This window comes from Struthio camelus, chromosome 16 (assembly GCF_040807025.1).
Source record: "Struthio camelus isolate bStrCam1 chromosome 16, bStrCam1.hap1, whole genome shotgun sequence".
In the NCBI taxonomy this organism is placed as follows: domain Eukaryota; kingdom Metazoa; phylum Chordata; class Aves; order Struthioniformes; family Struthionidae; genus Struthio; species Struthio camelus.
In genome coordinates this window covers 17,712,857-17,842,762 of record NC_090957.1, presented here as the reverse complement: position 1 = coordinate 17,842,762, position 129,906 = coordinate 17,712,857, and the positions used below count along the sequence as shown (strand labels likewise).

The 129,906-nt window shown below is 43.5% G+C and overlaps 8 protein-coding genes across 25 annotated transcripts; 2 read left to right on the top strand and 6 right to left on the bottom strand.

The window, feature by feature from the left end:
• Positions 1-9,467: 9,467 nt before the first annotated feature.
• Positions 9,468-23,950, bottom strand: TRPV1 (transient receptor potential cation channel subfamily V member 1). 6 transcript variants are annotated; one of them, XM_009672965.2, is made up of 17 exons: positions 21,956-23,950; positions 21,455-21,636; positions 19,090-19,405; positions 18,330-18,496; positions 17,855-18,007; positions 17,311-17,451; positions 16,484-16,782; positions 15,654-15,830; positions 14,947-15,111; positions 14,571-14,666; positions 13,876-13,946; positions 13,003-13,168; positions 12,199-12,265; positions 11,450-11,766; positions 10,734-10,861; positions 10,383-10,498; positions 9,468-9,817 (listed from the first exon to the last, which is right to left on the bottom strand). In XM_009672965.2, the coding sequence occupies exons 3-17, from the start codon at positions 19,389-19,391 to the stop codon at positions 9,651-9,653; spliced, it is 2,532 nt and encodes an 843-aa protein (XP_009671260.2). In that variant the 5' UTR covers positions 19,392-19,405; positions 21,455-21,636; positions 21,956-23,950; the 3' UTR covers positions 9,468-9,650. The 6 variants fall into 6 exon arrangements, with proteins under 6 accessions (XP_009671260.2, XP_068766533.1, XP_068766532.1 ...); XM_068910432.1 differs by having other exon boundaries at positions 22,791-23,950; XM_068910431.1 differs by having other exon boundaries at positions 21,455-22,086; positions 22,903-23,950.
• Positions 23,951-24,960: 1,010 nt separating this feature from the next.
• SHPK (sedoheptulokinase) lies at positions 24,961-34,444 on the bottom strand. Its single transcript, XM_009673018.2, has 7 exons — positions 33,884-34,444; positions 32,290-32,431; positions 29,290-29,473; positions 27,925-28,077; positions 26,593-26,768; positions 26,238-26,438; positions 24,961-25,378 (listed from the first exon to the last, which is right to left on the bottom strand). Exons 1-7 carry the CDS (start codon positions 34,058-34,060, stop codon positions 24,984-24,986), a joined length of 1,428 nt encoding a protein of 475 aa, XP_009671313.2. The 5' UTR covers positions 34,061-34,444; the 3' UTR covers positions 24,961-24,983.
• On the top strand, positions 34,410-44,412 carry CTNS (cystinosin, lysosomal cystine transporter). 8 transcript variants are annotated; one of them, XM_068910438.1, is made up of 11 exons: positions 34,410-34,575; positions 35,093-35,166; positions 36,561-36,642; positions 37,822-37,906; positions 38,000-38,103; positions 39,044-39,175; positions 39,945-40,044; positions 40,139-40,258; positions 41,343-41,513; positions 41,974-42,091; positions 42,444-44,412. In XM_068910438.1, exons 2-11 carry the CDS (start codon positions 35,103-35,105, stop codon positions 42,572-42,574), a joined length of 1,107 nt encoding a protein of 368 aa, XP_068766539.1. In that variant the 5' UTR covers positions 34,410-34,575; positions 35,093-35,102; the 3' UTR covers positions 42,575-44,412. The 8 variants fall into 8 exon arrangements, with proteins under 8 accessions (XP_068766539.1, XP_068766541.1, XP_068766540.1 ...); XM_068910439.1 differs by having other exon boundaries at positions 34,574-34,663; positions 42,444-43,398; XM_068910443.1 differs by lacking the exon at positions 34,410-34,575 and adding an exon at positions 34,710-34,785.
• Positions 43,789-48,025, bottom strand: TAX1BP3 (Tax1 binding protein 3). The gene is made up of 4 exons (XM_068910447.1): positions 47,860-48,025; positions 46,170-46,289; positions 45,788-45,865; positions 43,789-45,396 (listed from the first exon to the last, which is right to left on the bottom strand). Exons 1-4 carry the CDS (start codon positions 47,896-47,898, stop codon positions 45,259-45,261), a joined length of 375 nt encoding a protein of 124 aa, XP_068766548.1. The 5' UTR covers positions 47,899-48,025; the 3' UTR covers positions 43,789-45,258.
• On the top strand, positions 48,005-48,970 carry EMC6 (ER membrane protein complex subunit 6). Of its 2 annotated transcripts, XM_068910448.1 has the most exons (3): positions 48,008-48,099; positions 48,191-48,257; positions 48,391-48,970. In XM_068910448.1, the coding sequence occupies exon 3, from the start codon at positions 48,433-48,435 to the stop codon at positions 48,760-48,762; it is 330 nt and encodes a 109-aa protein (XP_068766549.1). In that variant the 5' UTR covers positions 48,008-48,099; positions 48,191-48,257; positions 48,391-48,432; the 3' UTR covers positions 48,763-48,970. The 2 variants fall into 2 exon arrangements, with proteins under 2 accessions (XP_068766550.1, XP_068766549.1); XM_068910449.1 differs by lacking the exon at positions 48,191-48,257 and having other exon boundaries at positions 48,005-48,099.
• Positions 48,971-49,198: 228 nt separating this feature from the next.
• Positions 49,199-63,164, bottom strand: P2RX5 (purinergic receptor P2X 5). Its single transcript, XM_068910446.1, has 11 exons — positions 60,291-63,164; positions 59,463-59,534; positions 58,579-58,654; positions 58,110-58,206; positions 57,574-57,654; positions 56,541-56,679; positions 55,458-55,594; positions 54,618-54,711; positions 54,036-54,101; positions 53,147-53,229; positions 49,199-52,704 (listed from the first exon to the last, which is right to left on the bottom strand). The coding sequence occupies exons 1-11, from the start codon at positions 60,405-60,407 to the stop codon at positions 52,629-52,631; spliced, it is 1,038 nt and encodes a 345-aa protein (XP_068766547.1). The 5' UTR covers positions 60,408-63,164; the 3' UTR covers positions 49,199-52,628.
• A 12,954-nt stretch (positions 63,165-76,118) lies between these two features.
• Positions 76,119-110,513, bottom strand: ITGAE (integrin subunit alpha E). Its single transcript, XM_068910574.1, is given in 36 exon segments — positions 76,119-76,883; positions 77,490-77,600; positions 78,214-78,309; positions 78,762-78,854; positions 78,962-79,036; positions 79,894-80,064; positions 82,474-82,581; positions 82,666-82,732; positions 83,195-83,272; positions 84,209-84,285; positions 84,622-84,723; positions 85,962-86,097; positions 86,793-86,863; positions 88,330-88,458; positions 89,137-89,285; positions 89,928-90,061; positions 90,850-90,980; positions 91,391-91,612; positions 92,566-92,706; positions 93,645-93,775; positions 94,812-94,947; positions 95,956-96,023; positions 96,107-96,257; positions 96,725-96,878; positions 97,756-97,907; positions 98,540-98,661; positions 98,933-99,043; positions 99,703-99,838; positions 100,313-100,466; positions 101,161-101,312; positions 102,015-102,136; positions 102,485-102,598; positions 103,222-103,339; positions 103,835-103,905; positions 104,355-104,452; positions 109,398-110,513. Coding segments are annotated over 36 exon segments (4,341 nt in total). The 5' UTR covers positions 109,601-110,513; the 3' UTR covers positions 76,119-76,826.
• Positions 110,514-112,356: 1,843 nt separating this feature from the next.
• Positions 112,357-125,680, bottom strand: LOC104142799 (transient receptor potential cation channel subfamily V member 2). 5 transcript variants are annotated; one of them, XM_009672970.2, is made up of 17 exons: positions 125,309-125,680; positions 124,926-125,089; positions 123,330-123,623; positions 122,545-122,678; positions 122,060-122,212; positions 121,191-121,331; positions 120,384-120,682; positions 119,775-119,951; positions 119,165-119,323; positions 118,941-119,036; positions 118,361-118,431; positions 117,468-117,633; positions 116,669-116,735; positions 116,274-116,581; positions 115,945-116,063; positions 115,033-115,127; positions 112,357-114,278 (listed from the first exon to the last, which is right to left on the bottom strand). In XM_009672970.2, the coding sequence occupies exons 3-17, from the start codon at positions 123,569-123,571 to the stop codon at positions 114,148-114,150; spliced, it is 2,358 nt and encodes a 785-aa protein (XP_009671265.2). In that variant the 5' UTR covers positions 123,572-123,623; positions 124,926-125,089; positions 125,309-125,680; the 3' UTR covers positions 112,357-114,147. The 5 variants fall into 5 exon arrangements, with proteins under 5 accessions (XP_009671265.2, XP_068766535.1, XP_068766537.1 ...); XM_068910434.1 differs by having other exon boundaries at positions 124,926-125,050; XM_068910436.1 differs by lacking the exon at positions 124,926-125,089 and having other exon boundaries at positions 112,357-114,323.
• Between the last annotated feature and the right edge of the window lie 4,226 nt (positions 125,681-129,906).

Here is a 129,906-nt window from a genome sequence, read left to right as displayed (position 1 = left end):
AATTCGCATTAGGAAGTTATTCAGATTACATCCAATTCTCTGACTTTTGCTACCCCAACAGGGACTCACTAAGAGGAAAAGCCATTGTCTAAAAAGCATTTTTAACATTAATGGGTAACAGCAAGAATAATTGTAAATTACTTATTGCCAGCATTCCATTCCCCAAACTCCTTAAAAATAATCCAAAGTTTAAGTATTAAAACATTGTGCCTGCCAAACACCCGTATCAGCCAGCTCCCCTGAGCTTAATATTTGATTCAAAAAGAGTCTTTCATGATTTTTCACTGTGGAAAAAGTGCATTTAAATTCTCTTCATTTCTGCAGAGAAGAAGTCAGAATTGTTGTTCTGTTTTGGGGAGGATCCACAAGAGATCACATACAGACTATAGTTTTAAAAGAATGCGTATGCATTTAATGCTGGTGGCATAGTTTATGTTGAAGAACCACATGAAGATGTTGTTCAGTAGGGTATGATAAGAAACATCAGATATTATCATTTTCCCATAGGCTTTCCAGCCAACTTGAAACCAGATACAAGGAGGGAAGAAGGTGGGAGAGGAAAGGAAGGTCACAACAGCGTGCTGCTGTGCTACCCTCACTAGAGTATAGAGAGGGTGCTTTGCTGTTGACAGCGTGCTTCAAGAGAGTAAACGCAGAAGCCATTCCACAGGGAATGCAGCAAGGCAGAGCTTTCCTGATCTTGTGGGCTTGCTTTCTAATAGTGAACTCCTGATTTTAGCAGTTGGATTTTCTTTGTATAGGTTCAGTCCTCAGCATTGAGAGGATTCACATTATTGATTTCTCTTCAGTTAACTATGATACAAGCAGCCCTTGCAATAAGTCTTTTTTTATGCCATCAGAAAACATAGCAGCAGAAAAGAGAGATGCTTGTCTATCCATCTTAAATCAACAAATTGACCTTGATTCTTAACACTTTCCTTCACAGGGCATTTTACATAAACTGCATAAGGGAAAAATAGTGAAATAACTATTGGTTAATAGATCAGTGTTACTATCTCTCTCCTAATTTCTCCTACTGCGAAAAATGAAAGTCTAATCATTCAGAACTCTATCTGAACTTAAAGAGATGTACACTCCTGTTTCAAGGTTGCTTTTCTATTTTCACAGTACTTCATAACAAGTGCTGTCCTAGAGAAAAATTCCCCTTAGTAACTACCCTTTTAGAGATACAAGCACTTTTTAGTCAGTTCTATAAGTGATTTGATTTTTAGTAATTGTACCTCACTTTTCACCAAATCATTCCTTATTTGTTTTCCAGATGTTGTTGTTGAAATTCTCACTTTCTGTTTAAATATTTTCACTCTGAAGTGTGCAAGATAAGGGACTTTGAGGAACAGCTGAACTCTGTCCTGAATTTGTTTTTACAGTGATAACACTTTGACATGTACACAGTGCAATACACCAAGTAACTACTTAAAAGCACATTTTCAGATGCAGATACTTCAGCTAGCAGAATTAAATACTCCTGACTGTGCATTAAGTACCCAGCTTCAGTAACATTATCTTCAATATAATGCTCCCCCAATTCCTCCACTCTTAAAGTTAAACTCATTATAGGATTATATCTGTGAACTGCTACACCTGTATGGAGAGCTTTGCACTCCCATCCAGACAACTGAATGGCACTTGCAAACATTTAAGCATTAGGTACACTCTGAGATAAGAGATTGCATACAGCTGAGCAATAGAGATATGTATTAGGCTGTCATCTAACAGGAGACAGCCTGGGGGAAAATCATTCCAGGAAAATACTGGGCTATCACCTGACAGTTGGTACAGTCCAGACTGCAGGGACAAGTCAGCCTCTTCAGTAACATTATTACACACATTTGCTTAACATTCATACCTGGAATTTTTATTCCCTAGGGATTCCTGGCATAGAATAGTAGTCATTCACCAGAGGACAGAGAAGCGTTACTGCAGCCTCCCTCCATCACGAGGATCTTCTCTGCAACTATGTCACCATGCATGCAGCTTATTTGTTGTCTATTTTTCCGTCAGGAGAAGTAAAAAAGCTGAGCCTGGAACACTGAAGGAATAGTACCGCTGTTGGGACTGTCAAAACTACCCAGCAGCCAGACACCCTAATTATTTTGCTGAACACAAAAGCTAAATCTTCTGGACCCAATTCAAGTAGATTCCTCTAGGTGCAGTTCTGATGCCCTGAGACTCCTTGCCTATCCCAATGAGTAATACTGCCCATGACACTCCTCAGCCTGTCTTTAATCTGCTCCTGTCTTCTTTCACAGCTAAGCTGCTAGCTTTGGGAAGAAGGACATTTCTATTTTGTATTTTCACAGAACCTAGCATAGTAGTGCCCTGATCCATGGCTAGAACTCACAGAGGCTACTCTAATACCCACAACAAGAGGAAAAAAGTAGAGAGATGAAAGCCTGATCCTATGTCCTAGCTTCCAGCCATTCCCCCATTGTCAAAGAAAAAGGACAGAAACCCTTTCTCCCTTTTTATATTCCTTCTCCACCTGCTAGTGCGCTAGTCCACTTGAATCACTCCAATTCCTGCACTGAGTGTCAACACCTGTGGCCACTTCCCTGCACGGGGAGTGGCTCAGTCATGAATTGGTTGAAATCAGTGTAGTAAAAATCCACTTTGTGTTAGTGGTACCAGCAATTGCCTTCAGGTCATAGTTAACCCCTCTCTTTGCAAAATTACAGGAGACTACATGAACACCAGATAATAATAAGTGATGGGAAGAATGATTCTGTCACTCTCCCTGTCTCCTTTCTTGTATCTGTGCTACTGGTAGTGCCCCCTGCCACTCCCAAGGTGCAAAGCAACAGGGCAGACCTACAAAGACCTTTGCCAGTTGTCACTCCATCGAACAGTGCTGTGTTGGGCACTTTTCCTTGTGTCTGTCCTGTATGTGCTGTCTGCTGGTGCTGTAGGTCACAGGCTGTGTGCAGTCAGCCAGCGATGCTCACATGTATATGCGACCTTCCGAGGCTTCTATTTTAGGAAGAAATAAAGCCAGTATTAAGACCATGAGATAGGCACTTTTTATTGCCATTGGCTCTGACTTCAGGGTCACCCAGAAGGGCACCATACCTCCTACATGAATCAACACGTAACACTTCTTTCAGATCTTTCAAAGCACAAACTCTGCTTCTCTGTTCTGAGACTCATAGATCCAACTAGGTCAGGGTTGTTCTCCAACTATTTCAGCCTGAGTTTGTACCCTGAGTAAATCTTCAGTTGTGGTGTGTAGTTTCTGGTAACACTTAGCAGTGCAGAGGAATTAAGCAATATGAAAATGCCTCAAGGAATACACCATGTACAAAGCGTGCCCCACCTATATGCTAAATTTTTTTGCCCAAGTCTGTTCTGCTCCTGTTTGACTCAAGCAGCCTTTTGAGGGTAATCACCAAATCCAGGGAGGCACTTTAATATCAGAATAATTTCAGCTTGAATTTATAGTTTAGTCTTTGATTTTAAGAGTATCAAGCCTCCTTTTCTAAAAGGAAAAAACATCACCTGTGTCCTCCATCTAAACATGTGGAACATTTCTTTTCCCTTCCCCCCACAAAAAGCTGATTAGATCTGGAAAAAAAAAATCTGAGGCCAACCCAAATTCACCCACCGTCAGGTCCTACACTGTGAGCTAAATTCTGCATCAACCACAGCAGCACATGGGACACTCGCTAACTACAATAAATTAAAGTCTTTGCAGATCCCTTCCACTTATTATCATTACCTTTCTGAGAAAAAAGTGAAGCAGAATTCAAGGTGAACATCTACCAGTCAAAATTAATCATCTGATACTTTGGTTTCCCAAAAATAAGAGAGCTGAAACCTGCAGGTCCCATGTTGCTGCAGTCTTGATGGCACTGGATACATTTGCTTGCATGTGCTGAAGTTTGAATCTTCCAGGGTTTCCAACGGGAGTTCTTTGGGCAGACGCACATCATATATTATCCATAGATAGATCATCTTTTCAGGATGCATTTTCCCTGTTTCAGTTTCAAGCCATTTTTCTCATTACATCCCTTTTATTATGCAAGTCATGTCCTCTCTGTCAGTGCTTAGATTCCTGTTCCTTAGCTAAGATGCAGTTAACTGTTGCCACTTGTCCTTGCAAATCGGTCTCTTGAGAACCCTCTACCCATTTCCAGCCCTGAAATTCACTTTTCAACATCCTTCTGGTAATGAGGGACATCACTGAACTGATATCCTCCCTGTATCTTACTCTATGCCAATTAAACACTCTCAGCTTTCCCCTTCTGACTAACAGCAACTGAAGACACCATCCCTTTTCTCTGGGTGGTTCACTACCCACGTTCTCCTCTGGAATACAAGGAACTGTCTGGGCTAAACCTACTATGTGAGGTTGGAAATGAATGACTTCCACCTGGTGACATGGCTTAAAACTGCTCTTACTGGCTGAGTGAGTAGGATACTTCCTGTAACTGGGAGTTGCTCTTGCTGACTACTCTACAGCTGGCCAACGTGGCAATTCCAGGAAAGATGAGTTTTCATGTCACCGTTCAGGTCACTTAAACGTTCACAGAGGTCCATTGTAACGATGATGGAGAAATATAATTCTGCACAATGATGGATTCTGAAAACCACAGAGATTCTGTAAACGTTCATGTCTCCTCATGTCTGTTCATTGCCTGCATATTGAAACAGGAAGTGTTACTAACGAGGATGTAGCTTTGCCATAGAATCACAAACACACCAGAAAGAGAGAAGTCGCATGAGGCCATTTGGTTGATTTCCCCTCCTTCCAAGGGAGACAGGGTGCTCTCCACTGTCCATTTCCAAGTGCTTTGCACAGTTTCATGTCAGATGTAGAAGATACTGGGCATCCATATTGTCTCTGGAAACTAATTCAGCATCAGAAGTGATCTCAGTCTGCATGATGGGAAGCACTTCAGAGCCCAATAACCACATCAGAAGATCCAGGATGCCCATGCTGCATGTGGCAGTGTCAATGAAGACAACCTCCTCCCAGGCTCTAGTAAAACCATGCCTGTAGCCTAACGGAGCAAGGTTCACAAGAACCTTCACTACAAGTGGATTGTCTCTAATGCAGCAAAATGTACAAGCTGACATTATATATCCAAGGACATTGTCTGACAGTGGGTTGCTCTGAATAGTTTATCTGGGATTTTTAACGTACATGAATTCTTTTGGCTTGGAAGATTTACCGTGACAGCTTGCTCTAAAATATACAAAATTCCTACCAATGGGGACATGAAAAGCTTTAGTGTCAGAACACGAGTCCACTGGCTTTATCCTGTAAGGTTATGGCGTTGGTGGGATCCCGTGTGTTTTGTAACATTGCAGTGCTCACTGGGCACACACCCTGGGGATTTTTGAGTACTGAGCACTCCAGCAAAGATGCTTGGCTCAGTAACATGTTAGTGTGATACAGACCTTTGCCACAGAAGAATGATGGGAGTAGCTGTCATTTGGCAAAGAGAAATATGATTCTGCTTACAGAATCTGATCAGAGGCAGCAATCTGGGCCATGGTGGCAGAGGAAGAAGGGCTTTCCTGGGGCAAGTTAGCTATGGGGTACCCCAGAGGGACTGGGTAGCATCCCTGTACCTGCCTTGGGGGCCCTCTTGTGGGCCCTAGAGTCTCCCATGGACTCCACCAGAAACTACCAGTGAGCTGCACAGGGATGGATTGACATTAATGTTTTATTAGGACAAGCGTTATCTAGCACCAGTGCCAGTTGTTGCAGAGGGCACAGTGAGAACAGACAAATTTGGGCTGTGTGGCTCCAGGTCTTACAGGCAGGATGTATGTTTTTCTCAGCTAATTCAGAAATTACTAGAGTTTGAAAGACATGACAGCTCAGCTCATGTGGTTGACTAGACACAGGTCACATCTCAGGTGTTGCAATGCTGTAACATACCGGAATCGTATCTGTCCATTTTCAACTACTGAAGAAGCGTAGCCCAACTCATCCTAGCCCAACTCATCTCTTCTCATTATCTCCCATTGCACACACATTCGCATTCATTTGTAATTAGTCATCACCCACATTACCTTTGCTTTTAAGCTAGTGGGATCTGATAAATGTATACAGCTGTTGAACCTGGTCATCTCATATTAAGCATTTAGCCATGCTCCTCCTCAGCCAGTGGAGGTGCCTAACAATCAGGAACAGCAAGATGCCTGTCCCAGAAAAGCTATTCTTAAAGCATGAACATTTCCTGGCAAGCTACCTCTCTGCCCATGGATTGTTTGCAGCCCTCCACTATGAGAGCATGTCTTTGTGCTCTCTGTCCATTCAGAACCAGCACGTTCCCTGTAGGCATCCCACCCAGTCTGTCAGAGCAGAGATGCACTTTCTTTTCCAGAGGCAATTCTCCACACTTAGGTGGAAAGAAGATGAAGGAAGTAAATTGTGGCAAACAGAGCCACGGCCAGCTGAGTTGGAATGAATGTGCATGACAGTGGGCTAGAGCTACTGCCAGGTTATGCCTCTCCACCTAAGGGAAACGATTTTCTGCCCATAGCAGTAACTAAGTGATGATGTAACTGGAAATTCTGACAGTTTACTAATAATTTACTTTAGAAAAATGGGATAATTTTGTTTGTTTTCCCAGAGAAGACCAAAGGATTTTAAAAAATGTAACCAAAAAACCCACCAGCACCACCCTATATCGCAACTTCAGGGCATTTACATTACCATAGCATTGTACTGATGTATGTTTTTACTCTGAATTTTATCATTTCATTTTTTTCTTTAAAAGTCCCCTGTTGTCTTTGTAATCCTGAAAATAGAAACAGGGAGAAAAAAAAAAAAAGGAACAGGAAAGTAGAAGTCTATATTCTGCTTAGGTAACCCACAGCAGCAGATCAATCCTTCTGGTTTGGCACCTCATGTAAATCAAGGTGCAATTTAATGGATAAGATTAGGTCTCTACACAAGCCAGTAATTACAAGATATAAGGGGATATAATAACTTTATCTAACTAATGAAAGCTTTCCAACTATGTCAGGTTCCCAACACGCTTTCAAGCATAAATTTGCCCTGGCACATAAAGGCATAGAGGCAATGACTATATGTTCTTCTGGTCAGCCCCTTTCTACGTTTATGATTAATATTTATAGTTTCACTGTCCCAGCCTGTCTTGTCTCCTTAGCTGTACTTGTTCAATACATGCGCTCTTACCATGTTCAGCGCGGAGCACGAGGCCCTTATCTTGAGTGGAACCTCTCTATAGGGACTGCTACCAAGCATATAGAGATGCACCTTCGTAATGGTACAAAACTGAACAGGCCTACTTCAAACATCTTTTGTGGTCTCCTTCTCCATCAGAGACAAAATGAATGGCTTGTTAGGTTTGTTGAAGGAATTCTTTCAAATTCTTCGGCAAATTTCTATGGTTATGCCCTGCAAAACTACGAAATAAAATGATGTTTGCTCTGAATGATGTTGCTTAACAAAAGAAGAACTATTAGTCCTCTAGATGGTGCTACTATTTCAAATAAAGCAGCTGGATCCTAGAAGACTTTATTGAAATATATTGTTGTAACACTCCCTGAGAAAAAAGCAGCGTGAGAAATCTTGACCCCTGTAAATGAACTGGCTTCAGACAATATTTCATCTAATAGCGTTAGCAGTGGAGGGCAGCGTACATGTAAATACAATAATTGCTTCCCTTTTAGAACAGTGAATGTTTCAGTATCTTACTAAATGCAGAAAAACTATAGGATGTGTCGATGAAAGTCATCTTTCATGGGCTTTCTATTTCATTGGTTTCCAATTTTGCCAATAATTTGCTGCTGACTCCTCCAGCATATCACTTTTCAACTACAGTGACTCATACGTTTTCTGACCACAGCCTTTTGATGCGTCACAGGCCAGGCACGATGGCTCTCTCTGGCAAAAGGCTGCGCATTCTGGCCTAGTTTCACAGAAGCAATTTAACACATCTGTACTTGAAGTGCAGTCACAAGAAAAGTGCGCAAGCTCAAATTTAAAGCCATGCTTAAAAACCCTGTTGGCTTAAGGATACCTGCATATGCACCCTGCTTGTCCTGCACATTAAAAGCTGTTAAGTCTTAGTGCTTTATTGATACATAACAAAGAAAGAAGGTAAAACAATTTACCTTTTCCTGTCCAACACAGCGGCACCAGTCCAGCACTGCAATACTGGGCCAGTTATAAACTGGTATAAGACAAATGTTCTTATCCTTACTTTCTTTCCGTCCAAACACTTTTTGTGAGGCTATAGAAGTCCCTCCTACTCTTTTCTCTCTTTCCATGGTTTCTGTCCGTAGCTTTGAACATCTGCCTATTTTGCCTCTCAGATATTTTTCCTGATTCTCTCCATATATCCAGCTAGACGGATTTTCAACAATAGATATCTTTCCTCCTGTTATTGCTGTTAAAGTCAAGAACAAAAACTTTCTGTTATCAAGATTATTGTTATACATTATTATACATCTGACCTTTGAAACATATATTCTCTATAATCACTATCTCTTACTTTGTACAAAGTTCATCTGTTATCTAAATAAATGTCAAATTTGGGATCTTGTTAAGCCTTTAGCCTCAATAACAGTAACTCTGGAGTTCACTCAGACACCGTTAAGAGTAATATTTATGTCATTGATTTTGACTATCCAACCTTTAAAATTTCATAGACTATATTTGTTCTTGTGTTATGAGAAGAGAGTAACGAGCCCACAATTTTTACATCCCAAGACCACCTATTATTTTATATTCTTTCATTGGATCCCCATTTATTTATCTCATTTCCAAGCAACTTTCTCCATAGGAACAAACTCCTGTATTCTTGGTGATTTTTACTTCTCTTTTATGAGACCTTCTCCAGTATCATAACAGTTTGGTTGGTTAGCTTTTGAGGCTGGGAAATCATGACACCAGAGCCTGTAGCTTCTCACACAAATACTTTTTAAAATATGGAAAGAAAATCCAAAAGCAAGCAGAACATATGAAATCTACTATTTGGGATGTCAAATGATAGCCATTTCTGTAGAGGTACTTTTGTTATTTTCATATTGTCAACAGAAGAATATCCACCCTCACTGGCCACTTGCACCAACTAGCTAAACTTAGTGAAGCTCCTGTCAGCTAATGATGCAATCTTCTTCCCAAGATTCCCTGGGAAACACAGTTCTTCATGTCATAATAACCGCTGATGACTCAGAGAAAGCAGTATCTGCGATGAAAATGCAGGAGAGCAATTTGAAAGAGTAAAGGAAAGATCAAAACTGGAAAAATTGCAGGAAAAAAGGGCTCACTCCCTTACAGCAAGCTCTGAAGTGTGGGACATTCTCAATTTATTTCCTCCCCCCCCTTTTTTTTTTTTTAAACAACTATGCAAAGTGTTTCTCACACTTTATGAGACTACATGCACATATCTTGCCAGGTAAATTTAAACCAAGTGCTAAATAGTCATTTTTTTGCAGATTAATATTAAATATAACCATGTAGACATGAGCTTAAACAACAAATTGTTTATTTAGCATACATAACTAGTCCTTGCACACAGTAATTTCTTAAGTCCTTTGACCTTTTTCCATAAATCCCTGTTCTTACGAATGAAGTGCTCTAATTCTGCGCTTGTAAGTACCAACACAGGCAACTAGAATAACCACCTTCTTCTAAAAACAAAATACAATTACACTGACTTTGGAAGTGACTCCTTCAATGCCTCGGAGTCTTCTGCCTCATAGTAAGGCTCCAAAATGGGTTTTAATTTTACTTCTTCTGGTAGTTTTTGTGCCTCTTCTCTTCTGCTTCCATCCCTTAAAAGCGGAACCAATGTTTTCCAGTTTTTCCCTGAAACTAAAAAGGAAAGGAATGGTTGATTTTTTCCCCCTCCACAGAAACAGAAGAAAGTGTACCAGTGGTTTGAATAGGAAGCTGATGAAAGAAGAAAGAAACAGGAAGAAAGGGCTCTGTGGGTTTTTCCCCCCCCATAGTTTCCACAGTTTTTCCATATTTGAGCCAGCAAGCACAGCAGAGATTGATCTTAGGGTTGAATACTTCTGTGCTGGGTGTTGAGCTCCCAAACTAGAGGGCTTAGGGCCTCCAAGGTATCTTCTTGGATATCTGGCTGCCAACATACACTGCCCTTCTCCTCAGTATTTACTCTCATTATATGCCTTCCAAAATCTACAATCAGGATGAAGAATCCATGGGGGCGTTTATTCCAAAGAGCAGAACTGCTAAGTGAATAATGAGTCCACTTAGTCCTTCACATTTTGCATTGACGGAAAAAGTCATTAACTTAGCTACAGTCATTATCATTAGTAAGTGTATAAACTGACTGCCCTCTAAAAATTAATCTGTGCTGCTTCTGTCATCACTGTGTAGCCTATTCTAGGATCTACATCCCTGAAACCCTCACCTCGACCAGCCTTAATAGCGTAGCTGGGATTTCGTTTGAGGTCCCCAGAGTACCCAGGGTCTTCGTTGATTATGCCCAGATTAGTATTCCACGTGGACCAGTTCACTTCATCAACTCTGGGGAGAGAATGACAAAAGCAACATCTATTCTAAGGATCAACAGACAACTTCAGGATGAGTTTATATTTCATAACGTCACCTCTCAGGCCTCAGATCTGACCAAGGAAACAGACAGCAGACAGTGTTAATGTATCACTGTTCGGAGGAGGGTCCCAAAGGAAAAGTTCTGCCTCCCATTACCCATTTTCAAATACCTCAGTGTTGTTGTTCATTTGACACACAAACAGATTACCTAAAGCACCATCTGTAATCATCTTGGCCATCAGGTGTGATCCCCACCAAGACTCGCTTCCCAGATCGGAACGAGCGCCTCAAACAGTTCAAGTAGCTGTTTTCAATATCCAAGATTGTGATGGCTCTCTACCAGGTAAAAGAAAGAGCACTGAGGAGCTGCTGTTTCAAATCACAGAAGTCCTGAATTCTGCCTTTATAAAGGCAACGTTCAGCTTTTATCATTATCATCGTCTTAGAGCAAGCATCATATCCATCACTAAATCATTACCTCCACAAATATGTCATTTAAAATGTTGAATTACTGCCCTGTGGTTCGAACCGTGAAATTCCCCTTCTTACCCAAAACAAAAGCTGATGTGGCTTTGTCTGAGACTCTGGAAAATATGGTATTTCCTTTTTTTCCCTTGCCTAATCCCTGTCTTCATACTCTGATCAGGATTTTCCATCATCAAAAGCCCAAATAACTCTAATTAAAAAAGTACTTCTTTTGTTAAATTCTGAACATCTGTGTAACATTGGGAACATCTGCTCAGGCAAAAGATCAAATATGCATGGAAAAGAAATCAGTTTACTTATTTTGGATCTGTTTAAGTAAATCAGAAATAAGAAGAAACCTGTTATTTAGAAATAAGCCAGTTCCTACAAACTGTGAAATTTCTTATCATTCCCCACACTCTTTATTTCTAGGATAGCAGCCTCACAGAGCCAATATACCTGGAGTTTCCAGATGCTCTTGCTCTCCTGTGCAATTTTGCTCACAGTTTCCCCCATCAGTGCAATGAGCATGTTGAGCAGGAGGATGTATGTAAGGATGACATAGAGAACCAAAAGGATGACAAATACAGACTTGAACCTGTAGTTCTCAGTGAACTCCAGGTCCCCCATCCCAATAGTGAACTTGAAAAGCTCCAAGCAGGTATAATACAGACTATTATAGGATGTGCGGCCTCGTTTCAGATGGCAACACCGGGTATAGTCAGAGCTACTGGTATCTTGCCCCTCATTGTCATCTTCAATTAAAGTCACCACAGCTGTTGCAAAAAAGGAACCATATAAGCAAGATGAAAAAAATGCAATCTGAGATCATAATTCCACTGCAGTGAAAACAAGCATCGGGGCATCAGATAAGACAGAGTATCTTTATGGGGCATTACCCCAGTTACAGTTATGAAATTCCTCTATAAAATATTCCCCATAGCTGACACCCTCTCAGAATATGTTGTCTCAGTTTTCTCTGTATAGAGCAGGATGAGTGTTTTTTTATTCAGTTTTGCCAAGCAGTTTGAAGCCCAGGGATAAAAAGCACTACAAAACTGCTGTACATTGTTTTCTGAAGGCATTTTTGTAATGAGGTTAATTTGTTAGTTTTCAGTTGATAAAAAAACCAAAAATTTAAGTCACTTGACACATAATTCTCCGCGACTCTTTAAGATAACAAAAATTAACTCCAAATATGATATTACCTGTGGAAAATCCCAAGAGGAATACTAGGTAGACAAACATGAAGCGACATAAATCTCTAAGGATCATCTGCAACATGGAAACAGAACATTTTTATGTTCCTAAAACTTGAATATAAACTGCAACAAAAATTGGCAGAACATACTGCTTCAGCTCAAGAAGGCAATTGCTGTGAACTTGCTGTTCGTGCGTTAAACTGTTGTTTATCCAGCTGAGTTAATCAATTTTAATACAGAAAACATTTTCCTCCATTATTTATGCAACAGTTTACACACATATGCAAGACACATGCATGCCAAATAGTTTCATCTTCATGAATATAAACCACATTAAGACAGTTGCCTCTTTGTTCCTCTCTTGGGCTAGTTGGTTAAATCCTATCTAGAGTTTTATTAGCCTACTACTGCCTGTTAGCTAGTTGCTCTGTTTTGTAATGTTCTAAATATTCCCAAGGAAACTTCCAGCTGGTAGAAAGCTGTGCTATTTCATGCCAGACAAAACCTGCACTGTTCTCAGTCTTCTTACATCCATTTCTACCCAACCATAGGGTTATTTTGAAGCGTGGCAGGTTAATACAGTGTATCAAGACTGTTATAAAGTGCATGGATGAGAAATAGGTGTTCTTTCTACATGACTTAAAATGTCACATCTTTGATCAGGAAATAATGGCTGAGTGTAGTTGACTGATATGAGCCTTCCTAGCGGCATGCTGGAGGTATATACTGACACTTTTTTCCTGGGGCTTTTGGCAAGAGTTTCCTGACCTGAGCACTCAGCTGGCCTCACTACCCTCTCACTGGACTGACCTTTGCAATCATGACAGAGTAAATGCCCATCTGCTGGAAGCCACGGGTGTAGTACAGCATGTTAGCCCAGCCCAGAGCCAAGGAGAAGACCATGGAGGCCACGTAGAGTTCCTGGCCACAGAAGTACAGGACCACAGAGCTCAGGAGGAGCAGGGAGTGAACAAAGCTGAAAGATAAGCACAGTCTGAATGCAGAGTGCTGAATCAGCCATGGGTAGTGTGAATGGAGGAGAACCATAACGCATGCAACAGAATCAGGGGTTCTCCAAAACACACAGGAGCCTCGGCAGACAATTCTTCTCTTCCCATCACTCCTTCCCTTCTACAAACCCTAAAATTTTTTTGGCAAACTCCTCAATTTCCCACATACAAACTTCCGTAGTATCATTCTTGTTCTTCCTTGTGACTGGAGGGAAACAAAGTGCCTGAAGATACACGCATTTCTTTGGCACTCCCTTTCTTTCTATGGACCACTGTACCATCCCATGAAGTTGCCCTGTTTAGTTGCCATCCAGCTGGGAAGGCAAAGGTCCAAATTGTGGAGAAGCAAAGCTCCCTTTAGGAATAGGGGTACTCTTGCACATCCAGTGCACACACTGGATCACAGGTCACTTAACCTGGAGATCTATTCCTAACTCTGCTACATGACCCAGCTACTGAACTTCTTGGCACTTCATTTACTTTACCTCCAAAGGAGGTTACTGATCCAGACCCACTTTTTCGAGTTCTACAACATCCCCTGTCAACTGTTTTGTAAGGTCCTAGGAAATTATAGCAAAGCTTCTATGTGTTAGAACTGGCTTCAGCCAAAGCTACAGATATCACACATACTGCTGTTTCATGCTGAAGTGCAAGCAAAAATATTGGAGCTTACAAAAGAACCTCACTGTAGCTGTCAACTATCAGCGTCTTGAATGATGGGCGTCTCTGCACGAAATACTGTATCTGAAAAAAAAAAAAAAAAAAAAGGTGGGGGGGGATGAATACCAAATTTGCATCCAAGGAGGGAGTAAATATCCCACGTGAATGCACCAACAAGCCCCTGGACTGGGTACCTATACAGTATCTCACAAGAATAGCTGAAGAATGACACTGGTGCAACGTCCACTGAGGACTCTTTTGATAGCACTAGGTTTCTCTGACACCTGGGGCCTCTTTTGAAGGCAACAACCGTTCAGTCAGTGGCCTGAGGACCCACGATCTCATCGTATTCAGCGTACACTCTTCATTGGCTGCCAAGAGAAAGCAGACTGGCCTTAAGCCAAGACAAGTAATTTTTAATGTAGACCTAGCTATTTGCAACATGCCATTTTTAAGCTTTGGCCAGACTGATATCTACCCAAAGGCTCCTTGACTTCTTAGGCTCTTCTTTTTCATGCAATAGGTAAAACCGTACCTGAGAGCTTATTAGTAATCTGAGAGTTCCTGCTCAGACAAAGGAAAAAAATTGTAGCTTTTGACTAAGAGGTGGATTATCCTAGCAATCTTTTCCAATGAATTGGAAAGGTGATTTTGGTTCTCACCTATAGCTACCCAAACAGCACAAAGGAAAAGTTTCAAATATCTTACCCCTCTGAAAAAAAAATAGAGACCTCCCAGTACACTCAGGATCTCTCCAGTCAGTCGAAAATATTCCCCAGTGCTGTGACCAAACGTGAAGGGAGGCTGTGTAAGACAGGAACACAGAGATCTTCAGCAGAGCTGGAGGTAGGAAAGACCTGTCCTTGCCAACAGCTGAAAGCAACTACATCTCCTGTGGCATAAGTTAAGTTTCTAAATGTGCTGCAGAAAGAGGGCAGGGCTGGGAAGCAAGCAGGGTCAAAATCTCCTTCCTACCTTTAGGAAAGAAGGAAAACTGAACTTAGGAGCACACTTCCAAATGGGAGGCAGACCTGGGATATCATACACTGGGTGATTCCCCTGATATGTGAGAGGAGTAACATACCTTTTTCTCCTTCACCACAGGTCTGTAGTAGGCAGCTGTGGTGAGGATGATGATGTGCATGGCATAGACAAAGAAGTTGAAGTAAAATAGATGTTTGACAAAGCGGTCCCACTTGTCTTGCAGCAGCCTGTTGAGGGGTTCCACCAGCAGCATCTCATGCCGGTTCTGAGTGGAATGACAAAGAGGAGAACCTTGACACGACCAGTATCTACTGGCCTTTGAAAACAGCAGGTGATATTCATCTTCAGCAAACGTTCCCTCTAATACCCATTAACTCAGGAAAGGAGATTGCTGTTTTATAGAAATGAGGCAAATTGACTTGTCCACAGTGGTATGCTGAGTTGGCAGCAGAGCTAGGGACAGCTGGAACCGTTCCAGCTACCCAGTCTCCTGCTCTAGCTACTAGAAGCTGCTTCCTCACAGGAGAGGGAAGCAGGAAGGAGGAAGAAATGGCAGGGAATGACACAGCCCCCAGAGAAGGATGGCAAGAGTCTTCAACCCTCCTGTGCATAACCAGCTCTACTCCCTCCAAGCCCAAGGGAATATAGACTGCACTGAGCGACATTAGCACACCACACGCTCTCATAACATTGCATATCTCTGCCAGAAAGGGAAGCTCTTCAAAAAGATGCATCACGTGGAATACAGAGCTCTTCCGGAGCAGTCCCCCAGCCCATGAAGAAAGTGCCAAGGAGGTGAATACTCACTGGTGTTTCACTGCTGTAGGCAATGATCTCAAGCACTGAATTTTTCTCACATGTGTCTACACAAGACAGGTCATAAAGAGATGAGTGGACAGGTCCATAGGCCCATTCAGTGAACTTCCTAGATAAGTGTCTGCACTCAGGATCTTTGATCTCTCGTCTGAGGATGTAAGCGAAAATCTAATTGCAAAAGAATAATACAATCCACATTTCAGCGCTAGTAGAGTTTAAGTTCCTCAGCATCTCCATAAAAAGGCAGGGCTAATTTCTTCTCCCTAGTTTAACTGTGCTGAAGTCAACTCACTGGAGGACTGCAGAGACCAAAATCTCAACTAAACTATCAATTTTCTCACTGGGTTCTGGGGCATGAAAAACAAGAATATGTTAGGAAGCCCATCTCTTTGCTCTCTACCACTTACAATGTGCCACTGTATCTGTTTCAGAACAGAAAGAGCAACGCAGAGACGTTTGTTACACATCTCTGAGTTTGCACTCATGGTGAACAGGAACTGTTAGAGGGTGGGTTATGCTAGCTGGTCAAAAGTACAATGCCTTTAGTAGCTCAGATAACTGCCGAGACCTGCTTTCTGTTTCCACCTTGGTTGGCACTTGCGTACTGGTAGTATATAAATACGCCAGCTGGGCATCCATAGACACACACTTCGTAGCCTTTAGGACTTTGCAATTTTGCATGTTGAACTGCAGCATCTGGTCCTATGAACTAAAAGGCCCATGCAACAAGCAGTCATAAAATTTGTCGTAGGCAAATGTTTTGTAAGTACTCCATAATTTAATGCAGCGATGGGGACAGTGACACACATGCGCCCACCTACCCCTATCTTTCCTGTTTTGGCTGCCAGAGTTAATGGTGTCAGCCCTTTCTTGTTGGTGAGTTCTTCTAGCTTCAAGATCGGGTTAATTTTGGCACCAAGGATCAATAAGTTATTGTACATCTTGGTAACAAACTTGGTGTTATCCTTAGTGTTATCCGCGATCTCCACCAGTGTGTGCAGGACCATATTGCCCATGGAATCCTCAGCAGTGATGTTGGCTGCCTGGTAGGGGTTCTCAAGGAGAAATTTCACAATGCAGAGCTGGTTGGTACAGGCAGCCAGGGACAGAGGCAGCTCCCCTGTGGGTAAGCAATGGGAATGACTGGTCAAAAAGCACAGCACATGTGCAAGTATTACCTCACGTGCACAAACAAAAAGCAGATCAAGCTGTTTTCATCTTCAACCGTGAGGAGAGAGAGGCGAGTTTGTCTGATTTAGCACCAACTTTTGAGATAGATTCTAACGAATCGCGTTTTCTTTGGTTTAACTGAAACTTAAGCACCACAGAATCACGGCTGCCTACAAAAGCACTGAAAGGAGGGCTAGCAGAAGGTTACAACCTTCCAAAGGTTATAGAGCTCAGAAAGCAAAGGGATGTGGACAGCAAGCTGACGCTAAACACCATCAGATCCAACTGTGTAAATCCCACAGGTTTTTTCTATAATCGTAGCCTTTGGGAGTAAGTGTTTGGACTGAGTAGTGGCTTAACCCATCTGGTACTTGTGGGCCTCCAGTTCCACATAAACAATATTATCTGAATAGCTTTGTACCTGTGATAATGATATGGATAACTCAATCAATAAAGCGCATACAGTACTCACTCCTACCGAAATAAAAGCCAGGTTTCCCTTTGATTTTCCGGAAAAACTCCCCACAGGCTCTTGCATGAACATCTGCTCCATTCTGGATCAAGAGCTTCACTAGGTACACGTTCCTTCGTTCAATAGCGATGTGAAGTGCAGTCTGGCCTACAGAGACGCTCATCAGACACAGAAATCTATAACATGTAATGCAGACTGACAGCTTTCAGGAACAATTCCTTCAGCTCCATGTACGAGGGTGGAACTGAGAGCTCTGCACGCTGAAAAGTTCTAGAGTTAAATAAGTATGATGGCACAGAGAGCAAATGCAAGTTCTCTGAACCTGCTGTTAAATCACTGTGTATCAGAAAGGGCATAATATTGCACCTGTCTAACCAAATACTGCCCTGCCACAAACGCACTGACTGTTAATCAGATGCTGGCACTTTGGGATGCTGCATCCTCAGGCAGAAGGCCTCATGCAGAAGGCCTCATGCAGAAGACCGTTTGAGGGCCCTGCTTATCTTCAGCCTTATCAGCAAGCGTTCACTGTATTGGCTGTTTCTCTTACCCTTGTAGTAGTTGTCAGTATACTCTGCGTTAACAAACTCTTTCAGAGTTCCAGTTTTCTTTGCAATATCCAGCAGCAGTGGAATGGTGTCATTTTTCCCATCATGCAGATTCAGCATGGCTTTCAATAAGCATGTTTTCCCAGTTTCTGGTTCTGTAACAAAAGATTACAGATATATGGAAATGACCACAAACCTGCCATGACTCCCAGGCATGCAGGAGTTTCTGAGGATCTTTTGAAAAGACAAGAAAACCCATTTGGGGTTTCCACAGAAAAATTCTCAAACTTTTCTAAACTCTCCTGCAACCTTGCAATCAAAGGTTGTCCTATTAATGGGAGAAGTACTGGCTATTAGAAGTCCTTCTGCAGTTACTTTGCATTTAACATGATGATGGTTTGGTTTTTTTTTTTCCATTTCAGTAGCACTACTGGAAGAAGACAAGGGCAACTGAAGGTGTGTGACACTAAAAGGTACCTTTGAACTCATCATCTGTGAGATGCTTCAAGGTCCTATTAAGATATATCAGCAGATCGTCCAGATCACTTGTGTTGCCTTGGGCTACAGCATCAAAGATCCTTCTGCGGTCGTAGAACTTGAAAGCTTTTTCTGAGCAGCCTGTGATGGAATCAGTAGATAGGAGCCTAACAAAGGTAAATTTCAGTTACTTAAAGACTGGTATTAAGCAGACCGTTTATAAACGACCAAATTACTATGCTTCATTTGCTTTTTTGAAGTAGAAAGCACTACTGGTTGGTCTAGATGGATCTATGAAGTCTACAAGATCATAAAGTCTGCAGGCAACTGTCCTGATAAAATTCTGTTTCTGTTGCTGAAAGTTGAGAACAATACTTCAGGAAGTACTGAAGTCTGACAGTAACTACAGGCCTGGGGGCCAGGAACTCCCACGTTCTCATTTGGAGTTATTTCCATTGGCTAAACGGTCTCAAGTAGGTTACTAAGACCTGTCGCTAATTTTGAGTGAGGTATCCATTGGCTGAATTTTCACAGAGATGTCAAGGGCCAAAACCTGTTATCACTTTTAGATGTAACAGCAGGGTATTAGTTACAGGGTATTAGTTAATGTGTCAGGATATTCTCCTTACTGTGGCACTGAAAATAATGGAATTGAATACCGGGCACGCTAATGTGGGGAGAATAAATGCTGCACTAAGATACACAGCCTAAAACTGTCAAACTGCATCCATTACAACCAAATCTTACGAGGCAAACTTACTTGTGAAATTTCCCCCTCTCCAAATTGGCGTGGAATTTGATGACAGAAGGTGCCATCAGATGATCCATCTGGTATAAGGAGTCCATAGGTGCCATGTCCCTGTCACTATCCCCCATCACAAACCGCCCACGTCTTGCAAAGATGTTGCTTTTGGGTGGCTGCACCTTGGTGTTGAGAGTACCCTGGAGGCTGTCAGGCATTTCCAGCAGGGAGTCCTCCCCATCCATGTGTTCCTCTGTCACTTCAGATTCCTCTATGTCAGAACTGCCAAACTTCTTCACCTTCCCAAGAATGGAAGACATGACGAGCAGGCCGTCTGCGAGGAACCGCACAAACACCTCAAGTCAGCACATTACAAGGCTGTGTGCCCCCTTTTTCCTAGGGCTACTCTCCAGAAACAGCACAATGGTTGCTCTCATCCCAGAATCAAGACAGACAGACGGACACAGTCACTATGCCTAGAGCTGGAGCAGTCTGGCACGTCATTATTCCCACATTGTTCGTTACTCCCCATTGCTTTTACCCACTTCAGAACAGAGACAGCAAAACCCCAGGCTGCAGAGCTGGCCATCTTTGCTTAAACTAGGGCCTCCTCCTCCTCCAGTATACCTGCCATCGCTGTTAAACCCTGGACAACCTCCAATACAGAATAACCCCTGCTTTTCTTCTCTATTTGCTAACTGTTCTGTGCCACAAGATATTTTCAAGAATATATTTGGCATATGAAAAAAACCTGACGGAGAGTTTTGTGCCACAAACATATCTCGGTGCTGATGAGCGCAAAGGATTTCCTGCATGTAGGAAAATTATCACCTAATGACTTTACCAGAGTTACTACAGTACCAGATGAAAATTGGGCTGTATGATTCTTGGTAGATTAGTGTCACCTCAGACATGAGACACAGAAACAGAAAGGAAAACGTTACCACAGATAAGAGATCCTTGTAAGACCACAGCTCTGATTTTGTCTGATTTACAACCACAAAGAATTTGATAGAAGTTAACAAATACACAATAATGAAGACAGAGCAGAGACTTTTTTGCTGTCCTGTCAAACTGTTTTAAACAGCCAAACGTCGGTTTTCATACCACAGAATATGAAATGTTCTGGAAGTCCATCAGTGCAGACAGCAACAACATCATACTTGAACTGCTGCATACCTGGCTTTTAGAGGGTGCTGAACAGCCTTAGAAAAACCCTAGGTTGCTTTGGAAATCTTACTGCTTTGAACACAGAGATGTTACAAAATCTTGAAAAGGCCTTCAATTATAAACAAATTGCAGTGGTCAGTAACGTTCTCTCTACATTCGGTGTGAAAACAACGTCACAAATATGCTTCCAAGCTGTTGCTCTTCACAAAAGTATTCTGAGGAAATGTCCATAAACCTTTCTATTACACTAAAGCCAGATTTTCAGTTCGATGGGACTAATTAATATTTACACTAAGGCACAATTACATTTTCCTGTGCACGTGTGATGGGAATGAGACTTTTGTCATATATTTGCATTTTCTATAATTTTGAATAACGTACATGGGAAGAAAACGTCAATCTGCAAACTTCCACATTTAAAGTAACTGGAAGCAAATCAGCATAATACAGATGAAATACTAATAACAATAGTTTAACTTGTTGTGTTCTCCAACCTTTCACGTTCTTTGCAACCTTAGCAGCATTCTGAAAGACTAACGTAGTATCTTCTTATCTTAATTATTCTATAAGTAAGAAATTATGAATAGAAAAAATATTTTCATTTGGAATTTGATACTAAGAATACTGCAGAACAATTAATTTTTGGAAGAAGCTATCAAAATAGAGTTATAAAAAAATGAAAAAAAAAAGTCTGAAAACAGCCACATACAATTTTCTTTTTTTTAGTCTTAATTAAATTACAGTGGATCAAGCCAAAAACATCAAGAGACATTGCTGTGGAAAACTGAATCATTTATTTTCCGTGCAATAGGTGCAATAAAAGAAAAAGCAGAAGAGACTTAATCTTGGCTCCCTGGCAATTTGCTCAGTTTTGTTTTAGTCATTATATGTGCTTTTGTTTCTAAAGCCTGTTGGTAACATCTTTGATAACCAAGAAAAAGTCACTTTTCCTCCTGAGTATGAAATTTGCAAGGGAAATAACGTTCAAAATTCTGTGGAAGGATTATTTTAAAAAGATTTTCTAACCTGAAAACATGCATAACTTATTCGGACTCTTTGAATCCTATGTACATCAAAGTTTGACCTATAAAATGAGATATAAGGAAATACTGTTGTTGAAAGTATCTGACTGAACCACAACTAATGATAAATACCAAAGAGAGCATACAAACAACCAACAAGCATGCTATTCAAATATACATGAAGAACTTACGAATATTGCAAAAAATCCTGTCTTCCGCAAAATATTCCAGTCTTAGGAATCTACAGGAATTTGGTGCCAGAGAGTCTTTCTCCTAGGTGCCTGGACCAAAAAGACCACAGTTTGCTTCTCCACTTCATTTGTCCACAAAATTGTTCTATGCACTGATGATTTTTAGAATCAAGGGAAGTTCACTAGAAGAACAGGGAACACAGTAATAAAATCATCAAGAACAATTCTGGAAGTAGAAGCATTAGTAGCTGCTATTCCCAGGGGTTTAGTAAAGCTTTTTACAAGAATTGCAATATATTGCTATTGTTTTTTTCCCTCCCCTAATTACATTTAGTAATGGACACTCCTCTTCAGATTTCCTCTTTGCAAATACACTCAAGCTGCAAAAAAACAAAAACAAAAACAAACCCCAAAACCCCACCCACCAAACAACACAACTGCTTCATTTCACTTTGCAAAACTTTCTAAAATATGCCACAGCTCGTCTCTGAAATCATTTACCTTTTCTGGAGGCTCTTGGGTGGCTGCCACAAAACCTCACCAAGCATCTTAAAGATAAATTGATTCTGAACAGTTAAAGGAGAACCCAATGACAGAAAATCCTAAGGCCACTCTATCATTCCATGTTCCTACTATGTTTTATTTAAAAATAGACACGTAACAGATTTAAAAACATTAAAATGTTAGCAACATTAGGAAAAAAAAAAATCTTATCTCATCTGTGCTGGTTCTGTCCCCTAAAAAAATTGAAGAATTGTGTCAAATGTTGTTAAATGTCACGAACATAGGATCTCTCTGCCACAGACGAGGCTGGAGAGACAGCTTTTCCAGCAAGCTGAGCTGATAAGCTGTAGTTGTTAGGCTAGAGGCTGCAAACATCTAGCTCCTGAGGTTTGAGGCTAGATAAAGAAATTACTTGATGAAATTTGTTTACGTTTTGCAAAAGGTCAAACTACAGGATAAGAAATCTTTCTAGTCTTGCCACCTATAAAAAAATAATATATTTGCCTATTTAATAGTGAACTAATTATACTACTTAAAACACCCTATGGTATTGTACTCAAAGGAAATAAAATGCTTATTTATTAATGCATAAATATAGATTAGCAGTGCGCCAGATCCTTGTCTGGTGCTCCTGGAATTTTGCTGAGCAGAGTATCTGATTCAATATTATGATTAACTCCTTCACCATTTGCAACGCAGGGCTCGTAAGGGAACTATATGGGTCAGCAAAGGGTCTTCCTCATTCAGTCTCAAAGCTTCTCACTGATCCCTTTCGCTAAATGCTCCTTCCCCCTCTTCTCCCATTCCTGGACTCGATTCCTTTCAGCCTTACCATGGTCTGATGCGCACACTTTAGAAGCTTTCTGCTGTTTCCTGAGCTTTGATGCCTCCCTCATCAGCCTCCTTGACTCATATTTCTTGTGAAGATGTTAATTCCCTCTTACCAGCAGCATCCTGTGACTCTTGTAATGGTTGTCTGAGGTATCATATTCCATCTCAGGAGAGACTTGGTTTAAAGGTGTGAGCTCGTTAGGAGATGTGAACGCCTATCAGAATTGGACAGTAATAAACAAGAAGAAAAACCATTCCTTTTTCTTGGGCCTGCATCCATGTACCCACACATGAGTGTGTAGGCTTTGCGTGACTTCTGTGCTTGAGAGTGTTTTTGCCTGCTAAGAGCTCTCTCCACCTCTACAAATGGAAAAATATCAGTAGTTATGCTAGAGATCTTAAAGATGTATCCAAGGCTTGTCTGCAGGTCAGAGATAGTCTTGCCTTTGCTAATAGCACTAGAGACCGTTGCAACCTAAGGTCAGAGCAAATTTTACTAGCTTCTGCAAATGGACACAGCTTGGTTTCATGGTTAACAGCAGCTGCAGTACCATGGTGGAAAAGTGTTATCAGCTCTTTCCACAGCTATTCAACAAAAATGAAAACAGATCTGCTGATACCAAAATATTTTATAACAACCAACAAGGGGAAAAAATATACATAACAAAATCAAGACCTTTTACAAAATTTTTCAACTACTCTACACTTTGTCTGCAATTCCTTTTATGCCAATAGTTCTATAACCACCACGTGAAACAGATGCATGGAGGGAGTCTGGAGAGAAACGGAAATTAATCCATCTCTGTAATTCAGGTCTCAGAACTCAGAATAGCTTTCTCACTTAAGAAAATGAGGCAGTCCTGATGTTGCTAATGTGTAAAATGAAAATATACATCCATATTTCAGTTGAAATAGATGCTCTCAGTAAAGAAATTGCATCCAGATGACATGAAACTGTCTTACTCCCCAATCTCATCTGAGCAAGAAAAGGCATACATCCATCTTGTTTCAGACTGACAAATAAAGTGTGAATGTTTTTATATCAAAATAAAGAGTAGGCAGAGAAATCAATTTTAAGAGCATAGCATAGGAGATAAAAACTTAGAAATTCTAAGGGAAGTCTCATAATCAATACTCAACACTAAAAATGGGTTAGAGTCTACCATGTTAAAACTCACTTACATGGCACAATACACGAAGGGCAGAATCAGAAACACCTTCAAATCAAATACACTAAAATACCTGGGCATTGTATTTCAAGAGCAAATCATTTCTGTGGATCATCTCTCAGAAATGATAATTGTGATTGGGCTCAAAAGTAAAATCACAGTTCAAAGAGATGAGGATTAGACTTCCATAAAACTTTGAGTTGGCTACCTCCTCCTGTTCATCACAAATTCTGACTGTTCCAGAGAAGCCCTGATCCTCTCTACCAAACAAAAAAAAAAACCCCATAAAATAATTACACACTGCCAAATAAGAAAAATAGTTACCTCACTCATACCCTGTGAACGTATCCTGTATTAGGATATAAGCCCTGCATTTCAGGTGTCTCCTGTCATGGTACTGACCTAGTCTCACCTCTGACCTAAATCCACTGAGTGATCACAGATATAATCCTCCATGTTTTATTTTGATCATTTTGTTGACATGCAAGCCAAGGCTGTATTTCATCTTCTACACAGGCAACGTGCAAAAAATGGCATTCATTCTGTGCAAGTGCCACCAAACTTCTCAAACAAGCTTGACATCCCAGCCTACTACCTATATGTATGTATACTATGAGACAGCTTAAGCACAAGATGTCTCTAATGAAAGCGTCAGATCAAGTTACAGAAAGCTACTCTTCTCTCTTAGCCCTTCTGAACATATTTCCTACCAGGAAAATGAGCCTAGCATGAAATTAACATCTTATGCAGAAACTTAATGGATCTCTCCTAATCACTCAGTCAAATTTCATGTGGTAATTACTTCTCATTTCGCAAATGGAAATGGCAGAGCAAGGAAATGGAGGCCCCTGTGTACAGCCAGGAGCAGAAACGGACGTTAAAGAGAAGCTGGTTTTTGCTGCGGTGAGTGAGATGGTACATTGACTACAACTCCAGAAAAAGTTAGGAAGTGAAAGGAAACACCGTACATCTAGAGAAAAAAGAAGAATAAGAAAATGCATGTCAGGCCATTCCAAATAATGACTTTATTTTCTGGGGAACATCACCATGGCAGCCCCCACAGCAGCGTCAACATCCTTCCCGTAAATCACAGGGAAGGGAAAAATCCTCTCTGCTTCCTGCCTCAGCACCTCATTCCTGGCAAGGGCACTCCCAGTTCCCAGAATCCTCCTCACTCCTGTCTCCGTCAGGCGCTCAGAAGGCAGCATGGAATGGAGATTTTCAATGATCCCACGGCACAGAGCTCTAGTTACATGACCCAGGGAGAGGTCAGAGACGGAGATATTGGTCACTGAAGCCAACTGCTCAGGCACGTGCCTCTCTCCAAATATTGTTGGGTGGATTGAGAGTTTGCTGTTGTTTTGGGCCAAGGCTGCTTTGATTATTTTTGTATAGATAGTAGACTCCTGAACCTCAAGGCCTGCAAAAGGGAAATACCATGTTACTAATTTGAAGGGGTCTAGTACACCTTACATATGGAGACTTAAAATGGAAACGGATCCACCGGCTCAGCAAAATATTGCACATCTGTTTTTCCCTGTGCCAAAGATAATAGCTTTTCCAGGACTCTGAACCCCCTTCCCTTCCAGCATACTGTGATGCTAGAATTTTTTTCCTGATTACAGGAACTGCCACTTCTGATAACAGAGCTATCCTTCTTTGCCTACATGGTGCAAAGTTACACAAGAAAACATCACTAAAGGCACTAATGGCAGACTTCACATGCAATCCATTCACTGAAGCTAAATGCAGAGTTTCCTTCAAGAACTTGATGAAAGAGTAAAGGATTTAAGAATTCATTGCTTCACTGCAACACCCAGGAGAGGAATACAAAAAGGCCTGTAAAGACCACACTTAAAGCACTTAAGGGATATTACATGAACTTGAGTCTTAAAATCCATTAAGTGTTTAGAGTTCTGCAAAATTTGCAGCAAAAGGCAATTGATTTAATCAGAGGACTCTTTTGGACTGCAATCATACAAAATTAGCAGCTGTCTTCAAATTTGCTGACCTTTCCTTTTGAAATATATTATCTTATATTCTCGAAACGAAAGAAAAGCTAGAGATGATGTGAATGCAGGGTCCAGGCATGACTGTCCCAGCATGCTCATTAGCTTCAAAAGGAAATTCTAGAGATCTAGGAAGCGTGACACAAGAGTCATCTTTGTTCCTTATGGAGCGCAACAAAACAGCTCCAGGCTTGTTCTTTTGCCTCAGCTACTGTGGTACCTTCCTGATTAACCCTATTTTAAGCTTTAACTATCCTTGAAATAACTTACCCAGCTCTGCTGTCCACTGGGCCACCACGTCCACAAACATTGCTAGAACGTTGCCTCCGTTGAGCGATGCTGCCACTGCCAAGTAGTTACCATTGAAGTAGGGAAAATAAGTAACAGCTGAGAAAGGATCTGGTGTTTCTGGAGGTTGGAATCCCGGGGGCATAGAGATGGTCAGCTGAGCAGAGGTGCTGATATTGAGAACTAGGACATGAAAGAAAAAGTTCAGTTTTTTAGCAGACTACCATGAAGGAGGACAAAGAAAAAACAAATAAGATATCAAGATTAATTAATCACACAGACAGATACAAATAAAAATTGAGGTCTCAGCTGCAGCCTATCAGCTACATAATCATACCTGCATCAGTCCTCTCAGTCAGACAGGAATAAACAGAGCACTGGAAATCTCCGAGGGCAATTCCGACTTCTGCTCCCTTGGGTATTCCATGCCATGCATAGATTGTCCTGCCTGCAATGCTGCCAGGGTCTCCCACCTCTGGAAGCAAGTGAACAGGAAAGCCGGACTTTCTCAAGCTGCAATCAGAACAATGTAATTGCAGGAAAGCAGAATGGGAACATGCAACATGACTACAAGGACCTCTTTGAAGTCATAGGTGAACCTGGCATTTGTGGCTGCCGGATTTATGGAGACTTTCACCTATTTAGAAAGATTTGCCTTGGACCAAAGCAGCATTCCAGTTCCACTCGCTGGGTGGACTAGAATACTCTAGAAGAATAAATACTTTATATACAATCTGATTACCTGACATTATACAGCAGTACCTGCACTGCCAGTTTAAGCTAATGCTGTCATACATACGGGCAGTTCCAGAGTTAAGGGTCAACCACAAAAACAGCCTAAAAAACAAAATCATCTTTCACATGCCAAAGAACTTAGAGCTGTTATGCAAACAGTTAGTGGTTCAAAACCAAATCACAAAGACTTAAGTCCAACAAACTCCTTACACAAACAAACTGCAAGATACATTCTGTGGCTACAGCTACACCAGATTAGTGAAAGATCAGCAATCCTGATGCAAGCTTCTGTCACTCTTTCAAGGCATTAAAAATTAGTTTACCTTCAGGAGCAGAAGATCTTTTCACCTTGGAGTCCTGGCCTAACCTAAGCCCTGAATTGTATATGGTCCCCCCTGAAAGAGCAAATCATTTAAAAAAAAAAAAAAAAAAAAAAAAGCACACACACACACACAAAACCTAATTTCCCATAAGACTTCCTGTAGCCTAATAACTTTTAGGTAGTATCACAAGTAAATCTTAGTGGTTACAAAGAAGCTGAACTGAAAGAACTAATAGCCTTCTTTTACCATCACATAGGTAATGCACGGGCTGCAGCAGTCACTCGCCCATCCCATTGCAACCCATGATCATACCACAGAAAGGGAAAGGAACAGTTTTGTATACAAGGCCTCACTGACAATCCCCTCAGCTCTGCTGTTTTAGCTGTTTCTAAAAATACAGTGCCAGATTTTATATAATTTAAGCATTATGTCCCTTACAAACCAGAGCAAACCCACAACACTCCTGTATGGGCCACATCACAACTGCTCAGGAGTGACTTTCATTCACTTTCTATCTGTAGCATTTTCATAGTTAGGGCCCAAAGAGACAGACGTTCATGTTGCCTGATACAAGCAACAAGTAGAATGCGTTGAATGATCTTAGCACTTACATATCAGTATTCCAGCTTTTGCTTCTGGAATTAAAATATCCCCAGCTGGCAGCATTCTGGACAGACATCAGTGGCTTCTTCAGGTCACATAACATGGCAACCACATAGTCATGGATAGTGCCAGCTGCATCATAAGACTTCAGAAAATCTGGACTTTTGAACAAAACATTATTAAACAAAAACAATGAGCAGTGTTTTAAGGCACGAGATAGCAAGAATACTTCCAGTGCTACTAGGAACTTCAGACATGTGCAATCTCATCTCCTAACAAACAGCAAAACAGCAGCCTAAGCAATCAACCTGTACTTTTGGGTTTTATAATGGAATTTATTTTCCAAGATGTTACCACAGCAGCAATACTTAATCCTGATGGAAGATACAGAAAAAACTAGCTTTAAGGAAACGAGTTGTCCAGGTTCAAAAACACACCATTGCAAATTTTGTCAGGAAATCAGTAACTGTTTGCACAACATCATTTTGTTGATTCTGGAGCGTTTGAGAAAAATAGGAAAATTCCTGCAGTTGCTTTAGGATCCACAAATTATATGGAAGGAAATGTACCAAACAGTGAAACAAAGCAGGAACAAAACAGCTTGGACTCACGATCAATACAACACTGAGGCAAGATCAGGCACATTCCATACATTTGTTGAACACGCTTTGGAAGAAACCAAGTTTTTCCCAACTTTTACAGAACCTGTAGTAATTGTCGAGGAAAATATCAGCTCTTTGAGAAGCATAACATACTGGAGATGCTCACTGAAGAGCAAGTCCTGCTGATGTCAAGGCAGAAGTGAAAAATTACATCCTCTGCAAACACGCCACAATAAAGCAGACCATCAATTCCACCTCATAAGGAGCTCAACGTCTAAGGAAGGAAGGAACTATAATTAATTTAGGGACTGTTTCTTTTAGCATCTGGCAGCAAGCAGCCAAAGCACTTCTGTTACTGTCTTAGGCATCTTTGTACTTTCGACAAACAATCTGCAAAAGGCAGAATTGTAGTGTTCAAACTGTATTACCAGATTTCCTCTGAGCAGGAGGCTGGATTAGAATTATTCTGATTCTTTAAGGCTTCTGTTACTATACGGGCAGAGGATTTTCTTTTTATTAAGAAATCTGTAGTATTTTTATGACGTCAGGGTCTCCCGTGTGCTCAGTTGCATATAGTTTATATTGAATACTGAAATTTTAAATATTCTTTGACTATTTAATTAATATTATGATTACAGAGAAATGCAGCAACAAAGCCTGTAGTGGCATTAATTTGCTACAGAAATACTAACTGTTATGTAAGTTCTAGGTGAGAAACTGCCAATGAAATAGCCTGATATAAAACCCTTTTGAAAAAAAAAAAAAAAGTACCTTTTCTTTAAATACCAGTAGACTGTGGCGCATCCAAATCCTGTAGCCAAGCTGATATGTGACTGTGGCTGAGGAAGAGAAGAGAGGAAGCTAGGGCTGCAGCGGCCATCTTGCCAAGTAATCAGATTACTGACCTCCTCAGGCTCAAAGTTTGGGCCAGTTCCACTCTCTGTCCATTTGCAACCTAAAACACACAGTGTCTGACAAGTCCAGCGATTCCTCACAGCATAGTCTGCCCAGCATTCTTCATTTCTGGATACTCAGATAATTTGTGCAATACATCGGAAGAACAGAAAAAGAGCCAATAGTGATTGCAAACAAATGAATTAGTCATACTTTTCAGTCCTAGATAATGTCATAATGCCATAATCTTTTGCTAAAACAGAGAACGCTGTCCAAAGCCTTCCTTCTCTACCAGCACTCCTACTGTCTAAAGGGACAAGGAGCTTTCACCTTGAGATACTAATGATACAACTTAAATAACAGGTAACCCACCAGAAATTTACAATTTTGCTAAGGGAGGTAATGAGCTGCTATGACAACTCTCGCGTATAAACCTTAACTGAGATCTGTCACATCACAACCTAGAGAGAGTTGTATTAGTAGTCAACGGCATATAATGGATAACACATAGTTATTTCCACCTTTTGAGTCAAAGCTAAAGGAAACCTGGATCTGTATTTATTAAGCAAGGGACTGCGAAGTATTAAAGAGTACCTTCCTCTTATCTACAACAAAGCTTCACTGAAGGCAAAATAGGGTTTAATTCAGTTTTTGCTTCAGTTTTCTCAGTCTAGCATGTTCCTTCTGAGCAGAGGACGCTACGCCTTTGAAGTCACCTTCACATTCTTCCATGCAAAGGCCGCAGCTAAATTTTGGCAACTTTTCAAGGCTGCAAGGAGCCTTCTCAGCAATGTTTGCTATTACTGCAGGCCAGCGTGCTACTTCCTGCCCTGACACGCTTACCGCAAGCAGTCCTACAAGGCAACTTACGGGTCCTGCCAGCGCAGCAACTAAACCGGGGCCTGAGCTCAAGCGTGATGTTTGCTAGCACAATCCATGGCATGGTTTCGACCTCTGGCAGCTACTGTTGCCCCAGGCAATGCCTGGCCACGCTGCAGGGACAGGACAGAGCGCTGACTCTGTGACTGAGGCTACTTTTTTTTTTTTTTTTGGGCTGGGGGGTAGGGGTAGACTTTTGTCATACAGATGCAAGCTGTGCAGTGCCACTTGACCTCTCTTGCTGTGCCACTTGACCTCTCTTGAGGTCAGAGAGGAGCCCCAGGCTGTTTTACTTACGAGTACAAACATAGCCAAGAGAGTCTTTCCTGGACTGGATACAGGGATTTGAAGTCGCACTCGCACAATAAAAAGCAGCCTATGAAATGTGCAAAGCAAAGATATACCTTTTCCTGTCCCCTTGGTTCCTCGTTCTATCAAGTCTGTTTGAACTGAATTTCCAGTTGGTTTGCTTTTCTAGTTTTAAGTGGATTCTAAGAAACACTATTAACCATAAATCTAACCCTAAAGGATGCAATTAAAAATGTAATTTGTGTCCCAAAGCACATGGATTCACTTAGTCTACTCAAAGTAAATGAGAGCAAACAAACTCTTTCCCTTTACTGAATGCAAGAGTTGAAACAAAAGTGACGTGTGGCTTTAGGAAATAAAATATTAAGCAATATCACAAAAGAATCTGTGTCTGTGATGAATCCATGAGGCTTTTTTACACAGCCCTTGGGACAGCTGGAAAGCAAACAACAGCTCCTTCAGTCCATCAGCCTTTAGAAATATTTCTTAGTAATAATTGTAGTAGTTAAAGTAAAAACGTAGACAGTAATGAATAGCATAGTGTCTCTTAAAGCCATTAAAAACCTAACAACCTTTGACAGGCGGTGACCAGCACTTTTGGGAAATGTGTTCTGTTCAATAAAACTTTGCTTAGTTTGCGTAGCTACTATTATTATTTTAATACTTGTATAATTGCTCAGATGTTCACACTGTAAGGTAAAGAGAATGAAGACATGGAACCAGATTCTGAAATGTGAACCAAATGCCCTGGACTTCAAGTACATTTATATCAGCTTAGCCAAGAAGAGAATCTGTCCCTGGCTCCCACAGCTGGCAATCCAAGCGCTGAGTTCTTCAAACATCCTCACTGTCACAAAGAGTATTTGAGTACGTGCACGATCAAGTCCTATATGACTACCTCACTGTGGATGATTTCATTTCTGAGGTCTTGGCCTTTCATTCTACAAGCAGAGGTGTATCCAGGATCATGACCATAATCCTTTTCTTTCCCTGCTCGCAGAAGCTTAAGCAGTAAGATCAATGCAACATCAGAATCTATGGCTTACCAGAAAAACATGCTTTGAGTTTTTTGAAAAAAAAAAGAACAGAAATCATCTTTTACCAGACTTCAATTCTTCTCCTACTTTGCTTTCAAACAGCATTTCAAATTAGCATAGCAGTATTCAGTGTTGGCTAGCTAATGCTATGCACATTCTCATAAAGCTCTAGCATAGCTTATTTTTCAAGGCATACACAGAACTGCTAAAACCGCTCCTGCATAATCACAGGAAGGTATTAAGATACCAGACAACAACTAGTTATGTGTTTTCTAAGGTGAATAACATTCAAAAAAAAAAAAAAAGTAATTCACATGATCCGGAAGTTCTTTCAGTTGGTAGCAGACAGCAAATGATAGACAAACACTTGTCAAGCTACAAGTATGCAATTCCTCCTTCGTATTAATAGCTGCGCTGACTCTACAGGGATCTCATAAGACTAAATCCTTTAACTAGTCTGTGTAAACAACGTGGTTAACTGTAGCAAGCTGCTGATATTCCAGAAATTAAAGCAAAACCCCCACAGAACAAGCTCTCCTGATGATTCTGTCTTACAGAAGACCAAAGTGAACACGTAGCAATTCCCTGAAGATCATTTCAGCGCTAAAAACTTCTAATATTCGAAACAGAAATGCCTAAGAATTAACGTTACCTTGATCTTTTTTCCAAAACACAATCCCATGCATTTGTCCTGAAATACCAATGTGACTGACTCTTTGAAGCAGTTTCTGGGGTAGAGCAGCAAGGCACTCATTCAATGCTCTTATTATTTTCCAGACGTTCTGCTCCTTGCCCTGCAATCATAAAGCATCATACTAAGCATAACGTCATTGGGATTCACTCGCTGTATTTATTAAATAAGCCTACTCTAGCCAGAAGTGAACAACGTAATTCATTTAACTTAACAACGTACATTAGAATAACATTCACTCCTAAATTGACGGGAATAATGCAAAAAACCCAAACCATAAAACCCCAAAATCAATACTAGCAAGTTGAGACTGATAATAACAGCACCTTACCCTGAAGACCAAATAACTCTTGCAATAATTTCTCTGATTCTAAGTTAGCATACTCAAAATATACCTTTCTAAAAATCTGTCCCCTTCTCATGTTCATAGTAACACTCTTCCTCCTCACTACATGCCTTTATTAATTCAATTTTTTAATCGCTCTTCTTTTTCCTCACAAACAGGCTTACCTCATGAAGAGGTTCTGACTTGCATGCACTCTCACATACACCTTCCTAAAGCCCCTCCAATATCCACTTACTGTTGCTTTTGAGGAGGCTGATACTTCATTTCTGCATATTCTGTTCTTAGATCTACCCAGCAAACTGACCTGCCTGGTAAACTGACCCACTCATGCCACAACAGAAGCTGTATTACAACTTCCACACTTTGAAGATTCAACTGCGTGACAGAAAATTATAAGCAAAAACGTTTAAATATAGTCTATACGTAGATGTGAAGTATTTTGTACACACACACTTTTGGCTGCATAAACGTAACTGCAGGGAGGAGCTTTGATACCTCTGCTCAGGCAAGACGCCTGGAGGAACGTCAATAAATATTTTTTTCAATTTTATTTGATTTGTGCTTTCTTAGATTGACCAACACAGCAGATCTAAAGTCCTCTAACAGGAGTACCTATTCTTGGGTATTTCAACTAGTAATTTCAAGTTATGATTCCACCTCACGCTGAAGTACAGAATCACTTCCAGCAGGCAAGTGGATGTCATTTCCTGACCAACAGCATCAAATATGAGGTGATGGTTCATGGGAGAAGAGTTTCAGATTGTCTTATGACATCTCTGAGCCTATAGCGGAAGTGGCGGCAGACTTTTCCAGCAGAAGGTCTGCAGAACTCGTTTTTCTCTCTGTGGTGCCACTTAGGGAACGTTCCCAGCAGCCGCCTCCATTTCGAAGCAAGGGAAAGAGTTCCTGAAGATTTACTACTCACCTAACAAACTCATCGGCTTTTGTACTGTTTCCCTTTGACCTCACCATTTCAGCGACTCGATCTTTCTTAAAATAGGAGGCTTTACTTGGCTTTCTCGAACAGTAAAGAGACAGCATTTTAATTCTAATTTCAGCTCTCTAGACGCACGCAGCAACTATCTCCCTCATTCTAGGCACAAAAACAACCCAGGACTAAAGTCAGCACAACGCAGCAGCACAACCCGGCTGCTACGAGGCGAGGCCGCTGCCCGGACGCGACCAGCCATGCCCCGTGCCATCCCTTACCTGCGGTCCAGCGCCCGGGCTACCCGTTTGCGCCCGTGTCTCCCTGGAGCAGCTCTTGGCCACCACTTGCCCCCGCTCTCCCCCTACCACCAGGGCAGCTTTAACGGACGTCGTGCCCAGGTCTATGCCCAGCACGCAGGCGGCATCGGGCCTGCCCGCCGCCTCGCTGCCCGCCATGGCACCCGCCTGCTCCTCGCTGCCAGCCGCCCCAGGTGCCAAGGGTGCTGTGGGGGCACACGCAGCACCCGCTCCCACCCCAGCGGCGCGCGGGGACTGGGGGGAACTGGGGCAGACTGGGTAAGGAGGGCGAGTGGCCTGGACTCTGCCCTGTGGACTCCGGCGCTCAGGGCAGAGGAAGCCTCCCCTCAGCAGTGCCTGGATACTTCCCCCTCCATCTTGAGTGTGGCGAACCACCGCTCCCCCCCCCAGGCAGCTGCGCGGCTTTAAGCAAGAGCCCGGCGCAAAGGCAAAGCAGCAACGGCTCCCTGCCGCCGCCGCCCTGCCGCCTCACGGCCTCGGCGCCGCCGCCGCCGGCCTCGCCACACCCAAGATGGCAGCCGAGGACGGACACAGCGGCGCTACGCCGGCCAAGGGGCGTTAGGCGGGGAGTTGATAGGCGGCCGCCTCGCGTGAGAAGCAGAAAAAGGGAAGAGCTGGAGGTGCGCGAGACGGAGCTGCGGCGTTAGACGGAGGTAGACGCCCTTTCCCGGACGCTCGTCCTCAGCCCTCCCCCCCCACCCTCGCCTTAAAGCGCGGGACGGAGCCGCTTCACCGTGCTTCGTGAGGGCAGGGCGGGGGGAGGACTACAACTCCCAGCAGGCACCGCGCCGCGGCCGCCTCAGGCGGCGGGAGCTGGCGGAGGCGCGGTGGCTGCTGAGACTTGTAGTCCCCGCGCGGGAAAGGTGTTGCGGCGGGAGCGGGGGCGGCGGTTGTGAGGGGGCGGCCGCTCTGTGGGGCAGGCCGCGAAGGGAAGATGTCCCCGGGGGTCTGGGCAGAGAAGGGGGCTGAGAAAAAGGCCAATGCCCTGTCGGGGCCGGGGAGGTGGCTGAGGGTCCCTTGGTGGGGGGGGAGGGGGGTTGGGCCGGGGACCGTGGTGCGGTGCAGGGAGCCGCTTGGCGGGCGCTGCCCCTGAGGGGACGGGGTGGTGCTGCCCCCCATAACGTGTGGAGCCCGAGCCAAGCTTTCCCCCCCCTCCACCTTCTTCCACAGCTCTACCAGGATGGGGACGAGATGCCTGCTCTCACCGCTGCTGTGCCTCTCCCTTGCGCTGCTGGGGCCTGGCGGTGAGTGTTTGCCCTGGGCAGGGGCCGGCTCCAGGCTAGTAAGAGGTGGAAGAGCCGTGCTCTGCTGGGGAAGGTCCCTCCAGGCACCTCTCTGGGGAGAGAGCTGCTCCCGGCGTCCCCTCGGCTCTTCCTTCGCGCCTGTGCTCGGGCTTCGTGCTCTCCCACATGGACAGCGCTGTGTTGAGGCGCTGGTGGGATACGTGGTGCGCTAAGGGAGCGTATGAATTCGCTTCCGCAGATGCGAGTTAAATGCTGTGCAGTCAGTGATGAAACAGGGAGCTCTCCTTATATGCTCCTAAATAACTTCTCCTATATTTCTCCTAAATAACTTCTTAAGAACACTGTGTTATAAGGCAACAAGAAAGATGCTCATCGCTGCTTCTGATGCACATAATGTCTACACAACTTCCTGCAATAGTGGCTCTTGCACTTTGTTCTTATCTAGACAAGCTTTCTCAATTTTTTCTAAATATGTCAGCTTTCAGAAGATACAAGGAGGTGCTCCAACTGTTGCATGAGGCTCCTGATGCACCAGAGGGACTCACCCTTGCTCCTACCTGAGGCTAACGGCTAGGGTCTGCCACTTCACTGTACCCAGCCCATGTATCTTTCTAGACCATGATTTCAGTTCTAACTGTCTTGAACTTCATAGTTCACTTTCAGTTAGAAAATAAGTATCCAGGACAATCCATTTATTGCTCTTCATATATCTGATTTTATTTTTGTATAGCTCTTTATTCTTCTTCCTGTCACTTATGTCCTTTAAACTTACAAACCCAAAATTGCTGACACATGATTATTCATGGCTTTCATATCAGTTGTATTGGCACTTATAATCTGGCCCTCCCTCTCAAAATATGATGTGGTACAACATAGCTGGGTTGTTGCAATGTGTACCCCTTAATAGCAACACTGCAGAGCTATTTAGCAAGGTGCTTGAGAGTCCTGAAGCATTAGGAAAACAAATGCATGGTCTCTTGGACATATGATATCTGGTTTGAATCTGTGGCTCAAGCAATGGTTTTAAATGGAAATTTGAGCATTATGACTCCCAAATTACTAGGATCACAGCAAGAAACAATTAGCATGAGTTTAAAATATCATATAACTTCTACTGGCATGAACTTCTGTTGCACTTCAAATATTTAAGTTGCTTCCTTATCACTTGTTCAAGTGACAGTTATTTAGTTCCTCTTTTTAAAGTTGTTTAGTGTGCCTTGAAATAAGCTGTAGTCCCTTTGTTTGTTGTATGTGTACTATTTTTATTAGACTGACAGCGCAGACAGCATTTGACAAAAATCTTCCAATCACAAAAGAAAACAGCTAGCTTTTCAGAAGTAGTGTCTGTCGTTCATAGTAATTGATTGGGGGGGGCGTTGTTTTGTTTTCGCCAGATGGAGCCGTTAATATATTGTCTGCCCCTGAAGTGGTTTCATTAGAAAATGGAAGTTCAACAAACATCACTATATCTCTGAGGTAAAATCATGATTCCAACTTTCTCTTTGGAACAGGGAGGAGCTGGAGGGTAGGAGCACAGAGTGAATCTCACTTGTGTGCGACTGGCCACTTCTAGAGTACTACATCACTTTAAAACCAGTTTGGACTGAAGTGGTGCAGAAGCCTCACACATAGTCTTGTGTGGAGTAGGCCTCCAACAACATCCCATGCCATTTATACGGAAGGTCTAGCAGGGAAAGATATTCTGTACTATCTATCCTGTATTAGCTTATTTAACTGTCTACTGTAAGCGAACTGAAGTTTCCTCCACCTCCAAAAAGCAAAGCTTAAGAAAAACTTGCATTTCCTAGAAGGCTCACTAGAGACTTTACCGAGCGAACAAAACTCACTGTTTCTAGCAAAGAAATGTAGCTCTACTGGGGCTGATGCACCTTAGCCTCATTGTTTAATGTAGCGCATTGTTTGTTTATGTTCTTGCTTTGTCAGCCTTTTTCCAGGAAAGGAGTGCTAAATCTTCAACAACTTTGAGATCCCAAAGGAGTGTGGAGCGGGGAGAAGGGAACAGTCGGATGACCATGTAGTAACTGGTTAGGAAGGAAAATGGCTAAACATTGCTGCAACAGTCTAGAACTCTTTATCTTTCAAAGAAAGATACGGTACTGTAATTTAGTTAGTGAACAAGTACAGGCTCTTGAATCTTATGAAACGCTAATGTATGTACAGCAGTACAATTAAATCTTCTGGACAAGGGCTCAGTGAGGTTCTAGGGAGAAAGTTGTGCAGGTCTCTATTTCAGTCAATTTATTCTTAGTTCGTAGCACTTCCATCACGTCTGCCTTTTTTCTCCCCCACCCCTAAATCCTGTCATGGTGGTTATTAATCCCTTGCTGGTATGGCTTTGCTCTGCCACTTGTACGGCAGAGGGAAATAACATGAAGAGAAGAGGGAGGTAAAATGTGGCCTTGTAACTGTCTAGTGCCCACCACTAGTTCTGACTAAGTTTTCAGAAAAAGGAACAGTACACTGCTAAAATATCTTGGCATTGGTGTTCCTTTGAGTACTAGGCAAGTACTGTTGTGATGGACTGTCCATTAAGTTTGCCAAAGCTGTGAGGAGTTGACAGATGTTTTCCAGTAGGCCTGAAGGAAAGTCTTGGAATTCAGGCACGAGTCTAACTTGGCTTTTCTGTCTTTGCAGGGCTCCATTAAATGAGACACTGTTGATAACTCTTAATATTACATACTCATCGAAGCACAGAACCATTGTTGAACTACCTAACGAAGTAAGTCGCATAACAGACTTCTGAACTTAACGCAAAAGCCTGCTGTCTGTATAATGCAATTCTCCTCTTTCTTTCCTCTGGTTTGCCTTACAGATACAATTGCCTGCAGGTCTCACTAAGGTAGACTTCCAAGTAAAAGCAGATGATGTTGGACAAGTTACAGTGCATCTTCATACCAGTAATTCCAACTTAACTGGGTGAGAAACTGGTTTTTAGTTCTACTTAGTATCTTACTGCTCCCTACACTTAAGGTGATTATTCCCTCTTCATAGTCAAACAGTTAATGACACGTGGGTGGTATATAGTCAAGAAGGTGTCGTGACCCTCCAGCAGTCCTCAAGGTATTCAGAAAAATACAACATATGGAAGCAGAGAGGTAGTCTACGTATCTTGATTTCGTTACCAGATGACTGTGAGTTCTCATGGCTCCTTAGTCTAGTTTAATAACCCTTCCTGAGTCTCAAAACTACGTTAGCTTTCCCGATCCATGAAGCATTTGCCTGTAAAAGTCCAGTTGGATACTGCTGTTACTGTGTAGAACTTGCTGTGGGGTGGTAGCCTGATTTTAGGTTAGAGGGGCCTCCATTCATGGAGGCTGCTGTCCTCTGTAATAGGAAAACAGCCTAGCAACATGGAGAAAACTGGATTGTATTTGCCTATTGCCCAGATGGCACTGCACAACACCATACTCCTGTCTTACTTCCTCATTTCACTTCTGCTTTTAAAACTTGAAAAAAATGCAGAGGTAACCACATTCATGAAATGTGTAACAGGACAGGCGTGATCGTGAGGCTTTGCTGGCAGAGCATGAAAAGTGAAACTCCGCTGTTGCGTAACAGACCTCATGCTAAGGGAGTGGAAACGATAGGCAAAAGATGACCTTTTGGAAGATTTGTGTGACAACAGAATGGAAAGGAAAGAAGAAGAAAAGGGTGAAGATTGGGGCTAGGAGTGGTAGAAGTCTTAAACATAACAAGGACACTAAAGGAAAGGGGAAAAACTCAATTGAAACCAACTTGGGATCTTTACTGTTTTGTCTCAAACTCCTGTACTCTGTTTTCTTTTTAAGTAGAGCAAGTGAAAATATCCTGAAAAAGCGTGAACAAACTGACTAACTCTGTATGCATTAACCTCCAGACCTAGGATTCAGTTCCAGGTGATTCACAGCATCATAGTGAAATATGCTGATGAGGTGATTGGCTGGATCTATTTCCTTGCCTGGTCTATCTCCTTCTATCCTCAACTCTTTGAGAACTGGCGACGGAAAAGGTAAAGAGACTTAAGATGCGTTTGCAAGTTACTCGAGCACTTCCAAAAGTCGTGTTCTTGGTTTCAGTAACGTCCTTCTTGGCTCTTGTGAGTAATGCGTAGAAAGACTGAAGAACAAAACATGGCAAAGACGGAGCCCAAATAAATGCAACCTCCGGGAGCTTTCATGCAGGCAGGTCATAAGAAACTAAGTGCCTCCTACAGAGGCACTCCTAATCTTAAGATTTGGCATCCAATAGTAATCTGTGATAGAGGAGACTTCCCTGTTCCCTTTGGTGCCATGCATTACATCATCTGACCTAGCCACTTGTGATGCCCACTTTCAAAGATTACTTATGTTGTCAGCTACTTAACACACAGCTCCTTGTAGTGTTATCATTAGACCAGCTCCCTCTAAACTGAGGGACTATCATAAATAGTTTTCATAGATGTTCTTCTTTCTAAAGTGTTCATTTTGGCAAAGATGCACTACTCCTTCCACAGATTTAGGTTGGAGTGGTTTTATCCGATTAGCTAAGCTCCTGCAGGGGTGAAGTTAAATAACAGGGATGCAAACTTAGTAGTACAAATTGTTTTGAGTACCAGTGCATGGCATATATTTCACCTTGCTGCCTAATAAACTCAGCATCACGTTGCAACAATGCCTATAGCTTTGGCTTACGTGAAGAATTGCCTCTGTATCGGCACATCTTAATGACAAGTCCTCCCTGGAACTGGCTATAATGCTCTGATGCGTATTTTTCATAATTTTTTTCCCCTCTCTTTCTAGTGTTGTCGGATTAAGCTTTGACTTTATTGCATTAAACCTTACTGGCTTCATAGCATACAGCGTGTTCAATGTTGGACTCTTCTGGATTCCCTTAATTAAAGTAAATATGAATCTCTTTAGTATTTGTGGGGGAGGGAGGTTATGTACAAAGGAAGCTATTGTATTTGACTGGTTTTGGCTCCTCTTACATTTAGGAGGAATTCTTACTCCGTTATCCCAATGGAGTAAATCCTGTGGCTATCAACGATGTTTTCTTCAGTCTCCATGCAGTAGCTCTAACTTTCCTCATCATAATTCAGTGCTGCATTTATGAGGTAGGTCTCTATGCTGGACTGACCTGTCAGCTCTGGAAGAGCGCCCTCTGTCGGACACCTCACAACTCCTCCTCGTACTCAGGTCCACCCCTTCTGTACTCCAGAGTCATCTTTGTTGTCCTTTCCTCAGGCTCTCTAGAAATAAGACTTCACAGTCCAGCTGCCTTACCTTTTCTGAGCTAGTGGTCACTCCAGGAGGCTTAGCTATTTCGGCCTCATGGATGTTCTGAGCTTATCAGTAAACTCAAAATAGCTAAGGCAAACAGCCAGGTTCATAAAGTTCCCAAACAGATCTCTAGCCAGTGCGCAGATTACAGCTCTATGCAGTACAAATGCTGATATATGTGTTGCCATTTCTTACCATTTGGAGCATTCCTTGGGTTAGGACTGGTCCTCAGATTGCCTGCAGCTCATGAGCTTTCTTCTGCAACCCATCCCCTCCCAAAACAGCTGCAGAGACTCTTCTATAATTCCTATCCCATTCTATCATTAAAGTCAGGTGGTTATTTAGTTTCCATTGTAGAAGCCTCTGATCTGAACAGCCAATTTGCTCTAGATGGTAACTATTGCTAATGGATAACTATGTCCGTTTTGGAGTGCTTCCTTCAGTGATGCTAAACCTAAAACTGTAATGGTTCACTTGTCACCACTGTTAGGTGTGATGACCTCTTTCTAGTAATGAATCTGAAGGCAACCATGGACTCTCTTCCGTAATGGTATTAGCAGCCTTTTGCATATGCAGGAACCCTTGGTATCATCAAGGTAAACTCCAGAGATTGTTATAGCTGTGGCACTGAATAACAGGCATTATAAATCTTCAAGAATATTGCAGCAATATTGTTTCCACTTGCTCATGGACAGCAGCGTCCTAAATAAATGCTGTTGGCTGTCACTAATTGGCTCTTGCAAACCAATCAGCTCTTGGTTGCTGCAGTACTCCATTTAGTCTTAAAATTCCCTTGCGTTCTGAGTCTTAACTGGGGCAACAACAGGTTTGTTCTGTGACCTTGCATAGTGCTGGGCATACTGTATATCTTATAATGGTGTGTGGACAGGTCTAAATACATCTGCATTTCTGTTTCAGAGAGCAGGTCAGAAGGTATCCAAAGTTGTTGTTGGACTACTGGCACTTGCATGGATTTTTACATTTACAACACTGTTTCTTGCTGCAGCTGAGGAAATGACATGGCTACAATTCTTATTTTGCTTCTCTTACATTAAGTTAGCAGTCACACTGATAAAATATTTTCCACAGGTAAATCTGAACTTTTCCCTTTTTATACTATATTACTGGCACCCTAAGTGTGAAGTGCCTGTTCTTGAAAGGCTGACTAGACCAAGCCAGTGATGATGATGATTTGCTTTCTAGATAACTATGTGCTAGCTTCATATTATTTTGTTACTAGAAGAGTTCTGAAATGCTAAGCTCAGGAATATTCACTGTATTGGGATTGCCTAGGGCACTGGGGTCGGGGGTGGGGGGTAGACTAATGTCTAAATTGCTAAATTGAACAGAGAAGTTCCCACTGTCAACTTTCTTGCCAGGAAGGAGCAGCTGTACCTCACTTGCAGGCTGGAACAAGACTTCCACTAACTACTGTGATATCACACTAGGTGGCCAGGATTAAGGCCTCACAGGATTATTAGGTGCTGGCAGGTGCGTCTAAGTGCAAACAGGCAAGGAGATACTGACCAGCTTCTTGTTACACGCCCAGGCATACATGAACTTCCGTCGGAAGAGCACTGAGGGATGGAGTATTGGAAACGTATTACTAGACTTCACTGGTGGAAGCTTCAGCCTCCTGCAGATGTTTCTGCAGTCATACAACAATGGTAAGGCTGGAAATGAGGTGGTTGGGGGGGTGCCTTTCAAAGTGGTGGTAGGGAATCCTGCTGTAAAGCAGACGTAACCCTGTATGTTAACTTGGGAGGAGGATGGCTCTGTGACAGTCTGCATAGCTGTTTCTACGTTAAGACTGAAGAAGTGATTGTATTTCCTGATATTAAAAAAAAATGACAGCTATTATGACAAAACTGCAAAACAGTTATTAGTTAGCAGTATAGCTAAACAGTCCAGTTAATAAACATCAACTGCTCTACTACATATATGGCATGACCGTTCAAGACAAGAGTAACTTGTTAATCTGATTAACTTGTATTAAGTCTCTAATCTTGTGTTTGATAGATCAGTGGAAGCTAATCTTTGGAGATCCAACCAAGTTTGGCCTGGGTGTCTTCTCCATCATCTTTGATGTTGTTTTTATGATCCAACACTACTGCCTCTATAGGAGATGGGGGTATGAACCTTGTGAATAACACCTTCTGCTAAGATAAAAACTTTAAATTGGACTTACCCCCATCGTGGCTAAGGGATTTCAAGATGTCTCTTAACCAGTTACCAGAACTACTGACTCTGAGCTCTGTTTACTCTGATCCTTTCTGGTACAGTGTACAAGCTCTTGCCTCACCAAATGCTGATTGCCAAATGCCTTAAAGGATACCAAGCTATCTAGCCACTTGCAGATGGAAGAGACTCTCATGCCTTTTGAAGCTGCAAATCCAGCTTGGTTTGAGCTGTTGAAGCAATATGTGACTCTTCCCTTCTTGTTATTAGTGCAAGAAAAGATCAGACCTGTGTCTTTCTGATTGTGCTTCACTTCCAAAGAGCCAGAGTTCTGGCTTCCAAAAGTCTGAGATCATGCTTAAGCAACCACTTAATGTAGTGACAAAGGAAGTAGATCCATAGATCTAACTGCTGCTGCTGCTGCTGACTCCTCAAAGACAAAGTCACAGTAGAACACTGCTCACAGTGGGTGGTAACAGCAGTAGTGGCCTATGAAAGGGATACTGGAAGAAAAAGTAAAAATACCAATGCTAGAAGCTGACCTCAAGGACAGGAAGGGTACTGAGAAGAAACACTGTGTTCCTATCTCACTGAAAGGTCTTTCAAATGTGCTAAGACAAGTACTCAGACAAATGTATCTGAATACTTCTAGTGCACTAACTTAACTTAATTTTGCTTGGTTCTACTGACATGCCTGGAGTCCTATACTGTGGATGCTAGAGAATAAAGATTGTCAAAGGGATTATTTCAAAGTGGATCATGTTAATTAACAGTCCAATGATTAAAGGTCCTAAATACATGTTTTTGTTCCTGGGCAACATGCTAAACACATGGGGGATGTTCCAGGTAAAGAACAAGACCTGGAGTTTCTTGAAGGTAAGCATTCTACCTCTTTAAAAGAACTGGAAGGGAATCTAGGCATTTGTACTTGAACAATACTTGAATGCTCAAAGGTTCTCTCTTACTAGGTATCAACCTAAAAAAAAAAAAAAACAACTCCTTCCTCCCACCTGCTAGAGTCTAGGGGAGGTTTTGCGAGATCACTAACACAATGAATACCCAACAGCAAAATCAGACCTTGCTAACCTCAGTTTCTAAGACTGCGTTTTGTTGACATAGTCCAAAATCCACTCAGGAAAAAAAGATGTCCCAGCTGGAGGCCTTCAAATATGTAAGGAGACACAGCTCATGAAATCCAGCTTTGTTTTATTGTGTGTAAAATCAAGTGACATAGCAGTACAAATAGCAGTGTATCTTTATAGTAACAAAAATAACTTCAGCTTGAAAGCCTTAAAATTTACCACTGAATTCTTAATAGTTACAAAATTCAAAAGCAGTATTGTAATAGTTCAATAGATTTAAAAAAAAAAAAAAGGTAAATGGGTATCTGCTGGTGTTCACAGAACAGGCTGAGATGCATTAATCACAATATACCTACATAGCACAGCAGTAATGTACTGAATAAGTTAGTCTGCCATCTCCTCATGTTCTATTTACAACAGCTTACCTGAAGACTGCTTAAGGAAGGCGTATAGATATGTATAAATCAACTGAGGTGGATTAAGAACTCCAGTTTTCAGATAATTGTAAAGCTAGCTGGTTAACAAACCACTGAGGATGCTCGATAATTAACTTTGTTTTCCAGCAAGAATCTTAAATCCTGTAGTATGTAATTGATTTAAACAACTTATTAGAAGTTTAAATTTGGTCAAGAGGCACTTATGCAAGTTACTGGCATATTCATCCCTTCCATCCAATAAATCAGTAATTTAAGGAAAGTCTTCCACAAGATGCAAACCAAAATCCACCCCTTCCACCTGCTGCCTGATAGAAGTGGTATAAAGAATGGGAGACTACAGATACAAGCAGCCCTTTTGGTAAGATCAGCAATAGTACTTTCTTTACCTGCTCATATTGCTCTGTTTTCCTGTCACGTAACCTTGATTCATTTGGAGTAACAAATTACTAAGGAACAAGGAGAATTAAGGCTTCATTCTGATAACGAAGCTGAACTGTAAAGTCTAAGGGCTTTTAATGCTCTTCACAAGTACCAATTTAACTCTTCTGTATTACTGTCTCTTGTCTGAAGAAGCTGCTCTGTACAGGGAATTTTTGCAGTGAACCATAATGCCCAAACCCTTCAGCATACTCTGCCTAGCTAGCACACAGTGTGAGATTAGTACAGTGCTCCTCCCCACAGCAGCGGGCAACTCTTAATTGGCATTTTTAACTGGATAGCACAGGAGGACAGGACAGCTCGCCTCTAAAAGCTTGAGCACAGCAAACCCTCTCATCTTCCTTAGCAGAAGCCACGTTTCCTTTTAAAGAGGAAGCTTCTGTGCTACAGAAGAATCTTGTCAAAGTTAAGGCTCCTCCAGTTGCTGCCTTACATAACCACTTTGTCCTGTCCTCCTGAAAACCATGACTACTCTAGGGTCTTACCATGTACCTGCAGGGAAGACTTTAGAGAAGCACTCTGCTTAGAGGACTAGAGTTTTACTACTGTCAATTACACCAGAAAAAGAAAAATAGTGTTTACCACAGGTCGGAACATGCACTCCTTCCAGACAGCCTGCTCAGGTCTAGTATTTGCTTCCTTGCTTGATATCCAGTCTATATCTCTCCCTCCCCAACCCTTCCCCAACCTCATGATTGATTAGGACATCATTGATTGTTGCACAGCCTTCTGCAGAGATTGCCTGGTCACCAGGAGCCGTACCACCTCTTCATTTCTTTTGGTCAGCCTCTTCCTGGCTTGGTCATGAGTTACCATTGTCATATCCCAGCCATTCACCTAGAAAAAGAACATAACATGCTTCAGTAGTCACAGGCAGAGCAAGTCTTGACAAAGCAGGGTAAGACTGACACATAGGGGCAAGGCCTTAGGCTGCCCCATCTCTGGTGGCTTCCCTTAGGCCATCTAAGCCTAGCAGCTCTTCTCAAAATCCAGCCAACGGAAACAAAACAAATCAGAGGCATGTGCATGGACTCACAAGAGTCCAATTACCTTTTCCACTACATAGTTCTGTAAGAGCACTTAACTGACGTGTGGCATAACCCCCACAAAATGCCCTGGAAAGTACCTAGAAGACGGTACTTCCCCCAGCATAAACTTCTCTGCAGTGCACACCTGGGTGCTGCATAGCTGGGTACTGAATTAGTACTTGTCTTATGTTGGTGTTTACCTGCATGATCTTATCTCCGATCTGGAGCCCTGCAACTTCTGCTGGGCCTCCTTCTGTCACCCTCGTTACATAAATACCCTGGAAAAAAAAATTAAGTGTTCATTTACTACATATGGAAGTACTGAATACTCAAACAGCCACTTTACTGACAATGAAAAAACACTTTGTAGTCTACTACAGGATTCTAGTTAAAAACAGGCTTGTGCGATGCTGGAAAGTAGAAAAGTCGCACAAGAGCTAACTTCAACGCGAGCCTGTCTGCAGATGATTACATGTCAATGGAATAACTTGTCAGCCATGTGAGATGACAGAATACAGATGCACATGAGTATGCGCAGCATTTTGCAGAGATAGTTGCTACTGAAAGCAAAGAGCATCTGACCTTGTCAGTCTTATCTTCAGAGAAAGGATTCTGAGTAGGGTCCTGGTCGATGCCACCTCCAATGCTGAATCCTAGAATCAAATTGTCACCTTGACGAAGCTTATGTATTTCAATTCTTTGCTAAAAAGAAAAGAGAATAACTGAGCATTGTGATCACTGGAAGTGATCTTAAGTCTGTTTCAGAAACAGATGCATATAAGCCAGTTAGATATTTATTTCACGCAGATGCTATAAACCTCAGTTAACTTTACTAGAAAAGGCTGTATCACAGCCTTGGTTAGAACAAGAACCACCTATCTATTCTGCATGCATTGTAAGCAGGCAAACAAGCTCTAAAACGCCTTGGCAGAAAAAGCTATTACACAGTATTTGTTGTCTACCAGTGACACATAACCTTGGTGCTGGCCGCACCAATTGGCTCTAAACTGTTCTCAGCCGTACCACAAAACGGCGTGGCAGAAAAGCATCGGCAAGCTCATCCCGAGGGTACTCATGCCGCTACACAGCCAAGCTTCTAACCTAGCCAGCGCTTTACCGCTGCACTGAAAACAAGGGGCAAGGCATTAAAAACTGAGAGCAGGTCTCCCTGAACGTGAATCAAAGTTTGCTAACCAGCAGTCATTCATATCTAGATTCATCTTGCTTTTTGTTTAAGTGCCTCGTGTTCCTGTGTAGCCCTGTCAATGGAAATATTAGTCTATTACAATGGTTCTTCTTAGGTTCTCAACCCTTTTTTGTAATTTGAAGGTAAGCAAGTTCCTTGCTAACTGAAGAACAGAGGCATCTGACAAACTCTACAGATTACTGAAGTACTGTATAACTGCCAGCTTGCAGGAATTTCTGAGTCAAGATAAAGAGCCAGGATCTTTAACTGAAACAACACCCACTCAGAAGGCGCTTCTCAAACCTCTGCCTCAGTCAGGAGCTGAGCTCTCTGCGGGCAGAAGGCTCAGGATCTCACTAGGAGACGAGCTGCTTTGCTAAACCAAGACAGCTGACGCGTCCTCAGGGATGTCGGCTCTTCCACCGCTAAAAGCGGTGCAGCATATTCCAGCTAGGTCAACAGTCAAACCACCTGAAAGGCCACTTAAGTTAACTTAGTATTTTAATTAGCGAAAGAAACAATACAGCAACCCTTGCTTGCGTTCTGTTTTTTGATTAAGCACTTTAACATAATTTTTAAAAGCTCTGCTTCATAAAATTCAAGTATACAAGGCAGGTCCTTGTCCGGTCTGTATCACGCAGTTGCACGTAGCAGAGGGCACTGAACAAAGCACCCAGCCAGCCGCTCCCGCCACATTACCACAGAAACAACGCAGGGAGTAAACCAGGTCTTGCGGAAAACACCCTGCACTGCAAAAGAGAGCAGGCTTCGCTCAGAGACGCTCGCGTTACCCAGTTACAGCAGGGTGCAACAACTACTTAGGCCTTAACGCGAGTACCAAAAGCCGCACGAGAGACGCTCAGGGCTTTCAAGCGGGTCTGTCACGCAGCGCTGCCAAAGGCTGCCGTGGGCCAAGCGGCTCCGCAGCAGAAGCGCCTGGGCCCAAGTCAGCAGACAGGCGCTCATGGCTCCGGGGGGCAGCCGGGAGCAGCCCCGGCCCGGCCCCGCCCGCGGCGGCCCGAGGAGGAGCCGATTCCCGGTCCCGCGGGGTCCCCGCAGCAGCCCCGCCGCCGCCCCCTGGCTCACCACCACGGCGGTGACCGGCTGCCCCGGCACGTACGACATGGCCCCGCCGCCGCCGCCGCCGCCCGAACAAAGCGCCTCGCCCTCCGCCGCCGCCGCCCCGCGCCGCCAGCCAATGGGGCGCCGCCGCCTCGCCGGCCGCTGACGCGCAGCGCCGGAAGCCAGGCCGCTCTCCCGGCGGCCCCCGCGCCAAGATGCCTGACAGGAGCTTCCGGCGGGGTGGCGAGAGGCTCGGCGGCGGCGGTAGGTCGGCGCGGCGCGGCGGGGGCGGCCGGGGCCGGCAGGGCGAGGGCGGCCGGGACTGACGGGCGGCGCGCGCGGTGTCCCCCGGCAGGGTGCGAGGCGTGACGGCTGGGCCCGGCCGCGGGTGCCGCGGAGCAGCTCGCCGCCGTGGATGAGAGGTACGAGCCGGGCCGGGGCCGGGGCCGGGGGGGGAGATGGCGGCGGGGCCTCGTTACCGGGGGCGGCGGCGGGTTGAGGAGGGGGGACGGGAGCGCCGCCGCCGCCGCCCAGCGCGCGTGTGCTCTGCCGCAGGCTCGCCGGGAGCGAGGCGATCCCCGGAGCCGGCGGGCGGCCATGGCCGCGGCGGCTAAGCGCGAGGGGCCGCAGTTCATCAGCGAGGCGGCGGTGCGCGGCAACGCGGCGCTGCTGGACTACTGCCGCACCTCGGTGTCGGCCCTGTCGGGCGCCACGGCCGGCATCCTCGGCCTCACCGGCCTGCACGGCTTCGTCTTCTACTTCCTGGCCTCCGTGCTCCTCTCCGTGCTGCTGGTGCTGAAGGCCGGGCGGCGATGGAACAAGTACTTCAAGTCCCGGCGGCCGCTCTTCACCGGGGGGCTCGTAGGGGGGCTCTTCACCTACGTCCTCTTCTGGACTTTCCTCTACGGCATGGTCCACGTCTACTGAAGCGGCGAGGAGCCGCCTCAGCCGCAGTGTTTTTTGTTTCTCTCAATGAGGCAGGAGGACTGTTGCCAAAAAAGTCGTCGACACCACTAGGCCAGCTTACCTTGTAAACCGTTGTTCGTTGCTTGTATTGTTAATGACGTCAGTAAATTATGTCCGAGCACAAATGAAGCGGTAGCACTGTTCTAATTAAACGCAATGTGAAACATCACTTGGACGTCTCCTATGAATACTCGTGCGGTGGTTGAGGGAGGCCTTTTGTCCTTCGTTGCAGTCACGTCCATGGATTTTGCCCGCCTTAGTCCTTGTATCCCCTGCATTTTACAATTAGAAACACCAGTCATCTTCCCTTGTGGTTTTGCAGCTTGCGTCCGCTTACGAAGACTGATGGAAGTAGCATATAACACGTGACCCTAAAAATAATCCACTGACACAGGGAAACAGTTCACAGTAGTATGTAATTAAGTGCACGTAAAGGTTTGGTACAGAAGTATATGAGTGCAAATGTTATCTTTCACAGTTGCTATATGTACACTCTAAAAATAAATGACATTTTCACATGTACTCTTCACTGGCATAAACAAAAGTCAGTACATAATACTCTCAGAAGTCCAGCACTTTGCTCTGTTCTGAATACCATTGTGCCCGATGAAACAGAGGCAACCAAATGAAAAATACAGCATCTGATTAACTGCTCCCTCAGCCTGTGCTGAACATGCCTGTAAGACAGCATTTTCTCCAACCGAACCATATATTACTGTGGTTCCATATATTTCTGGTGGGAACTGAAAGGAAAAATTAAGCACCTATCATACACATAATCTCTCTTTGCTGTAGAGGTGATCCTGCAAACAGTGTTTGATCAGTAGGTTAAAATGAAAGGCTCCAAACTCTTGCACAGGGTCAGTGTTTTGTCATACACTTTCCTCTACGAGCACATGTTGCTCCATCTGGTTCTCTGAATCAGTCGTTGCTTCACCAGAACCTTGTTTAAGATATTCCCTGTTTACGGTATACAAAGTTATTTTTACAACATAAGGTACTGCATTTAAAAATACTTTACTGAGAAGTCAGCTTCTAGTGAAATACAGGGTTATACAAAAGTTAGATTTGAAACTATAAACATTGCCTCAGTCATGTTACCCGTGGTCTTTTGGGGGAAAAAGATGGTAAAGTTTTTAATTCCCTCATTAGCATACTTTGCCAGATTCATGCTGTCATCAGAGAAGAATTGGCACTTGTTACCCATTAATGGGTATCTTTTATACATTTGTACTATTCAAATACTTTCTAGACTCTTAATTAATTGTTTAGTATAAATATGTATCACCAGAGGAAACTAGGATTTACATGGGTAAGAAGCTACCTAAAGAACGTGACTTAGAGAGGATACTTGGACAGCATTGCCCTGAAGTGACAAATTTTATTGCTGTACATAAAATTCAAGAAAAAAAAATCAAACTCAAGAAGGAAAGAAGCTTCTGATAAGGAATCTGGCTGTTATGTTTTATAAAAAAACAATAGTTATGGAAATTCTGTTAAACAGAGGGTGTAAGGTAGGGAAATGCTCGAGGGAACGTGGGCAGGGGCTGAAGCCCCTGAAGATTTCAGTCAGGAAAGCTTAGGTTGTCCAACTAGAGGATGTTGTTTTGTCAAGTGGAAGCATTGGTTTCAGAACAAGGTCAGCTCTATGCGTTACGATGAGCTATCTGGTCTCCAGGTATTGCACCTTGGCCTAATGGGACATGTGTTCACCATGCATTTCACCATCTAGAAGTCATTTAAATAGAATTAAACTGACAGTAAAAAAAAAAAAAAACACTGTGCTGTTTTATTGGTATGGTAATTCTCATAGGCCCAACTAGTGCAGTCAGTTACATGCACATTGATTCATGGTTGCCTAGAGGAGAGACTTTCAGAGTGAAGATGCTTTGGTTGTGATTATAGCATCGGAGGTACGCAGCTTATCCTAAATTATTTTAAGTGCAATGATTAATTCTATTTTCTAGCTAAATGTTTGACTGGTTAATAAGTAATTGCATCTGAACAGAAACAGGAAGAGAGCGGTGGACCAGATTGTGCGCAATTTGCTCTTGGTGACTTGGATTCAGAGTTTGCCACTGTTAAACAAAGGCAAATTTTAATTTAGAAGCAAACCGTTCCTTGGAGTAGCCACTTGAAAGAAGTTAAAGCAGAGGTGAGTGTGGCTCTTTTTTCTGTTTGTATCCATACATAGAGACCGTGCAGCAACAGGAGTCCTTTAATCTTGATACCCAAGGAGCGAACTGAAATACCTGGGAGTCTTTATCATGACTCCTAATTGATGGCGACCTTTACAGAACATTTAAACAGTTTGCACTCTGGTGCAGAGGCTTTACGTGAAACGATTAGTATTTCAAAAAGACAGAAGTATTCACCTATTCAATATTCATTCTTCAGGAGCTGGTGAGTCAATTCCTGTCAGCTCCAGGAAATGCAAACTCTAAAAGTAAACAATGTTGTTCTGTAAGCGTTTTCTCCTCTTAGAGTAGTTACATCCCCACATGAGCCTAAATTCACAAAATGGGCTGCAATGAGACTGTGCAATTGAGAAATGAAAAAGCACTCGTAATTCTTCAAAGCGTTTAGATAGTGGAGCTATGACTTCTAAAGTTTTTTCCTGTTGGTACATTTAGAAGAACCAAGGAAAGTTTGTTTTAACCAATAGAGCTCCGCTTTGCAACTTCTGCAGAAGGAAGAGATACAGGGCGAAGTGACCAAGCAGCTATGAAACATGGCAGAAGCATAAAGACCTCAGTCAAGATCTCTTCCCCCCCCCCCCCCCATAAATTGTAAGTGATGCAGAAAGGATAATCCTGTGCCAACATCAACAAATGAAATCAACCACGAAACAAAGAATGGAGAACCTAAAATCATCTCCATGCCAATACTGTCAGTGCTGTGTTGCTTTTCAGCGTGCTAAACCCCTTTCCCTCCACTGTCAACTACAAAAACATCTGACCCTGCCCTGCTTCAAAATATTCTTCTGCCTGCTGATACCTTTTCCGTACTCCAAAATGTTGGTTCTCTGGTCCAATTATGAGTGGAAAACCTGGGCAGCAGATGAGGTAGCTGGGACCCAGACAGGGCTAAAACTGATCTTCCATTCAAAGTTGTGGCATACTCATTCTCCTCTTGTCCCACCACTCCTAAGAGCGATGAGCAGAGCACCTTGTTGCAGCTGTTTTAAGGGCTTTTCCTGAAGGAGCAGTTTTTCTAGCCCTCATGGTTACACAAACACAGCGTTGCCCCCTGAAACGTGCCTAGTCAGCATGAGCACTGTAGGATAATGAGCCCCATTTCCCTGGGCTCTGTGGGCTGCTGAAATACTGCATTTTGCTGCACTTCCTGACACGAGCAGTCCTGCTGCTTTACATCTAATCTTGCAAATAAAACAAGCGAGAGTTAGGAGCTGTGGTTGCAAGCCAGTGGAGCAGAAGACAGGTTGACTCTTGGCCTCCTCAAAATGCCAGTGGTGTTTCACATTGCTGCTCTTCCGCACACAGAAGCAAAGCACAGTCACAGCATAATGCTGGTTATTGACAGATGCATCTATAAATAGATATAAAAACATTCAGTTGGTTTCTTCCTTTTCCTTTTATAAAATTCTTTTACAAATCCATAGTGATAACAGCTGTTGCAAGCTCAGGATATCAGAGAGCATCTGAGGGCAAGAAGAGCTTCTCTGGAAGGACGTTTTGTCTTCTCTGGGACTCCTGAGAATACAGCAGATCTGATCTGTGGTGTCTCCACCTCCCAGTCCTAGTGCGATTCCACAGCTCTGCAATTTTCCTGGAATATGTTTCCAGCTGGCAGACCCATCGCTGTGTCTAGAGCCCACCGAGCTGTTCTGGGCTCTGATTCCCATTATGAGTAGGGCTAGTTAATGATTTCCTGGAACTGGACCTGAGGAAACAAGCAGAGATGACAGAAAAGGCAAGCAGACCATCTTCCTTTGAGAAGGCAATGCGAGGAAGAGCTTCTCAGCCAGGCCACTGACACACTTCCAGGAAGGTGGTCACCCTCCACACAGCTGAAGCTCGAGTTGCCAGTTTCATGAGCTCTTGGAGCTGCCCCAATTCCATTTGCAATCATTATGGACTGAAAATGTGAGGCCATTTATAGACCAACCATGATACAGCAGCTTCCCTTGTTCCCCAACTAACTACAGCAATGATTAGGGAGGGAGGGAATAACTTGGCTAAACTCATTTGGAGGCATATAATTTCCTGGAATTGAACGGCCTTTGTTTGCCATTAACGTTTACCGCAGTTTCCGTATCTCCCGTTTCTATTAGTCATAAAAATAAAGCTATTACATTTAAACACAACAGCCAAGTCCCACTTACTTTACTTCCTCATACTTTTTGCCTCGATAAAAGTTACTCTTTTTAATCAGATACAGCAGCACCAGGTCACAAAAGAAAGCTCCCTGAAAAACAGTAGAGAAAACTTGTCACGGTCTGTAACAAGGAACAAAACCATCTCTCTGTACGGCTACTGCTGTACCCCCTCTCCAAATTCACCCAAGCTGCACATCCTTCAACAATCTTTCCTTCTGGCTAGTGTGCTGGGCCTGCAGTTACTCGCATTTGCTCCAAGTTCTCATTTATGCATTTGTATCTTACCTTTTTTTCCCTAGATGCTTAAATCTTACGGTCTTTGCGCTGTGTTTAAGGAACCCTTTAGCCAGCAAGGACAGTTTAGGCCTGCTGCAGTACAAATATTCTTCATTTCTCAACTCAAGCTTCTAAAGTCATCACTTGCTTCTGCTGGGAAAGTCATTGTATTCCCAGAACTCAAGGGTGAACTACTAAACACAGGCTAATCACAGTCAAAGAGCTGATGCATAATTCGAATTAGAGGGCAGACACTGAGAAAAACTGAACTCAAAGTATTTGACGGCCATGAGGACCTAGTACTTGAGCATATCACAGTCTTCACCATGTTTGCCCTTGCCATGGTACCAAAGCTAAAATCTATCAGCACAATTCACTTTCTTTCAGTACATGCTTTACCTTTAAAGTAGAAGAGGAAGTATTTAGATTAAATTTAAAATGAGCATTACTTAAAGAAGAAGAATTTGTAGAAGCTGTATTTTCCTCCATGAACTGTAATCGTGGGGATACATTAACAAACGCCTTTAAGACAGGACAGACACACACCTGACTGAGCAATGAGAGTACTAAGACACATCTAGGTCCCAATACATTACTGTAAGAAAGTACATTAACTTACCGCTCCCATGAGAGCAAGCCCTGAACCAATATTGATAATGGTGGGAATGATGTTAAATTTACCTGCCTGAAAGAAAAAGAGGTCATGAAGCATTCAGTGGAAGAACAACCCAAAGAACAAGCTTAAGGATACGGAGTTACACAAGGGAAAGTACTTGGGCCTATGCGTGTGTTCTGTTAGCAAGAAGCAGGCATGGCTGTAGAAAGGCTGGCACTGAACAATCTTTGAGTTTAAAGGTCTGTGTTTGTCTCAGATCCAACTGTCTGCAGCTGCATTTCTGAGCTTGCACCATTCCTCAGTTAGACTTCTTTTTCGACAGTGAATATGCACAGAAAAGCCTTGGAAGCATCTTCACCTCTGTCGGACTTTACATGAGCCTGTTTTTAGGTATAAGAGGTGCAGACTGCTGCCTGATTCACACTCCAGGTCATCTCCTTCCTTATGTGGAGTTAGCTCCACACGAACCAACGGCAAGAGCCCTTCTCTACAAGCCAGAGCGGCTGTTCTCATGCCAAGTGCTGCCTTTCCACTGAGAAATGCCTCTCCACTGCTTCCTCTCCAGGCTCAGAAATGGGACCTTACCTTGCCATTCACCATCACATCAAAGCGGATTCCATATGCTTTAATGAGCGTCCGGTAGTCGACCCCATTAGCATCCTGGTAATACTTGGCAAACCTGGAATTCAGCAGTGGTGATTCAGCAGTGAACTCCATCATCTGCTCCGTGTGCACATAAACACACCTGAATTCACTGCACTGTTCAAACAGATCTATTCCCCTATCAAAGGGGGAATCAAAAGCAGCTTTAGCTTACAAGTTATAGGGGAATCAAAAGCAGCTTTAGCTTACAAGTTTGGTCCCAACATTGAGTCTCACAGGGACGCTCAGGTTGGGCACTTCTTGAGAAGGTATTTCATTTCTAGCCTCAGCTGGAGGCATCAGAAAGCCACTCACATTGGGAACTGCCTACATGCAGTCAGAGAGAGCTGCTTCCCTAGACATTCCTTCCTCATTGCCACAGAAACCTCTGCTACACCAGAGGTTTCATGGCTCGGGCCTGTGGGTCATCCCTGCAATTAACTGCTCGAGAGTCAGGCAGAGGAGCAGTGGTTAACACAGATTACAAAGGGACTGGCAGAAGTCATAACCAGTCTGTTTTCAGAGATGGAGTTACAGCACAGGTGTCAGGAGTCTGATGGTGGCAGCACACAGAGGGTAACGGCTCGGGCAGGGGTGTGGGAAGTGGGGAGCTGGCCACGGGCATGCCGCTCTCCCTCCCTCAGCTGACGCCACATGCTTGGCTAGCGGCATTGCTTGGCACGACCTAATCTGGTACTACTTCACTGCTGAGTTCTGAAGCCTCCGAGTCAAACCAGCTCTGCCTCACTGCAGGTACCGCATCACATTCTCCTCTTTGCCTACCTGAAGTTGTACCCAGAAGAGATGGATTTTTCTGCAAACTTGTTATCCAGCCGGCTAAAAGAATAGTGAGGATTACATTCAGAAGGGGCTTTATCAAGATCACAGTTCCATTCAATCTGAATTCCTATCACACCACCCTTAACAAAAGAGAGAGACAGTGTGAGTTTTTTAAGCTTAGTTCAATTCTTCTGTCTTCAAAATTGTCAGATCCTCAGGCAAATTTCCCCTAGGAACAAGAACAGAAGCATTTCTGGTCACAGACACAAGCACGCACACTTCTGGATCAGCTAAGTTCATGTGTATGATATTACCATATTACTCTACACTACTACTCCCCTAGTTTTCCCTGTGCTGGTATCACAGGGAAGTACAGCAGTGCCTTCCTGACACTGCCTTCACAGGGCCCCAAACTCGCCTAAGAGGAAATTTCTCACCCCAGGGCACTGATTTAATTCATTCACGTGGCTGTAACATACTTCAGTGCAAAAGTCATTCTTCTATAAACGGACAGAGATCAAAAGTGCAGAAGCCAGCACAAAGCCTTCGCTCTTCTCACCCAGCGTTTCCTGCAGTGCCTCAGACGGGCTCTGTTCTGCCATGTGCTACGCAAACTGGGTTGCAGCCTGTTTGGCACCACAGCCTGTCCTCCGTGGGAATCCCAGGCAGAAATATGTCTGTTCACCTGACACTTCCCACAGAGGAAGCCCCAAGGGGCTTTCTCTGAGCGCGGGGAGCCCCATTGACTTTCCGGAGTTCTTCGCATCTAAATTGTTTTAGTAACGTTATGATTAATCGAGCAGCAAACCCTGCTGGCAGAGGAGAATTTTGGCAGCCCTGAATAACAGACAACTGACCTGATCACCTCTTCCACCGCACCTGCAACATTGCTTTGCCTGAACTGTTCCCATTCCCTGGGGTTGGAATAAATGGGATCCAGCATGATTCTAAGAACCAGCATCCTTCTGCTGCCCCCTGAGCCTGGATGGGTGGCAGATCCCCAGGCAGCCAGTGGTTCTCCCCAGAGCCACCCAGGGAACAGTACAGCCAGTTGACAAAACACACGGGTCCAAGAGGCACTCCTACCTCCAAGGCCATTTCCTGGAAGTTGCTCCCGGCCCGTCTGACAACGTTCCCCAGGAGGAAGATGGGGCAGTAGGGATGCTCTGTGCTGTAGCGGCAGCTTTTCAGGTAGGACTCATTGCTGGTTGCCAGCACATTCATCCTGCATGTGGGGAACAGGAGAAGCCATCTCATTTCCCTCTTTGCCTGCCTACACTGCTGGCTTAGAGAGCACCCCCAGGGCTGCAGAGACAAGAGACCCCACCGATATCCCATGCGGACAACAGGAACAGCACCTTCCACCAACCTTGTCACCCTGTGGGCCTCTACTGCCGGCCTAGGGAAAGCAGCCTGCTCACATGAAAAAAGACCTTCAGGCTGGATGGGAGCTAGGCCAACTAACTCTGGGCTCCAGGACCAACTCATCTGGAGCAGGCTGCCAGGCTGCTCCAGGGCCATTTGGTATAATGTTTCCTCCAAAAAAAAAAGAAAAAGAAAAAAAAAAATGGAATGTCTAACTAAGCCTAGCAAAGTGGAAAGACAACACTCCTTTCTACAGTTCCTTCTTTCATTCGTATTTGAGCCAGAGATGCAGCAGCAAATGCAAACAAATATTTTAAATTGGCATTTTCCCAGCCTTGTCCAGGTGCCTTCATTTTTACAAAGGGGAAGAGGAGGAATAATTGGGAGCAAAAATAGTTGGGGGCACTGACTTTGCACTAGCTCGGGAACAGATCTATCCCCTTAGGAGCTCCCCCCAGGCCCATCCTGTGCTGAAGGAGCCATCACAGACCTCATTTGGTGAGGGACAGCCTCATCCCAGCTGCTATTTACCCCGAGAAACTCGCAGAAGGTTGGTGGCTTTCCTTCAACGTCCAAGCCCTCATTATCTCCTTGCTCCTCCACAGCCTGAAGCCAAAGGCCTCCTCCTGCCTTAGGAGAGGATACCTTCACCTCCTCGCCCCAGCCCTAAGGCAGGGGAAGGATGCTGGAGCAAACTGAGGGTACTGGCTCTGTGATGGAGAGCTCACAGGGACCTCCGAGCATCCGCACTTACTTAGAGAACTTAAACTTGGGGAAGCGGATCGAGTTCTTGATGTAAATGGTGAAGTTTTCTGCACTGGCAAGAAGAGGTTTCCTGGAAGAGAATGGCTTGTTATCTGTTTTATGTTTGTAGCTTGCCCAGGTGTTTAAACTGGGATTTCCATTTAAGAAACAGTTAAGTTTTATCCTGTGGTGCTTCTGCAGGGTGGGCCCTCTGGTCAGAGCTTAGGGCTTCAGCAGCCAGGCTCTGCACCTCCACAGACCAGTCCCAACTCCCCCCACCCCTGCCAGCCATGCCACTTGCACCCCTTTGCCAGCGAGGAGGGTGCAGGTTGAGGGGGAGCGCGGACAGCTGGACACAGCCCTGGGACAGCCCAAGCAGAGGGGAGCAGAGGCCCAGCCCTGCCCGGGGGCCACGCACAGCTCCCTGCTGCACTGGAACAGCCAACATTCAAACAAGCATCCAAGCAGAGGGAACCTAGAACAGCTTCGGATGACGCTCAAGCCAAAGCAACGGAAGCTTGGAAACAGCACAGGATGCCCACGTACTTGGACTTGGATCTTTTCTCCACAGGACACCAGGCCAATATCTCACAAGTCCCTCTGATGTTGTCCCTGTCTTTCAAGCAACGGCCAGTCTTAACCCCTGCAGTACAGATATCACAGAAAAGGTCACCAAGAGCAGCCATCTCCTCTCCTTGTCCACAGGGCAGGGAAAATCAGATGCTTTTCACTGCCACCCTAAGCCCTCCTCCCTGCTGTGAAAGGGCCTCTCAACTGGAACAGCCGCTCTCCTGTTGCTTCTCTGAGCAGCCTGGGGTGCTTTGGTCCAGCCACTGTGGCTTAGCAGAGCTGTAAACAAGGCAGCAATCTCAATAAAAGACAACAAAGAAAAGAAAACCATCACCACATCTTCCTCGTTACTAATCGGAGATCTTTGGTGCTGTATCCAGGCTGATGTCTCTGAAGGAGCCTGCCTCTGCCAGAAAGAGTACAGGAGGAAGGACCCTTTCCTTACCGTTGCCAGCCACCACCGCTTCCCCTGCTGGGCAGTCCCCATCCGTGTAACACAGGGCATCGGGAATACTGGCACTCTGCAAAGTGGAAGGGGACAGAAGTGAGACTTGCAACAGGACATTGAACACTGAGGAAAACTGTATCAATCTCGCTGCAGCCCCCAGAGAAGGCTCACTGCACATACCAGCTGAGGAGGCACCCAAGCGGGCAGCAGCGGATAGGGCAGACAGCTGCGGAGCTGCCTGCTGAGTACATGCAGCCACTAGAGGACAGCCACGTCCTGAACAACAAGCTGTGCTCTCAGCTTGGGCTACCCCTGTGCTCGTGACAAGACCATCATTGCTACATGGAGATGCTCCCTGGATGGCCAGTGTCCTCCTCCCCCAGGCTCTGGCCCATTCTGAAACAGGTAACCACAAAGGACATTTAAACATCACACAGTTTGAAAGACCTCACGGCCTTGGCCTGGACAGTGCTAAGCACCCTCCGATGTCCTGAAGATAATGAAGCCTGAGTTCAGCCCTTCCTTATCAGGGATCTTAGAAAGTCTATTTTACCCTTAACTAGACTCAGTCACCTCCAAGTTGTTTTCCCACGGCCTCTTCTGGCCCTGAACAATCACTGTTATGGTCTCATCTCTAGCTGGGCAGAGGTCCAACACCTTTCACCAAAGTCAGCCAGACTCTACATGATCAGCACTTGGGGAAATTAAGACAGCTGAACCTCCCAGGTTTTCAGTAACCTGCCCAATTTCCCTTATAGAGATGTTATACTACAGAGAAAAAGCATTTGCCTTTCATCCTCCCAGTGTTTGCTGCTCCCCAGGTGTCAGTTCTAACCCCATTTTGTAGGAGTCTGGGGGTCAAGGGGCTCAGTTCTCCCCACCTCAGGACACGTAGCTTGCTTCTGGTTTGGGGTCACAATCAGGTTCGTCATGACAAAGAAGACGTTTTCACCCTAGAACAAACAAAGCAAGGCAGGAAGAGTTAGAAAACCTATCTTACTCCTTTACCTGTCACAAGGAGGATGCAGTCCACTGCAGAACTGTAACACTTCCCTCTCTCCTGCTGCTTTTCAGGCTGAAATGAAACAGTGCCCTTTGTTCGGGTATTTGTTTGGATGAGGTTGGATACTGCCAATCTCACACACAGCTAGGGAAGCTCTGACGCAAAAAAGTGCAGTGATTTGGTCAGTCACTCAAAAAAACAGCCGAGGGCTGAGAACAAAGAGGGGTTATGGGTGTCCCAGGTTAAGGTGTTATCATCCACTAGACCACGCTGCTTCTCTGATACAGATATGAGCCTCCTTATATGCACGTGGAAAGTCTGATCAGGCAACCTCCGTGTGAGCCTAAGAACATACGGCTGCAGCAGGTCTCTGTGGCATAAGGGTTCTGCTTCGGAGGCTACGTTAATTTGGTGAGCAAACTGTCTGACAGAAACGCTGAGCCTTTCCTCGCCGGCTGCTTGGCAACCGCTTGTCCTCCTTTTCCATGAGGACACGGTGACTGAACAAGGCCCCATCCCACTGCAGAGCCACAGGTATTTGTTCTCAGCCCGGGTCACACAGGCTGGCACAGCTGCACTGGTGCAAGCCAGAGGTCACACAGCAAGGCAGCAGGGCACGGTTCAGGAGCAACGCATGGACGCGTGATAAAACAAAGCAGAGCACTTCTAGCATGAGCTATGATAGATGGAATACAGATCATTTTACCAAGCAACTGGGATGACTCGCCAAGACACGAAAGGGGGACAAAACCGCAGTCAGGTGTCTCTCCAAAATCTTTATTTCTGGCAGTGTTGGGCTTCCTCTGTGTTCAGGCAAAGCCATAATGTATGTGTCGACTCCTGTTCTGGGGCTGTCTTTTCTTTGCACATATGCAGCTTCTATCTCCTTCCTTCTGCAGCTTCAGCAAAAAGAGTTATAAAAGTGCTTACACAATTTCCTGTGAACCAACTGCCAAAGGCAACCACAGGAAAAACAAGGCTGAAGGTGGCTGTACAGTCAGCGGGAGGGGAAAGAAGGTAGCTTAGCACAGCACTGGAGAGAAAGGCTGGTTCTCTCATCCCTTGTCATTCAGAAGTGAAATGAATGCAGAAATAAAATGTATTCTTCTACCACCTCCACTCCATAGCATGCATGTGCAGGAAAGGGAGGAGGATCAGCAACAACCTCAGCTACAGCACTTTGCTGCAGCTACAGAAACACTGGGATTCCCAACAGCCCTGCTGCTGGGGGAGCAGGGGAGCCTTTTGGGGCTGCTGGGGAGCCTGACTCTGATCATACCAAAGGGACACACATAGTCAATAGAGTCAGCCCAAAAGATGGGTCCAAGGTGCTGCCTGCAGCGTGAGCAGCGAGAAAGACCCAGCTCCAATCACGCGACCAGCATCACTGTCCTGCCGTGAGACAAGGCAGCCCCGAACGTCTTGGGCAAGCAATCCTCACTCACGACATAGAGGTCAGCAGCATGCTAAGCCCTGCCAGCCATCTGAAATGCTGAGCACTCATCTGAGCAAGCATCGGGCAATAAATGTGTCCGATTAGGAGCAACCTCTGGACCTCAGACATCACCAGGTTGCTTTGAGTCACGACAGGAAATAATAGGTTTCTGCCAAACTGTCAAAGAATGAGTGAAGTCCAGTCCAAGGAAGCAATGAATGAAGGATTCATGAGGTGAATCCCTGTTCTGTGTTATACTTAACCCCAAGATGCCACTGGTTCATCCTGCTGAAGGGTATTTTCAGCCCTCAGTGGTGAATTTCAGTAAACGGAGTGTAGCAGTCTCTTGGAAAAACCCTTCCAACACACAGCCCTGCTTGTTCCACATAAACATCAGAGATCGCCGGTTTCCTTTTGCGAGAGCAGAGCTCTGTGCTCTCGCGCTTGGCTGGTTCTCTTTCATTTCACTGCTGTGCTATCCGGGGGGTGCGTTTACCCCACACCCCATCAGCGCTTTGGGAACACAGGAAAGTCAGTCAGTCAGCAGCAGCACTGCTAAGCCCAGCAGAGCTGCCCGCTCCTCTGCGGGGAAGGCAGAGTTTCTCCCAGCCCTCACTGCCTCCTGCTCTGCTCCCTGGGTCTCTCCAGCACCTACCAGCCCAACCCTATCCCCCCAACCTGGACGGCTCAGAGTCCTCCCTCCCAAGTGAAATGACAGAGATCATGCAGCAGTTGACAGATGCAAGTGACTTAATGCACTGAGAGCAGGCGTTCAAATACTCCTAAAAAGCCATATGGGATGGACCTTATGGCTGATGGTGGACATTCAGCAGACTAATCAGCACTTGGAGAAAGAGGGCTCGTGGGACGTCCACCTTTGCATCTGCAACCCATGGAAGTTGCTGTGTTTTATAATGCTCTAAGAGAGCCCAAGGTCCAACATCGCCATGGTTACTGGGGGTTGAGGCACAGCAGGGCAGACTGAAGCAATGCTGAATTCAATATCGTCGCCTGATTGCCCAAACACATTCAGATTTATGCAGTTATTATGGAAGAATGATGTTGTAGCCTAGATATCCACTTTACTGAGCACGCCAGCTCAGAGGGAGAGCTGGCTATCTTTATTCAATGTATCACACTATGAGGCCTCCCAACAAGCCAACACACGGTCATTGCTTGAATCACAGGAGAAATGTCAGACAAGTTAAAATACTGGCCAGCATCACCATTTCATTTGTGGGTGTGCACAACAGCCACCTGCTTTGTTCTCCAGGGCTTCCATGAAACTTGAACAAGAGCGCTTCAGGCATCCACAAGCATGCTGCCTAGCATTCCTGCTGCACGGCAAACTCTGGACCGAGATCCAGAGTTTGCAGTGAGGCTTTGTGTTAAAATTGGTGGAGATGCAGAGCACACATCCACAGAACTGAGCAAACCCAGGCGGCAGCAGGAAGAGAATTAAGTCTTATGCACAGGCAAGTAATTTGCTCAGTGTATAGCTCTCTGTCCCCTGTCAGCACAGGACCCCAGTGTTCACCTCATACACTTTCATGCACACGTGATGGATACCGGCAGGGAAAGCACACATGCAAACAGCCCATGGCAAGCACAGCTGAGCAATTCCCACCCCCGAGCCAGGCTGCATCTGCTGGGATCTTTTCTCCTTGAGCAGCAGCCACGCACTCAAGTGATGTGCAAAGTGACTCTTGGTCACTCTGACCAAGACAAGGAAGCAGCAAGGCAGGTTTAGACAGACATTTCAATCAGCTTCCATCATTGAAATTGCACCACATCTTATTTCCATCTCCCACGTCTTCTGGGCTCCCCTATACGTGCCTGCTCTAGCCCAGCGAAGGAGGCAAGCAGATGCTTTGCTCAGATGAGCAGTCCCACCAAATCCATGGGACATCCCACTGAAAAACCATGGGACTTCTGCTGAAAGGTTTTGCTTGCTCAGTGTCAAGAGCCTTTGTGAGAGAGACAAGGCTGCTTCGACATCTGCTGGAAAGACCTAAGAGGAGGCACAGAATTACTCTCTTGTAGCCTCTCTCCTACTTATTCACAGGAAACATCTTGGTAAGTCACTTTAGCCTTGCCGACAGCAACCATGCTGGAACGTGTCTTTCCAGCTGAACAGCAGAGATGACAGCAGCAGGGTGATGCTAACCTGTGGAGGGATGACGTAGTCCGCAACATCCCACAGCCTCTCCCCCAGCTCTGAGGTGTTGGTGAAGGCCACCCCTTTCAGCTTGGTGATGACAGAGCTCTGGAGGGACGTGTCTGTGTCCTGATAGCCTTTCTTGACAACAAAAACCCACCTGCAAGGAACACAGCAGGCAGCAGCATTAGCAAGTGGGGACAAGGTAGCCAGAGAAGATTTACACCACGGTCAAATACCATTCAAGGGCAAATCAAAATACATCAATGACGCTACTCCAAATCTAGGATGAACTCTTTGACACAGGCTGCTCTTATCTACAGCATAGGAGGAAAAGTTAGGACCAAGCCTATACATGCAGAGAAAGGTGAAATAACTGGTCACAGGGTATAAAACTAAGCCTCGTGCCTCCCTGTCCTGTGCTCTGCTCAGCGACAGCCATGGAAAGAGGGCAGGGCAGGGCCCTCTGTTCTTCAAGATGAGAAATAAAACGAGCTTTTGCGAGTTGCAGAATAGAGCCTGGCTGGTTTCACAAATAAATAACTCTCATTTTACAGCCTGCCATTAGGCTGCCAGTCCAGCAATAGATCGTGACAGAGGAGATGGAATTCCAGAAGATGAGCCAAATATTACAAACAGAAATCTGTTGGGAACGTTTTCAGCCAGATAAAGGATCTTTTGTAGACAAGTGCAACGGTAACAACATGATTGCACTCTGGCCTCTATGCTGGGCAGGGCTTCTCACTAACACACCTGGAAGAGCTGCCTCCTCTCTGAACTGTCTGGAGAAGGCTTCTCTCACTTCTTCCCACTAGACACAGCAAGAACTCCACAGCACAGGGGAAAGAGCTCTCCATGTTAAATGAAACACCTCAAGCTCACGCACAGTACTGCCAGAGTCACCTACCAGAACAACAAATCAGCCAAGACCCCTGAAAAGGCTTAAAGGGCAGGTTTCAGGGGCGGGCATTTGCAGGCACATCTCCTCCTTGTCCTGCACTGACCTGGCGTGCACTATTGCTCACAGAAAGCAAAAGTAATCATCTCTAGGGCTGAGCAGCGCTTGAACGCGCTGCCCTTCACCCACCTCTTGTTGACAAACCTGAATAACTTTTGCCACCCCTGGGAAGACTCCTGCTTTCCTGTTTTTCCCCCAAAACCACTGTTTTTCAAACAGACTCAAAGGCAGCCCCTTAAGGCCTAGTGAATCTGAGAGGAAACGGCAGCCGTGTCCAAGAAATTACTTGATTCAGAGAAGGCTGATGATCACAACTTCATGGCCACCCTCTGAATAGGTTTTAGGGCATCATCAGACAGACCAGACTAACACTAACCACCTCTGTGTCTAAGGCGTAAGCCTGGCCACAAAGGAGTTTCCGCAGATACCACCAGTGATGGTGCCAGAGGTCTGCCGAAGCCACTATACGCCTAGGAAAAAAACCAGCCTGTATGGCCCAGGCAGTCTCTGAAGACTCGGTCACTGGTCATGCTATATCCTTCATGCTGAGGACAGAGGATGTGTCCTCAGCAGTCTTATCTACAGGATTCCTCCTTTAGCAGCTAATAACATGCTGGACTGCTGAGACTCCATCTCTGCCCAGCTAAATAAGCAGGCTCTGGAACTGTACACCTTTCTATAAATAAATCCAGCAGGCATAACTGACTCTACTATATTTAATCAACGAAAACACAAGGTGAGAGAAAAGGGATTTGAAAGCACAGACAGTGAGAGTGAAAACTTGCAAATCAGATTCTGAAAAGCCTCAGAAACTCAGGAAGCAATGGCACAGAGATCATGTAGGCTGGATAATTCCAGGTCTGAGCCTGCAAGCTGCAAGGACTATCGCTGTGTTTGTTACATGTCAGCATGCCCAGCCTCTTGCAGAGCTGGGCTTTTTCTGAGCAGTGCTCTAGCTACCTCCATGTCAATCAGCCCTGCTCTGAAATAAATGCAAGGCAGCTGACATTCATGCTGCCTCATCCTGCACACTCCCAGCTGCTGCAGCCCATTCCAGCAAAGGAATTAGCCACTTTGTTCTTGGTTCCCTCCCTTTTAGACTTGAGCATGTCATACAGCCATAGAGACAAGCCTGGTTTGTCCCAAGGCTCAGCAACCGTGGCCATAAAAGCTATTGTTTTTAATGAGTCAGGTATTAAGGTTTGGCATCATTCCCACAGAATACAGAAATAAAAGCCTAAATAATTCATTGCAAAGCCATAGCGCCATTTGATCTATTTTTAACTCCAACCTACCTAATCTGAAAGGTAGAGATTAAGCTAACAACCCCTTGGCAGGTGAAAAAAATCAGATATATGTCTAGTAAACATTACAAAATCCTGGTTTCATAAACAGAAGCATCTGCATTAAAATCGTAAGCCACAGCAAGCCGTCACTATATGCAGATTATTTTACATTAATCTTGATCACAACACAGCAAGTAAACGCACAGCAGCATACCACAGCAGTATATTAAATGCATGGTGATTCTTACCCCACCAGGTAAGCCAGGATGGAGAGCTGCACGACTCGGTAGAGAATTCCAACCTTCTTGTTCTTTGCAATGACGTATTTCTCTGTTTTATAATCAAAAAGCGATAGAAATAAACCCTTCCAAGCCACCTGCCCCATTCTCCCAGCTCGCTCTTTACTCCTAGCTGGAGCAGACAGCAGCGTTTTCAGCTTGCATTAGCCACACGTGCTCTGCACTGAAACCTGATACACCAACCCCTTCAGAGCAAAGCGCCGATCTCCTCCCTCCTATGAGCTGCTCTCAGGTCGGAAACCAACAGCTGCGGTAACAAGAGATTCTTAGCTGCTTTGCAGCTAATTCATCCTCTGGGGAAACCCCTGCCTCAGTTTTGCTCATCTGCTTCATTCTTTTCCCCACAGTTGCAAAATGTTTATAACAAAAGCCACATTACAGTGCTCAAGGTCAAAGAGCTATAGTGTCTCACTATTGAGTATTAGCACCTTTCTTCAGTTTAGATGATGGTAAACCACCTGTTTGTATTTTTAATTTCTTAGGGGTTTACATAAGCAATGAGAATTTGGGTTTTTCCAAGTCATCCAAAATACCTTCCTGGCTACATCTTCCCACTGTAAAACTAACAATTTAGGAAACTAATAAATTGTGCATGTGGTTAAGGGATCAGTCACCATTATGTCTCATGAAAATGCAGTGAGTGCTGAACTAGGTGCATTTAGATAGAGAACATAAGATCTGATGAAATACCAAAGGGAGAAGAATAGATTTACCTCTCACTGAGGGAGGAGTTGTTTACTCGACAGTAGTGCAAAATATGACTCCTAGTCCAACAGAGACACTTCTGTGTGCAAGGGAATCAAATGATCATTACTTAAATTGAGAAGGATGGCTAGACTGTCTCCTGACTAAGGAGGGAACATAATGAACTCTGAGGAGGAAAATGAGATATGCCTGGATCTTCCAGCAACCTGGCTAAAAGCTAGCACACCTTGTCATGAGAAGATCCAGCAGCAAGCTGGAGTCTGAAGCATTTCCTCTATGTGTACACTGATGGGAGATGTCTTGGGGGGAGGGATTCTGGGGTGGGACTGCCCAAGGGACCAAATCTATTAGAGAGCACCTATCAGAGTCACAAGGCATTGTACTGGGCATAAATTACAGGGTTTACTGTCTTCAGACATGAGTACTCCATTAGTTCATCCCTGAGCACCTAACTAGCTCATGCCTGAGTGCTGTGTTGGGCATACATGGCAGGTTTGGGCAGCGGGGGCCTGTAGGGGGGACCTGGGTGGAGGAGGCCATTAACTGCCCAGTGCCTGTCACAGCCAGGTCAAGCCAGCTCCGAAACTGGTGTAACACCCCACCAGGCACCAAAGCTGCAGGTGGAGCAGCACACGGCACCTGTGTGCGGACAGATTTAAGAAAGAGCGGCAGGCAGGAGGAAGGGGACATCACTGAGGACATGGCTGGAGACATGATCTTGGAAGAGGAGCTCCATGCCAGAGGAGGCACACATCTGAGGGCCTGCAGCCCCTGGGCAGCCCATGGCCAGGCAGGGACACTGAGAAACAATGAGAAACAGAGAAAAAACAGTAAACAGCAGGGAGGAACAGCATAAAGAAACTGTTAAACCCACATCCACAACCTCCTGCATCACCTACCACCTCACTGAAGGAAGTGGAACAGACTAAGCGTAACTTGTAGCAAAAATATGGTAACTTGAGACTAAGAAGAAGGGAGAATAGGTGTTTGGCTTAATTTGAGCCTGGTGGAGGGAGAGGAAAGGTGTTACTTGTTTGTTTGATTATGTTTTCTTTTTCTCAATAACTGAATCAATGATTAGAAGTTTGTGTTAACCGACAATAAATTAAATTTTGCACAAAGTCCCTGCTGTTTTGCCCGAGACAGGAGTGCATGAAGATGGGAGCTGGGGCTATGTCAGGACCAAGAAGGCTCTTGGGCATGCACAGTAAGCAACTGTGAACACGGGTCAAGAGAGTGTTCACAGCCACTTTCTGAACATGAGGAACAATACTACATTATCAAAGGTGAAAACAGTGGAGTGAAGTGGATATTTGTTCTAGCACACATACTTGTTCCCTGTGGAATTCTCTTCCTAGAGAGAATCATTTCTCAGAATCTCTCAGGTTTTGTAAAAATTGTATTTTTCATCCTCCTTAAATTCCATATCAAATTTAAACAGATCAGTCAGATTTTTAAATAAGTATGAGAGAAAAGCTTGCTCCAAATCACAAGAGAATCACAAACAGCATAACAAAGGACGGAACATTATCCTCAAGTATACCTCCTTTTGTCTCTTATCTCACAGCCATCCTTAGGGCTTCTAATCTACAAAGTGAAAGAAACTACATAACCTCTCTCCAGCAACTACAAAACTAGAACAGAAACCTGCCTGTGACCTCCTTTTAACCCAGAGGCTCCAGTGCTCCCCCCCCACCCCCCCACCCCCGCTCCAGCCCTGCAGTGTGCAATTGTTTCAGCACCTTTAATGAGAAGGTCCCTGGGACATGTGGACAGCCAAGGGATGCCCAGCAGGGACTCAGCCTGGCTTGCGTCAGTGCAGCTGCAGCCTCTGAACTCTGTTGGCACTGCTGTCACTTGCCACAGCTTGTGCGCCCAGGCAAGAAGCCCTGCGAGTGCCCTAGGTCCCAGGAGGATGGGGCCGCCCGCTCCCAATCGCTCACCTGGCCACACTGCCATCCCACTGCTATCTCCTGGGGCTGAGACATTTGAGGGACCACCCTGGCCCCTCTGGCTTGGGGCTAGTCCCAACCTAGCTCCCAAACTCTGCTGCCACCCTTCAGGCTCAGAGCAGGCAAAGGGCTGATCTTCCTTACCTCTCTCATCCCTCTTGATCCTCCTTTCTCCATCTGCACACCTCACACCAGCAGCCTCTGTTTATCCCACACTGCCAATCTCACAAAACATTTGCTGCTCTCAAGCCCCTCCCAGAGCCCTCTTTCTCACTCAAGCAACTGTAACAACCAAGACTCTCAGTTGCCCCCTTCCTCAAACTGTATTTGCCTTTTGAATCCACGCCTCCTTACCAGATGCCTACACACCAGACCACCACTAGTGACCATCTTAAGCTCCTCTGTTTGAAAGCCTGAAGCACAAATAGAAACTTTTACCATGTTTAATAAATAGAAGAAATAAAACCCTCCATGACAGCACACTTCTGTGCAGATGAAGGAGACCATGCTGGCCAATCAGGCCCGAAATGAATAAGAAACAAAGGCAGGCCCAGCCTGTCTTCCTCAGCCACCGCCCAGACCCCAGAGGCAAGCAGTGCAGTGCTGGGGCTGGGTGCAGGGAGATCTGCCCAACTCCAGGGCTCCAGAGCTATGCTGAGACAGGAGCATCCTAAAGGAGCCACCAGACCTTCCCCCACTCAACCTGCTCCTAGGAGAGATATTTTTGCAAGTACAAGCTGCTGGGTGATAGCCAAATGTTATCTATGATCATGAGCCTGGTCTCACAAGACCACCATCTGCTCCCCTGGCACTGCTGGAATTGCTCAAGGAACTACTCTAAATCTCAAGTCTATCCCATGTCTCAAGCTGCCCTGTTTGCTCAGAACTGCTTCCACTGTTGCTTCTGCTGCACTGAAAACATCCAAGCTCATGGAGGATCAAAACATTAGTGGAGACAAGTCAGTCCTTGGTGAACTGACTTCTCCCATCCGTATTTTTCCTGGAGCCACCTTCTTATCTGTCTGGATGACTGCACAGGCTGAAACCAGACCAGGAAACTTGCTAACAGTTAAGTCGTGTGTTGCTCCCTGGCCTGGTTTGGCTTAGTGGCACAGACCCAGGTCTGCTATGAGTTTTTGCAGTTATTTTCCAGGTCAATTAATGTGATGAACGACTGACACAGGTTAGAAAAAAAAAGCGTTCCTTAGCGTGGGAAGTGTTCCTGTTACAGGTTTGACCTGCAGATGTCAACGATGTTTGATTGTTAATAAAAAAAGAAGATGTAGAACTGATACCTTTCCTGGTTTTTAAACTCACCAAGTAAAAGCACAGTTGCAATAGCGGTTTTTAAATAACAAGTTCTGGTTTCTATCAAATGTACCCTAGAATATCCTGAACGTTGCCCAACATGTGCAAGATTCATGCCGACAACAGTGTTGTTGGCATGTTCTGGGAGGCATTGTTCTTATCACCTTCTAGTTTTCACAACCTTACTTTTTATTGCCTGGAAAGCCAGATTACCGGTGGGTTTCTCAACATGCCCATGGGTTGTTCAAATATAAGCAATTTCATTCATGTGGGTATGGGGTGAGGCGAGTAAATAGCCTAAAAAAATGTAATCATCAGTTAAAGACACAAAAAAAATTAAGTTTTATTTAGTCCTTCCCAAAGGACTGAGAGGTTGGATCTCTTCTGCAAGATATCTCCCTTCCTAAGAACCAGCATTTTGACTTTCCCATGGAAAAAACAGTTCTGTTCCTTTCCCATGAAGGCTGTTACTCAGCCTGGAAATTCTCACAGAGAGGATTTCTCCTTCAATACTGAAGCTCCCTCTATCTTTTTTTCATTCCTGACGGATTACACCTACATGAAACTCCTCATACTGCTCACTAATTACTTTCTCAGTATTCATGTGCAGCCATAGGATATGCAGCCCTTGTCTGCCCAGGCTGCTACTCATTTACATTTCTCTCCCTCTGTCAGTAGCTCTTCAGTATTAAGCTGCCTCAGACTTGAATTCAGTCCAGTCATGATCCAGTAGAGGCCAATACAGGAACTGTGGAAATGAAACTTTAGATCCCTGCTCTCACAGTGACATTCCAAACACAGCCAATCACATCTGGCTCTTTACAGCATTTTAGGACAGAAATATTTCATGTTCATCCCAACAGTATCGTATAATGTTATCTTTAAGTCATACTCAAAAGAGACCACACATTTTCCAAATTGATGGCAGACAACCCTGGTTAGGACAGACAAGCTCCAAGAGCGACTGCTGGAGGTGCCCGTTTTTAAGGCACTTGACTTGTTCGTTGCCAGTTCCAAATGATCATCCTCCAGGCGTTAATTCTCTCGGTGATCCCCACTCAGCCCTCCACTGTGTGATCAAGTGCAACAAAAACACTGTCTCTCAAAGACATGAGAGCTGATGTAGAAAATACTGAGACATTTAAGGACTGGAAGTTCTCCTGCAGCAAATGCCTGAACGATGCAGACACATCATCCTTTACGGGTAGGCGCCAGACCAGCTACTGAAATAGAAAGGAGGCAAGGAGCAGAGGATGTAAGTAGGAGAGAAAACTATTCTGGCAAGGAAATGACCAGTGCAAAAGGCCAGCGTTCAGCTCTCCATTACTTTTTTTCCTTTCTCATAGCATCATACTTTTAGGTCAGCATCTAATGAAAAAACAAGCCGATGAATTGAACAGATTGAAGAGAAGAAGTTGCTCTTAGACCACAGCATATGCACACTGAAACACACAGGCAACATCAAGCACACGCTGCTTTCTGATAACGATGGGTTTAGTTGCAAGAATAAAGAAATATGTGTGCAACCTGCAGGGAAAAAAAATCCATTCAACTTCTCTCTTAATCCTCGTTATGACTTTGCAGTGTAAATAAGACGTACGTTGCTACTTGCCAGTGAAAAATTTACAGAAATGAGCTTCAATATTTGTCCTCCTGGCTCACATGCCCTCCAATTCTTCCTTGTTTGGAAGAAAAAAAAAAAAAACAACTTTCTTTCAAGAGCCATTGGAAAAACATTCAGACCTTTTTTTGCCTTAGGAAGAATTCCTTATTTCCCAGAGAGAGTTAAACAAAAGATGAAATCAGCCAAACCAGGAATGTGAGGATTTATGCTGCCATCCTTAATCCCAGTGGCTCCTAGAAAGGGAATCGATGGAAATAATCTTTCTTTTGTTACCCACAGAGGCATCCAAACTTGTGTGTAGGAGTGAGAAATGGAAGTGTGCCCAAGTTCCTGAATATATTTTCTCTTTGGTTCAGCTCATCATTTCCAGAAGAGCAGTTTTCAGGCATACCTTTCTGCATAGCTCCCCTGCTGTCTCCCAGCAGAAATGCTTATTTATTACTGCATGTTCTCTAAGAACATGACTCGGTTCAACAGCTCTCAGCTTTCACCGTGGCTCTATCCTTTGAATTTACTCCAGCTTGCTACCCCAGGTCTTGAATCTCCTATACAGCGTGCAGGACATTCAGTAAGGTCTTGTCATCCCTAGTTGGAGCTTTACCCGCTCCTCTCCCCCAGCTCAAGAAGTGAAAGTGCTTCAAGAAGAGTACTAAAAGAGAGGGCGGAAAAATACAGCACATCTAATGAAATTGATCCATCATGCCCTGTTCTGTGAGAGAGCTGGCACTAAGTCAGGTGAGAGAAGTAGAATACAAATGCACATAAAAACATCATTGGGAAATTGAGCGCAGTAAGAGATGGAACAACAGCTTTACGCAGTGCTGTATTGCAATGTTTTCACCTTCTAAAGCCAGCCAATAAAAGCATCAATAGGGAATAAGAGGGAAATATTAAATCAAAGGCCTGAAAGCCAAACATTTTTAATAAAATGTTCACATTAACTAATGACTTAAAAGGCAAAAACCCACTCCTGAATGTGCTTGACAGATCATCTCCATTAGTACATTAATGCTTCCTTGCCAATATGCATCACTCCTGACCTGGAGGAACACAAAACCGATGTAGGCTTGATAGCTCCACCAGTGGCTGCCTGCCTTACTACTAGTGCTGAGGAGAGATACCTTCATCCCCTTCCCCCAATGACAAATTTCACCATGTAGACATCTACAAACTGCAGACTGAGGTTTCTGCCCTTTCCTCCCTGAAAGTACCGAGTCGTAACTCTTCTGGTCATCAGAAAACCTACATGGGACTTACACCTGACGCACAAACGGAAAGGTTTCATTAGCAACACCCTTAACCAACCAACCCTACCTTAGCTCTGGAGGCCAGTGGTGCCCTAAGTCAGTCACATGTTACCACATGCAAGAGGTTTGCGTCCCAAGCACGCCCAGAGAACAGAGCCATGCTGCAGAGTGTGGTGGAGTATGGAGATACTGGAGCCATTTTAGACAAGTTGGCAGCATTATGAGCAACCTGCTTGCAGCACCACAGATCATTCCAGCTCGTTCACCCTGTTATAATAGAGAGACAGGAAATTTCTTTTGAGCTGTGATCTCATTAGCCTGCAAATAAAGCTGCCCCAATAGGCTCTCCAGGCTGGCAAAGCACTTCATTGTTCTTATCTAATGCTCTAGCTCTAATATCAGCACTTAACAAAGAACTACTTTTCCTGATAAGCTTTCCTGTGGATCCAGAGATCCACTTTACTTACTTCTACGAACCATCAGGACACCTGCACTCCCACAGTCCAATACATGAACCAGTCAGCTTCTGAATACGCTGAAGGAAGTACAGCCCAAGGCTTGTGAATCTTCCTGGCATATAGGAAAGACATAAGCAGCTGTTATCACTCCTGATTAAAATAGCATCGCAAAACAAATCCTGTCCTCCCCTTCAAGGATACAATTAATAACCTGTCTCAGCTATATCAATTCTCATCAGTCACCACCCACCTTCAAACCTCTCGCCCCTTAGCCAAACCCCAGCAAAAAAAAAAAACAGCCAAAAGCCTGGCCAAGCTTGCCTAGCAGAAGCTAATATCCAAACCTGGAATGATCCAGAGCCAGGCACGAACTCAGATTTAAAATGGCTGGAGTGATGGAATGGGATGAGCAATAGGATAGCACCCATCGACAGGCAGAGAAAAAACCCTCTGTTCTTGCTCTCCCAGGCTCACCAACAGCATTGAGAGTTATCTTTCCTTGACACCTGGATCGTGAACAGGCTGCTAATGCTTCACCCTGGCTGGAGTCAGGAGTTTAATGATTCTGAGTAAGTCATTTGTAAATCTCATGTCATTCAGGAAGGTGGCAAAACTGCCACTGCCAGAAGGCAGTGAAGTCAGGGCTATAGAGCAAGGCCACAAATGTTGACAAGGCTTTTGTACAGAGGATTTTATTTGAAATACATATTGTAAATAAATTTAGAAGCAGAAGCAAGGCTTCCATGGAAACTGCATAAAAACCCAGCAGTGGTTTCAATCATTGCAAAATCTTGGCAGTCTTGACTAATCCCTTAAGTGCCATCCAATTACTGCAAATGTGTTTGGCATCCACTATAGCAATTGTGAAGAATTAAATGGTCAGATGGCACTCATCGGAAATTACAAGTCACAGAATCCTATAATGCATTTAAGAAAAAACATCTAAAAAGGAAAATAGCATGGTCCACTGCAAGACCTGACCTCCTTGAGAGCCATAAGGGACATCAAAAGGGATGCAAGCAATCAAGGATATTTAATTCAGAGAAGAAACTAGAAAAGATGAGAGAAAGAGGGAGTATAACAAGATTGACTGAAGGAGATGGGCTTATTTAGCCTTGAGAAAACTCTCCTTGCAACTCATTATTCTTAGCGCAGACTTCTACAAATAACATCCCTTCGCTTAGGGAAGTAACCAAAAAACTGCCACAGCTTTTCTGTGCCCAGACTTACCAAGTACTATCTGACTGTAGGGATCTCCTGATGCTTCAGGACAGCTGGGACTTCAGTGTGAAATAGAGATGGTCTGGGAGGGATGACGGGCTGAGTGACTGCTAGGGAGATGGACAGTAAAGAGTACAACTGCTGGTATATTGCTGTCCTTTCACAACAGCACAGCTGTCCACACCAAACGTCACCCGGTACAAGATTGGCCTAGAGCTGTGGAGAAAGCACACGACACATTTCCCTCTCCAAAGAACAGCCAACACAGCCCACAACTTAAAAACATTTAAATAAGGAACATTTGAAAAAGGAGGTGGCTTTCTTATAATGCCACCACCTCAGTCACCACTGCATAGCTTCTCTGGGGATCTTTTCTGCCTGAAGCTCTTCAAAGTGATTCTCTCTCAACCCAGTGTATTCTGCTTTTCATATACTTAATGCATCACCAAAATCCATCCACTAAAGGGACATACAGAGAGGAACAACTTTGCAACAATTCTGCTGAAACCCAGACTGAGAGATGGACAGTAGTTCCAGAGAGCTGTTATGCTACCTGGGAAATGGTACAACAAACTGCTTAAACTGCCCTCAGCCAGCAAGCGTTATACACAGGCAGAGTTCTTACAAGAATTTATTCTCAAAAAAGCTGCAATTAAAAAACACTATAAAAATCAAGAGGATTTACACAAAGAGGAACAATAAATCCTTTCACGCTAGTCAAGACACATTCTGTCCAAGTGGTACAGAGCTCTTACAACAAAAAAACCTTGACTTAGGTGGTTCTTTGGTTCAGGCAAGATTTTCCTTTCTGAACCTTCATCTAGGAAGTCTCATTTCCTCAATCCTTGACACCTGGGAGCAGGTTTGGAGCAACTCATCTACATGCAGCTCCAAAAGCTCTATAAACCGATTGGGGAGAGAGACCTATAGAAATTCAAGTTGGAAGAATGGCTACAGCTGCTAACTGATCTAGGTGACAGTGCAAGATCTCAGCACCTCTCCCGTACTGCTGAAAGTCACATAAAGGTCCTGTATTAGTTTGATAATACCTTGCTCTCGTTGCTCTTACTTTTGCCCTAAGCAGGTAGGCCAGTGTGCTCAGCAACTTCTGCCTGTTTTGCAGCCAAATTTAAAGCTAGGACATACCCCCAGTTGTACCACCTTCAGAATGTCCATCCCATCATGAAGGTGATCTCTGTTACAGCATTAAAGACAGGTATTAATAGCTCTGCCCAGGTACTAGACAGGAATTTTACAAGGAAACTTTAATGCAGGCCACAGTATATTTGTTAACTTTAGTTAACGACAGGCAATATTGGTTAAGCCAAGGGAGACGTGGAACTATTTTGCTTTCTGTAGGTTTGAATGAAAGTCTACGTTTGTTCTACTGCTGTGTGTAAAAACATATTAGATTTGTGAGGTTTATGGTTAGCCAAATACGACAGAAATAACTACTCAATTAAGGAGAGAGAAAGCCAAAGAGAGGAATATTACACAGTGAATGTACTTGTTCTTCTTTACAAACAGGGAGCGTGGGGGAGGAGTCATTCTGAGATCATTTCATTGCTCAGGAAAGAAAATACCTAGTACTGGCTAAAGCCAGTCACAAGGTGCTGCCAGGCACCTTCCTTCCTGCAAGCTGCAATTACTAATAATCTGCAGCTGGCAACCTAGAATTGCTCATGATTCACCCTACTTTCTGTTTCACCACCATCAGGATGAGTAGCAACATGACTGTGATTGACATTGCAGCTTACCACTCAGTTCTGCTCTTAATTCAAACATGGCTACTTTTCCTGGGCTTCTTTGAAACAGGTGTTGCTAACCCATCCCTGCTTGGGGAACTATTTAACGATACAAGAGAAGTCTATCAGAACTGGTAATGAGATCCATAAAACATATTTTTATTTGTAACGAAATCAGGATTTGAAAACAATTCAAAATGGAAAAGCAGAAGTGAGATCATGAGGTTAAAAAAAAAAAACAAAACTCATCACCACATGCACTTGTGGTTCCAAGGATTAGATACATCAAAAAAAAAAGTTCTGCTGCATTAAAATACACAAATCTTTATATATATGTATCTATAGATACATACATACACAGAACATTTGGCTCTCCATGTTCATTAGCAATAGCAGAACAGAAAGCCTCCTCTATCCATTTCTATTTCAATCTATTCTGAAGCTATTCAGTATTAAAATCAATTTAAGAACCACTCAGCATCACAACAACTAAGAATGCAATCCAATGCATAAACCTCACAGGCTCCAGGCTGAATTTTCCCTAGCATATCTACAGTAAGGCAAAATCTAGCTAGACTCTGGGGAATCTAGCTTATCAGTACCAGGCAGCCCCTTTTTAACAAGCAGCCAATTCAAGTTGAACAAGCAGGTAACTGGATTGCCCAAAAGCGCAGGGCCCCCACAATCAAAGCAGTGAATTGCAAAAGTCCTAAGATCCGGAGTCTCACAGATCTATCCCAGCTCAGGGAATATGATTCGTTTTGCATCTCAGCCAGACTTTGACTCTGGTATTTCCAAAGACCGGGTGATGGAACACAGAGCTTTCTGCTTTGGCCAGCCTAGTCTTCAGGAGTTGTCTTCTTGCTCCATCATATTTTTATAGTTTCTTTTGAAAAAGCCACACTAGAAGAAAATTATTAAAAGAACTTATTAAATCTTCACACGTGCATTAATTTTTGCTTTTTCTTAATTTTTAAAATGAAAATTCCAAGTTCTTCCCTCTCAAAGTTGCTATAAGTGAATGAGTGAATGCAGAATGCAGCCTGCATATGATTTCTGACAAAGCTGTAAGCCTTTGCCATTTTTCAAAACACTTCAGAATGTCTACTAACGCTTCATAACGTTCGAACATTCTGCTGAACACTCTGAAACAGGATGCCAACACACCTAGGCATGCAGAGATGGAGTTTCTTTTCTGGTACTACTGAAATGCCTCCATTTGCATTATAAAATATAGCAGCTAATTAATAGCTTAAGACGAGAAGTGAAAAGGAACAGTTTTCTCATTTAAATAGCATGAGAAATTAAGAGGTTATACGGCAATGCTCAGAATAGGAATTTGTTCAACTCTAAGACACTGAAGCATCTAAGACAAAGGTCTTAAAATAGTATGTAGCAGAAGTCCTTCCATATGTTTAAAGAAATCTCTTTCATAATTAGAAAAATCTTGAAACCATTAATACCTTTAATAAAAACACCTCTATTTTGTTGTGTTTTAACAGTACTCACTTTCCAGAGGAGCAGAATAATGAAAGCCAACAAGAGAAGTCCACCAACAGAACTTCCTATGATAACTGGCAAGGGATCGAATGCTTCCTCTTTCAGCAAGATGAGAGTAATCTAGATCAGAATGAAGACCAATTTAGCATATACTGAAGCCCAGTTGTTTTTCTTGGCTAGTTTTTAACTGAGAAAGCGATATAGTTTGATCTAATGTTCAGCCTTTGAACTCCATGCTAGATGCACCATTAACCTGCCGGTGCAGGTGCTTTGCAATACAACTGGAGATTTTTTTTCTTATACCAAGACTAGTCAAGGAGGTTAAATTCACTAAGTCTTCTTTATGAGTTTACAGTGATTACAATAATCCCGAGTAAAAATCCATCAGAATAAAAGGTACGTCTTTACTAGGGGAAAGAGAGGCAATTTCCCTGGTGAAATCCCAGAAAGGACAGGAGCTCTCTGTTACCCACAAGTGTCAGATGATATCCAGAATTCAATACAAACCCTCAATGTTTTCCTAGTATACACTAGCAAGTACCTTCCCTTTGTTTTCATCCTATGGTCCAAAACATGATTCCACTATATTCAATAGTAGAACTATTGTTTGCTCCAGAAGGTCTAGAATTTAACTCTGGAATTTGATCAGTTCTCTGTGTTCAGGAAAATCATCTGGATCTCACTTGTCCTGCCTTAAGGAAAGGACCAAGCCGCCTACACAGCGCTCAGATACCTCAGCGTTATGATTCTCCTCTTTCAGGCCCAGATGCAGTTGTCTGTCGAAGGTGATTTTCGCAGCGACCAGCAAATCGGTTCTAGGTTTTAAGAACTATGGAGTAAGAACAAAAAGAAGACCTCAGTCACCTTTCAGCATCTTCAAAAAAAAAAAAAAAAAGTGAGGCGATAGTGACCAACAGTGTCGTTACCCAGAGTGTAAGAACTACCCCCCTGCACAGCACTGCCACCAAGCTGCTTCTCGTATATATACCCTCACACGTGACGGTATCGCGAGGGAGAAAGCGTCTAGAAAGACCAAGGCTCGCGTTGCCACGCGAGTCGCTCGGCCAGTACCCGCTTCTGCGGGAAGCAAGGGGACGGCGGCATCGCTTCTGAGCGCTAAAGCCCCACGAATAAAGCGCTACCCTCGCTCTGCGAGGCCAGAAAACAGCGCTGGGCCCCGAAGGGCAGGACGGCTGCCGAAGGGCGGGAGGAATCCTTAGGGCAAACCCGCAGCTAAGGGGGCCCCGGCAGCCGAAGGCCGGGGAGCGGAGCGGCGCGTACCTGGTGCGCGCCGTCCACGGAGAGCTCGGCCCTCACGGTGATGTTGTCCCACTCGGCGGCCAGGGAGCAGTACACGCACTGGTACTGCGCGCCCTGCAACGACAAGGGCCGTCACTGCCCGACGCGGCCGCCGGGGCGGCGCCATCCCGCCGGCCCTCGCCGCCGTTACCTCAGCGGCAGCCGCCACCGTCGTCACTCACCGGCGCCGCTGCGTCAACGGCGTAGCCCCGCAGGTCCGCCACCACCTCCTCGCCGACCCTGCACGCCGTGGTGCTCTGTAAGGCAACGGTGACAGCCTGAGGCGTCTGGACCCGCAGCGCCGAGCACCGCGGCGGGCGGGGCGGGGCGGCGGCGCCGTCCTCTCGTTCCCCCCCGCTCCCCACCCCGCGCAGCTCTCGCGAGATCTCGTTTGAAATGGAGGCGGGCGGGCGCTGCCGCCGCCGCCGCCGCCCGTGAGGCGACCCCGGCGCGGCGCGGCCGCCATGCCGCTCCAGCCGCGCCTGCTGCGCACCTACTCGCGGCGGGGCGGCCAGCTCCGCCCGCTGCCGCAGCCCGACCGCTGGATTTCGCCGCCTCGGGACCGCAAGAGGCTCTTCAGCTCCACCTCGGCCGCCTCCAGCGCCCAGTCCGTCACCTCGGCCGCTTCGGACGACCCCGATTTCTCGCCGCCCGGCAAGCGCCGCCGCCAACCGCCGGGCGAGCCCCCCGCCCGCCCCTGGCGCCTGCGGAGCCGCCGCGCCGCGGCCGGCAAGGAGAACCGCCCGCCGCCGCCCGCGGAGGACCTCACCTCGCCTTCGCCCTCACCCCCGCCGCCGCCCCGGCCGCGCCGCCGCCGCCGCCAGGGGCCGCCGCCCGCCGCGCGCCGCCCGCTGCTCTGCAGCACCCCGCAGCGCCCCCGCCGCCCGGCCCCCTGCCGCGGCCCCTCGCCGCCCGGCCTGGCCGAGCTCAGCTCCGTCACCCTGCTGAGCTCCGCGGCCGAGGGCGGCAGCCCGGAGCTCTTCTCCCCGCCGCTGGGCGAGGAGGAGGCGAGCGGCGCGGGGCGGCGGAGCCCGTCGCCGCTGCCCGCCTCGCCCCTCCGCTTGGCCCCCGTGCGGGGCAGGCAGCGGGCCGCGTCGTCCGGCGGCGCCCTGACCTCGCTGGAGGCCTCCGGGGGCGGCTGGAACCGGCCGTCGCCGGCTTCGGCGAGCGACCGCTCGAGGAAGGACGGGGCTGGCCTGTCCTGCCACAGGGTCCTGAGGGCGTCAGCGCGGGGGCGCCGCCAGCCCCAAGGCTCCCTGCCCTTACGAAGAGCCGCGGCGGCGCATCAGGCAGCGCCGCCTGCCCAGCACGGTGAGCCGCAGCGGGCCGTAGCGTGCGATGGCGCCGGTTCCGAAGGACCGCGCGACGAACCGAGGAGAGGCCCGGGAAAAGGAAGTGGGAGCCGTCAGAGAGGCCCGCTCACACCGGTGGTGGTCTTGGACCCTCAGGAAGTGCCAATGTGTTTGACTGGCATGAAACTCAATGAACAGGCAGATATTCAACCTTCCTGCCAGCAGCCAGTTTCTCCTTTAGGCCTGCGAGGAATCTTGGCGATGAAATACAAAAGCAGCAAGGTCATTCCTGGAGATGGAAGTACCTGTAGAAAGGCTTGCATCAGTGGCTTCAGTTCCAGCCGGTGGAGCAGACAGACAAGGCTCCGCCCCAACAGGCACAAAAATAAGAGACAGCATCAGGCTAATAACTCCTTTTTCAGACCACAAATGAGGCAAAAAGGGATGAAGAACGTTCTGGAGATGTCTGCAGCTGTAAGAGACAATGACGGTTCTTTCCTCAATAACTCCCATTGCTGGGGCAGGGTTCGAGCATCTTTGTCCTTCCATAAGAAAAAGAAAGTTGCTACGGAAGAGAGTTTCTGCAACAGCATCCTTTGTACTCCTTCAATGAAATCCCAGCTTTCAGGGCCCCAAATGACCCTCTCTGCTGATAAAGCTCAGTGCTGTACTTGGTCTGCTTCCTCCATGGCCCTGCTGGCTCCCAGGAATTCCTGTTCTCTCCTAGAGATGATGCTTACAGATGCAGAGAAGGTATATGGGGAATGCCAGCAAGAGGGGCCCATCTCTTTTGAGGAATGCATTCCCTTAGATAAGATGAAAAATTGCCAGAAAATTGGGGAAGGGGTGTTTGGGGAGGTCTTCCGGACCCACAGTGAGAGAGGACCTGTGGCCTTAAAAATAATCCCCATTGAGGGCACCAAAAGAGTAAACGGTGAAGCTCAAAAGAGTTTTGGAGAGATTCTACCTGAGATAATAATTTCAAAGGAACTCAGTCTTCTGTCTGAAGAGTCCGTGAATGGGACTGTAGGGTTCATTAGCTTGTACTCTGTGCACTGCGTTCAAGGGGCTTATCCTAAGCACCTCCTGGAAGCCTGGGACAACTATCACAAAGTAACAGGATCAGAAAATGATCGGCCAGACCTTTTTGGGGATGAGCAACTCTTCATGGTTCTAGAATTTGAATTTGGAGGCAATGATTTGGAGAACATGAAAAAGAAGTTAAATTCGGTGGCATCAGCAAAAAGCATTTTGCACCAGGTCACTGCTTCCCTGGCTGTGGCAGAACAGGAACTGCACTTTGAGCACAGAGACTTGCACTGGGGGAATGTGCTGGTGAAGAGAACAGACGTAAAGGAGCTTAATTATGTCTTGAATGGGGCCGTATGCACTATCCCCACAGCAGGGATCCACGTCAACATCATTGATTATACCTTGTCTCGGCTAGAGAAAGATGGGTTAACTGTGTTTTGTGACCTTTCCACTGATGAAGATCTATTCCAAGGCACAGGGGACTACCAGTTTGATATCTACAGGCAAATGAAAGTGGAGAACTCCAACAGCTGGACTGACTATCATCCACACAGCAATGTCCTTTGGCTGCATTACTTGTCAGATAAACTTCTGAAAGAAGTGGTCTACAAGAAAAAGGAATCAACTTCTGCCATGAAAAAAATAAAGCAGCAGCTCATTAAGTTCCATAAAGAAGTACTAACTTTTGGTTCTGCAAGTGAGGTTTTGCATAACAGCAGCTTGTTCCAGTGAGTAAGGGAGTGCAGTATTTCCACAAATGAAGTTACCAGTGCTGCCCTCCCCTTTGCTCTTTTTTTATGTATAATCTTTTTAAATGTTGGCGCAATGAAGAAGTGTTATGATGTCCATGGGTTATCAATGTGTATAATTTATCAAAAATATACTTTAAAAAAAAAAAAGGTGGGAGGGAAGTCTTTGGCCTTAATATGCTTGCAGATAGACTTTTTTGAGGGGAGAGGGGAAAAGAGAAAAGACTTGACTTTGTGGGGGGGATTTCTTCAGGCTTACTTCCTGTTTTCAATCAAACAAATAGTCTTACCTTTTGAGTTTTAGTATATTAAAAAGTTCTCTTTCATTATTGTATTGTCTTTCTTACTTTTGTTCTCACTGTCCAGTGTTTAAACAAAAAAAGTAAATATTGTTAGCTCGGTTGCGGATAGAAAGGGGGAAAAGACACCTATGACTCACTTTAAAAATGAGCTTGTGTTCAGTTTGAGAAAGTTTGTGCACTGAAAAGTACTACAAGATGTAAATATTTATAGTTTCCGTAATATAGCTTTAGAAACATTCTAATCTGCAATAATCTGTTTTTCTTCTGTAAAGACCAGTGAAGAGGTATCAGATTATGAAAAACAAATAAGAAAATGTACCTGTGTTCCTGTTGCATTTTTCACACTTATGATGTTGTGACCATGTAAACGGATAGGAACCCAAATCTGTAACTTGATGGTAGCTTTAAAGCGATTTTCTCCATTTATCTACAGAGGGAAACGCACAAGACAAGTACTTTTTAGTCCTGATTGAAGATGGACCAGATTAACTGAATTTGAATCTCTACTTACATTAAATTTGAACTCTTTGTTTTCAAGGAGTCCTTGAGTAACATTCACATACATTAAGGAAACTGGTCTGTAGGCAAAGATAAATCAAACTAAGTGAACGTCAAATTACGTTATTATTGAAAGCCAGTGGCATCCAATGACCCAGATGCATTAAGCAATAAAGGTGTAGCATCATCAGATTTGTTAGAACTGGAACGCTAGCATTCCAATGCTTTCTAGTCTGTGCATATATGTGTACATATGCAGTCTGTGTATAAATCAGATGCATCTTTGAAGCTCTCTTGAAGTCTACTTTTTACAAGTTAAATAGAGAGTCTGTGTTTGCCCCTAGTCACCCGCTGCCTATGATAGGGTTTTATAGTTCTGTTTTCCAGACTCTCCCCGCTTTTGCTGTCTGGTACTAGAGAAAGTGACCTGCCAATCTGCAGTGCTTGAAACAATTAAAATGGAAGTGATATTGTGATCTCAATCCTCTTTCCTCTAATTGACTAATGTAAAAACAATATAATTGAATATACCTAAAACTTACTTGGTAAGGACTGCAATGAACGCATATCTGATATCAAGGACGTGCTCTTCAGTCAGAATGGTGCTGTTTTCGTTTACGCTGGGGGAAAAAAGCAGGATGGATGAAAACATTACTAGCTGCCTGCCTCGATGTTTCATTTCTATGGTTTGAGAACCACTAATATTTCCTGTACAAGATGGATGGAAAAATACAGTGGCAATAAATAATGAAGAGATAGGTGCCAGCCCACTGTCCTATGGAGTGACATGGTTGTTGGAGCAGCCCTTCAGCACTACCGTTTCAGAAAGTTGCTATTGCCTTGAAACGCTTCCCCACAAACCATCACAAACGTGAATAGTAGTATTGCTTTCATCAGTCAAAATTAGAGGCTTCCACCCTTCACAAGGCTGGTCATTAAACTCATATGGAAACCTTTGCCTTAAACCGTGCTTGCAATGAAATTCCACTACCAGGGCTTAGTTTTGTTTTTCTTTGCTCTCTGTTTAAAAGTGCTGAGTATCAGCCAGTTACCATTAATTTTAATGGGAGGAAAAGAAGGAACGTGCCAACTGAGGAAACTGAACTGTAGCTTCCCCGCATTAGAAAGCCCTCGATCATGAAAAATACCCCAAATGTATATTGTCATCCCAGTCATTTGGGACCTCTAAATGAAAGATCATCTTGAAACAGAGCTGTTATACATACTGCTTATCTGTTCTCACTCCTAAGGAAGGAGGATGTCAGGATGCAATCTGGCATTTAACAAAACACAAGCTTGTAAATATGTGCTACACTTAAAACATACAGCTCCTTTTAAGGTCCTAATTTACTGAAATAATGAAATATGAGCAAGACTAAATTAGCAGGAGGGAAGGAAACATTTGTCACCCAGAACCAAATGCTTTAGGAGGTTGAGAAGAACAAGTATAGTTACATGGAACTAGTGACTGATAAGTAGTTTGTACGCCGAGCAGGAATTCTTTTATCTCCTTTTTAGTGCGCAGTATATTTTGTGGTGAAAACAGCAATACTCACTTGGTGACATTAACAATCATTGTAGACTTATTTTGGAACACGGTTTCACGTAATTGCCAAATCACTGAAAAATTTGCCTATTTTGAGGGAAGAGAAAGACATAAGAAAATACTGATTACTCTGTAAATGCTCTCTTTTTAACTCACCAGGGTACTGCTGAAACATGATGGCTAATACATTTTCTGCTCAGCATTCCCTTCCGGAGGGGTTAGACATTACTGTGGAAGGTGGAAAAGTCGGTGAAGTACAAGAGTATGAAAACAGTCTGTAGCCTTGAGAAATTACACAGTAGTTACAAGCTGTATTTGAAAGAACAGAGGCTATGGCCAAGCTGTAAAGATAAAGGATGCAAGACCAGCAACTCAAAGTATAATAAGCAGTAGGAGAAAATGAAAATAATGATCTCTACTTACAGTTGTCTTATTGAATATTGGATGCCCAATTCTGCAGTTTAAGGACGAGGCTATAGAAGTGGATGGTACTGGCTGACCACAATGAATAACTGGAGAGGATGGCTGCCAGCAGAATGGGAATGCTCTTTAATATTGAATAAAAATGAACTGAGAAATGCAGTTCAGTCTGTGTCTGCTCCCATCAAATGAATTAGGTACAAATAGCCCAACAAAAACTTGGAAGTCTTAAATCAGATAAATACTCTAATCAGGCTCCAGTCCTAACATCACTGAAATGCCTTCCCCACTCCCCCAGGTTCCTTTTTGGAGCATTTTATTCAGATAGTTCTCGTATGGGCTAAGCAGGTCCATCAGGCTGCCAGAACACCTGAAGGAAGTTGGATAAGTGAGACTGGCATTAACAGATTGGCTCTCAGATTAGAAGAAGTTGCTCTACAGTCTCAAGTGTCTATTGCATATATGTTCCACAAATAAATTCTGTGCTGCATTACAGCTCTGGATAGAGTCCAGTGCTTAAAGACCTGTCCTTCATAAAAAATGGATGAAGAGCTTGAAAATTTTAATGTGAATAATGGAAATATTAACTGGCAGAAACCACTTATCTGACTTGCTTGCAAAAATATCCAGAGCTCTTGGTGCTGCTCTAATTTAATGCATTACAATAATCATAATTTACTTTTAGCCATTACATGTATTTATGTCATTTCTGAATGCACTAATTGAGGCTGGCCAATTCCTTGCAAGCAGCAGAGACAGCTTTTTAATTCCCTTTAATTTTCTCCTTTGCTCTGTGTACTTTCTATATTAAATGAATGTGATGCCTATACTAGACCAAGAACCAGTCTCAGTACTGACTAGAAGTCAGTGTTTATCTTCAGTATTTCTAACCTAGACAGTAATTTTTTTTAGCAACCCAGAAAACTGTCAATTTCACCTGCTTTCCTGTACATTGGTTCTCAAATCATGTAGACAACCAAAACTATCATGACCTTTATCATATAGATAAATGCCTTCATTTTTAGGTGATGCAGAATTTGTTCACGACTCCAGAGCAGTCAATAACAGGATTTAAAAGATTCTGAAAGAATATGGGTTACTCATGCATGAACCGTGGTAAATTACCAAAAAAGTCCTCATCTACTTTCGTGTGCCTGTTTGTCTTATTATAGATCCTTTTAATGATGCCACACAGATGAGTTTTGCAAGAAGCTGCTCACGTGTCTATCTTTGAACAACTGACCTTCCTTCAAGATTTATTTATGTAGTAAGTGAATAGGAGTCTGAGCTAGGCTTTCTTTCAGTGATCTGCTGTTAGATAAATAGTTCTTCCATGATCTTACCTCAGCAGTCATCTTTTTAAAATGTAAGTTTTTAGAATAGTTCAAAACCATAGTTGTCATGTAAGAGTCATCTCCGCTGTTAGTTAGGGAAAAATTCACAGTCACTTCTTTAGTGTGGCCCACTACTAATTCTTTTCTAGAAGCAGACAGAAAAATGAGATAGGTGACATACAACTTCTAAGGGTTGCTATTTAATAAGAGACATAAGGCATTCTGGTATTAGTAATTGCTCCCCCTAAATGCTTTCACACACAGGATAATGCAATAGCCCAATTAATTATTCAGTATTCTCCAGGGTGTGTAGGAAAATGCTTCCTTCTTATTACTGAAGGCAGCCATCTCTAAACCTTACATAACATTTTATCACTTTGTTTTACATCTAGATGGCTTTTAAACCTTTCTCCATTTGATTAGCTTTTCCATGAATCTCCAGAGTAACTTTTTACAATGAAGTGATGCCTACCATTTTGCCTTAGGCTATATAAGCAGAGCGACTCTTTGCCCTAGTGCTATGCTATGGATCAGTCTAAAACAAAATCAGATGTTTACAATCAAATGCCAGAATTGTGATTTTAGGATGACTTCGGCTGTTTAAACCCTGGTCTCTCCTCTGAGATTTTCTAGGATGGCCCAACAATGCCCAGGGAGGCATACAGTTACAGTATTATATGAATGTAGTCTTACAGAAAGAATAAATCGGATGGAAAATTAACGTAAGCAAAGGGACATTAAATCTTGTCTGAGAATTTGACAGAACACCTTACACACAAAGATGACATTTCATATGAATGCTATATGCAAAAAGTGGATAACACAACTGCTTTGACTCACGGAATCTGACTTGTCAAAGTTAAATGAGCAGTACAGATGGTCTTGTTGTTGCAGTCCTTCTTGTAAGGCAACTGAAAACAAACACAGATCAAGTCAAAATTTAACTGTCTTAATTTTTCTAAGGTAGCAGATTTAAAATACCTTTACATATACACATACATACAAGAGTCCTCCTCTGAAAACCGAAATTCCCATCATGTCATTTAAGGAAAAGCTGGAAGAAAGAGGACCCTCTAGTGGTGAGTCACTCTCAAGTTGATGACGTCTTGTAATTCAGCTCCCAGAAAAAGATGTATTAGCAGTAACATTGAACGTCTTCACTGGGGCAAGGGCTTGTTAAAGAGATGCCAGTTTACCTGTGACTTGCCACAGGAGTCACTGTCTAAGCCAGTCGGGTAAAAAAAATTTGTTAGCTAAAATAATACTATTCTTTTTTCCCAAATGACATGTTTTTCTTGAATAAACACATTAATATGCTGTGCAAGCTTCTAGATGTGCTGTTTTGTAGAGATGAGGTTACTTCCCAGTGTCTTTCACAATTGTTTTTTCATCCATGAGAATATGTCTGTGGCTGACATTCCTGGAAAAGTTCATTGATAATTAATAATTAGCTGTTGGGTGCACAGGTACTAAACCCAGTAGCAGTGCTGACCAACAGTCAAGAATCTCATGAATTATTTTTATGAAACAAATGTATCATCAACATCATAATCACTGTTATCATAGTAATGAGTGTTCATTATTGCTTAGCGCTAAATGTTGTTCTAACTCCTCTGTCCTATGCTTGATGGATTGTTAATTAAATATTGAATTGCAGTAAAAACACCTAGTAAGTAGCAAAAAGCTGCCTCTTTACAGAGCTTTGTGGAAATTTTTTTTTTTTTTTTTTTAAAAAGAAGTTGTGATTTAGTTTTCAGACTAACTGTGAAAAAGAGCTGGATTAGCTTGCAAGAATCCTGATACTAAACAGCAAGTGAGGAGACAGGATATCAGACTTAAAGGCTAAGCTTATTATAAGTTTGCAGCCTACCAAATACGGTTTCAAACAACTAAATTCAAACTAAAAAGAAGCATTCATTTTTTCAGGATTAATTTTTTTTTTGTTTAATAAGTTGTTTATGCGTTACTACCAAATACATCATTCAAATAACAGGTCTTAATAAAAGTTCCAATGTAGAACTCAGTATGTGAAAAGTACTTCACAAAACACACAAACCATCGCTGCCTTCTTCAGAGTAAGCATCTAAATCTCATTTTATATGGAGGTATAGAAGAATTGCTGTGGTCAAAATCAAAGCAATTTTGTAGCAGATCTGAGGTTGGACATTAGAGACAAGATTGTCCTAACAGGTTATGAATATCTGCTGTGGGGAAACCTGAGCCTAAAGTCTACCTAGAATACAGTACTTACAACTAAAAAGGGAGCAAGGGAGAGAGGAAGACATGCACACATTTATTTATTTTTTTTTTTTAAAAGAGTAAAGGCTATGGATCCTAGAAGGAGAGAAAGCTCTTGGCTAAGCTTTTATTTGATTACCTGAAAATGCATCTCGGATGGCTGATACCTATCCAGCATAGGAACAGCAAATTCCGCATTACTGTTTTTATTAAAGAGCTTGTGTTTAACTCTGAGAATAACACTAGAAAAGCAGTTGAAGTCACATGGCTACAAGAAAGAAAGAACAAAAAGTTAAGTATCTGGGCATTAAAATGCAAAACGGTGTGTACCTGTCTTCTCTGCATGGCTGTTCTGCTTCCTAAATTATAAATACAGGGAAGCAAAATTACAGAGTGAAATAGTGTAAGAAACAGGGCAAATATAGAACAACTTTCCCCCAGTCATTCTGTTCCAGTTTCTGTCAACTAGCATGTTTAGCAATCTTCTGGCTCAGAGGCTGCCTTTAGGCCATTGTTTTTAATAGCCACCAGTGGTCCATAACTTGTCAAATGTTTTTTTGGATCATTCTATACATTTGGCTACCATGACACCCCATGGGTAACGTATTCTACATTTCAGTTATGCATTGTGACAAATAGTTTCCATACGTTTGCTTTAATCCTGTAGAGCTTCATGCCTTTCCTCAATTCTTGTGATTATGAATACCTCATGTGCTTACATTCAAAACGATGAGACTTCGATTTTTAGCAATACAAATGAAAATGGCCGATGTGGCATCTCCTGTCTCAGCTGTGAACTTGCTCAGGAAATCTAACACCCAGAAAACTCCATCTAATTATAGGGGGTTTTTTATATTTCAAGAAAGATTCATCCTCAGGCAGATTCTGTAATGCATCCTTTCCTCTTAGCCCTTCTTCTGTAGTAAGTCTAATCAATATCACCTACCAGCACGTAGAGCTGCAGCTCTAAGCACATGTCCTTGCTGACCAACAGCTGTCCGCTTCTTGTGGTGTTCTGATCTTCAAACTGCACTCTCTTCTTTGGCATTTTCACATCTAAGTCCACCGTGTAGAGAACGTATAACTGCGAAAACACTGGAAGCACAGACAGGATTTTCCCGTGTGCTCAGAACAAAGCAACAGAACTGCAGAAGAGTCAGTGAACGAAGGGTAACTGAGACCTCTGCTTGGCAGCATTCACAGAGGAGGAAAAAATACAGTGATATATTCCCAACAGCTTCCCACAAGCCAAGTGAAATGGAAAGACTCTTATTTGCTTCCTGCAGAAACTCTGAAAGTTTAGGCTCTGAGGTACAAGATCCCAGATCCCAAAAATATGTTTAATTTCTCCCAAGTATACTATGTTCGTGATAGTCCAGTTTTGAATAACGGGATCCTTGGCTTCGTAAATGGTTTTGGTTTACTGTCTATCATCTGTTGCTGAGAGTACATATTACAGCTGTGCTCAGATTGTAAAAGAAAACTACCGTAAAGGTTGTTTGTGAAGACAAGCAGAACCAATACTCAAGCACCACATCCTCTCCTAGAATCAAGCAGGAGCAAATTCATTAACCTCAATAAAGCTTTGCTTACTTCTGGCAATAGTGAATTTGTCTCTCTAATTTCTGTCAGGAGAAATAATTTTATTAGTTGTACCAAAAATTGCCCTCACACCCGAGTTTCCAAAGACAGTGTAGGAGTGTACATTTCAGTCTGATCACAATTCCCATTTGTTACCTTGTTGGGATGCTGGTAACGCTGAGATTATATTGAAACACAGTTTTGCAGTAATGATGCTGTTATTATGGAAAATTAATATTCTCTCAGGGGTGAACGTCATGCTGGTGAGAAAATGGACAACTGGTCTGGAGCTGTCCAGTGAAGAACAGATAAGAAACAGAATCAAATACAAATTTTCAGACTGAAACGTTACAGGAGAAATGATCTAAGAAAACCTGACAAGAAGAACAAGAAATGCTCATTGTTCCAAAATTATTTCACCTGGACCAAGTTGATCCATTTACAAAAGTTCCAATTTTGCCTGGAAATGTTGAGAATACATAAAATCCCAAGACTATGAAGGAACAGGCAGCCAAATTACACCAATAAGGCTAAAGTTTCAGAATTAGATACATTTTTTTTTATCTCTCCACTAGATAAATCCATTATCTAGTGGTACAAATTCTCTTTTTTTCCTTTTTTCCCCCTCTACAATTTGTTTTCAAGCACAAAAATGCAAGAACAAAAATCAAACCTCTCTGCCATGTCTTAGTGCTTGTGAACTCTGGAAGTCATTCCAGTCATCAGAAGCCTGACTGAAAATGAAGCACAGTCCATAAAGAAGTTATTTTGTCTCAGTGACCTAAATTATCAGTGCTGAACTGCAGTCATCAAGGTCTACTTACGCCTGGATCAACGTTACAATCAGTTCACGTGAACTATCTGATACTTGTTCAAAGCTTTAGACATTTAAAGGAAAAAGCTTTTGCAGCTTGAGGGAAAGGCTTCATATTTTATGCAACTTACTGCAGCACTGGGGAAGATTTTATATGTCCCTCTGATGCTGAACTAGAATCTTTACACAATGCTTGAAATACAGATTCCAAATATATCTTTGAAGCATCCCCCAATGCACTAAAAAGCAGCACTTATTACTTACCGGAGCAAAACCACATTCTTCAGTGATCCTACTGTAATATCTTGGAGACCATCTTCAGTGAAATCAAAGCCACCATCAATGGATTGTCCAAAATACTGGAGTTCTGGAGAAATTTCAGAGGCTTTTACTCTCTGATGGGGAAAAACCAAACAAATATAAGTTAGGTTATCTCACTTGTCCTTTGGAAAGTATATTTCTTTTCATGAGGCTGCTGTGAGGATGATTTTGTAACACTCTTGACGCACAAAATATTGACACCTAACTTCCTGTAGTGAATGGCAGCAAAATGTGATATAGCCTTGCAAAAGGATATGCTCTTTTATAAGCAGCACTTGAACCCAGCTCCCTTGCCTAAGCAGGCAAGTGGACAAGTAAGATTAAGGAGCAGTTCTGCTTTGTGGAGTAACACAAGTCATCTGATGTGTAAATTTCTCACCTATCATTGCAAATGAAACGTGGAAGCCCTTCCTCCCAGTTCATTGCTACAAAACCACCTCCCTCTCGAGGTATACTGGAGGCAATTCACACACATGACACTTACTTGGGAAAAAGAGCTTTTGATCCTGTCTTTATCACCATTAAAGATGTAAATACTGCCAAAAGAGGAACTGTTTGAAAGCTGATCTTCAAGGGGGGCTCCAACTGCAACGTCCTCGTATCCATCCCTGTTGATGTCTCCAATGCTGGCCACAGTAAACCCAAACCTTGCAAAAGGAGAGGTCACCTGCCCATTTAAGTGTCCTTCCAAGGTGAATGAACCAGTCTGAAAAAACATCCAGTAAGGAATCCCATTTACAACAAGGGTAGCATGAGTAGCTCTTACATGAAAGAAGACCTCACTGTGCACTGACATTGCTTAAAGGAGAAGAACAACACTCTAAACAATATATTAGGCAGTTCAAGATCCCAGCTAATTCATAGAGCAAAAGGTTGATCCTTCTTCATTGAGAGCATGAAAATTCTCCCATGGAAGCAGCATCTCTGGGCAGCCCTAGGCAAGCAGACACTCTGAAGCACTGTCTGTTATTAAGTTAATAGGAGATTGAGTTGACTCCTAGCCTGTTTCATAGTGATGAAAACCATCCCATCTTCTGGATCGTCTTATAAAAATAAGCCACAAGAGGGTGCACGTTATTTGACTTCCAGTGGATGCCAGGACTCTGTTTTCTGCTTCCAGTAAGTGCCCTGAGTAAATTTTAGGAGTGCAACAAAGAGGGTTTCCCCTGGTCTGCTGCTAAAGTGTGTTCAGTTCTTATTCAGAATGACCCAAATAAATATATTTTGCACATTGTATATTGGAGTTAGCAGCTGGGCCCACAAAGCATTTTGTTTTCTAGAAGTCCCTGGGAAGCAACTGCATAGCAGCTGTCTCCACATATTTATTGCAAACATTGTAAAGAACATTGCTTGGCAGAGCAAGATCAGCACCAACAAATTGCCTATGTACAGGCAACAGATATAATTTCACCACATTGAGATATCAGCGTACCTTAGGTTACAGAACGGGGTTTTTTTGTTTTTTGTTTTTTTTTTTAAGTTATTTCTCTTTCATACTCTAATGACTAAGAGAGGGCTTCTGGCTTCACCCTGCAGTCCTCTACCATACAGGGAGAGCACATTCAGTGAGAGCACAAAGGAGGAATGTTTTATTTGTCACTACTTAGGCATGGTTGGAAAATCCCCAATGTGGAGTGTTTACGCTACCAGTGTTTTTACCTCTGTCTCCAGGCGATAGACGTAAACCCTTCCTTCTTCCCCTCGGATGTGATAGAACGGAGCTCCAACGAGGAGAAGATCTGTCACCCCATCATGGTTCACATCAAGCGGGCAGAGCTCAGAGCCAAAATAAGATCCAACCTGTGCTCCAGAAAAAGACAAGCAGCTCTTACACTGGAATTCTCTTTATCTAGCTTTGTAAAATCAGTGTCCTTTGCACACAAGGAAGGCAATTTTTAGAATGAAGCATTACCTATATACTTATTTATATGCATAGAATTTCCCTATTATTTATTATATATTACAACCACCCTCAGGGAGGGATTCTGTAACCAGCATACCAGAACCAACATCATTATTCAAAAATTAGACAGAAGAAAAAGGAGAAGGCCACAGTTGAAAGCCTTTCTCCATGGGCCATAAGACTAGAAAACAAATATAGTACAACCCATTGAGCTAAACACCTTCCCAGTTTTTTTTCCAAATTTCTTGACTTCTTCTGATGCTCCTAAAGCATCAGAAGTTCATTATGGAATGAACAAAGATTGTATAACATACACATTTGGCTAAATCAGATGCCTGACAGCTCCCTGGTTCCTACTTATGAGACCTCTAACACCAGTGGAAAAACATGGTGGAATACCCTCCATCAGCCTGCTGAAGACAGTTGAACTTTGATAATTTTCCCCAGCTGAACAACTTGTTCCAGAAGCTCTGACTTCAGCAGATCTCACATGAAAAAAGGCAGGAAAAGTTCTCGGTTAAGAAGATGCATACAGAAAAAGAATCAACAGAGGCTGCCTGGCCTTTCCAGGTTTCACTGAATAACAGAGCTAATGGATTTACTCAAACAATTGCTACATGCAAGTACTAGCTACATCACCCACTTCTTACTCAGCAAGGATTATAGTAGCTTTACTCTTGTTTTAAAGGGTAAAGTCTGGAAGCGAAAACGTGGCTGCAAATGTGCAACGTGTTTGAGCAATATGGGTGCATGGAACCCACCTAACTCTACTGAGCATGGTGATGTTTTGTCAACCCACTGACCCGACTGCCCCCGTTTGAGTGAAGCACAGTACCTGTTCTCCTTGCAGAGTCTGTTTTAAGAGACCATCCTGAAACACTAACACCTTCCCTGTCATGCCGTGCCGTGGAGCTCCAGCCACATACAAGGCTCCATATCCTGTGTTTACCACTGCCATGCTGTATCCTGGTGTTTTCACACAAGAAGCAAAAATATTATGCATTCTCGGTATCATACTCTACGTCTGAAGAAAAAAAGCCCACAAAATTTTTTACAGAGACATGGACCTGCATCAATGAGATGCAGAGTTCACACCATGTCAAGTTGTTCTGGCGCACAGGTTTGATTCGAGAGCATCTCATGAAAATACTGATTAGGAAACAGCCAGTAACTTCTCTGAGAGAAAAGCCAGTGAAGCTGAGGTTTTCTTCTCTTAACAGCTTGTCTGGCAATTGAATAAATTTGGGTCTCTGCAGCCTCTGCTCTGAAAAACCTACTTGAACTCCTGCTGACTCTTCTCGGCATTTATCACAGTTTCTGAGTGACTACACCTTGTTTCTTATTAATTATTATCTCTGCAAGCTGGCAGGTATAATAGCCTACACAGAAGTGAAGGAAACATTACACTCCACATAGAATGCAAAAATAGAACCATTCAGGGGTTTCTGAAAAAGGGAAGTAATGGGAGAAGGGCTATCCTGAAGATACAGACAGTCCACAGCACCCGACATTAGCAGGAAAGACTTTAAGACCAAGGCTGCAGTCAGGAGATCTAGGACTCGGGAGACTATGAAGCGCTGGTGTGAATAAGCAAAGCTTTATTTGTCACCAAGCCAAGAACAGTATTGATTCACAAGCTATTTGTTCTCCAGGCACTCACTACAAGCAAAATATTTATCCTTATCAACTTTCAAAAATGCCCCTCATTGCAAGTGTTCTTGCACAGTACAACCAAGTGGCACACGTTAACTGAACAATACCACAAGGCATAACTCATAAGTGAAAAAAGACCTGTCTTCCCAACAACAAGGAGAAAAGGAGTCTTTATATCAGAAACTCTCTCCCTGCTAGAGAAAATATCAGACATACAGTAAGATCCTGCAGAAGACAGTCTTCGTCAGATTAATATTGACAGTGCTGGCACACTGCGTACTAAACACAGACAAACAGCAAAACTGCAGTCAGATTGTCATTTGATCTCAGAGAAAGGTAAGCTGCTTACCTAGGTAACTATATTTCACTTTTTTGGCTTCCTCTTTAGACTCATTCAGGAAAACAGCTGTCTTGGTTGCTAGTCCATAGAGCAGAATTCCTCCAGACCAGTCAAAGGCCCCCACAGCACCAAACATTAAGACTTGCTGCAGAAGTAACATATTGCAAATTAAAACAAATGAATATAGTCCAATCCCCAAGGCTAGTGACTTCTAACATATCTTCGAGCTCACTGGACGACTTTTTTTTTTTTTTTTTTTTTTTTTGCGCAAGACTGGACCATTGTTGGCCTTGCAACCAAGACTGCGGAATGCTCATTAACCTTCTCAGCACCTATTGGTTTTCCCCTCTTGACAAGAACAGAGATCATTTTTGCCCTGGATGGACCAAAGTTTTAAGCCAGAGGATTCTGAAAGAGTAAAATTATTTCATTTGCAACTTGTTGGACCCTCTGACTTGTGCCTCGGAGGTGCGATTGCCAGAAAAACCAAAGCTATCAACTGGAGTTAGCTCTTTTGTCCAATGGAAGAAAAAGGATCCAGTGGTTAGAACAGGGGTCTGGACGCCAAACGATCATGGCCTAATCTGTTGCTCTGCACTTAGGTGAATCAATATGCTTTATCAGTGTGTACTTCTTTTGTATCTGGATGTATTTGAATTTATTAATATTTTTAATATTAATAAATTCATATTATGTACTTCCACTGCATTAATAGGCAATGTCAATTAGACACAAAAGGTATCCTTTAATTCTTACAGGCTTAAAGTTTAATGTCTAATCTAAGCTAGTTATCTGGACTTTCTCTACAGTAATTGAAGAGCGCTCAGCATCTTCAGAGGTGCTGATTCTATCTATCTTAAGATAGAATGAATTGCCCTTTGGAAGCACTCAGATGGTTCTATTAAACAGGAAGCATATCTAGACAGCTAGAAGTCACATGTGATAAATCCCACCAGTAACTATACAAAAGGAGTATTTTCGCTTATCTGACACATTCAAAGCAAGCAGTGACTTGCAAAAGAGATTTGACTACATGGTTCTCACATTTCTTTATCAGTGTTATTTCTTGGAGGAGACCTCCTGAATTCCTAGGAATATGAAAACAGCATTACAACATACAGCCATTTAGTACAATTAAATGCAGAACACTTGCCTTATCCAGGATCTGCACACTAAAACCAGCTTGTGCAAGCTCATATTCTAGAGCATCACCTTGAGTACCTGAGGATGCAATGAAAACAGGGTGAGCCACTTTCTCCTTATCTTCTAGAAGAGACTATTAAGGCAGAAAGATTGTGGTTTACCTTCTATACCAATAATACTCTGCTGTAGCGTTGAAAGCAGCCCATCTAGTGCTGAATAATTGGTCACCTGAAATACATTAGTATCATCTGGACCAGATGCAATCAGCCGCAATTCATTTAGAGCCTTTGGTTTCTTGAAGGCATCTCCCACCTGCAGAAGAGACCCAAATCAATCAAAAGAAGCAATCTCCAGAGCCTGCGTACTCCCATCTACTTGGGGCTGGAGTCATTCAACAGTTTGTGCTAAAAACAAGGCTTCAGCCATCCTATGTAATCCCAGAAAGAGCAATTGCTTTGGAAGCCACTGAATTGGGCACTCTCAGCATCTCCTGGAACCAAATCTTTACAAAATATCCTCACGAAACAGGCTGCTGCTAAATCTCGTACATATACCTTTGTCCTACCCAACAATTGATTTTGGACATGAACAAGTTTTAGTTATATTTGTTTATTCTAATATCAGCTCATACTATAGTTTTATCTCTCAGCTCTTTATTTTGTACATGCTCTTTTCCTGTATTTACTGGATCCACGCATGGATCAGTTTCTCCTTTTCTCTGCCCCTGGTGGTACCAAGGAATGGAAGCAAGCTATGCTCCACCTATGTTCCCAACTTACCCCAATGGCATAGCGCTCAATTCCTGCCATTTTAGGTGAATTTATTACTGTTGTCAAGTTCATTTCATCCAGGAGTATTTCCCCATCTGTAAGTACAATCATGATCTTGGCTGCATTCTTCTGGGACCCATGACTTTCAGTGAAGATAGAATCCCTGGTAAAACATTGAAACAAAGAACTTGGGATGAAAAGCGAAGCTTCCTTCAGGAGGACATAGGGAGAGTCTTGCTGAATTACGTGTTTGTGGCTAACGATCCTAGCAAGGAACTAAGGGACTTTCTTTCATATTCACAAAACTTAAAATGGCCAGGCGAGTCTGTTCTCCTCACAGTTCCTGAGAGAAGTACCAAGTTAATGTCTGTTCCAGCAAAGGGCTCCAGCCCAGTATAGAACATCCAGACATCAGGAAAGATGAGGGAAACTGGATCACTCCACTTTACTCCTGAGGAATGAGAAGAGGCACATTTCATGGTAACCCTGTTCTCAGTCACTCTTGGGAGGCTGGGACTTGGGAGAGAGAACTTGTTCTGAATGAAGTGCTGTAAAGATTTGCCGAGATGTGGCCAGGTAACTGGGGAAGAACCCACCACACACCACAGCTCTCACATGGAAAGACTTTTCATAACTGCTAATGGGCTGGATTTGGGCACACAGTTGATTCTGCTAAAAAAGCTCTAGACACCATTCTTAGTTCTCAGGCCTTCCTTACTGCTGAGGCCTAAGAGATTTCAGCCCAAAGTTCTGGTTCTGTTCCTCAGGTTTCTCTTGCACTTCTCTGGGTGCTGACCCCTTTCATCATTTCCCGAGTCCCCCATCCCCCACCTCACATCAAGAATTAGGCACTGCACTGACAGCTGGCCTTTACAGCCCTCTAACACATGGCGCAGGTGTTGCTGCCTGCCAGTCAACCATTACCAGATAAATGGGACTGCTTTCAGGACCTGAATGTCCATAGAAGTCCATCCACCTTTCTCAAGAAATGCCTCATAAATTCATCCCCTTCATCCCTTAGGCCCTCTTTTCTTACTTACAGGGCATGCTGCATGGCAGATGCTGTTTTGGTCACATTGCACACCTGCACAATATCAAGAACTTTCTGGAGGGTGGCATTTGGATTCCAGTTTTCTCGCAGGTCAAACTCAGTTCTGATTTCAAAGCCGTACTGCACCACTGCAAAATCACACTGTAAGGAAGCAGCAGATAAGCACTTGCTACTGACAACTGTTGATTCAGAGAATTAGGGCTCTATGCAACAACCAGCCCAGAAATCCCAACAGAAATCTGAAATATCCTGATAGTTGGGCATGCGAGAGTTACAGACTTTGCTAAAGGTGGTGAATGTCTTCAACCTCAGCAAAGAAAGCAGTAGGGTACGTTCATGCAGAGTAAGCGACTGCAGATAACGAGATTGACAAGGCGTCTGGCAGTCTTATCAGTGCTTCTGTCACTTCAGATATAGATATTATAATATAGGAATGGAGACAAAAAGCCAGAAGAAACAGTCATGGCTGTCACCTTAAGTGAAAGCAGAGATGGTGCTCTCTGGGCTTCAAGTATGATAGAGTAGCAGAGCTAGGGATTGCTGAACATTCAAAACACAAACTTTTTATTTCTAGTGTTCTTGGGATCAAGACTGAGAACTTATTGCTAGGATGTAAGCAAAATTATGTCAAGAACACATGCGAGTTGTGGAACTGATTTCCCATCCTAATGGAAATAAACCTGCACAGTCACAAATTCTGGTGAAAAGGCAGCTTAAATGAAGCACAGCATCCTCTGCATTTTAGCCAGCTAAAGAAAGAGAGTAGGGAGTACCTCAAAGCACTTCTCATACAGAGTTTTCATCATCTTGTGGATGAAGGCCTTTGCTTTTTCAAAATCTTCTGGCTCAATGCTCCCTGATCCATCCAAAATAAAAACAATCTCTGTTCCAGAGCCTGCCAGGATATGGAAAGTAAATGAATGAGGAGAAGGCTCCCAGGAGTTCAGCGATCTTGCTCAGAACCAAGTTTTTTAACCAGTATTATCAATCCGTGCACAAGTAATCTCACTCCAACAAACAACTGAATTGCATCAGACTGCCAAGGTGTGTGTCATTTCAGTGTGAACCACAGCTCAGCTCTGGAAATTCACAGCACAGCCACCCCCTGGATTTTGCTAATCCATGACAGTCTACAGCTTGATTCTGTTAAAAGATACTTGACGTACGCAAGTCATTTTCCTCCTCCTCCTCTTTGTCTTTCTCCATCCAGGAAGGGAGCTTGCCATCATCATCATTAATGTTTCCATACTTTGGTGCTTCAGTTGGAACATTTTCAGCTGAAACAAGAAACAAGTTTGAGGGTAACTGACAGGGAAGTGGGAGAGAAAGCAAAAGGTGAAGTAAAACCTTGCATTCTTGCCTATACAGTGTACCTGCAGAGCATCTCTCCTGGACCTTGCTGCCTGGCAGCTGAACTGTTTCTCATCTTTGCAGTCTATAATGGATCATATTGTTTTCAGGCTCAAGACTACAGATGCTATGGAAATCTTTGTCTGTTTTAAAGTCTGTGGGGAGCAGGACTTCATTTTAAACCTGTGTTCAGCTACAACAGAAATAAACTGCTGTGAGTGCACCTAGAAATGTAGGTACTTTTGTAACAGAGGCTCTAAACAGGAGGGTGAATGGATGCATTGTAAAGGCCCTATTGCAGCCCACTCGTCTTTCCAGACCAACATTATGGTTGCAGATCACAGATACAGAATACAATCTCTTGTCCTCAGGGCTGGCTGGCTAAGATGACTGCTACTAATGTAACAGAGATCATTTGTATTTGTTTTGCTGTTGCTGGGCAGGTAACTACGAGAACAGACTAAGACTTGGAGATATATTTACATTCCTTGAGCAGTGAAACTACCTACTGTTTGCTCACCATCCCAGATTCACTCTATAAGCTACAGAGAAGATAGATGTGTGTCAGGAGTAAGCTTTTTCCTACCTGAAGCACTCAGAGTATTCCTCTCCAGCTCTAAAAGGAAACTGTGAAAATCTTCATATGTGGACAGCACGAACCAGTCACTTCTAACTTTTCGCAACTCTTCTGGGGCCCACTGATTGCTAATAAACTCTCCAATCTGGGGAGAAAAGCCGTCAGCTAGGGAGATTAAACACATTTCGTACACAGAAAAAAGAACAAACAACAAATTCCCAAATTGCCATTAAAGATCTCAAGCTTGAGAAGGGAGGCAGTTTTCTGAAAGCTTGGTAAAGCAGCCCTGATCCTAGATTCCAAAGAAAACCCTTATTTGCAAAGAAAAAGGTAATAAGAACTCTAGAGCCACAGGACACAGGATGCTCTTAAGCATCTTTGTTTCTAGGACATATTCCTTAAACCCCTCCAAAATAAGCTCTCTGACATCAAGAAGATGGAGGCCTGTGTAAGTCAATGGAGCCTGGCCATCTCAGATCGGGTGTCCTGCATGTCCAATGCAAGACTACTCTTTCTTCTACCTACTGTTAAAGCATTAGGACAGACATGGGGTGGAGGGAAACATTACTCCCTATTTTAGATGAAAAACAGCGTGGCTTTGATGTTGCTTCCCACTCACCGCAGGAGCATAGAGTTTGACCTTAGCCACTTCCAGGGAGTTCATCACGTTTCTCAGTCGGTGATTATCCAGAAACACATGCCCAGATGCCAGGACGATGATTATCCTGTCATCTGTCCAGCTGGAACCATGGCTTTCATCAAAGACTTTGTCCCTGTGGAAACGCAAGCCTGGAGGTGTATTATGGGACAAGCCATCCCTGCAGAGCTAGAAATGTCAGTGTTGCTGGCAGGGTGCTGATGTTCATTGAGCTCCCCGCCCACAAGAGATTTTATGCAGTATAGACATGCAAGGCAAACGTGCACATTCACTCACAGATAGATTTACGCTTTCCAGAGACATTGGCTCTCCCCAGCTGGTACATACTGGTGGTATGTATGTTTACATACCACTTTCACCAGCAGTATATGGGACATTTTACAGAGGACGTCAGTATTGTTAGAATTATGTTACTGAGAAGAAAATGGAATCAAGAAGGGAAGCATGACTGCCAGGGAGATGCAGCAGATCAGTGATAAAGATAGGAAAGGCCTCAATCTACAAACACACGCATGCTCAAAGCAAGAACCAGATGACTATGTATTTTCATTCTGAGGCCCCTATGCCAGCCAGGAGGAACTCATGCTTTGCCTCTTGACAATTTCTCCTAGTGGAGGCCAAAGTCAGACCTGATGTACCCTCAAAGAGAGCCTCTCACTAAGGGAAGCATGGAAAGGGAAGAGCGAGAGCTTTCAGGGTGTGAGATAAATAAGAATAGAGAGAGGAGGTACTGGAGGCTGGATGGATGCACATGAGACCCAACCAATTGCCTAGGTGTTTCTGAAGGTCCTTGGGACACATGAACTCACAGCACATGCTGCAGTGTGGCTGCAATGTCAGTCTGGGAGCCCTGCTGCTTCATGCTTTGGACCTTGAAGAGAGCAACTGATCTGTGGCAGCTTTCTTGCAGGCTCAGTCCGGTTTGGATCTCTGCTCCGTACTGTATCACGGCAAACCTAATCTGGAGAAAGCAGATGGCAAAGCCAGAGCTGGTTAGGCAAGATCTAAAGGCAGGAAGCCTAAGAAGTTCCTTGGAGTGCCAAATTTAGCATGGAGTGCCAAACTTGCTGCATAGACACAGAAAGCAGATATTGCAAATGGTAAGCAGATCAGTTAGCTTTATCCCTCTGTGTCCATCACACATTTGTATTCTAGTGATCCTTTCTGGATCAGCTCCAGGAGCTGACTTCATCTTCTTTGGCTCAATACAATGATTTTTCTGTCTGAACTTCTTGTATTTATCTATCTTGCTAGACTTCATGACAACGTGGTTCACTTTGTCCCCACATCCAAGCTTTAAGTCATTTAAATTAATGGCTTGGATACCTCAGCCTTTATTTTTGTGTTTAATGGTTTCAAGGTGCCCTGGGAGGTTTGCGTGGTAAAATATCTAACCATGCCTCTGGCATGAAAACCCAATCCCAGCTGTTCTGCTACCCTCTTCAGCTATTCCTCCTTGGCTCAGTAAGATTTAACTCATGCACTAGAATATGTAGAATGATTACCAGTATCACTTTGGATATTTAACAAGCAATAGTTATGCAAACTGTTAGTTAGTATTAGTTTAGTTCTGCAAACTAAAGAGTTATGAGCTTCTATTGTTCATTAGAGCCCTGGTCCATCCTACCTATCAGATTACAAGACACTGAGGAGGTTCACACACCTTTGGGCATTTCTGCCACATTGACTTCATCATATTAAGGACAGAGTTCTTGGCATTTTGGAAATCATCTCGCTTGGTGCTCTCTGATCCATCCAGAATGACAGCAATCTCTGTTGCCAGTTCTGTCAATGCAGTTAAATATAAAAGGACATTTGAAAAGACACCTAGGCAGCCTAACATTTACAAAGACTCAAGAATATTGAAATGTTATCAAACAACCAAAAATTTTACTACAGCACCATCCAGCTATTTTGAAAGCAGGTCTAGGATGTGGTTCACACTGCAGTGACAGGTTTAGATAATCTCAGTTGGCAATGACTGCAATAAGGATTGAAACTTGCCATTATTACCAATTACTTTCAAAAACTCAACCTTTTATCTCCTCAGCTCTCCCCCACCAGAGGAATACAAATTGCTTAAAACTAAGCTAAGACACAAGGAAGTGATGCTTCTTCGTGCCCAGCACTTACCTTTGCACATGTGGCTGCTCCCTGCATGGTCAAAGAGCTCACCACAAGCACTGTCGATGTCAGTAATCTCGGTTTTGCTGTTTTTACTTTGACGGCTGTTTAATTTGGTCTCAACTAAAGAATTTAAAAAGCAAAAAAAGAAAAGACTATCTAGCTTTTAAAAATACTTTTCTGATTGACACACCTTAATCATGTTTCCACCCATGTTCCTAAATCTGCAGAAAGACTGAGGGTCAGACTTTTAATAGCAGTTAGACAACTGAAGATGGAACCAGACTATCCAGGTGTCTAATTTAAATTTAGATTCTTTGCATGCAGAGTAAGGCTAGAGAGTCAGACTAACTCTCTGCTCCCTTGACCTTCAGGGCCACAATAGCCTAGTCAAGTTGGAAGAAACAGCCTTGAGCACCCAGGCACTTTTAAAAATCCCTATATCTATTACATCCATTACCTAAGAATGCCAGTGCTTTCCTACATGCAGGCTTAAGAGCTTCATCCTTTGGATGCACAGGACACCACAACAGAAAAACCTTGGCACTATGCGCTTGTCTGCAAGGCTGAACATGTAACCCCGCTGAAGTCTATAACACATGTTAACATTCAGCTCTGAGTCTCTCCCAGTGGCCACAGAACTTGCTCGTTAGGGGCTCAGAAGGCCTGTCATGTTGGGAAAGCAGAGCCTTGTGCTGTTATTTCTGTCCCTCTGGAGAGGCACAGTACTGGCTTTGCTCCTATACCTATCTTGGTGAGGTTGAGGAAAGCTGTGCTGCGCAAGTCAGGAGTAAGCAGAGTACAGACTCCATTCATGTCCTCTGTAGTGGTGAAGGCCCGGCGGTGCTTCTTCTGCAGGCAAGCCTGTGAGGATGGTGGGGAAGGCTAATGAATAATGAGCAAAGGATGACTAAAGATGGTGTCTGGCAAATCTTCAACATCCCCTGCACAGCACTAAAAGCCTCCTAATGAGAGTAACAAAGCTAGCTGCGGCCACCATGCCCTGATGTGACCTCTGCTTTAGGACCTCAGCCTTGAGCTGGTGACAAGGTGTGGGGCTGGGGGAATAACCAGACAAAGGCACTAGGCGGAAGCCAAGTGGCTCTCCTAAGCCTCCTCTGCCTATCCTCCCTTTTCTGCTGCACTGCAGTCCCTCCTCAGCTGATGAGAAGAGCTCTTCAGAGATTGCTCTCCTGGCTGGCAACACATCAGCTGGTTTACCAACCAGCCAGTGTCCCACCGAGACCTGTCAGCCTTTGTCCATCTATCATGTCTGCTCATTTGTACTTCTCAGCAAACCTACACAGCATTTCGCAAAAATCCAGTCTTTCCCAGCCAAGGATGTTCTCAGTCCCTTACCAGGATCCAGTCTGCATTCCTGCTAATAGCTATGCCACCATCCTGGATGTTTTTGGAGCCTTTAATGTTTCCTGAAATTGAATGAATGATTGAATGAATGAAGAAGGAAGGAAGGAAGAGGTGAAAACAGAATTGAAATGGCTGTGGCACTTGTCAGCCTTAGGCAGACAGAGTGAAATACAAAGGCTACAACTCCTGAGGATAGCTATACTTAGAAGGAGGACTCAAAATTAAAGTTATCATCAGCAACATTAGCAGTGCTGAGTATGCTGGAAACACAAAACCTTTCCTTGTATTTCAGAAAGTTTAGGTGAAGACTTAACTGGGGCAGAAGAGGTCTTCCAGCCTCCAGATATAGCACTCTCAACCACCGGGACAAGAATGGGCCTGCATTTCTTCTTCATGAAGTGCTGACTTAAAGGATGTAGCAAGTATGCGCAGGTCTCCCTGAAACACCCAATCTCTGCACTCCTTCATACCATGGCAAAGCAAGGATGGGGAAGGGGGAGCTGGACTGTACCTCTCAAAGGTATTTCCTGGCACTGGATCTCTTCCTGCAAAACAGTGCACTTACTCAGCCTGCCCAGCCCCTTGTCTACTGAGGAAGTAGCCAAAATCCTGTGGAACAAGAAAAAAAGTTGAAAGGTGGCACAATCAAGCAAAATCCTTGCAAATGCAGAGTGAAAAGGCACAATCTGTTTGTCAGGGTGGCCATCCCTGACAATATGTCTCTTAATTAACCAGTAAGAGTGTGTTTTAGAACTGAACCAGCCACTAAGAGGGAGACACTTGCTTTCTCTGACAGATCACCACCTTTCTCATTTGTTCATCTAAAGCTTCAGTACCAAAGCTAAAAATTTCTGCGGTGGGAGTGCTCCAAGCTGGTTAAACACCCAGACATCACCAGAAGATGCCACTAGAGAATTTTGTCTTTTAGAAAACAGGACATTGGAAAGCACAATATCCACCATATTTCGTTTGCCTTCTCTTTCAGTGCCCTAAGGAGGGGAAGGAGGTTCTTCTCCTTTGCTGCGCTCACAGAATCATAGAATGGCCAAGGTTGGAAGGGACCTCTGGAGATCATCTAGTCCAACCCCCCTGCTCAAGCACTCTGTTGTCCTGATTAGGCTCTAACTGGGCTGTTAGCAAGGGAGGTTTCCACCTTACAGCCAGCAGCTCCTCTGCTTTGACAGCCTTTTTTCATTGCAATTAGGAGTTTGGCAACTGACTGAACTTGTTTGAAGAGGAGGAGTTATTCTTACCCCCTACTTCTGTTTCACTGCAAGTAGCAGTACATCTGAACTATGAAGTCAGAGGAGCTAGCCCAGATCAAGAAGGAGGATTGGAAGTGACTTGCCCATAAAATACTAGAGGTAAAGGGAGGCTTGAGGTGCATAGAGAAGTTCTAAACCCAGCACGAGGAAATGGCAGCACTGCTGCATGAAATGGAGACTGTTCTTAGAGTCAGCCACTTTCTGCTGAGGGGGCAAGAAAGATTTTGCTTTATTTGCTTCAAAGCTTAAAACATGCTATCTGCTACGCAGCCTGACCACTCTGTTCTGCATAATATAGATTATCTCTATAGCAACCACTTGTGGTTGGCTTCTATTCACCACTCCAGTCATCCAGTTCTCTTCCCCTACAAACCCAATAGTCAAAATACAGCAGTTTCCAGCTCTGTGGTCTCCAGGCCAAGCTCAGAACATATCTCTTGGTAGCTGGTGGGTGGCGTGACTGCTGAAGACCCAGATATCGCACAGTATGCCAGGAAGCACTGCAGAAGACCAGCTGTTTCTGTCATCTGGTTAAATGAGCAGACAGCCTGCGTGCACCATGCCATGACTTAGCTGTGATGAGAAGCAATGCAAAGGCTCACAGGCTGACAGTGTTCACATACTGGTGATGAAGCTCTAATACCACTCATCAGCCCCTAAGAGCTCGGGAACAATGCTGGGCCCCAGGCAGAGACACCTGTGCTGCCAGTTCTAGAGAATGAGAAACCACATGACCTCAGGCCACACTTACTCATAAAGATCTAGAAAACCTGGGTATTTTTATTTTTCTGTTCCTTACACAGTCGTGTTCCCATCCGAGTGCTGAAGAACTGTGGGCCACAACAGAGAGGCTGTGTGTGGTGTTATCCACCTCTTGCCAGTGTCAACATTAAAGCTCCTCACGGACTCGATCACTGAAAACAAATAAATAAATGAAAGCAGACTGTGACCTGCAGAGTCATAGTTAACAGCACAGGCTCTTGAGCCAGCTATCCCTGAACTCTGCCCACTCAGACAGTACAGAGACAGTTGGTGGGAGGGAGAGTTACCAAGCTATGGAAATTTGAGTGATTTAGATTTAAAAAGGATTTTTTACCCAAACTAATAGAAGATAAAGTAACGCAAGGTCCTGTCATGAGATCCAGAATGGACTTTCACAACAGGACAAAACACAGCTACTAGTTGGAGCTCAAACATGCATTTAGGCAGGAGAAGACAAAACACCGGTGCTTGTGCAAGTGATGTGTCACTTCAGGGATCTTTCACCAGTGGATTCACTTCTTGTAAAGTTGATAATTCAACAGGCCAGGAGACTGAAACCCTAGCAACAGTGATTGTACCTCACAAGATCATTACTGTCATAAAATAAACCTGGTAAGGAGAGGAGAATGTAGATTTTGTTGAATGTTTAAAAATAAAAAAAGCAAATTCTTGCCAAATGTGATGGATATTCTGCTGAGGACACAGCTCTGCTAAAAGTCCAAGTCATCTCACAGTAGATATCAAGCAGCCATCAAAAGAGAAAAACTTCTACTCATTATTCACAGAGCTGTAACTGAATTGGCATCCTAAAGGTAACTGGTTGGTTGGTTTTTTTGCATAAGTGCACTTCCTTTTTACAAGGCAGCCCACAAAAAATGGGTCTAGTGTTGCTGCTGTCAGATTCTGTGGCAAGCCAACCTTTATTGCTGCTCAGTGGAAAAAATACCATCTCAGCTCTTGATTTCTTATACACTTCAGTAAACGTACAGCCTAGGAACGTAACATGCATTTGAATCTAAGAGACAGACTGAAGATGTCACAAAGTAAGACGGCATAGAAGGCAAGCTACTAAGATAAATGCTGTGAACTCGAGCACTGAACTGACTGCGTCACTGTACCCTGCAACAACACGACAGTATTCCCAAGAATGAGTGCAAATTATTCTGGTCTCTAACTCAAAATCCAAATTTTACAAATGACTCCAACCGAAAATTCCTGCTCTAAATGACTTGACTCCAACCCTAGAAGCTATATATTGAGCCTGTGTTTAAACACATAGTCTAGCATTTTTTAAATCGTCTCTGATGCGCTAACAAGAGGCCAGACTCTGTCTTTGTATTTATCCAGAGTCTTTCCCGATTCTCATGTTACTCAGAACTGAATCTGAGTTTATGTAACCAATTTCATAGAAACCATTTCCCAGCCTAGCTACTAATATACAGATGGAAGAAGTGAAATTCCACATTCAGGGCTATGACACGAAACACGCAAACATCATGGTGAAATTTTAGCCTTTGCTTCTGCTTCCTCAAATGTGCTTCAGAGACATGGCACGCATCCCTTTCAGAGGGTAGGCAGACCATCCTGAACTACCTCCTTGCTTTGCAAATCCCATGTTACCAGCAAAACTCCACTGTAATAATACCAGCCTAATAATACCATATATTTACAAAGGCTTACAACAAAAGCGCTTTAAGGTAAAATAAAAATAGAATTCTACATATCCTGGAACAAGTTCCCTGGGAAATTCAGTTGTCTTTGGAGCAAGAAACAGTTCTCAAGCAGGCGACCAGTCAACTGAGGAGAAGAAAAAGAAAATGATATTCATGGAGCTAACCTCACTCTTGTGCATATTCCTGTGCTCATATGGCATTTGGTCTGGGAAGCAGAGACTCCTCAACGCTGCGCTCAGCTCTGATGCTGCCATGCTGCAAGGCCAAGACATTTAAACTTTTTGTTCCTGACTCCTTGCTCAGAGGGATTTCCAATACAGACAACTCAGGGGTTTTAGAACACTAGTTATCAAATTAACTGTGCTGTACTTAAACTGGAAAAAAAATAGGTGTGTGTTAGAGATTCAGTTCTAAGAAACTAACTGAAACCCACCAGGTCAGACAGCTGCACTTTTCTACGCTACTGCTTTCAACAATAAAACCCGCAAATGCAAACAAAGGGTGCCAGAAGAGAATAGTGATAGAGAAGATCTACTGAAAGCTACACAAAGACAGACGCTTCCACCACTAATTACACTGTAGTTGAATGTGCGTAAGTCAAATCAAGAAAGGTCAAGAGTTGAAAACATTTTAGAAGTTACTGTATACATATTCATTAAGCATTCATATGTTTAGAAAGCTATGAGTTACCTAGCATAATGCTGAACACGAGAGCAAAGATATTAGTAGAATCATCATCATACAAAATATAGACGTCAAGTCCAAATGAGGAAAATAGAGTTGAGCATAAACCTTGATAGGTTAAACGTAAGATTACAGTAAATCAAGTTAGAGGGACTTTGATGGACAACTCATTAAAAGAATAAAATTCATAACAATTTTTTTCAAAACACACTGGAAGCACAAAGCTTGCCAGAAAGCCTGTGAGGCTGATCAGATCCTCAAGGCATAAAATGAACACTTAAATGAATACCTAATTAAGAAATAATATTCTTTCAGTACAGATTAAGTAACTAGATATAGCATTGAGGTTTTTGAAAAGAAGACTAGGCAAATAGAAATTCTACCACACAGAATCCCACTAGCCTTTATTTGTGTAGATGGTAGAAGGGGGCCAGTAACATCCACGATACAGTTACCCTTTGTGCGAGCTAACAGAGTAGCAGTGGTAAGCATGTACCCTTTCCAGGCCAAGCAGCTAAGACAAATTCATGATAGAATGGTCCCTGCAGGGCTACAAAACAGAATAACATGGATACAGACTCTGACTCAGAAAACACTCCTAATTCACATCTACGTGTTACTTTACCCAAACTCTTATTCCCAAATGAAAGTCTTCTGAATTTTCTTTAAAAAAATCCTACATATTCTAGAGCATTTGATCAGGAGATTAGCAAGCCAAAAATTTGCAGGAAATGAATCTCTGGAATTACAGCCTGCTTAATGCAAGGTGCATCTCAAATGACAAACAAAAAAGTTAATCTAAATTCTACTCTCAGCTATTTCAGTACAAGTAAACAGACAAGCAAATAAAAAAGTATAAAAGGCCAAATATGGCTTTTTAGTTTTGTATTTGAGAGTGGAATTTCACCTAGCAATCACTTTTCTCCCACTAAGGCTGAGCACTATAAAACTCTCTCCACTCAAATGTATGAATTCCTCTGAAACAGTAGAAAAACCCTAATTAAGGACTTATATTCCATACAAGTCTCAACATCCTGAACTTCTTACACAAGAATTATTTTATTGGCTCACAAAAAGGGACTGATATAAGTCTCCAGAAATTGCTTTGTTTCTAGGCTGAGACTTTTTTTTTTCCTATTTCATGAAAATAAATATAGAGATAAGACTCACTCATTAGGAAGAATAGGTACAGGAGGGATATCATTATTCCCAGCTTTAAGATGAAGAAAGCAGGTCTTGAGACACAGCCAGGCGAAAGCTGCTCTCTTCCTCTGACGATGCTCCAGGTCTGCAGGTCTCATGCTGCTTGCTGAGACAAAGTCACTCTATTGTGGATTTCCTAACTGAGGTTTCAAGGCGTATACTAGTGACATTTAAATAATACTGTAGATGCAAAAAGTTGCTTAGGTAAACTTAGGTTACTGAGTGGCAATTTTTAGCAGTGTCTCCATTTCTGTCTACCAGCATCTAGAGTATATCTAGAGCAATAGGATCTGTCTAGAAAAGCCTCTAGGCACTATGTTTGTATTGACTACCTTCTCCTTGCCATATGGACATTCCACATCCCATTAAAATGTGCAAACAGATCCACTTGAGTGAACTCATAGCAGGGATTTAAGAAATGTCAGTTCTCAGATGCCTCTCATCATAGCTATTTTTTAAGGCACAAGTTCCCCCCCCACCCCCCAACGCAGAACCAGTGTTCCCTTTTTATTTAGTATATTATCAGAAACACTGACATTTTATCGCAGGATAGCCAGTTAAGTGATCCTGAATGTTTCCACCCCTCTCTACCAATAATTCTTTGGCTTCTAATGATCCCTCATCCCTCTGCACTGTTGTCCCCAGACTGGACCAGACTTGCACAGAACTGGTCCATGACAGTTTGTATTATCAGAGTACTGTGCAGCAAATGTTATTTGGCTGCAGGGTGTTGTTATTACAACTGCTTAAGTGAGCTCAACCAGCAAATGTTGAGTGAGTCCTCAGAAGAGTTAACTGCATAGGAAATCCTTCAGAAAGACTGGGGGTGGGAAAGGGAAGAAAGCTGTTCTAAAGACACAGTGGTCTTTGCCCCAGGGAGTGTAAACTTTCCAAGCATTCTCAGAAAATAACGTAGCACTAAAAAAAGCCACATGCACACTTTCTGGCTACCTCCAGCTCCTTTCTTCCAAGGGCTCCCTGGGTTTAACATTAGACAATCATCAAAGAACCTCATGCTCCATAAAGACTGTACTCCACATTTCAGATATCTGAACTGAGAAAGATTACTTCAAAAGAGAAAGTGAAGAAACTATTTTAATAACAGCTATATGCCAACCATGAGGCAGTCACACCCACACTTTCTGGTGCTGGTCCTATCTGGTGCCACTTTTACTTGTGCTGCTGAAGCAGACATGAGATGGTAAAATGGAACAGTATTCTTTAAAAATATCATATTTCAAATTTCATTTACTTTTTCAGTCCTAGAGTAACAAATGCAATTTTTTGAAAAAGGCAAGGAAGAATAAAACTGATTCACAGCTACCGCAAACCTCATTGCTAGCTGCAGGAACAGGCCAGCTACGAAATCTGCCAGCTGCATCGCTTCAGAAACAGCTCATGAAGACTTATATGAAGCATCTGTTCTTTGTCTGAGCCCTTTGCTTGTCACATTTCAAAGACTCTTTTTGCAAGCTATAAAGAGAGACAATGGAAAGTATGCTAAGGTACAAGTGGGGTCATGAAGAGATGAAGAGAGTGGATCGACTGAGGCACAGATATACCTCCCCATGCTGGTTTCATCAGCCTCAGAGCATGCTTAAAGAAAAAAAAGTGGAAGGGGACAAGGCAGTAAAATTAAATGAGCAAAGCACTTGAGGAAGGACAAGAACAAACCTGATATCTCTGAGGAAAATGGCCTTGTGGGGAGTTGGGAAATGCAGAAATCAGGCATGAAGCCTCTTTTAAGAAAACTGTGCAGATCATCAGCAAGATCACTCTGAGCAGGAGACACCTGGAGCCTGGTATAGAGGCCACAAGGAGCAATAACTAGGTAAAATGTGATCAGGTAGAGGAGGAAGAGTTCGCAAACAACATGATCTCAGTTCTTCCTCCAGCCCTGCCATGCAGCTTGCAACTTTGGCCAAATTACATGAGAGGGCTTGAGCATCCATAACTGAATGAAAAACAGTGAGAGCTGCTGGTGTCTTCTCTCAGTGGTGTAGGAGACCCTCAGAGTCTCTGTGGCTTGTACATTCAGCATAGACTGAGGAGAGAAACTGCACTTATTCATTCACTGAGGTCTGAGAAAGGTTTCCTTTTCATCAACTGAGAGCACTGCAAAGCCTCCCAACTTTGCACAGGAAGGGATTTGAGACGGAGGCTCCATGCAGCTGAGGTCACCCGTCACAGGCAGTAGAAGGGAGAGGGTAAGTTTATCTGTCACTCATTTCTTACGTAAATGACTGAGGTACGTCCTGACAAAACATTATCATCTATTCATAGCAGACCCCAAAATCCTGTCAGGCCTTCAAAGATATGAACCAGCACCTAAGTCTTTCCTCTTGCAGGGAACTGCAGAAATCCCACAAAGTAAACCCCAGACAGCCTTCCTATTTGTAACATGACCAAAGTGGGAAGTGGCTTAGATGCTTAGATGCCTTCTGCATCAGTTAAGGATATAGAAAACTGGAGGTTCTTCTCAAAATGCTTTACTGATGTTAATCTTCTCAAGAGTACTGACCTATCTCAGCTTTATAGGAAGGACGCCACTGCAGAGAGATCATAAGTCCTCAAAATTGTCCTTTTTCCATGACCACAAAGAAGTGTACAACAGCCTGGGCGCTGCTCAGCCTCCTGACCAACCCAGCCAGATGCTTGCTGCATCTCCCTGTCCTTGTCTGAAGCTCACAAGTGAAGGATGACAGACAGAAGAGGGCTTAGACCAGTGTTTTGTAGCATGATTATAAAGCACAAGGAATAACAGAGTCTTGATTTTTGAGAGCATTTTTGATGCAGATCAAAAGAAAAACTAACACTGTAAACAAAGTGATTTAAACAGCAGTGGGTTCAAGGAATGGCCACCGAAGCAGGTTACCTTGAAAGCAAGCTGTCACAGCCCACAGCTATCAAAAACACTACCAACAAGTGTGATTTCTCTTTTGTTGTTTATTAAGACTCCAGGCAGGGGTGGCAGATTTGATTCTGCATTTCTTGAGAATCTCAAAGTGTCCCTACCACAGCAAAATATCAAGCACAGCAATAGATCACCATGTGTTGACCAATCCTTTTGTGCAACTTGAGCACCTTGCCAAATCTTGGTAATACTTAGGACAAAGCCATAGATGGAAAAAGCTGCTGGAGGCTTCACAAAGCAAGAAAACAGCAGAAGCTGAAGTGAGAAAATTCAGTTACAACCCAGAAACCCAGTGCAGTGAAGCTGCAGAGGCCACTGCCCAGCACAAGGGAAGAACCTGTTGGAAATGCTGAGGCAGGGAACAACTTTTAACAGCAATGTTTTTGCTGCCAGTCATGTGAAAGTAGTAAGCCACAGAATTAAAATGGTCATCTCCAAAAGATAGGCCTACTAGTTTCACTTGCTCAGACTAGACAGGAAGATCTAGGATTGCACAGTTCATCTTCCTGAAGGGAAGGTGTTGCCAGAATTTTTAGCCTACAACTTTTTCAGGGTTATCCCTGACCGTTATTCCCACTGTCAAAGATGCATCAAAAACCAGGGCTAGGCTCTTACAGCTTCAGATGTGGCTGCGTAAACTGACATGAGTTCACAAAAAATAACAGTTCAGTAGCATGGCAGTAAGGTCAGCACAGTGATGCATGAACTGCAATCAGCAGTTTGATAATGCCTTGTAGTCACCACTGTTCACATCATCTCTTCCTTTTGAGGCTGAAGGTCTTAAAATACATCCAAGGATGCACACTTTCAATTAAGTAAAGTTGCTAAACTAATAGTTTACAATACTTCAACCATTATTTTTAAACATGAGCTGAAAGTGTGATAGCTCTTTTTTTTTTTTTTTCCTTTTTCCACAGAATTTAAAGCATGTTTCCCATCCTGTCTGGAGCAGTGTGCATATTACAAAGAAAAACAAAGTCCTTCTAGTCATTTAGGGCAAGATAAGCCCGGTAAGACTGACAGGAAATGTTAACCACATTACACATTTTGGCCCATCTATCTTTCAGAAGCCATACATGTAGGATTCCACTGCTGTCTTCTACAGACACAATCAGTGGAAGACAGATGTTTCAGAAATTTGGCTTGCTAAGTTACAATTTCAAGAAATTCATACCACTTTTGTGCTGTTAAGAAAATGAGCACGTTGTGTAAATGATTTAATTACCTTCCTGTAAAATGGGAATTCTGATACGTTCTAAACACCCAGCACTGCAGGTACTGAGACAAAGACCGTTATGTGGCTCTTGATGACCGAAGCCTGAACGTTTGTCCACACATCTCACATCAGCGTTCTGCGCTGAAGCCATCTCCATACTGCAATATTTTATGCTTCTGCAACGCTCTCTATTCCAAAGCACTTCAGTGCAACCTCTTGTGACATGAGGATAACAGTCAGCCTGTTCTCAGATGGGTCACGCAATCCTTTACTTCTGTATGGCAAACAGCATTATTTCTATATAGCTCACAAAGCACTGCCTTCCCTGACACAGACCACTCCCCACTGCCCCTGTGATTTTGTTCTCATTCTTGCACATTTAGACATTGTAATAAGTGTCAGGTAAAGAAAGTTGAGTAAAAATAATTTCTTCAGAGGAAATAAAGTGCATGAAAATATTTAAAGCCACAGGCTGAACCAGTCTTTGATGAAATGCATGTTAATACTGATAATGCCTTCAATTCTTCCAGCCATTACAGGAAGAACTCCTTTACAGATGGGAGTAAGGCTGCAATCCAGAAATCCCACTAAAGATTTCTAGTTTGTCCCTCTAGAGGCATCATCTCAGTTGCCGATAGCTGGGGCTGCAATGGTGACTGCTCCTCTGGAACAGCTGATCTCAGTTGTTTCTGTGGCATCCGTTTCCATGATCTTGTCTCTATAGTAGGAGACACAAAAACAGCAGCCCTTTGTCAGCAGGAAGCTAACAAAGGGATCCAGTTTTTAGAAGGGTGCAGATTTAGGGAAAACCCAGCAAACATCAGACAGTATTTTAAACATAACCTCTCACTCCTAAAAAGTTGGCATCTGGAAAAAAACTATGGTGGAAGAGCAGGAGGCTGTGCTTAATTCTGGTGAAGCTTCTGCCCAAGTTCTGCCAGACCAAACAAAATATTTCTAGGAAAAATAGCAGCTCTCTGTTTTCCGCACAGAGCTGCTTCCCAGGCATAAAGAGGGAAGCAAACACAATTATCTAAGGTAGAATTTGACAACAGTTGCAGCGTTAATGCCCAGATTTGTGCTGTAAATGCCCTGTGATTTTTAACACTTACATTACAAGTAGGCCTAAATTTTACCTTTCCTGCAAAAGCATGATGCATTTGGGCTACAGGGCTGAGTCAAAGGGAAGAACAGCCCTTGCTTCTCTCAGTAGTGTTTCCTGTACATTTCCATTACAGAGAAATAGGAATGGCACCTCTTTTGTTCCCAAACTCCAGTCAGGTACAAGCCTATTCTGATTCTCACAAGTGACACTGCTATTCCTGAGGGATGCTGTGTGGAAGCAATTTCACGAGCAAACTGGCCTACCTAAAATTTATGTTTCCATCCAAAGACATAACATCATGCCAAAAGTCCTTGCTGAGCAGGAAGCCAAAAGGATGCTAAAGACCTTTCTTCATGGTATGTCTTACCTTCTGGGTTTATTTCTGAATCATTGGAGTTACCAGGGTCTTCCTTCAGAGCTCCCACCTCCTTTGCCCAATTTGTCCATTTAATTTCCTCTACTCTGGAGAGACAAAACACAACAGACACTGATGCCTAGAGCACTTCAGTCCAGATCTCCTTATCCTGCAACATCCCAATCCAACTTCATCCTGTCAGCACAGTGCTAATAGTTTGCAACAACCTGCAGAGCTTTTTTTGAGAAAAGATCGTCTGTAGTTTAAGCTCTGTAAATATCTGATGTAAATATCTCTTCCCCCAGTGTGCTGTGTGAAGGTCTAATTTTTTTTTTTTTTTTTTTTTTTAAGTATTGCAGTTCCTCCCAGGGAATACATTTAATACAAAAGGAGCCTCCTAGATTCTACTCTCTACACATACTCCATAGGACTATACAACCCATAACACTCTGGAGTTACCGAAGTGCTGCCTGCAGTTTTTTTCGCTGGATGAAGAAAGGTTAATTTGCTCTCCCAGCCCCTATATGAGAGGAGAAGTGCTGCCCCCTCGTGTTGCACTCATGTTGCATATTACTGAGCTAAGGCATATCAGCCTACTTCTTTTCCACTACAGCCCTCTCTGGGCACAGCTATGCTAGCAGGGGCAGGGAAACCATCAGTGCAGGCAGCCTGCTGCTGTAACCACTTGCACGCATGTGGGTTAAACAGGCTACATCTTGGTGACAATGCTGGGGACTCAACTAGCTCTCAAACTTCCAGCATAGCAACAACCAAACACTTTGCAGGTGTCCAAGACAACGTGGTTCAGTTGCTGTGCTGAGTCAGTGCTGCAATTCCTTGTGGTGGTTCATGGTTACCAGGTTAATAAGCAAGGGACCCCATTACTAGGATGGAGCATAAGGGATAGCAGTACATCCGTCTTACCTGAAACACCATCTCTCATCTTTCTTATTGAGGCCCACTGAAAGGAAGCAGCCAGATCTCCTCTTTCCACCTTGGCGCCACAGCCAAGCCTTTTCTATTTCTAGAATAGCAATAGCTCTCTGAAAGTAGAAGTCCACATCAGGAAAATGAGGTTTATCACACACACACACACACACACACACACACACACACACACACACACACACACACACACACACACACACACACACACACACACACACACACACATACAAAATCATCTCTGATATTATGAGAATCAAGTAGGAGGTTGGGCCATGACATGACTGCTGAGCAGCACAGTGTCTCACCTGCAGCTTCCAGACACTCTTGCTATAGCCAGAAATATCAGTGACAGTCTCACTCATGAGTGCGATCAGCATGTTGAGCAAAAGAATGTAAGTGAGGATCACAAAGAGAAGCAGCAGAAGCATCACGAAGTATTTGAATCTGGCATGTTCCTGGAACTCCAGGTCGCCCATCCCAATGGTGATCTTGAAGAGCTCCAGAGAGACACTAAATAGCCCGCCGTACATGGCATGGCTCCCAGCATCCTCCATCTGAGCAACAGACTTGTTCTGAGAGACTGCAGGAGCCTCCCCCATCAGGGTAACCAGAGCTATGAGAAAAACAGAATTTAAATCCTCCTCAGAAAAATCTACTTCTTGTAGCCCAGCCTGTACCATGATGCTGAGTAAGTCCTTACCAGCAGCAAAGCCAAGGAGGAAGATCATATAAACCAAGAGGAAACGCAGCAGATCTCTCAGGATAGTCTGAAACACAAAGCAGGAGGCAATGTCTTTATCTCACATTAAATCACCAGCATGATCTCCTGTTATCATAGCTGTCAGAAAACAAACCCCAGTAACAATGCCAATACTGAAAGCAAGTTAGGAAATGCTTTTATCCAGTTTAAGAAACCAGTAGTATGTGCTAAGTTACTTTCTCAGCTAAGTAACAGTGTTTGGAGCTTAGTTTGAGAGCACCACAAAAACATTTGTTGTTATGTTTGTATGAATTGGTTCTTTGAAACAAATAAATATCATGTTTGGCCGTTTTCAGATTGCTGCAACACATAGAGCTGTTTTGTATCTACTGGATTTCACATAGATGGGGATCAGAATCCTTCCCTGGCACCTCATTTCACCTTCGCTTCGTCAGCTCTACTAGTCTGAGGCTCCTACATGGATCTGGCAATACTTCTCAACCCAAGTTTAACACTTCCAGAAAACTCGTATTGGTTGTGACTGCTAGTTTTGTTTTTTGGCAGTGTCAGGTTTTCCCATTTGCTATATTCAAAGATAACAAACCAGTGTTTTGCCTCAATTGTACTTCCTTGAAGACATCGATCTAGTCTCCTTCTCCAATTCCTTTATTTCCAGAGTCAATACATCAATTTCATTTATGGTTTTAATGGTCCCTGAGAGAGGAAAAGTAACTGCAGGACTTTTACCAGTTCCTCACACCTAAAAGCTTTTCACTCAAGGTTGTTTCTGGGTACTGACCTTCTGTATCATGACACTGTAAATCCCAGTGCGCTGGAAGCCACGTGTGTAATACAGCATGTTCACCCATCCCAAAAGCAGGGAGAAAACCATCACTGCCACATAGTTTTCTGAACTTGCACCATACAGCACTGCTGACAACAGCAATGAGAATGCCTGGATGAAGCTGGAAAGAAGCAGAATTAGTTACAGTGGACTTACCCCCACAAAAAGGCCCATTTGCAAATCTTTTCTGTTTTAAAAGGAAAAGCAAACAAAGGAAAAGCAAACACATTTTACCAGGCTACATGGAGCATATAAAGCAGCAGTTAATCAGGCACTTAGTTTATATAAGCAAATCCTGTTATAACCAAACCCACAAGTTATTGCAGGTTTGTTATGAACTAGTTAATCTCACAGTATGGAAACTCTTAACTGCTTATGTAGCTCATGTACTGCTATAAAATGGAAAAGAATCATAACCTTTATGAATACATGTACACATACATGCACACACACATGCATCTATGCACATTTCTCCTCAGAAAACTGGCAAGTTATTTTCCCTTAGACCAAATCTGAGCCGCAGTAACTGTACGGTTAAATCCTTCAACTCTTTTTATTACAAGTATAAATTCTTAACTATAGAATAACTGAGGATCAGGCCTCCACTGTGTCACATAACGTACAAACTCAAAGACAGACCCTACCTAGCATTGTCCATCACAATGAAGGGTTATGACGAGATGTAACACGAGGACAACAAGCAGGGAGGGAATGGAAAGAGATAGTGGCAGAGAATAAATCTTTCCTGCTCACCATCTCTCTAGTAATGTTATGGCAACTTAGCTGCCCACAGCAGAAAACCAATTTCACCTGTGCTTTCATTGCCCAAAAAATCTCAAGAGACATACATCAAAATTTCAATGCAGCTGTCAGAGCACATAGTCTTCAGAGATTGGCGTCTCCTCCGCAGATACAGACTCTAATAGAGAAAAATCAGTGGTAGCTGTTCATTACAACAATAGGGCATGCTAGAGACTGAATTCTGCCTGGCAAAACCTATTGCACAGTGGAGAGGTTTGCTCATTCCTTCTCCTGCTTTCATTCCAAAGATCCCAAATTTCAGCTAATCACCCTTCAGAGATGAAAGTAAAGCCTACATTTAAAAAGGGGCAAGGGCTGAATCATGGCGTTTCCCTATGCCATTATTAATAGATTGCATCAAATGCTAAGGATGCATTTTACTACCATAAATCACAACAGTGTCTCCTAATTGTTTACTGCTGTCACCCTATTCTTCACCTTCCCCAGCACGCTGGCTTATGCCACCCTATCAGTGCTAGATCCCACTGACACAGTGTCTCAGAGCAGGATTCCTCCTTGCCATCCACACTTGTGCACATCCTGATGTCAGGGTAATAGAATCTGCTGCCCCTTTGTCAGTGACAGTTTTTCTTTCTTACAGTGTAGCTAGGCAAGAGATCCTCATACCTGAGCAAAAATTAGATAAATGCCTCCTAGCAAGATAATGATCAGTCCAGAGACCCACAGGAAGCCTCCAGCTGTGAACTCCACTGGAAATGAAGGCTGCAAGATAAAAACAAAAACAAAAACAGTGAAGAAAGACAGAAGTAGTTGTGATAGCCATCCTGAGCCTTTTATAACTTCAGCTGCATCCATTCAGGCCTTTCTAGTTTAAAGAATAAGGGGCCTACCTTTACCCTTAAAGGCTGATAGTAGGCAATGGCTGTAAAGATGATCATGAATGACAAGTATGAAATAAAACTGAAGTAGAATCTCTTGGAAGCAAACGTTTCCCATTTTTGCTGAAGTAGTTTGTTCAGTGGCTCCAAAACCACCATCTTGTACCGATTCTGTGCAAAAATAAATAAATAAAATTTTAAAGAAGCACCTGTGTGTCAACAGGAATGCACAATCATCAAGGATTGTCTTTTGTCTTTTTCAGGACTGGAGTTCAATGGCTGCAATTAGGGCATACGTAAAGGTTTATTCAGTCAGGCTTTTCAGTATGAAAAAGATCAACCATCATATAGGAACTCATTTCTGCTTGGCTCCATCAAGGTATTTGGACACATCCAGGCTTAGGACAACCAAAGGATCCAAAATTTCTCTCTTATTACCGATTAGAGGCATGCTAAGCAGTTTATAAATTTTAAAAATATGCAAATATGTCATCGTGCATTTCTTTCCCACGATCATCTGAAATACCACATGAACTTGAAATGGTTTGCATAACTATACAGCAACACTGAAAAAAGCCAGAAAAAAAGGTTACAATCTTTGACTCTTGGTAAAAGCACTCACTGGTGTGTCACTGCTGTAGGCCAGAATCTCCAGCACAGAGTTTTCCTCAAAGCTGTCAATAGAGGACAAGTCATAGAGAGACACATGGATAGGTCCATAGGTCCATTCAGTGAACTTGCGTGACAGGTGCCTGTACTCTGGATCTTTGATCTCTCTTTGGATGATGTGTTTAAAGATCTGAAGAGAAATCGGATGCACACCAGAAGAGTGTTTATGTAATGAAGACGTGGAATGACCCAAGCATACCCAAGTTACCTTCAAATACAGATCACCTTGCTTTCTGCATTATACGCTTTGTTGTACCCAAACACCAGACACCTAACTAAACCTGGTATCAAGTCTTCCAGGAGTAAAACTTATTTCAAACCAGACTAGCTCTCTTGGCTGGGAGAGAAAGTAGCAGCGGTCAGTTGTGGCTGTGTAGGGCACCGTAACAGAAGTAGCCTAGAGGAAGCCTCATTTATGTCTTCTAGGTACTGCCACTGTCCACAGCATTACTATGAGCTGGGTGCAAGAGGCTGCTGCATCAAACCCTGCTATGCTGAAGATGCATGCTGCAGCCCCACCTGTTTCTCAGCAACCCCACCAATTCTCTTTAGCTGTCTTTACCTCCACTTTGCCCGTCTTGGCAGCAAGCTGCAGAGGATTTAATCCATCATAATTCACTATCTCCTCCAGTTTGCACGTTGGGTCAACTTTCACACCTGCCTTCAAGATCTCAACATAGGTTGTGCTCACAAACTTGGTGTTCTCCTCGGTATCATCTGCAATCATCACCAGTGCATGGAGCACTGTGTTGCCCTGTGTATCCTGCTCCTGGATCCTGGCTTTCTGGTGGGGATTGTTTAGAAGATATTCCACCACCTCAGGTTGGTTGGTACAAGCAGCCAAGGAGAGAGGAAGTTCACCTGAAGAGATTAGGACAGCATTTGGAGGGGAAGAAGCGAGGGGAGGTGGGGGAGGGGGTAGTGGTAAACAAAACAACAACAAAAAAGGCAATTTTAGGAAAATATATTTAGCCTGGAGTTTTACCACGAGAAAACAGGATAAATTCTTAGTGCCTCTAGATTCAGAAAGTGTTTTACAGCAAATGATTTCTCCCTATTTCTGGGGGCAGCTGAAACTCTTTCCCGGACTCCTTGTTTGTCTGCATCAGCCACATATTTCATTGTCTCTGTCTGAAGTTCCTTTGATGGAATTAAATACATAAAGCCAAACATGATGGCAAGTGCTCACTGGATACCTTAGTCTGAGGAAGGATCTTGCTATTCAAATAAGTCAAGAAGTCCTTGATTATAACAGGGCAGAGGAGATGGTAGCCCACGTAGAGAGGAAAACTCAGCTGGGATTAGTGGCTGCACACACAGCTAGACAAGAAAAAAACAACGTGAAATAATGTATTTCACACTGACTCACCAAAATAAAAGCAAACTCCCTCTTTCTTCTTCTTGAAGAATTCGCCATGGGCTCTGGCATGGACATCAGCTCCATTCTCTACTAGAAGTTTCACTACATCCAGGCTCCTCTTCTCTATGGCAATATGGAGTGCTGTATGGCCTATGGAAATGGGCAAAACTTACCATGCAGTGCTACTGTCAGAGGGAACAGGCAAAGGTCTCTTGAGGAAGGCAGGCTGCTTCAACAATTGCCATACATTCTGCACAGCAATCTCAGCGCTAGGCAGGAGTGGGTGGCAATTGCTGACTTTTAATAATGTATATTGGAAAAGCATATTAGAAACATTAAGCAAGAAGACGAGCCCCAAGACTATCAGGAATTCAACACAAGGCCAGGCATTATCCCAGGCTGGTGCTAAGATCCCAAACCACTATGAACAGAGGAAAAAGACAACCATACATGTACATGGCTACTTTGCATGTTTGCTATTAAAAGGATAACCCAACTGGCAGAATTCATGCTTTAATGCAGTTTTTCTTCAACATTGCAAGATTTAGTACTTTTTTTCTTTCACTTTTAGAAGTACTTTAAAAGTTTTCCAAGCAAATCCTCCCATATTCCTGGGTTATTAAACATGTTACCACTTCTGTTTTATAGACTGGGACCAAAGTTGCAGAGGCGAAGTGTATCACTCAAGGTTGAAGAGGACACTACCAGAATCAGAAATCAGAACTAAAAGGTGAGCAAGCTACTACTGTAACAGCACCAGAACCCTGGGACTGCAGTGCAGCATGAGCTCTCATTTACCTCCTTTTCATTGTATCTGCACATCTCGCCTGTCTGCTGGGGTGGCTGCATCTGACACAGCATCGGCACAGAACCCTTACCTCTGTAGTAACAATCAGAGCACGCAACGTTGACAAGTGGCCTGGGATTCTCTGTCTTTTGGTCTATTTCCAGCAAAACTGGGATTGTGTCATTTCTCCCATTCTTTAAATTCAGCAGGGCTTTCATTAAGCAGGTCTTCCCAGTCTTTGCATCTAGTAGAAAAACAGCATTGAATGGGATGCACATATGCTTGTACACATCTGTATTACCTAATCCAGTGCACCCAGAACTTAACTGTCATTCTAGGATCAAATACAATAATTATTTAAAAGGCCTTTTTCAGTATTTTAGTCCATGTTAGAGGCAAAGGCTTGAGGAAATATGTAATTATTGGCATCCTCCGTCCTCAGATGACCATTAGGAAAATAAAAGCACCGGCTGGAGAAAACGAAGAGTCAAGAACAGATTCCCCCACTACCCAGTCCTGTGCTGACAAGCTCTTCCTCTGCTAAACCAGCTTAGGGACTACTGAGCAGGAATCTACCTGTGTATTCAGAATTGGTGAGAAATTTAGAAGTCCTCCTTAGGTACTCAAGTAAGCCATCCAGTGCCTCGGGGCTGCCCCTTGAGACTGCGCTGAAGAGCCTGTCTCTGTCAAAGCGATTAGGGTCCTTTTGGCTACAGAAGAAATAGAAAGTGTTAAAAAGTTCTGGGGACAGGAAGACAAGAACATGCAATAAGTTCCAGTGGGCTAGTATGAGAAAATGGGAGGGAGGCAGAGGAGCTTGACAGAAAAACAACTAAACAATTTTATTTTTGAGTCAAAGGAAAAATAAAGACAGTTATTTCCCAGAATTCTCTCAAGTGGCTGCAGTTTCCATTAGCTGGAGCTTTTCCCAGATCCAGCCCAATGTGCAATCCTGGAACGCATCCAGAACACAAAGAAAGAGAAGCCCAAGATAGCTCCAGGACCAGAATCAGTCCCATCACATGGCATGAAATGCTCCATGAGCTATTTACATCCCTCTCCTGGCAAGAACAGTTCAGTTGTATAGGGCTCCATGCTAAGCTGCTCTGACACCCAATTTGGCTTATTTGGTGCCAGTTCAGATGCATCCAAAATGTACCACAATGCACGTCATATACATACCTTCCAGGTGCAGAGGGAAAGGTCTAATAGTCTCCTTTCTACTTTAATTATCTCCCATCAGATGCCTTTAATATTCCTGTCTTGCCACTTTTCGTTTATCCTCCTGTAAAGTTTATGGCATTGTATCCATAGGGATCAGCGGGGATCCTACCCTTGTGAAATTGTCAACAGTTACTTACTTGCTTACTAGTCCTGGACGAAAGTTCAAATTAATTTTGATTTTAGGAGCATAGTCACTGCTCTCCTTCTGATAAGGTGTTTCCAAGGGCCGTGGCTCTCCTTTCTTTCCATGTAGCCCTGTTCTTTCTTCCTTTTTACTAGATGCAGGTTTATCTTCCTGGATACTATCATCTGTTTCTAGCAGTCCCATCAACCTATTCCTCTGTCCTGGGCCCGGCTGCCCATTTGTGAAGTTATCCATTTCTAGCACAGATGGTCTTGCAGATCACAAAGGATGTACCAGGATACTACTCCTGCAAGGGAGCAGGAGAGTTAATGCAGTTTGTTCATACTCCTAGAACATGCACAGTGCTGCACATAGAGGAAAGCATATTTCCAGGTCCAAAGTTCCCACAATTGACTATGGCTCCCTTCAGAGAGGGATTCAGTAAAACTCTGCACAACTGGGTGGCTTTGAATGAGGGATCAAGGCCTTAAATACGGTTCCCACAGAGAAGAAGTTCAAAAGCAGCTCATGAAATACAGGCTACTTCTCTGCAGAACACCCGAACCCCCTTTGTGAGATGACCTCACCTGTTGGCAGCAGCACATGTTCCCTACATAAAAGGCAAAGAAAGTGGATCTTTGGGAGACTACGCTCATTGTTCTTATCTCAGTGCAGCCAACGCAGGCTAGTTACCAAGTGGCCAAAAAAAGATTAACTGCGGGGCTTCGCTGCAAAAGAGCGCTAAGTTCGTTTCTGTCTTTTGCTAGTAGAAAGACAGTATTTCTACAGGGAAAATACATATGCACAAATTGCATTCCTTTTGCACATTCTTGCTTTCATCCTGGGGCAAAATGGGGAGGATATAAGATCTCCCCAATGCTGGGGGTTGCCAGTTACTGCTATCCATATCAGCATAGGCCTATACCCAGCACAGCTGCCATGTGGACACTCACAGCACTCGGAACCTGAACACAGCACAAACTCTCCCAGGAGCAAAGCTGGACCCAGATCTGCTATACAGAGAGTCTGAGTATTCAACAGAGTGCTCAGTCAGCCCACTTCTCTCATCTAATATGGCCTGTACTCCATTTTCACCCTTCTGAGACATTCTTCATATATCTCTCACAACGTCTCAGACCTACACCCAGTGCAAACTATCTGTAGTCAGGATATGACTGAAGATTCACACACAGTTTAGTTTGTGAGGTGGCAAAGAAACATCTATGATTACCAACTTGAACCAGAGCTTACGTTAATAACTCTGTCTTACTTGCATGCACTTCCTCCAAATGTTTAACAGACTTTATCTGAAGATAAATCTCCCTTGGGGGGACTAGAGTCAGACTCCACAGCCAGTTACCAGCACAGAGGTAAATCAACATAGTATAAGCACTCTGGTTTAGATTAGGATGCAGAGAAGTATAGTTAGTTCTAGGCAGAAAACAGCTACAAAACATCTTTATGCAGCTTACAGCAAGAAATCTAAGAGAAACCACTATAATTCAGCCACTCAGGTTAGTCTGCATTCTAATGACAAATATCCCTCTGCAGACACAGGCATACACCCTATAATCCCCTTTCAGTCATATCTCCTCCCCAAAATACTTACTGGTACATTTGCTGATCCTCTACAAATAGAGAGCTATTTGTATTTCCGTAAAAGCTTGCTTGTGCTTTTCTGGCTTCCTTTCCACAAAATCATTTCTCAGCTGCAGTTTCCATCTCTTCTCAGCACTCAAAAGAGTTATTTATTGTCAGTCTAGTACGGACAGGCTGTTTAAAAGCAAGAGCAAAGTGGTCCTAAAAAAGGACCCTTACATACATGCATCCACTTTGTACCTCCCTAAAAAACAGGGAGCACTCTTATCAGCTGAATTTTCAGTTCTCTGTTCAAGACCTGAGCTGTTTCCTACTGCTACTTTGCCAAGCCATTTTGAATAGCATAGCACAAGAAAAGCCTTGCTGTCAAAAGAGGAAGAGCACAGCACTTACCCTGAGTTGCTGCAAGCTCCACCCAAGAATTGATCTGACAGGGAGTCCCAACTGATCCTCCAGAGGCTAAATAATCTCTCAGTAGAAACCAAATCAAATACCATCAAGTGTTAATAAGCAAGGAAACATTTCCTGAAGACCCCAAATTGTTTATATCCATGGGTGAGAGCCCTCGTCTTCTGCAGAGACGACCATACTCATATTAGCACTTTCTATCAACGTCACAACATGGAACTCCTCCTTGGTGGTCCATGAGGGAATCCAGGCTGCCTATGAGAAGGAATAACCACTGACCATTATTCACTCAACAGTATAGGTTTTTGCAAAGTGAAGAAGGGCTCGCACAGGAAATGACTAGATGGATTTCTCAGAACAACTGAGAGCCAATGAGTGCAGTGCTCTTATATGGGAAAGCTGGCTGGCTATTGCAAATTCATAATGCTTAACCCCTGCTTGCACATACAGAGAAGCGACATCTCGTGGCTTTCAGCAACAGCCCGCTCCGATGTAGCGGGAGGCAGGCTGATTTGACTCATGAATGGACTGGAGCCCATGGTTTAGTTCTGAGGTTTGTCACAAGGCTCCCTCAGTTAGCACCAGGACAGGCAAGAATGCATGGGAACACTTGAGGGCAACTGTTCTGCAAGAAGTCGTTTCTCTTCACACAACTTCACCTTCACACGCCGTGGTTTTGAGGCAGTGCAAACCATAACCAGAATGTTAGCCTATGCAGTATAGGGTGTCAGCCGCTCATCACAAGCACAAGAGATCACACAAAGCAGCCCCAGTTCCTGAAAACTAAGGCTTACTTTCTTAATGTTTCTTAACTTAATGTCAAGTTACTTAACTGGACATTAGCACCCACTTAATGGGTGGATTCTATACAGTGGTGCAGGCCTGGGAAAGGCTACTTCTGAGAGGACAGACAGGCTATCCCTGAAATTGCTTGGAGATGAGATCATGCTTGCATGCTAATGACCCTTATCACTCCCAAAACAGGACCCCCAGGAAACAGAGAAGGTCAGCCTACATCAGGTGTCTTTCTGAGCTTTTTCTCTCATACTCCTAATAAAACTAAAGATTGAGGAGCCAGTGTGATCATTATTTCCAGCAGCATTGGTGCAGGGTAACATTCAGCACCTAGAGTCTCAATGACCTTCCACAGCACATCATCTTTGCAGAGTAGTTCTCATCTGTATGCTGTAGAGCACCTACGGTTCACAGAGCCATGTATGTGAGCCAGGGCTCAACTAGGGAAACTGATTAACTAATAAAATGGTATAGAGTTCTCCCAATCACCAGTTTGACAGCAGGGGCACATTCCACAAGAAATCTCAAAAGTTCAGTCACCCACTGGTCCAAACAATGTTAGGAAGGGTAAGTGTCACATCATGAGAATGGCCACAAAAACAACCTACTGAACTCTGGTTGTGGCTTCCTTCTTCCAAAAATGCCACCAGCCCAAAGACAACGGAAAGTAATCCTCATCTGGCAGGATTATAGGATGATGTGGGGCTTCCTGGAATGTGGCCATCACCCACAGAAACATTCCCAGATGGTCTCTACTTTGGATCGGATGCAGGCTGCACAAAGACCTTCCTTTAAAAACATCCAGGAAATGGTAGGGTGCCTTTTTCTCTTTGATGGTTTTGGATGAAATCACAAGCTTATTTCTCAGATTCCTGTGTGGCAAAATTAAGCTGATGCAGTAACAATGCAAAGCTACTTTTTCTTTCCATGCTTAATGACTTATTGGGACCCACAGGATAGCCAATAAAGAACAAGCATTCGCAGAGAAATGCAAGACCACGTCTCATCTCTCCTCTCCCTCATTCCAGCCTTGCACTAATTTAATTCAGTTTGCTTTAGTGATGTTACACTTAATTTACTCTGGTATCAACAGGCATAGAATCAGGCCCAGAAGTTTAGCTCAGACTTATAGGCACAAAGCCTCTTGGGCTTTCCCCCAGCCTTCATGGGAGTTAGTCCACCTTTCAAAGAATCAAATCAGCCCACAGAAGTGAATCTTAACAGATTTCTTTCTGCGCATCTGGTTTTAATAGCTTACACAGAGAAAGGAGAATGTGCAGCTTGCTGGGAAAGGAATCACTGCCAGCTGAGAGGTCAGCACAGCAAAATAGAAACAAAGCTGCTGGGAGAACACAAACATTGGTATGCAGGCACACATGCGCACACACTTTCACAGAGAGCACACAAGGGTAAACATTAGCATTTCCATTTCAGCAAAAGAAGCAGCAAGGCAGAAAAAATATAAGACCTACCCAAAAGTGTATTTGTCAGTGACAGAGCACTCTGAGGTCAGTAATGGAATTATTTCACTGTTGTGCACTAGCCAGCTGAGCTGGTTGTGATGCTTAAAAAGGATCTTGCCACCCAAAATTAAAATCCTGATAGGTGATAGAGCTCAGAAGAAAGACATCCAAAGTAGCACACAGGCAGGATACAGGGAACAATTTAATTTCACCCAAATGCCAACCTGCATTTTCAAAAGCAACATGTGATCCTCTTGCCTTTTTAAACTTTTATTTGGAGGAATGAGGAAGAATCTTGTGATTGCTTAATATTTATTTTATTGATGAAAATGAGTCAGAAGTGCCTGAGAGTTCAAAGTTTCTCCTGCCAGGAGAGCCACATTCTATGGAAGCCTTAAATCCAGGAAGAGATTAGTCAAATTTGGAACTATTAAGTGAAATTTTAAGTCAAATTGTAGGAAGAAATTTCATAATGAAATGTATCCTCTGATATAAAGGACAGATGAAGAAGCACAGAAATTCATGACAGAACAGGAAAAACAATGACACTGAATCTGTTTAAACAGTAGGCAACAGTAAGCAGGAGGAAAACAGATGAACATTTTCTCTGTTCCCTTAAGTGCTCATTTTTACCAAATATTTTAAAATACAATACTCTGTATGCTGCAAATAGAGAATCAAAGTCACTTACATTTACCTGTAGCTTAAGTACAATGTTGATCTGTAGCCACTCTGTAGTGGTAGCAGCTCCAAATCATCTTCACAGGAAGAGGGAAGACAATCTGTAATAGCAGCATGCAGGGTGGACTATTAAACTTTCTCCGGAACAAATGGTAGGCCAGCACTTATTCAAACCTTGTGAAGGTCAGAGGGCTAGAAGAGAATACTGTTTCTTTTAAAAATGTATTGCCCTCAGACTTGGGGAAATATGAAGCATTTTTGCAGAGCCAGACTTTTTTTTCTATATAACTTTTAGGTAAACCCCACACTGAAGCAGTGAATTTTAGCAGTTTGATGTTATAGTTACACAGATGGAATCTTCTACCTTCAGAGGGACCAGCTGATGTCCTACCTAAAATCCAGACGCTCTTACATACGATTCCTTGCTAGGACTTCATTGGTGGCCTTGGGGATTCGATTAATTTAAATTATAGTATTTCAATAACTACTAGCCTTACATCATAATATTTAAAGGCTATCTACGTATTTCTCAGCCTTTTAAAGCAACCATTCACTTCTCATGTTCTTTAAATGGAAGGGTATCCTTTCCTGTATGATTACAGCCTGAAGAAATACTGCACTCAAGCAAGCAAGCTTGTGATAATCTAGTAACAGCCAAATATAAAATTCAACAGCACCGTTTTAAAATAACACTTCTGTAAAGCAACAGTGACATCCTGTGGTCATGAAGTAAACCTTCTGAATTCCTGATGCGGAAGAAAATAGCCTCTAGAGGAACTCTTCAAATTACGAAAAAGAGTTGCAAGCATACACTTGGGAGAACTAAAGTCACTTGCTTACTCTTTATAATAAAAGAGTTATCAGGAGTTTGTCTAGTTAAAAAAACACCAGTTCCAAATAATGCCATTTTTTGATAATGCAATAATGTTCCATAAATATAAAATTGCACAGCTAAGCAACAATCTTTGAATGTAGCTACCACGTGATGCCTTTGGAACTACAGTCAATACTGCAAAAGCTTGGGTATTTCAATTGTTTCTCTCCTTAATCCTCACCTCCTTTATATGAGCACATTTTAGGGTAGTTGCTAATACAGCAAAACACAAAGCATACCCCAAGAACAGTAAAACGGCGTTATCTAATTTCTTAAAACAGATTGAAACATTTGTTTATAAGCACAGAAGACATAAAAACCCTAAAAATCTAGAATTAAAAAAAAAAAAAGGAGAATTTGAAATTAACTGAAGCTATAAGAAAAAATGCAAAAATCTCTCATAAAGCTCAGGTTGCAGCAGGATAAAAGATATGACCAGAATCTGTTGTCTACATAGGAGCATTATGACTATCCCATTTTAACAGCGCATACGTTACGGCTAAAGTCCATTAAACTCTTCAGTTTAGCTAGAAATACTTCAATCTAAGTAGGTTGAATTGAGGTACTACCACAATGTAAGAAAAACAAATTTTGTATCTCAATTACTCCATCAATTATTTACATTACCTGATGCAACATATATTGTCATCTTTTGTTCATAACTTCTTCAGTATATAAAATTTGTTATGGAAAATCATATCCTGTAATTCATAAACTACACACACACATATCATTCCCCTAATTCTCATCTTTTAGGATAAATTGCAAAG

Coding starts and splice junctions, on each gene's coding strand:
- TRPV1 (XM_009672963.2), bottom strand. Junction 15,112..15,653: donor CCTACAGCAGTGAAACACCA/GTGAGTATTCAC, acceptor CATTCCACTCAG/AACCGGCATGAGATGCTGCT. Junction 13,947..14,570: donor TCTATTTTTTTTTCAGAGGG/GTAAGATATTTG, acceptor TTTTTTTTTCAG/ATACAGTATTTCGTGCAGAG.
- SHPK (XM_009673018.2), bottom strand. CDS start 34,060: ATGGCGGGCAGCGAGGCGGCGGGCAGGCCCGATGCCGCCTGCGTGCTG. Junction 29,474..32,289: donor GTTTTGGAAAAAAGATCAAG/GTAACGTTAATT, acceptor TGTGTGTTTTAG/GTTGCAAATGGACAGAGAGT. Junction 26,769..27,924: donor AAAAGCTGGAATACTGATAT/GTAAGTGCTAAG, acceptor TTCTGATTGCAG/CTTGAGAAAGTCCGGCTTTC.
- CTNS (XM_068910437.1), top strand. CDS start 34,857: ATGTCCCCGGGGGTCTGGGCAGAGAAGGGGGCTGAGAAAAAGGCCAAT. Junction 36,643..37,821: donor AACATCACTATATCTCTGAG/GTAAAATCATGA, acceptor CTGTCTTTGCAG/GGCTCCATTAAATGAGACAC. Junction 38,104..39,043: donor AGTAATTCCAACTTAACTGG/GTGAGAAACTGG, acceptor ATTAACCTCCAG/ACCTAGGATTCAGTTCCAGG.
- TAX1BP3 (XM_068910447.1), bottom strand. CDS start 47,898: ATGTCGTACGTGCCGGGGCAGCCGGTCACCGCCGTGGTG. Junction 45,866..46,169: donor CTGAAGATAAGACTGACAAG/GTCAGATGCTCT, acceptor TTTTTTTTCCAG/GGTATTTATGTAACGAGGGT. Junction 45,397..45,787: donor TCGGAGATAAGATCATGCAG/GTAAACACCAAC, acceptor TTCTTTTTCTAG/GTGAATGGCTGGGATATGAC.
- EMC6 (XM_068910449.1), top strand. CDS start 48,433: ATGGCCGCGGCGGCTAAGCGCGAGGGGCCGCAGTTCATCAGCGAGGCG.
- P2RX5 (XM_068910446.1), bottom strand. CDS start 60,407: ATGGCTTTGCCTGAACACAGAGGAAGCCCAACACTGCCAGAAATAAAG. Junction 58,655..59,462: donor AGCAAGCTACGTGTCCTGAG/GTGGGGAGAACT, acceptor TCCACTTTGCAG/AGTGCCAGTATTCCCGATGC. Junction 52,705..53,146: donor AAAAAGTATGAGGAAGTAAA/GTAAGTGGGACT, acceptor TTGTTTCCTCAG/GTCCAGTTCCAGGAAATCAT.
- LOC104142799 (XM_009672970.2), bottom strand. CDS start 123,571: ATGGATAACTTCACAAATGGGCAGCCGGGCCCAGGACAGAGGAATAGG. Junction 120,683..121,190: donor GGGAGTTTGCTTTTATTTTG/GTGAGTCAGTGT, acceptor TAATCTCTTCAG/GTGAACTTCCTCTCTCCTTG. Junction 116,582..116,668: donor CCTCCTTGGCTTTGCTGCTG/GTAAGGACTTAC, acceptor TTTTTCTCATAG/CTCTGGTTACCCTGATGGGG.